General features: G+C 37.8%; 6 protein-coding genes across 9 annotated transcripts; all 6 read right to left on the bottom strand.

Annotated features, from left to right (window-relative positions):
• Positions 1-18,884: 18,884 nt before the first annotated feature.
• Positions 18,885-36,020, bottom strand: etnk1 (ethanolamine kinase 1). 2 transcript variants are annotated; one of them, XM_042511242.1, is made up of 8 exons: positions 35,728-36,020; positions 32,995-33,254; positions 31,803-31,943; positions 29,068-29,210; positions 23,142-23,225; positions 22,885-23,045; positions 20,838-20,911; positions 18,885-19,724 (listed from the first exon to the last, which is right to left on the bottom strand). In XM_042511242.1, exons 1-8 carry the CDS (start codon positions 35,872-35,874, stop codon positions 19,652-19,654), a joined length of 1,083 nt encoding a protein of 360 aa, XP_042367176.1. In that variant the 5' UTR covers positions 35,875-36,020; the 3' UTR covers positions 18,885-19,651. The 2 variants fall into 2 exon arrangements, with proteins under 2 accessions (XP_042367176.1, XP_042367177.1); XM_042511243.1 differs by lacking the exon at positions 20,838-20,911.
• A 3,352-nt stretch (positions 36,021-39,372) lies between these two features.
• pyroxd1 (pyridine nucleotide-disulphide oxidoreductase domain 1) lies at positions 39,373-49,360 on the bottom strand. 3 transcript variants are annotated; one of them, XM_042511240.1, is made up of 13 exons: positions 49,051-49,360; positions 48,859-48,939; positions 48,478-48,597; positions 47,258-47,386; positions 46,863-46,936; positions 46,232-46,428; positions 46,025-46,122; positions 45,797-45,899; positions 45,581-45,693; positions 43,362-43,484; positions 42,421-42,558; positions 42,143-42,232; positions 39,373-40,299 (listed from the first exon to the last, which is right to left on the bottom strand). In XM_042511240.1, exons 1-13 carry the CDS (start codon positions 49,126-49,128, stop codon positions 40,141-40,143), a joined length of 1,503 nt encoding a protein of 500 aa, XP_042367174.1. In that variant the 5' UTR covers positions 49,129-49,360; the 3' UTR covers positions 39,373-40,140. The 3 variants fall into 3 exon arrangements, with proteins under 3 accessions (XP_042367174.1, XP_042367173.1, XP_042367175.1); XM_042511239.1 differs by having other exon boundaries at positions 45,581-45,696; XM_042511241.1 differs by having other exon boundaries at positions 40,176-40,299; positions 42,153-42,232; positions 45,581-45,696.
• A 3,755-nt stretch (positions 49,361-53,115) lies between these two features.
• LOC121961148 (calcitonin gene-related peptide 1) lies at positions 53,116-56,183 on the bottom strand. Its single transcript, XM_042511024.1, has 4 exons — positions 56,144-56,183; positions 54,411-54,505; positions 53,854-53,994; positions 53,116-53,290 (listed from the first exon to the last, which is right to left on the bottom strand). Exons 2-4 carry the CDS (start codon positions 54,488-54,490, stop codon positions 53,116-53,118), a joined length of 396 nt encoding a protein of 131 aa, XP_042366958.1. The 5' UTR covers positions 54,491-54,505; positions 56,144-56,183.
• A 5,690-nt stretch (positions 56,184-61,873) lies between these two features.
• LOC121961584 (solute carrier organic anion transporter family member 1C1-like) lies at positions 61,874-74,233 on the bottom strand. Its single transcript, XM_042511638.1, is given in 17 exon segments — positions 61,874-62,771; positions 62,904-62,998; positions 63,000-63,022; positions 63,998-64,062; positions 64,540-64,724; positions 64,946-65,111; positions 65,260-65,455; positions 66,081-66,245; positions 66,390-66,626; positions 67,260-67,358; positions 67,806-67,952; positions 69,739-69,863; positions 70,992-71,124; positions 71,279-71,420; positions 72,863-73,009; positions 73,828-73,955; positions 74,163-74,233. Coding segments are annotated over 15 exon segments (2,400 nt in total). The 5' UTR covers positions 72,962-73,009; positions 73,828-73,955; positions 74,163-74,233; the 3' UTR covers positions 61,874-62,248.
• Positions 74,234-76,266: 2,033 nt separating this feature from the next.
• LOC121961436 (solute carrier organic anion transporter family member 1C1-like) lies at positions 76,267-90,515 on the bottom strand. The gene is made up of 15 exons (XM_042511424.1): positions 90,344-90,515; positions 89,808-89,918; positions 88,282-88,423; positions 87,653-87,785; positions 86,420-86,544; positions 86,158-86,304; positions 85,907-86,005; positions 84,287-84,541; positions 82,812-82,976; positions 81,246-81,441; positions 80,184-80,349; positions 79,533-79,717; positions 79,255-79,319; positions 79,045-79,162; positions 76,267-78,018 (listed from the first exon to the last, which is right to left on the bottom strand). Exons 2-15 carry the CDS (start codon positions 89,856-89,858, stop codon positions 77,805-77,807), a joined length of 2,061 nt encoding a protein of 686 aa, XP_042367358.1. The 5' UTR covers positions 89,859-89,918; positions 90,344-90,515; the 3' UTR covers positions 76,267-77,804.
• A 944-nt stretch (positions 90,516-91,459) lies between these two features.
• On the bottom strand, positions 91,460-114,848 carry LOC121961612 (mucin-19-like). The gene is made up of 44 exons (XM_042511668.1): positions 114,730-114,848; positions 113,330-113,374; positions 112,445-112,670; positions 111,665-111,794; positions 111,450-111,513; positions 110,866-110,948; positions 110,274-110,469; positions 109,268-109,393; positions 109,046-109,166; positions 108,781-108,916; positions 108,627-108,704; positions 108,433-108,511; positions 108,154-108,291; positions 107,605-107,754; positions 107,297-107,391; positions 107,066-107,198; positions 105,919-106,162; positions 105,689-105,729; positions 105,405-105,493; positions 105,067-105,221; positions 104,840-104,978; positions 103,004-103,108; positions 102,624-102,818; positions 102,423-102,495; positions 102,185-102,354; positions 101,839-101,995; positions 101,232-101,342; positions 100,880-101,021; positions 100,711-100,739; positions 100,018-100,575; positions 99,698-99,910; positions 97,808-98,049; positions 97,458-97,644; positions 96,564-96,786; positions 95,768-95,928; positions 95,529-95,598; positions 95,309-95,418; positions 94,160-94,191; positions 93,912-94,065; positions 93,768-93,805; positions 93,526-93,633; positions 92,456-92,495; positions 92,113-92,221; positions 91,460-91,872 (listed from the first exon to the last, which is right to left on the bottom strand). Exons 1-44 carry the CDS (start codon positions 114,776-114,778, stop codon positions 91,692-91,694), a joined length of 5,925 nt encoding a protein of 1,974 aa, XP_042367602.1. The 5' UTR covers positions 114,779-114,848; the 3' UTR covers positions 91,460-91,691.
• Positions 114,849-122,701: the final 7,853 nt, after the last annotated feature.

Here is a 122,701-nt window from a genome sequence, read left to right on the forward strand (position 1 = left end):
TCCCCCACCCTGGTATATAATTTGAAAATGGAAGTCTGATAGGTGAACACAATTTATACTATTGAGTTTTGTTGTGGTGATTTTGGCCCGCGTTATGATAAGGATTCATAATGAGGATATGGAGCGTAATGATTGTGCGAGAGCTGTCGCTGGCTTTATTTCCAGACTTTTACACAATCCATATGTGCAGGTGGTGAGGATGTGCTGGGTGAGGTGAGTTGAGAAGGGAGTGAATGTCGCAGCCAGCGCGGTGTCTCCAGTGACAGCACAATCATGTTCACTGCAGCGATTTTACACACAAAAACTATAAAAAGTGACATTGTACATATATGCAAAGCACTATTGAATATTGCTGAAAATTACTGATGCTCTGCTCTACAATTCTTTCATGTTAGTCGATGTTATCTTGGATATCTATAACCAGTGATGATAATTTCATCAGTTACAGTCCGTCCCTCTCCTCCTCGCTCTGGGGTCGGGAATATGATGTTAACACGGTGCTGATGAAATATTGAGCAGATTATGATTTAAGATTTGAGTTGGCTTATAGATTTTACAGTTGAAAGGTGCTAATGGGACAGCTATGGCTCACGACAAGCACAAGTACAAATAACACTCCTGGTTTGAATGTTTATGATGATGTGGATCTATAATTAACGTTTGATATTAAGTGGAATTAAATGTGTGAGAGGCATCATCATACAATCTGGCTTCAATTCACCACCTCACCATCTGCGATGCCAATTTCCCCTGGTCTCCAAAATGTTTGTATGCATGGGTCAGGGTTTCTGTACAGGTGCGCACATTCTGCCGTCGAATTTGTTTTTACAGACTGAAAAGCCTGGATAAACACAAAAACGCACCATCTTTGAAACCTTTTAGAAAAATAAAGTTTGATTTCAGTTTGATTTTAGAACAGCACATTCTGACCCAAACAGCTGATCTGCGGCATAATGCTGCACATGACAAGGTTGAGCTTAGGCATCGAAATATGGAATTCCAAGCCAGAAGAAAGGGCTGACATTAAGTTAAAGCTGTTAAAATATTTTAACATAGCATACACTCAAACTGATATAGATTTTAGCCTTTTTTCAAGTGGCTAAAAAGCATTTTGCTCCTGACTCTCATTCACAGCAGTGCATTGCTTAGCTTCCATGGCGATATTCCTGTCTGCTTCTCCAAACTGAAGGAATGCCAACCACTTCTGCAACGACACTACTCGATATCAGCGAAACGGCGGTGGAATACACACTAGCTTGCTAGCTACCTAGATTTATGAAAAATAGTGACCGAAAACTGAGACAAGTGCAGATGAGATTGACACAACTGTATCAGTTGTTTAAGGCAACAAAAGCACATGGTTAGATTTGGAAAAAAGCGTTATGGTTTTGGCTGACATTCATACAGGAAGCAAACACTGGTGAAGGTCCGGTGTTTGTTGGATCCTCCAACCCACCCACTCAATGGGGACTTTCCAGCTCCTCGAGTTATTTTGTTGTCCAGCAGTGTTTCATACCACCAAGACAGGATGGCTTTTTACGTCTGTGTCTGACACAAGCAGCTATATTTAAATTATTTCCATATTTCTAAGAAATGAGAACAGGTTGTAACAACAGCCATCATGAAAGGACAGCAGTTTAGTTTAGTCTAAATGTCTGAACTGTGTTGGTTTCTCTTTGGTTTCTCAACATTTGTTTCACAGACAAACGTATGTGTTAAAAATAGAAAGAGGATAGACGCCGGAGAAAAATTAAGTTAACTCTACATTACCTAAAAGCAAGTTGATGTCCTTTTGAACTTCATTCACGTTGCTGTAACAGTATACCCTTTGTTCCTTTAACTCCCCAGGCAGCTATTTTGTTATTGTGTAAGAACCTATTATTGCCCACTGGTCCTTGTTCATCACTCTTGTTGACAATTTTATTCTGATAGGACACAAAACTTGCAAAGCTACTTCAGACTGAAGGAAACTTGAACATTCACAGTTGCTCAGAGCTGAACTTCATGGAAATCTTCAATAGTTGCGAAGCACTAAAAACAGCTGGGAGAATACAGCAGGATGAGGCTGCTGAAGTCAAGGTAAACTATTTGCTGTGAACAGCACGCGGTAAAATAGAGAATTCCTCTGTTGTCAGCGCTCAGTGAGCAAACAAAACAAAGGGAACAATGAGTAAAGATGTAAAAAGCTTGCCGCACCAAAGAATGTGGAACTGAGAGAAAAGAGAGGGAGAAAAGAAAGACTGAGAAAGTGAAAGAGAGGGCGTTGAGAGAGCCAAGGAGAGGGTAAATATGGAGGCCAGATAACAAGAAAACAAAAGCAAAGAGAAGAAAATCAAAAAAGTGTGTGTGTGTGTGTGTGTGTGTGTGTGTGTGTGTGTGTGTGTGTGTGTGTGAAAAGGAGAGAGAAATGAAAGGAAGGAGAGACACAGTTAGCCGCCCGCAGAACAGAACAAACTCATTTACAGAGCAGTGCCAGACTTGAAAACAATTATCTGCCATCTCCGTTGCCTCTGTAGAAGAGTAGCCCGTTTTGTGGGGCTCTTTGTTTTTCTCAAGGACATATTCATTATTTCAGATGAGACCCATTTGAGTCTAAATAAAGACTTTCTCTCCTCTCTGTCAGATTCACTGGTGCTGTGATGTTGCATCTGAGGGGATGTGAAAACACGTTTGAAAAGGAGTCTGATGAAAGCACTTCCATGCCACTAATGCATGTTCATTAAGTTCAAATTCTCTTTTATTTCCACCTCCCTTTTAACATTTGAGTCCGGGTGCTAATATTTGTGTTTTTGTGTTTTTCTGTGTTTGCACTGTGCACAAGTTCTTGAAAAACTGAACGTTCGACCAATCGGTGACATCTTTTTCTTTCGCTCGCCGCCTACGACAATAGTCTTCTGTCCAAACGGGCCTTTGAAAGCAGGCCGCATCTTCTCCTGTGCATGCATGGAAGAGGGAAAAGCCTGGCACTAATCACATCCAGACAAAAGACACCTCTGACAAACAGTAAACAAGGAGCCAGAAGTCTTTTATGACTCACAGGGAACACACACACACATTTACAGAAAGTGTTATTCCTCTCCGGATGAGGCGATTTTGACATTGCAAAAATAATTTGTGTTTGTAGCCTCCTTATTCCCTCCTAAGGTCACAACGCCAAACACAGATGGAATCAAACTGACATTGAGGACGCCGTGGAAAAATAACCGCACGGGTCTCGGGTCCCATCTTACCTGCTCAGGGAGGTTGTCTCGTCTCTGCTGAAAGACCTCAGTGTGTGGAAAAATGAAAGGGGAGGGTACACAGACAAACAAACAGACACAACACACACACACGCATGCAAACACAACACACTTCAAATGGCCTTCGAGAGTGCTGCATTCCACATTTAATTGGAAGCGAAAAAATCCGGCATACAGCACCCTCCAAAGTAAACTTCTCACAGTGGCAAGCCAGCCAATCACGCGGGGAGGCCAGGTCTCAGGGGCCCCACCCTCCAGAAATAGGCACAGATAACCTATTGTTGGAGCTCAAACAGTGGTCACACACACAGATGACCTCACACACAAAAACACATATTCAGAGCAGTTCTGAAAAACCAGCTGCAAACATGTTTGGATCCGAGACGCAGCAGCAGGTACTGCGAGTGTTTTCACAGCTATTTAATCCCAAAAATTGTACACAAGATGAGAAACTAATGGAAACTAATGGATTGGAGTTAAAAGCAGAGCGGAGAACGACAGTGAGAAAGGGGGCATTCAGGTTGTAAGAGGGTAAATAAAGGTATCCTTGGAAACTATCATTTAACAAATGTAATATCAAATTCACAAGATGTATTTCCACCCCTTTACACACATTTTTGGGATCCAAGCGAGACAATATTGAGGGATAAATTTGGATTTAATTCACACGTATTAATGCGACGTGACGTTTGCACTGTATCATCAGAATGACAGCAGGTCTGTGAGCCCATGTGGGAAATTTGACGACTTTGATCTGAGCTTGTGTGCTTGCAACCCCTTTCAAAAAATTAAAAAGAGAGGAAAAGTATTTTATTTTTTTAGCTGAAATTGTATTTCATTTATGTGCATAATTATCTAAATATTAGTAATGAGTTGGACATTTCCTCAGCGCCTAAAAGACAAAATCAACATGATGTGGCTGTTGTAGTTATTCTCCAATATTTCCTGTAATTTAGGGCATTTGTTTTTGTTCCGACACTTTTTTTCTTTTTCTTTTTTTTTTTTAAATGCACGATTTAAACTCTCGCGCTCTAAAATAAATAAATGTGTCTGAATCCAATCTGGATTAAAACATTATAATTGTGAGCATTTATCCCTGAAAATCCACATCTGAATTTTTAAGAGGATGTGAGCACTAGTTTTTATTTAACGCAAACACACACAGGGGGGACATCTGTGCTGAACGCTGACCAAATCCGTGGCGACTTTACTCACAATACAATTTTGTTGGAAGTGTTAGAATTTGTTTCAAGTTGATGGCACAGCCTCCATTTTGAGTTGACTTTGATATCATTCTGCAAACAGTGAAATGTCTGGATAAGTGTTGCGTTTAGGCCAGCCATCTGTACCATCTCCAACTCCAGAGCAGTTACATGCAGAGCACCATCGAATTAGAGGGGGAGAGACGCGGCGGCGTTTTAAATGGTTCACTGCTGGCATCTACTGGAGAAACAGAAGAACCCGGGCGCTGAGGGAACTCGGCCGACCCTCACTGTTCACTCTCGTCTCCCTGCTCTTCCCTTCCAAGTGGATGATTAACTCCACGGATGAGGCATCACCTACGATTCAAGCATCATACGTACCATGAATAACAGACATTATGTGGTTTGGCAATTCGAAAAAAAAGCAAGACACGGTACTTAATCATCAACAGTTTTGCCAAAACTGACAGATTTCCTGATGAGGACTGGTTTCAGCTACAAAGTAAAAAAGTGTGAGATGAATTATTAAAGTGCGATGTACATAAAATATGGGACATTTTTCTGATATTGAGTTCAGCACAATCATCAGCATATCAAAGATGTATTTAGAGCTTTCTACCTATCTATTTAAATCTTTACCTGATAACGCAAGATTTAATAAAGGAAAGGAATGAAGAAAAATGGGTTTTGAGCTGTTGATCAAGTGTTGTTTTTAGATGTAAAATGTTAGTTTACTGCTCTTTTTACAGGTTAGAATTCAATATTTGGATGTAGGGTAATGACTGCTTGCTTTAAAGTGCAGAATATTTGTATCGGTCACTCGTATTAATTGTAGAGGCATTTTTTAAATCAGCTAAATGGCAATAAAATGCCAGGTGTAGATTTCAGGACGGACACGTCCACCTCTATACCTAGAACATGTGAATTTCTCTTTCTCAATAAAAAGATAAAAGTAGCAGAGAACTCTAAATTTGACAAAATTGAATACATTTTTACCATAAATTGGTGCAGAAAAGATCTAAATTGGTGCATAGAAAATCACATAATACAGGAAATGTTGTTTCGTGTTTGCTTCAAAATTTCTGGCAGAGGACTCATAACATCTCTGGTCCATATGTGCCCCACCACCCAACGCTGAAACGAAACCTACGCCGTTGCATAAAATAATTTTTTTTTTAACTTTTTTTCCCGGCATCTCACTTCCTCTATGTTCATTACAATTTGCCAGGTGGAGACATTATGGAGTGATGAGACGAGAATTAAATAGGTGCTCAACAAGAAGAGAAAAGTAATGGTTGTAAAATAAAATTAAACTTTAGATTATGAGATAAAAAGAAAAAAAATATCCAGTGAAGTAAATGAAATGTTTTAATTAGTCCAGTATAGTCTCTCAATTTGCAAAAGGCTTCATATAATAACTCCAAAAGATTCCTTTTGGGGAAATACTACAAATAACTGTAAATACCTGCACATACAGCCTGCATGTGTTTACTATGCTGTATATTTATGTGCATTCTGGGCACACATGGGACTTGACATGTTTATTTACCAGCATCAGTTGCTGCTATAAATGCTTCATTTATTCATGGCCACGACAGTGTGAGTTAAAAGTGCACTAAAAATGGTGTTAAAAACATAGAAACTGTAAACAGTGACATGCATATGACATTTTTTAACTGTCATAATTATTTTTGTTATGTAAGTGTCACCAAGTTGGGTGCAAATAGAAAATCAAAGATACTTTTGAGTATAATAAAAAATCTCCATTTCTTCATTTTTACGTCCATGTGTCACTCCTGACGGCGATCAGAAAGCTTGTAGCGAGAGCAGCTTTGGAAAAGATCTCCTGTGTGAAGGAATGTGATTACTATGATTTCTTTTTTTTTCTTTTGCCGCGCACAATTCTCATCTAATTCTTGTAATTGTTGCCTCATAATATGACACATTCATATCAGCGAATGCATTCAGCTCCAGCCTGTTTAGGACGCTGTGGATTGAGTTAGAGAGTTCATCCATTACAATAAGGAACAAAGCGCCCCCCTATCTGTTTCAGACATTTCTCTCTCTATGATGCCGAGTATGGCTCTGAGGTTGTCAGGGAATTCAGGCAAACAATGTATCGCTTTGAGATATATCAAGAGCTCCACAAAAAGATCCTGTGTTGTTGATAATTTTGAAAGGGAGGGAGAAAGAGAGGAGGGGTGTGTGGAGGGGGGGACTGAGACAGAGACAAACTCCAGACAAAAGGGATTGTCTTGATTATTTGTCCGTCAGCGATGTCAGTAGCGTATAATGAACGACGATGGCTCGGAGGATAACAGTGATTGAGATTAGGCCCCGCTGAGAAAGAGAAAGGAAAAAGAGAAAGAGGGGGCGAAAAGAGAGGAGAGAGAGGGAAGGAGAGTGAAGAGTGGAGAATAGGGATGTGACTAGACTAGAAGAGAGCTCTGTGATAACTGCCAGCCAACAGCCTGTTTGATCCAGAGGGATGGCAGAGGGATGTAAGGCGTTTGAAGCTGACAATCCCTTTGTGATGATAACACATGTTTTTCAGTGTGCGCGCTGATCCTCCCTCTCCTATTGTATTATGGGCAGCAGACGGCAGCTACCTTTAGGCCCAGCGTGGTTATGAGCAGCTGTCGGCATTGTGGGAAGTGCTGCTAATCTGCTTCAGTATCTTTAGCCCCTCGTTTAGCTCTTTGATCCTCTCCCATTATGCCTCCCTTCCCATCACAACCAGGGAGTGAGCTTGGCAAAGCTGTGCTGGAATGTTGGGTAGATAGAGAGAGAGGGAGTAAAATACACAATGCTCCCCATCAGAGGCGCGTCTATTAACAGATGTTTCTTGCCATTTTTCCAAGTGTTCCTCTCTCGGAGCTTCTACACCTGTCACGGCTAGTCAGACAGAGAGACAAGAGAAGATGGAAATCTGGCAAACCCTTCATTTGTTCTCCATCACTAAAGCTTTCAATAGGCAGGTGTCCATTACAGATTTGCGCAAAAATTCACTGAGTGATGTTATGCGTCTTTTCTCTCAATGTTATGCCACTTCTCCTCTGGCGATTAACATTCCAACAAGCATGGCGATAGACGTTCAAAACATTAGCAGGTTTTTTTTTCTATTGCAGCCACCGCACTAGCTATCATTATTTCTAATCAATGGTGATGTATGCGTGATGTGTGAGCGATAATGGAAAGGCAAGTCCCTTATACGTGGGAGCAGCTACAACTGCAGCTACAATTGGATTGAAAACTTCCACATGATCTACGTTTTGAAAAGTTACATGATGCAGTAGCACCTCTTGTAGCTTCTGCTGCATCATGCCAGTTTCAACTGACAAGCACAAAGCCATAGCATCATGTGACCTACAAAAGCCAAAAAAGTCTTTCCATTGCAGTTTTTTGCAAATTATTGCTTTTTAGAGTCGCCTGAAATACCAACTAATGTGAGCGTAAAAACTTTTTTTGTGATAAATGGGAGTTTTGTTTTTAAGTGACATGTTTCCATTTGGCATATTTACAGTTTCAATTCGCACAGTTATAGGGTTAATGGACAGTTGCAGTTAGGAACTTGTGGTTAACATCAACTAAACTCCATGCACTCTGGCTCTGTTCACCAATATAGCATTTCTGGCAACAAGTAACCACCACACTATCCCAGTTTATAGGCTACATTCCATTATCCACCTCTCTATCAGTGATCTTGATACACTTAACACATGTTCAAATCAAGTCATAACACCCCTACTCGTGGCCAGAACTATCACCAAGAAAACAATACTACTAAACTGGAAAATTAGGAAAAAGGTCAATATCTCACAATGGTTGGATCTCCTAACACAGCAGATATCAACTTGTGGTTTAAATCCCATCCACTACCTTATCTGCTTCTTCCAAGACATGATAGGAGGAGCTTATTTTGGGTGCATCAATAGTGCAATGCGAAGTCATAATAGTTTGGCAAACAACATGATTTTTAGTAATTTTGTAGTCAGAGGGGAAAGCATGCCTTCTGCACTGTTAAGACATGGGGGAGGACTTACAGTTGTGATTTATGTTGTGGGTGGGTGTAGCAGAGGCTGGTTCAAGCATAACTTATCACATCATCTGTTTCCTCTTCTCTTTACGCAGTCTGCTCTGTGTTAGAACAGGAGTCATCAGTCAAAAGTCAACTCCTGTCTTTGTAACAAGCACATAAACAACACCTTAAATTATAAAGATATATATATATAATTATATAATATATATATATATATATATATATATATATATATATATATATATAGATATATATAATATATATATAATTATATATTTTATCATGAGCTTTATCTGTGCTTCCACCAGAAAAAAACGGGGTTTAAATTGAGCTCTTTTCATCTATCAGTACTCAATACATTTAGGTTATCGACCAAATAACCAAGTACCAAGTGGGACAGAGACTTCTATTACATATGTATAAAATCATATATTTCTAAGCAACCCGACTATATGTATAATCCATACTGGTAACTTGGTTTTGTCATTATATTGTATGTATTGGAATTCTAACTTATTTGCAATTTTTAGGTGTTTTTATATATTGCAACGTACTGCTAAGTTACCTACTGCTGTTTTTATATTTGCTTATATTTTATCATATTGTTTACTATTTATTTGATTTTTCTGCTGTTATTTTAGTCCTTGTACATGGCACTCTTTGTATCTGCACTCCTCCAACTTTTTTAGATTTATTGCTATGATGACTGGGCCACTACCAAAGCAGCTATAAGTCGTACAGTCTGTGATGTAGAGCACGGTGTATTTAATGGAGTTAGCAGGTCAGCATGCAGAGATGACACTAAATGAGTGGTGGTGGCATTTTACAGAACTAAATGCTTCCATTCACATGATGGGTGTTGAATGAGGTAGAAAAAATAAGGCATTAAATTAAGTACTGTTTTGGTATCAGTATCACAATAACAGTATTGGTATTGGCACTGGTATGGTAATTTTGTTTATTTTCTGGGAGGGACTTGCACTGCAAAACATCACTGACTGGCCAAATGCTCTCTCCGCAGCATTTTAGACTACCATTTACAAAAAAACAAAGCAATGTTTTGCTCGTATCGCAGGTGTTTTTTGAAAACTGGGGTTTACCCTCCTTTGTTTTCAATAGAAATCCTGTCCACAAAAGCCCTGCTATAAAAGAAAATCTTCATCCAAAGAGCAAAACACATTTGAGGTGCTGTCAGGCACCGAGTTAACCATAACCCTAAAGCCATGCAAAGAAGAAAAAGAAGAAGAAGAAGAAGAAGAAGATAATGACGATGATGATATTGGCCAATTAGAATCCACAAAACCTGTTTACTGAAGGCCTGCAGCAGTGACCTCCGTGGCTCATATTAATGCCTCTGTTTCTCAATACAGTGGAAGAGTAATTGTACATTTATGAGTAAACAACTAAAAAGTCTTATTAGCAAGGAGCCAACACTGTTTTGGTCATTTCACAGAATGTCGCCTCATTTATGATGCCACAGACATAAATGTGGCGACATTCTTCCCTCAGACAGAGTTTTTCAAAAGGTCCCTTTTTCAGTGACCCGAAGCACAGTTAATGTGTGAACAAACGGCCAAATCATACAGAAAAATCTATATTTTCACACACCCATGTACAAATGGACAAAGCATAAGAATACAGCTGTCTTACAATTTTAGATTTCACAAAAATATCATCCTTGTCTGTCACTGTCCTCTTTTGTCAATTGTTCTGCATTGTTTTTAATGCTATATGATAATGAGAAGGACCATTTTCTACAAAGTGGACAATAGCCGTTGCACCTCATTCCGGAGTTCCTGGGACTTTTGTATAAAGAGGGCCTATTTTTCGAGTCAAAAAATACAGTATAAGCCCCTGTTTTCTCAAAAATAAAATCAAGCCAAAATGTGGGAAACTGGCAGGTAAATTCTCACAACTTAACTGTTTTGAAGACGTTTCCAACATCCTCAAAGACTCTTCTGTCCTGCCAGAACCATAAATATTCAGCCCAGTGCTGAAGATTTTCATCTTCATTCCTTCAGACAAAGATGGAAACCAGAGGTGACACACATTTATTTGCTTTTCCTGTTGTTACAAAACTGTAAGTTTTCTAATCTGCCCTCATTTATCTACATTTCTCTTGTAGTCTATGACGTGTTTGTGTATAATGTGGTGTTTATATTTTGAGGAGGCAAAAACAGTAAAAGAAAGTGACAATCTGAAGTAAGCAAAACCTAATGCTAAACACTAAAAATATTAAACAGAGAAGTGATGCCCCCAAAACACCTGACACCACTCCTGCACCGCTTCATTATCAAATATTCACAATCTGCTGTGGCTCTGCTTCCACTTAAGTGCAGTAAAGTTCACTGAGAGTCATCAAAGTATCCAAAACAAGGCACGAGAGGTAAGAAAAAAAAAAGGTCCACACCTCCTGCGGTGGTGAAATGATAGACAAGGGAGCCGAGCTAATAGGCTAATTATGACTGAGAAACAAATCAGGTATGAGACAAACGACGGTCTTTTAACAGCTTTGACTGTTTGAGCAAAACGGTAAGTAGTAGCCTGTAATGAGACGAGGTAGGTGTTGCGGAGGTGTGTCTGTGTGTGTTTCATTGTGTGTGTCAGCTGGGGGTGCAAGCAAGCTGCAGCGAGTGGAGCAGATACAAGCAGCACACAATTAACAGAAACATAAATATCTCGCCGTGCTTAAGCAAGCCATTAATCAGATATAAATAGAGCGAAGGAGCCCTTTGTGATTAACGAGGTGAGACTCGCTGCTAATTACTGCTTCCCTCTCCTCTGGTAATTAGGTTGGAGCGTTGAATGGGGATGAACAAGACTGCCCTGACCCCCCCCTCCTCCTCCTCCTCAACACACACACATACACCCTGCAATTGTTCTGTTTTGCTCTCTCTTTGATTGCAGTAGGATACATGCATGAGAGTGTGTGTGCTCCTGTCTCTTTTTCCCTTGAGTGGTGTGTTTTTGGCATTTTTAATGGGATGGGCAAAGTGAGACGCAGACCTTCTTTGTCTGATCTGCACGTGAGGGGAACTCGAGTTTTTAAATATAAAATTGTCCAACTTGAGGTCACAGGTGGCAAGGGCACCCTTAGCCACCCCACTGACGCGGCTCTGCTTATTCAACTTGAACTTTTAGTTGCAACATAATATGGTATTCTCCAGGAAACACAAACAAAACATTTACAACATGAAAAAAAATCATGGACACCTTGTTGCCCCTGCGTGTATCTGCATGGCTTTGGTTGTTTAGTAGTTTTCAGCTCAGCTGCTCAACAGTTAGGTTAAGCAGATAAATTCAATTTTAAAAAAATGGTAAATACTGAACTTGAAAAAAGTGTGTAATAATTATTAAATTACTGGAGCTGGAATTTTGTTGCAGCTGATGTTTAGTGGATGCCACTAGTTCATATTTTTTAGGCCAGTAGAATAATTGTTAATCGTAGAATGTAGCTGTAATCTGCAGTCTACTCATTGAAACACAAACAATTTATAAATTATCATTGCGAATTTGGCTTTAATTATTTAAAGGAGACACATGTGTCAGTTGGAGCAAATCTCTATAGCCCCTTTCCCTGTGGACAAAAAACCTACCATCTCCTAACATCTTGCTTTTGTCCTCAGTAAAGGTTATGATCAGCATTTATTGCTGGGACAAATGTCTCCACCGTATTTATTGCCGCTTATCAGCTCCCGCTTTGATCAGCAATGATGGAAACATGACACGTGGGTGAACTCGCTAAATTTTGCCCCTTTTCTAGTGCAACAATTAGAAACTTCTGCAGCAACAAATCCCTTCCAAGCAGTGCTTGAACGTCATTAAAAATAAGTGGAAAGCGAGTTTGAAAAAGAGACAGAATAGGCAAGGGATATTAAAAATAAGTACAATAAGTCTTGTACAACTGCGTTCTACTATTCAATAGCCCTGTTTTTTGGTTTGTTTTTGGCGTTAAAAGTGACACATCCAAGAAAAAAACCCCGACTTCTGGCAATGGGGAAGGAATCTATTGTCATGGGTTTTACTTTGTTTAAAAAGCAGTCTACCCACCCACACGTCCCACCACTGTGGGTCAGGGCAGCATTATCAGCGGTAACTGCCGTATGAGCACAAGGCATAGCTAGTTGGATACAAACACAGGGACTCATATGCATGAACACAAACACACAGCCAGACGTCTGCCAAAACAAAGGACAGAGAAGCTCAGATTACAAAACACAGAGGTAGCATGACCTCATTCTCTGCACAGGACTCCATTACACCACTATATCTTTACATAGCAAAGCGTGGTTTACTGCTATAATAATGCAGCAATTTCAGTTACCATTACATTTACCAGTTAAAGTTTTTAAATTTGCTTGTGTCTTTGTTGAGCATTACAACAAAATGATTACTTTGGTGGCTGGTAGAACTATGCAAGTAATTTAAAGTCATCTTTGCTGGCCAGTTTAACTCTAAACTGCTTACATGTGTTATTTGGGTGAATGAATCTGCATTAAAGCCTAATCCATACAGGATTTTTGTAGGCTGATACCAATATTGCCAGTGAAGAATTTGACATCCTATTACCAAATCATGTTATGGGTTGTGCAAATAAATTTACACATTTTTAATAAAGTTCTCCTAAAGTTGTTGTTTGTTGTTGCAGGCTTTTTTCAAAAGAAATTTCTACATCCAAGGAATAGAGCCTAGCAGCTGTTAACTGGGTTCATTGTTACATTTTTAAACCCAAACACAAGTTGGGCAAAGAAATCAGACTTTCTCCATTGAGGTTCAACTCAGCCAATGAGATTGTCCTGCCTGCAGAGAAATGAGACCAATGAGACTGCTCTGCCTGCCTGAAATGTTTGTTGCTAAAATTCCACTCCACAGGGACGTTGCCTTATGAGTTTGGTAAAATGACAAATGTAATGGATGTGCATCACAGCTGTGTCAGCATTTCTCCCAGGCCTCAGCCTCCGACTATCAACAGCCTTACTTTCCCACTCCATGTTACACACATGCACACACACACACACTCTGAGCTCTGGTGATATACAAGTGTAATCCATTACTACACACTTACACCAATTGTCTTCAGTTGAAAGTGGCTGCTATGACCTTTTTATGGGAAATGAAAATAAGTGGAGGCGCAGAAGAGCCGATATTGGATTCTGTTGTTAATTAATGTGTGTATTATCCGGGTGGATGAAGCCGGGGGGAGGAAGTTAATTGAATTACAGTCAGCGAGTTGGATAATGCACTGTTGTAATTGTTGGACTGTATAAGACAGTGCTCACATTAGGGAGACGAAAGGCAGGCCTGATTTGCTTCTAGAGAATGGTAAGAAATTACTTGTTTGGTTTTGGGGGCTGAGGCATGAATGAGTTTCTAATTTTACCCTCGAGATGGCAAACTGTAAACATGTGCACAACTAAAGCCTGTCTATGCACCCCTTATTTACTTACAGCGCTTTTGAAGCACAGAGACAAACTAACGCACTACACTATCTCATTTTATAGTACTATTCACCGACTAATAGGCCTAACAAATAATGTTTTGCCTGACATCAGGCTCGAGAGCCCTAGAGCTAACCTAGTCCCTTCTTGAATTCATTTCATATTACCATTATTTAGACCTATATCTTATATTCAGGCTGTATAACTAAATTTGGTCCTCCACAAAGGAAAACTGGCCCAGGGCTCAATGTTGCAAAGCAATCTAAGCCTATTTCAATGTGATATTTTCCTCAGTAAATTCAGTATTTTCCTATTTTCTATGATTAAAGAGGTTCAATACAAGGCATACTAAGGGGCTGTTTTTTTTTTTAAATATAGAAATCTGTTAATAAGCATTAATATTACAAATAAAAAATGGTGAAAAGGATTATTTGTACCCTATGGTGTGCTTTTTGCCAGGTTTGGGGACCTGTACACGCACTAATTTGTTTCTATGGGTAGTGCTGCCATCTTGTGGTCAGCTTTGATACAACTCTCAGTAAAATGCATGTATTACACACACATGCTTTCTCACCTCCAGGCCAGTCAGTTCTGATGAGAGGATTAGATGTCAGGATCTTAAAATACAAAGCAACTTTATAGTAATATTCTGATGCTAAAAAATATTTGGAGCTTTCATCTGACTTGCACTGAACCCAAATCTAAAACAGTTGCTTGGTGTCTTGCCATGTCATAGCACCTTTGGCGGGTAAATACATTTTTAGTAGAGGAGTGGTTCCAGATGAAGCCACTTTATATGGAGGATGGAAGCTGCCAAAATTAATAATGAATAAATATTTCAGATCGGCTCTAATCCTTCTGCCACCCTTAACAGGAAGCGGTTATAGCTAATGAATGAATAAATGTAACACAAATATCAGAAATAAATTAGGCATTAACAGATGAATGTGACATACATTCATATTTGTTTTAATGTGCCTCTTTATTTTTCACCTTTTTAATAATTCTACTATTTATTTAATTATGTGTCTGCTTACATTTATATTGTCTTAATATTTTTTGGCACATTTAATGGCACATTAATTTATTTATCAAGTCGTTCATTTATGTATCTAATTCGGTAGCTTTCGTCATTCACAACTTAAGACAGGTCAGTTGAAATAATAAGTAGGACAATATTTCATTTGACCTACAGCTAACAAATTTGGATTTGCAATATCATATTGTGCTGTCATACAACAAACCACATGGCGTTCATTGTTAGATTTGTTTTGGGCCACAGATTTACAGTGTATGTTCACATTTCAAAGAAACCGAGCATGTATCACAGATAATTTAAATTTAACCTTCAAAATATAGTAACCCACTAGAAGGATTATACTCTTATCAAAAAAAAAGATTGAACACTAATATCCTCAGAATTAAAAGTTCACCTCAAGTTAAAAAATGCGTATATGAAAACATAACTTACATAGTCTTCACTATGGGCTTGGCAGACCAAATCTAGCTTTGAAGGCCTGCAGTATTCAGGTTCAAGAGAAGATTACAGGACAGTTTAAAACAAAATAAGAATGCAAGATCTCTCACAAAAAAAATACCAAACCTGCTGCACGGTTCATGCACACACATTGGCTGAACAGCCAAAAAAAAGTCCCTCAGGGATAACAGCAACAATTCAACAGCTTCAGTACCCATACAAACACCATTTATGTCCTTCATAGCATCAACAAGTGTCAAGAGGGGCTAAAGTATCCACAACAACATTTGAAAACAAACATTTGAAAAGTGACAAGCGAGCAAAGAGACAAAAGACAGGCATAAGATGCGTTTGACTCACGGTTTTGGACATTCAGGCCCTTTCTTCTTTCTGTCTGGAAGTCTCCGTGTGTTAAATCTCCCACTGATGGCCGCTGTGTTGGTTGACAGAAGTCTCCTCTGTCCGCTGTAGTTATTTTCCGCAGCAGAGTCTTGACTCGTCATAGCAGGTAAAACACAGGTGCGTGACCCCGTGAAGTCGTTTGTAGTCATCAATAACGCCGGTGTTTTTTTTTTCCTACAACAGTATAACAAAGCCAAAATATCATAACACAGGCAAGCTTTTAACTAAATTGTGGTGTGAACTTCACGTCGTTTGTTGAGGCGCGCGTGGCACTTAGTCACAATTTGAGTGGAAAAGTCTTTTTCCCAGAGGGCGCTGTTTCACTCAACTGACGCTGAAAGAAGTGAAGAAGACAAAGCCTATACATCAAAATAAGAACATGATTGAGATGAAACAATTGACTGTCTATTTTGGTAACTGCTCTTTTAAAAATATGTTTTGGTCTAATATTATTAGTACTTATCACTAAAAAATTATGACGTCATTTAGCTGTATTGATATGATTTATTTTATGGATAACCTGGATGCAAATATTTTATGGTGCTAGAACAGTGACAGGGTGTTTTATAAAATTTCCACTGAAATCAAAAACACATGGGCTGAATATTATTTTAATTTCTTTTATTTTGATATCTTTTTGACTTGATGTGTTATTCAATGACAGTTTTCTGATTTTTTAAAATTCTTCGCGCCTCTCTCTGAATTTCTTTTAGATAATGATTCCCGATTCTCCTTCTCTTCAATATTAAATCATGACAGTTGAAACTGACAAGAATGAAAACACTATCAGAGTAAAAAAAAAAAAATGGAAGGATTGTCACTGAAACAGCCCGATCTGAATGCAAATAACTGTGTCAAAATAAAATAATGTATGATTGTTCTATTTCAAAGTGGAAATACTTCCTTTTGTAATGTCAAATTTTATTTTCAATTTCAATTTAACTGTTAAAGCTGTTATTTTTGTCAGATATTTTAAAACAAAGAAAATCATGAAATACTTTCCATAAAATTAAAGTAAAAGTAGATCAGTCAGTTATAATCATACAATCATATTGCCATTTCATTTATTTTGTTGTAATAAAATTGCCCCCCTGCCAAATAAAAATGACTTAAATGATTTTAACTATTTGAGCTGGTAAATGAGCAACAAAGACAGAAAACTCCCTGTTTAACACAAGACAAAAGGAGGACAAAAATAAGAGTAAATAGACTTTTTTTTTTCAAAGCATGTTTACAGTATTTAAAATGTCATTTTTTAAATTCACCTCTTACCCAAGGCAACTATTCACTTTAATTCAACTTTTAGAAAACAAAAAAAATACAAGAACTCCCTCTATTTACATTCATTCACATTTGAGAACAAGCAGAGATATTATTACATGTGTTTACTGTACATATAAACAAATGCTAAAGTGGCCAGAGAAATTAAAGCACAGACTTTCGTACAATGTTAAATGGTTGTGAAGGTTCATATTGTTAGTAGTGCTGAAATGACCTATGTATAATGTACAGTAAAAAAGGCATTTATTTGTTTCAGATAGACCTGGAAATAAAGCTCTATAGGAAATATTTTAGCAGTGTCATTTTTAACATATTGATTAATCAGATTAAGTAGCAATCACATTTGACCAGCTGCACTGATGTGTATGTACTAACAGGACACCCAACTAAAAACAATTTTTTTGTAACACCTTCACACGTTTCTCCAGCTCAAGTCAACCCCAACAGCTTACCATCAGATACACTTTTAATGGAAGATTTTCACATTTGTTAGGTCAACTTACACACATTTCGAATTCATATAACGCCGGACACACACTACTTCTTAATTCTTCCATCTTCATTCAGTTATAGGCCTAACCCTCAAACCTGTAAGTACAAAATAAGAGCTTTAACAGGCACAGCAGAGGACCAGTGTCCAGTCTTGTCAGTAATGATCTCTTCACAGAGCTATACCAAGCTGTCAGGGCAGAGAGCACCAGGCAAGTTTTTTTTTTAAAACTATTTTTAGTGTAAACAAGAAAACTTGTTTGACCACATTTTTTACAAGTGATGTTTCATGTTGACATTGCTCAGGTACAAGAAGCGAATAACCAGGTGCTCTTCTGCTACTTCAGAGTGCTGCTGCATCAGAAAACATCCACACACTCTCAAAGACCTTAACATTTGCATTTAAATAAGTATAAAAAGTCTATATTACTGTTACTCTCTTTGTGCTACATGGGAAATGATACAGTGTGCATTATGTACAAGCAAAAGACAGATGTCAGCACTTTGGTTGTAGGCTTGTTAAAGTAACCAAGAGATTTTTTTTTTCTTTTTAAAATGGCCTAAAGCTCACTTAAAAAAAAAAATACATAAAGGTTGAAGGTGAATATCAAGAAAAAGTTACTGACAGACGCTATTATTTTTTTCCTCCAGCAGATGGTGCTCTTGCTCTTCAGGTCCCACAAACAGCTGACTTTCATTACATTGTCTTTAACTCAACACAGATGTGTACGTAACCAACCAACTCCACTTTCTTTGTTGACAAAAATCCACTTTACAACGACTTTCATCACTTAAAAAAAGATGACGCCAACAGTGGCTCAGCAATCTGACATTAGTCAGCATCACATTATCTAAACACACGCATGTGAATGAAAACTGGTCTACACGTGTATAAAACGTCCCTCTTCAGGACTGAACAGCAGTGTTTTTTTTAAAGATGATTCCCAAACGTTCCCTGACATGGAGCAGACAACATAATGGTTTGGTCTCGCTCGGTACAGCATGTCTTACAGTCGATGTCACAGTGAGTAAAGTCCCCAACACTGCTAACTGACCATGTGAACTACAACCAGTTTTACTATCTACCAATATGAACACGGAATGTTCAAAATACAGTGAGATGCAACTTGTCCCCAGTTCAGACAAAAACCAAAACAAAACAAGAAACATACAGTGAAAACCTCCCTCGGGTCAAAACGCTGCATATACGCCGCGGCTATTCGACTCGAGGGAGAGGTTAGATGTAAACACAAGATGCTCTCCTACAACTCCATGTTTCTACCTTCATACCGTAATGTCAAAACACACAAGCCTCATCAAACTACACAACAATGACTACGCAGCTATTCTGGCGCACCACCCATGCACAGTATGCTGACGGAAAATAAGGGTGAAAACAAGAGTCACAAGGCAGGCCACAAGTTTGTTTGGAGTGATTGAGCTCATCTCACGTGGGATTAAGGGACAGCACTGGCCTTTCCATGTTGGCATTTCTTATTTTCTTTCATCTTGGTATCAAACAAAGTGGGCTTTGTATTGCTTTTATGTACCGTTATAAATGTGGTCGTTAGCTGGGCTGATCTCTCGAGAGTTCTCCCCATAAATGCGTATATGAGGAAGGTGACTCCAGGTGATGAGATTAGTGTTTGGGCCACCTGTCAGTCATGTCCGTGGTTACTATATGTCAAATAGAGTGACAATCCACCTCCTTATTTAAAGTGATTTGGGCTTCTAGAAAAGCTGCTTACATGTATGATATCATGTTAATTGAGATTAGAATAATTGCATTAAATTTAGCCATGTGAGCTTTACATTATCGCAGGTCTGTACTTCACACACGTCCACATTACAAATATTTTGGGCTACCGATTTACAAACGTGTGGCAGCAGAGGATGGAAAAGCTTGTGGTCCATTCAATCTTTAGAGATAAGGACATGTAGAGGGGACCGAGCAGGACAGACTCTCAGTCTGGCTCTTCCCTATGCAGACCCCCACAGGGCGCTCTGCAGTTGTCATGTGAGGCTCAGAGCAGGTCGGAAGGGAGAAAGAGCGGGAGGAAGAGAAGATGAGGGGGGCGGGGTTTTTATTCGGGTAAGGTCAGCTCAGCTACCTCCACTTTCATCTTGAAGTACTGGCTGAAACGCAGGACTGCGTATCTGGGACACAGAGAGAGGAGAGCAGCGTTAGCAATACGATTTGAAAAATGTACATGACATGTTAGTGACAAGTGCAAAAGTTTCTGTTAAAACACTGAGCACGAAGATGACACAAATTATATCAGTCTGGATGCTTTATATTTTGTTCTGCAAGACATGATTAAAATAAAACCACAGCTGTCGATTAAACGTTTGAGACCTTGTTTGACATCAGTTTTCTTGTGCTGTTTCAGATGCCTTTCACAAGCATTTCAACCTTTAAAATGTGAGAAAATTGATTTGCTTTCTTTCACTGGGTTCCTACAGCTTAAGGAAAGTTAGATTTAAGACTTTTTTGACACCACTCAAAATAGAATTCGGGACAATTTTTACAATAATGAACTGACATCAATAAATAGATGTAGTTGATGTATAGGAGTGTTGTTGGTTTCTTTATCCAGATTTGCGTGGTGTTGTTTTGTTTTTTTTAAAGATATTTCCAATTATTTTAAGATTTTATGATGCAATGTCAGAAAAATAATATTCTTAATATCCTACTTCCAATGTTGTAGCATTTTTAAGATTTTGAAAGATTGAATTAAGACATTTTTATGCGAATTAAGGCCTTATTTATAGATTTATTCATTTAATGCCTTTAAAGACTTTAGGAATCCGCAGGAATCCTGCTTTTAAAACATTCGAGAAAGGCAATATATCCCGCAAATTGCAAAAATGTAGTGAAAAAGAGACAAAAGAATGACCTGAAATTTAGCTTAAAAAAAGAGAGAGCGATAATCATTAGAAAATAATTAATGAACTAGGAAAAGCTGGAAAAAGAGCTATACTTATAATTACTACTTATTAATTAATACTAATTTTTTAATTTAATTTAATTTTAATTTTTAATATAATAATATAATATAATATTATTATATTATATTATATTATATTGTTATCTATTTATTTAGTTTTATTTTATTTTAGCACTTTTTTTCAGGTCCTGTTCTGCTTTCATTCTATTACTTGTCTTTGAGTGGTTTCTTTTTCTAATTTCAGGTAATTTTCTTGCAACTTTTAATACATTTCCTGCACATTTTTGGGTCATTTCTTGTCAATGGCAAGATGGCAACTTACTCCAAGAAGTCAAAGTCAATGGTGGAGACCTTGGCCTGAATCAGAGCCCAGAGACCCCAGAAGAAATGAGATGCCTGGAAACAGAGGCGAAAAAGAACAGCACAGAGACACAAAGGATTAACATGCACTCACTGTCTAAAAGTAAATGTCGTTTCTAATTACCCAACACAGCACACCCAAGCATGTACAAAGCCAGCAGAAGCCCTATGGCAACAACACCAAATAGCTGACACGGAAACACAATTGCTTCTCTTGCCCATCCTCCACGCTGCCCTCTTTTCCTCTTGACAGTAAACAAGGCAGAGTGTGGCTCAGGGGAAGAGCGCCGAGGCTCAGAGGGGTTACTTGTTGTCATTAAGAGCGCCTCTCACATGCTGGCCGCATCAGTGAGCACATCACAAACATCCGTCTCTTATATTCGGAGCAGGTGGCGCAGGTAACAGCCTGCATCACTCGGTATTCTTGTTTAACCCACATCATAATAAAACTCATGTTTGCTGACCCAACACCTGGCATCAGGCCTGGAAAATGTACTCCGAAAAAGCCCCCGGGACGTTTACAGTGCAAGTTAAGCTTTTTGATCATTTCCTTGACCGTACACAAGACTAACAATTAACTTCTTTATTAACAAACTACTGAGAAAATAAAGTATATATGTGTAGCTAATACTTTGACGGTATATTTTTTCAAGATTATGACTAGACCCAGGTAATTTTATTTTACCAGCTATTTTTTAATCAGTCGTCACTCCCCTAAAGGCATATCGCTCACAACTGTTTAAACAAACAGAATTCATATGGGTGAACACAAGCTATTAAACAAGGTAGGAGGGCACGTACACCCAAAGGACTTCTACAGGTGCAGGATTAAAAAATAAGAATCGAAGTCAAAATCTGCACACTGCACTCAAAGCTCCTAATAAATTTTGATTCCCATCGAAACATTGCCGAATTAAAATTTATTGGGAGCTTTGAGTGCAGTGTGCGGATCGTTCGTTTGATTCTGACCACAAACCATTACCAGATAACAATCTTGATGTTCTTCATTTTCGTCCTCAAATTAGTGACAACTGATAACTGATGACAAGGTTAACACAAATAATAATGACACTCTTGTTATCTATAATCACATCATATTAGGAAACAGGCTTAAATGCAATCAGACAACTACCTACTTGCCAATCAACGTTCACCATCTTGGTCATTAAAATTCTAGACTAACAATGATTTACTTGATGCACAATCTTTTATTGTTGGCAAAGAAATGGTAACTTATCTTGGCTCAAATTACTACTGACACACCTTAAAAACACAGATCACATGACCATTCACGTACACTGGGTATGTACGTGTCAGTGTAAAGAGGAAGCAGATAGTCTCCTCTGCTGTTGGCTGCTTTGCTATCAAATCTATTACTTAAGTGGAGCAAAGTAAGACCATACATGTCTTTGCTTGGACCGACATTGAGGTGGAACTGTTACTGACGTAACAGTTCCACCTCAATGTCGAAACAGAAAGGGCGATGGTGAAAAGCATATACAGCAACATATAGAGCGGCACCAGGCACACTGAACAGAGGTGCATTGCCAGAGGAAGCCATGACAATAGGAAACTAGAACCCAGACAATGAAATCACAAAAGAACCATTTACAGTTAATTGTGTTTGAGAATCTTTTGTGTGCTTCTTGTTTTGTATAATTTTTTGAAGCTTGATTAAAAAATTGAAACTAAACTAACTGTAATGTTTTTACTTGACACGTTGTGGTTGATAAGACCCATAACATGGGTGTCTGTATTTTTGTTTTCAAAAGTTTCTTGTCAAAGACTTGTCAGATGTAGATATGCTCTACTCTTATCTAACATGGTTCACAATATTTACATTTGTAATAGATATTTTTGACAACATGCATCAACAATGAATCTTTTGGGTTTCTTGTTTTGTGTAATTTGTTATTTTCATTTTTTTATTCTTGTGTCATTTCTCTTTATAAGTTCGAAATAAAACTGAACTAACTAACTAACAATGCATGTGCAATAAAAATACCTACCAGGGCAAAACGGTTGACTTGGACATAAAGAGCGTCCACCTCTCTGTCGCTCACTTCACTGCTCTGGCCTTTGTGCTCCTTATAGGCCTCCAGGTAGGAGCGTAACCACTGGAGCTGAAAGGCCCGCTGTGGGTAGTTACTATAATCCACCTCATTAATGCCTGCAACACGTAAACACACCCAAAGTTTAACAATCCTAACCATCGCTGAACAATTCAATTTTTTTATGCATATCAAGCAGTGCAAATAATACTTACCAGCAAACTCGTTGAAATGGTTCCCAATGTCGTAGGCTTGGTAATTGTACCCAGCATACTCGTAGTCAATGAACTTTACATTGCCTGAAAAGAGAAGCAGTGTTGTTTAGACACAGACATGGGAAGGAGACAAAAAGTGATAATGATGTGTTCTGCCTTTGATAACTCAGAATGTCAAGGCTTTTTTTATTTCATACTGTAACTTTCTTCCTGTCTGACTGGAGTGGCTGGCTAGTTGGCTGATTGTGGGGCAAAGAGTAAGAGCTTGTATTTTGAGGAACATAGACTGTAAAAGGGAGGCGTCAGCACAGAAAATGAAATAAAGGGAATTAACAGAGAGACATTTAGACTTAAGGGGTGGTCATCTGAAAATAACTGCTGACAAACACATCCTACACATGCACTACAATGTTGTTAAGAACAAAAACAATCATGCTGTGAAGATTTAGGGAAGTCACACTCAACATATATATTCAGAATAAAAGCTCTTGTCAGTAAATGTGGGAAATTTGACAGTTTTTATTAGTTATAGCTAAGAACTACAAGCGAAGCTATCAGAACATAAAGATAGCTTGCACATCTCCATGGTGGTTGAGCAGTAAAACTCCTATGATTTCTTAGTAAACACATTAGATGTACCAGTAACTAAGTTATCAGCCTTTGTTTTCCCCCCACGAGACCACAAAATAAGCAGCCGGGATTCATTAACAGAGATGAAAATGTGCAATCCTGATGTAACACATGGAACGTGTACAAAAATCCAGGCATAAAGTGGACTACATCTGGCTTTTCAGTGAATGTTTGTTTTGGATACATGCACAGAATACAGGGGCCAAGACAAAGTTATGTTTTGAGGAGATGGAGGAAAAAAAGTGCAAAGAAAGCAGAGGGACAAAGGGAGGAAGATGGTAAAGTACAAAGAAAGTGGTCTGTAGAAAAGTACAGTGAGCTGCCAAAGCAAATGTACAGCAACACACTGTTTGATACTCAGATCTTTGTTGACTAAAGGCGGGCTCAGACTACAGATGTTTTATAATCCTAGCTGATTTGGAAATCAAGTTGCATCACACACGCAAGGAGAAACTTCACAGATGTTCTTCTCTCTAACCTCAAATATGCACACACTGCAAAATTTGAAAACGGCAAAACAGATGCTAAAAAAATGGAGACTGACTTGGTTCGACAACTTGCTGTAACGTTACCAATGCTTTGCAGTGAGAAAAACACAAGCAGAACAGCAAACTATTTTTTTTTCTTTTAAATGCATGTGTCCCCTTGTAACATACTGCATCCCCTTGCTAAATTCTGAGGTTTTGGTGGGTTGGTGAATGCAGCGCAGATGGAGCTCTTTATGAGTACTCTTTTTTCTTAGCAACAGTTTGTGAGTTGTGGTTGGGATAATTGATCAGTCTATCTGTTCAGAGCTGATCAGATCAGTGGATGAGAGGAGCAGCTGCTTCAAAGGAAAGTGAATGCAAACTTTTATAACAAGCAGAATGAACGTTTAAGTTTCACTGTCAATGCACCTGAACTTCTGCTGCTCCATCTGTGCCCTGAGTACACTCTGCAGTGCGAAAGTGCAGCTCCAAAAATAGATAATCAATATGTGGCAGAGGATGTTTTAATCGTGGTGGGCCACCACAAATAAATGAATATGTGGGAAGACCTGAAGAAGGTTAAACGTGTCTGGATGAGAAAATGTTTGAGAAGATGCAGTCAGCAAAGGTAGTCTATTCTTCTGAGAAAACTGGAGGTGAGATTTTAACTGTCAATTTTAAGATCTGTCAACAGTAGTTTGCTAGCTCGCATTAGCTTCAAGGGCTAAAATGTTTACCATTGTTTTGTAACACCATGAGCTGCTTTGTACTGACGTAATCATAACTGTAATCCATATTTTAATTCCTAAATATAAAACATGTTTGACATTATCAGGGCAGCCAAAATGAGTCTGGAAGGCTTAAGGCTGGCTCTGAAAACCTCTCACATTACCAAATAATCTGGGACATCAGCACTGACCAAGATCCAAGACCTTATTTCAACTCTGATTGTCAGATGGGGTGAATCTGGGACAAATCAGCCCACAACTCCTGTAGTCTGAGCCCAGCATCACAGCAGGAAGTGAACTTGTCAGTAACTGAGAGCCAACTAGAGTTATAGCTCTTTACAGTAAACCTTTGAGGCAAGTTGAAACGTTATTTTTATAGCCTTGTGATGTTTATGCGAGTCCCATATGTTTTGAAGTCCGCCCACAAAGTTGTAAACCAACAGCTTGAATGCTTATGTTCATAAATACATTCTCCGCTTCCACATCTGTGTCTCTTTAAACTTTTGAATCTTGAATCTTTGAATTTTCATGCACGGAAAGGAAGAGTCAAAGAATGTGTTGCTGGTTACATTTGTAGGCCGCTGCAGATATGAAGTGTCGGCGAACAAAGATGGTGGCACTGATTTGAAAATAGCTGATCTCAAAATACAAACCCTTACTTCTAAAAGCCCGGTTGTTACAGCGATATTAACAATTAAATGTAATTTTACAAAAAAAAAAAAAAAAAAAATGATCAAATGTTTCCACTCTTAAATGTTTTTGTTTGTTTTGGCCTTGGCTAGATTCCTTGGCTTAACATGTGGAACATGAGTTTTTGAGGTGGTGCTGGACTACAGAGAAAGACACTTTGAGGTGGGTTACCAGCCGGCGTGTGGGTCCTAGCGGGACACAACTGAACACCTCCAGGCAGTGGCTATAGCCCCCCCTGTGCAGCAGATGAAAAGGTTGGGGCAAACACATCTTTCACACAAGCTCACTCTCACACTGACATATTTGTCTTTTATCCATTCTTGCTCCCACGCACAGTGTTGGAACATCAGGCCCCACTGCCAGACCTCCCATTCCATGTTTTCCCCACCCGCCTTCCTACACATGCAACCTCACTTCCCCTTCTCACAACACACCCCTCCAATGCTCCCTTCCCATTGGCCCGCTGCGAACCCAATAGCGTGACTCCCTCTGCTGCGTCTGCAAGTGACAGAATCTTTGAGAGGCTTCCTGTTGGCTGCTGAGCTACAGATTTTATGGCCTTAGGACTCAGAAAAAAAATGTGTGCAGATCTGTTTTTATTTGCAAACGTCTGAGTAAAGTAAAAGGGGCAGGGCAACTAAAGCAGCCTGTGTTGGCAGCTGAGAGACACATTAAAGAGAGACAAAAAGAGAGACAAAGTAAAAGTACAGCACTTGTTGGGAGTACGTGTAAAGCTTTTAAACAGTATCTTTGGAAAACTGAGAAAAAAAATTGAGCTTCCACCACTTCTGTTTATGGTTTAATCAATACAGGAAATGGTGGCCTCTCTGCTGTCGCATTTGGCAGATGAGTGGTTTCAACTCAGCAACTATAGCTGAGAGGAGATAGGAAGCAGTGGGTTGCTGTTCAGTCTCATGTCATGCCTACTCTATTTTTCAAATCAACAAAAGGCTGCAAGTGCAGAGTCAGATGAGGATTGAGTTTGCTAAGACGACGGGTTTGACAACTTGAGCTGGGTGTAGTCAGAAATGTAGTAATTATGGCTTGGAACTGAATCCCCTCGACTCTACTGTGGCGTCTCTTTCATTGTGAATGTAATCTTTAGGTGTGGTCTAGTTGTGTTTGCAGTGTTAATACATAATGAGATTAAACTAGAGATAATGGGAAATAAATCTTTTTTTATACAGCATTTAAGCCATTATACTTCCAAAAGAGGAGTACTGATAACCTCAGCCTTACTTACTGAAGCCTGAAACAAGATTCTGCAAGTCCAAATATGCATGGATGTTGCGCAGTCTTTTAAGTGTCTGTACAAGGGATTTGTATCATCAAAAGGAATTCTTCACTGAGTGTTGGTCTATTTCCTAGTGAAGCGGATACAGGTCAGCATTTGTTTTATCTGCAGAACCACAGATTCAAATTAGATTCTGCAGGTGTGCATGTCTACTTCTCTATGAGGTACCCAGAAACTTTTTCTGTGAACTTATTGCAAAGGTATTTCACTGCATTTTTTGCAGAAGCAATTTCAATTTCAAAGGACGGAGTTGATGTTATTCTTAATTACTGTTAATGCTAACAAATCCCATGGAAAGAAGAAAACCAACAGTCTCTCTTTACTATCCAGATTCCCCTGTCTGTCTGTGGTCCTCAGCCACAAGCCCATTTTCCCCTTATGAGGACAAGTCTCGAAAAATGGGGTCACAAATGTACACAGAAGGCTTCCTAAAACAGCCGCACAAATTAGTTTTGACCCAAACATGAGTAAACAGTGAATTTATTGACTATTTTCAGCTGTGTGTTCATACACATTTGGTGCATTGAGTATTTAAAACAGCAGGATGGTGACTCAAAATACCTGGACAACTATGAAGCTCTGTTGCACAGAGTAGTACATTGTAGGGCTGATCCCTGAAATTCGGAGATTTGAACTCATGTCTTTTCTTTTTTTTTTCTGAAAATGTGGGAAATTTGTGAGTATTTATACTGAACACCCTGATCGCCTGACATAATTCCAAGTCAGGAACAGCCCTAATATATAGATAGAGTTTGGGGTACTAAGGTTATACTTTTTACTGTTATCAATTTAAGGCGGTTTTGATTTTTTCATGGGGTATGTTGGCAGTAAAATATGCTTTCACTCATATAGTCTTCTCAGTGATCAATACAGAAGCAATGAAGTGGAAATTGCGGAGTAAAGAGCAGTGACGGAAAGTACACTTTACGCTGGTGCTCAGAGCGACTTAAAGCAAGTGCAAACCATAAAAAATGTGTGTAATAAGCAGCATCGTGAGTAGCCTCACTACTGTCAGGGGGACAACTGGTGGGCGAGTAGCACTGGAGGGTAATAAGTAGGTACTCCTACTGCCATGAACTCATCCCGATTAGCCTGAGCAGTAGGCAGACTACGCGAGGGGCCCTCAAAGCCGACTGTGCGCGAGGTTTGTCTCTCTCCATTGCCTTCCCCGGGGCCGGGCGGCGCAGGGCAGCCACAGCCTCGGCTGTCATTCCTAAGGGAGAAAGGCTAGACACAAGGAGCTGTGAGAAGGGCCCCGCCCCTCGCCGGTTCGCGACGAGGGGGCTGACAGCTCTTATCCCCACCCCACCCCACCCCAACTCCCACATACATAAAAAACTTACATACTCTGTTCTCCCCCCCTCCCCTCTTTGTTATTTGTTACCAACCCAAAATTCCTCTGCTACAAAGACAATGATTACAACAGTCTCATTGACCAGTATGATTTAAGTCACTCAGTGCCTGAGGACAGATCACTTGACCTCCATCCCATCCAAAAAAAAAAAAAAACATGGCTAAAGCACCACAAAAATGTGCTGTCAATAAAAGTGAGACTTGGTATGTGGTATGATGTAATGGTATTGTTTGTTTAGGCTGATAACAGTGGTTTAGGTTCTTCGTGTTCAGCACAGAATTAGAATGACAGATCAGACAAAATTTAGGAAAAAGAATGAAATCCTGATATGAAACCTTGCAGTTCATTATGAGGCCTTGGTATTGCCTCAGAGGATATAAAAGATATGGGAAATTTAAATCCAAAAGACCATATGAAATCTGGAACAGACGCGTTTCTTTAATACACATCTGCCAAATTATCTGGAGGCAGATACACGTAACTTTGCCCCACCCTTCAATGCTCATCAATCAATTACCATATTTCAAATTTGGATCTAGAGCCAAACAGAGCATCCGAATAACATGTTTGTCTTTTCTGACCATTCTAATTCTACGCCTGCAGCCCAACGAAAACACTGACAATGAGTGAAGCATGTGACTAGGGTCAAGGAAGTGCAGTTAATGCAGTCCTACCTGAGCGCAGACACCAGTGCAGTTCACACTACAACACAATTCAGTCACACGGTAATGTCTATGACTACACTCGTGCAGTTAATACTCACCTGCATCCTCATTGTAGATGATGTTTTTGCACAGCAGGTCGTTGTGACAGAGAACGACGGGGGAGCCCAGCACAGACAAGCTCTGCTGGAGCCACACCAGCTCTTCTCGGAGGCACCGCGGGCTGGGCACCTCTGCGTTCAGCCTGGAGGAGGCAGAGACAAAGACAGTGAATAGTGTATAATTTATAGAAGGACAGGTGGAGGGGAAATCATTACAGGGAACTTGAAAGTAGACTTGGAAACAGAGGTGGGAATAGAAATAGGAACAGAAAGTAAGAAGCATGTAAAGGGAATATAGGGAAATATCACTCTTAATTTTATAGACAGGCTGTGCAATACAATTCATGTGGCAAAAAATGAGGAAACAGAAAAAGAGATTTATTTATAATTGCACTCTCAGCATAAACCAATTGACAACAAAGAAACCACACAATCTGGGTGCAGATGTGCACATTTATGCAATATTTATTCAATTTAGCAACAAGTTGTGTCTCACAAAAAAATATTTCTAGCAAAATAGGATCATTTCTTAAAAGAATAAGCTCCATCAAAGGAATAAGTAAAGGTCAACTCAAATCTGCCAAATCTGACTACAACAGTTTATGTCACCTACGTTTTCACTGTAGCATATTCACCATTACATTTCTAGACTGTTAGATTCGTTTCTATTATTGCTATATATTTCCATATGAATCTTCAAGAAAATGTAATTATTTTATGGAAATAAGCAGATTGCCTTTCTCTGGCTGCTTAGGGAGTGAAAAGGGCGTGTTAAAAATCAGTAAGAAACCCAAGATTTTTGCTCACAGGGACTACTTCTACATACTTTTACCTCATTATTTGAAACTTTCAGTGTGAACAACCTTCAATTAAACACGATATATGAGGCACAAAAGACAGAAAAGTATAATCCCCTTTGAAGAAAGTAAGAGTCACTGCGCTAACTAAGGGTAATATTTATATCCCTTTCCACAGAAAGCAGTAGCCACAATCTGATTGCCTTTTTTCTTTGCTTTTTTTGCTTGAGAATTACATTTATCATTTTTTGGGTGCTGCTCTCTTATGTTTCACACTATTTTAAGGGAAACTGTCACTCTGTTGTGTTATCTCTTAGGAATGCCAGAGCTGTAAAGTGAAGTAACACCTGCTGAGATTACGAAAGGAATTCTGCATATGTCCTCAGACATGTGAGACACCTACAGCTGATTATGAAAACTCTTGTGTTGTGCCGGTGCACATGATATGATGTGGATCATTGATGACTCACTGATAAAAGAGGTAAGGAGCCAAAGTTCCACATAGAGATCACAAAGAACAGAAATACCCAACAGGCAAAGCCTTATGTTCCCAAAACAATCTGATGAAAGCCCGTCTTCTTTAAAAGCTAAAAAAATTACATACTTGCGCTTTGATTTCTGTAACTAAGCTGTTTGATTAGTGGCGAATTCAAGTTTTAGTACTATTATGCATTCTCCAGGGTTCCCGCATGTTTATCACTAAATTTTCTAAACTTTTCCATAAAAATGTACCCCATTCCCATGACCTTTTTAAAGTACTTTGAAAAGGGTGAGCCCATAAAGCGATACAACTTAACGTAATGAAACACACTTCTCAGGCTTTTGCAGATGAGAAAACTGCTAGCACTTATTATATTTTCTTCATGATACACTCCCACCAATTAACTGCATATGCCATTAGTCCAGACACAGATAGGTTCTTGGCAAAACGTCAAGGCCGCGTCCCATTTTTATGGGATAGCAAACTGAAGATCCTGTCGATTTCAATAGAATTCTATGGGGTTTTTTGGATTATAAGTTAGTATGCATTTTTTTCTTGTTATGATCACGTCTTTTGTGCAAATATTTGTTCTGTGATCTTGTCTGACCCCGAGCCTTTACTATACATTAATAAACAAAGGCTGTTACTTTAATAAATTAAATTTGATCACTGTCTTGTCCCCCTCAGTTTTTCTCTATCCAAGTGGATGAATGACCCAACACACTGGCCACATTTTTTTGCTTATATGGATTCTGATACCTTGTGATTCAGTCACATATGTAGATTTGATTGAATCACCAGGTAGTGTTAAGCTAAAAGTGTCTGTAAATAATAAACCTGTTAAAAGCAAAAAATGTTTGAGCTACAGGCTGAGATTCAGCTGAGTGAGTCTAATTCACAGCACTGAAAGGGATCATTCATGTATTTTATTTGCCTCTGATCTCAGTGTGAAAGCCTTGATTCTGATCTTTCCCCTAAAAAAAGGGTGCTGCCATGGCAATATTGTGATGCCAGTCAGATCTATGTGTAGCACATAAACTTATGCTGTTTCAAAATCATGCAGCACAGCACTACATTTTATGTATATAATACAAGAAGTGTATTTTGCATAACATTAAACCTGTTTTGGGATTTTTATGTGCATATTTTTAGACAAAAGCGAAAACCATTTCCAGCCCTGGACAGTGAACAGTTTTTCTAATTTCGTAACTACTACTCCCTACATCTTTATTGGCCAGTGTAAAACCTGCTATAACCTGTCAGGTGAGTCATAAAGTGTACACGCTGTCTAGAGCACACCTTGGCTCTCAGCCAGGACTGTGAGAACGAAACCGATTTAAGCTTTCAAACTTTCATTGATGTATAAAAAACATTTTAAGGGAAATGGGGAGAAGTCTATCAACAACATCCTAGGGTCTGGCAGATTTTAGTAACCATGCTCTCCTACGTGGCCTCACCTGGCGTTCTTCTCAGGGTCCTTGAAGTACTTGGGGATGAGAGAAAAGTACTTGCCCATCTTTAGCCACAGGTCAGACTGGGGCACCCAGCCATTGTGGGCGTGGATTGCATGGTACTTGGCCAGCTGCCTGGCGATGAGCCTAAAAGGTAGAAAATAAAGAAAATGGATTTAAATTATAGCAATTAGCAGCAATATGTGACTGGACTCCATCTAGCAATTAAGTTGTGAAGGGAGAAAAATATTTAAATTACTTCATCATTGCAAAGTATACTGTTTGAAAACTTCAACAAATTTCAGGTTACAGAAACAAATCTGTTTAAAAGAAATGTTGTTAGGATATTTGCTTACGTCGTTGTCTATTATACAATCAGGACAAATTTCTAAATTCTACCAAAAATGTAAAACAATTTAATTTAACACAGTTCATCTACCATACGCTTATGACACATACTGCCTATGAAATACATTTAAGCACTTAAAGTCTTTTAGCTTGTACAAGCTAAATTTTTCATTTTCAAACCACATACAAGAAATTACTAGATAAAATACTAGAAATTGTACTGGAGTATTTTCATATGCCCACCACAACAAACACAAAGTGTATAAGTGCATTAAGAGAGAGAGGCACCTCTCTCTCTCTCTCTCATCAAATATTAACCAAGATTCTTTTACAGTACTACCTTTCTTTCACCTAAAATCTGTTTAGAAACATATTTTTGTACACTCTTTAGTTGTAATATGTGAGTCTGTAAACAGAAAATTGGTGCCATATGCATGAAAAACTGAGCTCAAAAAGTTAAACTTAGCCTTGCTGATCAAGCATGAACCAAGATTCTGTTGCTGTGTTGTCTTAATCTCACCCAAAATGTTTTCAGAAACATGTTTTAGTGCACTATTTAACTGCAATTTGAGATTATTTGCCCGCTGGCTGCTATATTGTTTTTTGTGTCAAAACAGGCAAGCTTGCATTACGTCATTCAACATCTGAAGCGTTTATTGGTCTGATGCGGTGCTGTGCAATCTGGTAGTTCAAGGTTTTCTACCTCTTGAACACAAGCAAACGCCACATCCCTTTTTTTTTTTCGTAAATGTAGCCCCAGTTTCAAAAGTATTTACCTCTTCCTGCTGCATACAAACCCCAGTTTAATGAAGTAAGCTTTGTGAGTAAACCACAAAAATGTTGTATTTACCTGAAAACAGGTTGGCTGCGTATGTCCTCAGGCTCCAGGGCAGTTCCTTGCAGAAATTCATAACAGAGGCCATTGTTGAAGGTGCAATATAGGCGTGGTGCGCAGCGGTGTGCATGTAGTACTCTGAAACTCTTCACTTCATTTTCCCGGTCGACCAATAATTCTGTTTTGTTGCCATAAATACGAACCAGGACCACATCCTGCATGACTGGGCCCACATAGCAGCCCAGCAGCTTATTGGTTATCCCATCAGTGAAAAACTGCAGTGACAAAAAAGAGCAGAGAACAGGTGAATCAAGGGAAATATGTGTCAGAGAACCACAGTGGCCGAAAACATGAAAATGTGAATGGCCCTATCTAGAGCCAGTGTTTGGTTTGTCTGTTCTGAGCGAGTGTTAAAAACATGTCGTCGTTGGGGCGTCGGGTGGCTCAGTGGATAAAGCAGGCGCCCCATAAATGAAGGCAGTGTTCGATTGCGGCTTGCAGCACTTTGCTGCATGTCATCCCATCTCTCTCCCCCTTTTCACGCTATCAATCTTCTGTGCTGTCTAATAAAGGCAAAAATGCCAAAAATGAATTTAAAAAAAAAAAAACACACACACAAAAAAAAGTTGAACTCTGGAAGTGGACCCGCTTCTTATATCGATATAAACTGCTCATTCTATGGTAAGGAAAACACAACTATTCTTATTTTCAGGTGATTATAAATGAATAAAAACCCAGTTATTAATATTATATACCTTTTCTGCCAGTAGATGCCCCTAAATCCTGCACAATGGGAGTTAAGGTACAGTGCATGAAAACCTACATTGTTTTGAGTATTGCATAAGTTCTGAGGGGAGTCACAATCTGGCAAGCTACACAAAAGAGAGGAGTGAATGTAGACTTGGGAAATTAGGGCTTGTCTGGCTTGATTTAAGCTGAACTGTCTCTGCTGTGAAGCTGGGAAAATTTTTAGGGAGAGGTGGGAGGGGGGTGCCAACATACCAGCCCTAATTGTTCCCTCTATAAGGGATTGACTGAGAAAAACAGGACGGGACGGTCAGGAATTTTATTTTGCATGAGGACGCTATGGCAGGCATTTGCTGAGCTCCCACTTTGCACTCATTGATGAATATAGGCAAGGGTGGCGAAGCATGTGACCAGCTCCCATCCTCACTGTGTTTACCAAGTGGAGCCACACCCCCAGCCTGTTACTGGAAAGGAAAAATAAGTCACTTTCTGGGTATCTGCCTCAGGCTATATTATTGAGTGTATGTATCCCTTGGCTTCTCTAGGACAATATGTTCCCTTTTCTGTTTGCTTTATTCTATATGTTTGACTTAAGCAGATCAAATAGGACACTTTGAATTATATTAGGTAAATAAAAATACTTTGTCACGCTCTATTTGTAATCTGTGCTTCTTCCAGACGTTTAGAGACTAGTCTCAGGACTAATCTCCTAAATTCCAGTCAAAAGGGCACAGCATGATGATAATATTAGGCTAAACAGATAGATAAACCTCTCCTCTATCTGTATAACCACCTCCAGTAAATCTGCGATGTTGTGCCTTATGTAACACTCTACAGCATTATTTAATATGTGACTTTAGTGTATTAAGATGTAGTGGTGGAGTGTAATAAAGTACATTTACTAAAGTGTGGTACTTAAGTGTGAATTTGAAGCACTTGTACTTTAGTTGAGTATTTTCTTTTCATACCAGTTTATACTTTTACTCCACTTTATTTCAGTGGGAAATATTGTAATTTTGGCATCATTACATTCATCTGAAAGCTTTAATTTATTTGCAAATTGAGATGTTTGCATAAAAACAAAGAAATGGTTTATTAAATATTGTGTTGTGTTATATATTAAATATATATCAAAACAGTTTACACAAGTACAGCTGAATTAGTAACTGTTTAATCAGTCGATTCACAGAAAATTGATTGAAAACTACTCTGAAGTCTTTCTCTATTTTTTTTTTTATAATTTTGAGTTTTGCTATTTTTCATTATTTCTATGATTTTGAGTTGATTGGATGATTTTTTTCTTCTTTTTTAAAATAACTGACTTGGGGGGGTCAGATTTTTTAAAATATTTTTTGTTCGTGGGTGTTTGTTTTTTTTTAATAATTTGGAGATTTTTGGGTGTTTTTATAAAGACTTGTCTGAATCGGGCACTTTTAATACTATAAGTACATTTTCCTGATTATACTAACTTTTACTTCAGTGCAGGACTTTTACCTGTAATAGAGTATATTCACAGGGCTTTATTGGTGCTTTTTCTTTAATAAAGGACCTTAATACTTCTTCCACCGCTGGTAAAATTGCAGGTAAATCTTGGTTTGTAGGCCAACTCCAACCTTTCGATCATAACCTAAACTGACGCAGATGCAAAACGTTAACCCCTAACGGGGGAGTCGCCGCAGTGTCTTCGGGGGTGTAACAGCGAAGAAACCATCTCTGTGGGTGTCAGCAGCTCTTTTATAACGTTAGCGACACGAATATACAACTTTTATCTGCCTGTAGTGTCATTATAATAGCTATTTTCGTGTGTCACTCACTCCAGGAGTTATTTAACATTAGCTTACTTGAGTTTTTCATTTGAGAACACGTTGCTAGCTTACCCGTTTTCGCTATTTTAAGCGACGTTAGCTACAAAAATAAGGATGCAAATGCTATTGAGGAATGCGGAGACATGTCATACCATGCAGACTAATATTAAAATGCATGAAAAGATATAAACTGCACCTTTAGTTTGACCTCAGATGGCTTCCAGCTCGGTCTCAGCTCCTTGATCAGCTTCAATGCGCCGGATCTGTAGTCGCTTTCGTCAACTGTCACGTCTATTTTGGGCACAGCGGGAGCCTCCTCGGGAACGTGAATGTAGTTGGCCATAGTTAAGTCTTTATTTTTTGGAATATCTCAAACTGTGACTGCGAGGGTGCTGTACGCGGCGGCTAGAAGCGTAATGTATGGAAATGTGTTACTAACGCCGAGCATATATTCCGTGAGTGGTTCGTGTGCGGCAACGCCTCTCTAAAAATCCCACCCACCAGAAAAGAAAAAAAAATCTCCCGGTGCATGCTGGTAGATGAATGACTCACTGGAAGCGCGTGTTCAATGCGTCAGCGTGCACCGTAGGTGGAGCTTAGGCATTAAAAACATATAAATATGCAATTCATGTCAATGTCATCCTAAACACTTATGATAAATAACACAAATAAAGTCATAAAACAAGATCTAATCAAATACATGACCAAAGATGCTCTATATTTCAAAATTAACAATGGTAATTTAAATCGATAGTCCTTGGTGGATACAAACAAGCGGGCACACGTAGCGCACTACGCCTCTGACGTCACCCCAGTAATCTATTTGAATGAAATGAGCTTTGTGTAAAAGTCCGTCTGAGCATTTCAAATGTCAGAGCTGTCAAAGCCCCTGCACTGACACACAGAGAGTAAATCCATGTTTACTCAGGTTAATCCAGCTTTCTAGTGTCATACACACTGTTGATGCGTTTGCTACAAAGGAAAAATGGCAAAAGTTAATGTTTTAGTGTATACAGAAGACTGCATTGCCGGGTATTAGTGGTTACTGGTGGAGTTAAATATCTACTTATTTGTCATATCCATCATTCGTTGCATAAGTACCCAGTCTTATTAATGCAGTAGCATCATATAATGAAAGTCTTTACACATGGATAGATTACTGAAGGGGACTTTCCAGGCTCAGGCCTAGGGGCCCAAAGTGCACAGCCACCCTCGCAAAATGTCACTTAAGGCAGGAACTTTAAATTATCAAAACAAAAAGGAGAGACACAAAAAGACCACAAAGAGATGCAAAAGAACTGCAAACAGACACAATATAACTGCAAAAATGGGTAAAACAGCCACAGAAAGACACATAATGACAACAACGAGACACAATATGGCTTAAAGAGAAACAGTGACCACAAATAGATGCAAAGGAACTGCAAAGAGACACAAAAACACACAATGAGACATAAAATGACTACAGAAACACAAAAACACTGCAAATAGAAAGCCATTAAAATCAGCATAACAACCACAGGGTTATACAAAATGAACATAAAGAGACGGAAAACACACAAAACAACTGCAGGGAGACTCAAAAATTCTTAAGAAAGAGACCCAAAATGACCCCAAAGAGACACAAAAAGACCTCAAAGATAATGCAAAGGAGTGGCAATTACACACAAAATAACTATAAAAACTGGCATGACCACCACAAGGAGATACAAAATTACTTCAACAAAACACAAAACAACCACACAGAGAAACAAAATTACTACAAAGTGAAAGAAAAATATCATAAAATCAGCACAACTTCTACAATATCTGTGATTTCACATATTACATGTTACAACAATTCATGTTATGAACAATTCAGACCATAATGTTAAAAAAAATAAAAGAGGTCAATTGCAACCTGCAAACCCTATGTGCAGCCTATATTTAAAAAAAAAAAATCTACTTGAGGAAAGACTTCCTGAGAACCCCCATTGCAGAGGCTTAGCCCCTCTAAATATATAAATCTAAATATACTTTATATCAATGGTGACAACCCTGGTGTATTTCCATCTTGACCATAGGCCAGCTTGACCGTGTAATGTCCACGTTGGCATCCAGTTCATGACATCTGGATTGTTGCTTGGCAACACTCTGTGCAAAACATTACCAGGAATCTCATTGCACCGATTGTCCTACCCTCCATGTCCATCGGAGATTTGAATTTTATCTTGTAAACAGTGCTTTGCTCTCTGCCCACACAGGTGCACACTTACACTTGGGAGAGCTTCCCAGTGCAATCAGCTGGTCATTTGGGAAGCGCCAGTTGAGTTAAGTGGAGGGTGTCGTCTTGTTTTATTCATTTTTATGGCTCTTATGTCGTCAGTCTCTTTTGGAAACTTGTCCTCCACAGTTGTAAGTTAGGGAAAATAACTACAAGTCCCTCTTTCCCCCTCACTACTTGCAGGCTTATTACTCAATAGCTGTCATGCTACTCATATATATTTTTACTCATTCGGCACAATGTTCAGTTATTAAACACACAGAGTTGCCATATCAACCTTTATCAGCCAATGGTAGCAGCTAAATCAATGTTGGTGAACCACTGACCCAAAAAACACACACTCATAAAAGACAAACCTACAGGTAAACTAACACATAGAAATGGGTAATTGTTTGCAGTCTTTTAGTCATTTATTTTGTGCTTGTGGTGATTGCTATTTCCACTTAACTTCTAAGGTTTCTTGTTCTTTAAAATGTGGACTTTTAGGGGATTTTCAAATAGCAGCATCTCCAAGAGCAACATATCCAGGGAACAATGGACAGCATTGTGCAATCCTGATAATGTCTATTGTTATAACGCCTGCTGAGGCACAGGAGGAGCCGTAGTTGCTGTGTAGGATGAAATTTGATCAAGAGAATCAACATAGCAACAAAAGGATTGTGTTTCTTTTTCACCATGTATTGCTGAACATATCCCATTCTGAGGAGTAAAATGGTGTCAGTGTCTCATAGCTGCAAGTGTTTCTCATTTAAGTTTATAAAATGACGGGAAAAAAAGGGAAGCAAATGGCTTGGGCGTTATCACTTCTAAGTCATATACTGTATATGTATGAAATTTTTAAGAAGGTATTAAATATTACATACCATCCATGCCTAAGCCTTATCTAAACACATCAATCTAGTGCTAATTTAGTACACTTGGTTTTGAAAATAATTTATTTTAAAGCAAAAAACTGTTATTTACAGGTGTCTTAAGAGGCAACTTCAACCAGCTCTGTGTCATTGCAGTGTGTGCAGTGTTAACTGCATTCAATTTACCTATTGAAGTCAGAGGTCGGAGCTGGAAATGACCCAGTGGACTGCAATCCAGTACAAATTGGAAAACCAAGATGTTGTTAGCAATACCAGTTCTAGCCAGCGTAGCCACTATTAGGAATATTAACTGATAAAAGGTTACGGCAGCTTTTTTAACGCCACTCTGATTGAAGTTCAAGACCAATTTTCTAATGACCAAAACTGAAGGACAATATTATTTTGCCCAAATGTTTACTGTAATATAAAACATAACTGGTTTTGTCCAGTGAAAAAGTTAAATTATCTACTTCAAATGTTGCAAAAAACCCAACCCTTTTTAGAGTGGAACACACTAAAGACAATGAAAATATTATACAGTCATAAAAGTACCTATTTGGTACTTACCAACAAAAGGGAATTATCTGGTATTTCTGACTGGATTTAGTGTTTCTCAATCTGCATGTGAGATTCCACTGATTGGATTCCCATCATGACGTGTTTAAGAAAAGGAATTTATTAAATTATTTCACAAAAAAATAGATGTTACCAATTATTTTGAGGTTTTTCAATGCAAAGCCAGAAAAAAACAATTCAAAAAATCCCACTTCGCATGTCTGAAAGACTTTTGAAATTTTAATTTAAGCCAATTTCATTCAAAGTAAGGCCTTGTTTTTAGATTAATGAATTCAATACCCTAAGACTTTTTAAGGGTCACTGGGCACCTTGTGATAATAACGCATTAAATCATATTTTGGGCATTCAAGCACCATAGCAACATGTCCACATGTAAAAGTTGGGCAATAGCGTGTGTATGAATGTTTTAGTGAGACACAAATAAGAGAAAAGTGCTAATTAACATTTTACTGCTACAGCTTTCACTACTGTTGATGCGTGGAACAGCCATCCTGCATTTTGAGGTCGGGGTTGGTGAGGTTCATCCAACTCAACAACCCCAAGACTTCAGGGGACATTTCAGTTAAGATTATGTGACTGAGAATTCAAAACTTCTGCTTTCTAAGTGCAAATGAAATGCACCACGAGTGCAGAAAAACAGTATCTGGCTTTCACCCATGATGCAAGCACTAGCAGCAGGGGTGGAGGCCAAACAACGTTCATTTGTACACACTGCGATGACACAGAGCTAGTGAAAATTGGTACAGTTTCCCTTTAACATCAACCAAATAATTGCTACAACTTCATCAGACAGCTGTTTCTCATTGCCCCTAAAAATCCGACACACCCATTAACTTAGAGATGATAGAAACCACATTTCTTTCTCATGCCATCAGACATTCTTAAGGCTCCATGTATTCCTGTATCACACCCCGAACGCTCAATCAAAGTAGTCCTCTATGTCAATGTCAGGGTTAAGAAGGTCCTCGCCGTACCGGGTCAGATCCATCTGGTTGAGGATCAAGTTCTCAAAGGTCTCCTCCAGATCTGTTTCCCCGATCAGCACCGCTCCCGCCATCCTACCTCCACTGAGGACAACCTGGAGCAGAAATGAAGGGGTTAACTGTCTGAACGTGAGGCTAAACATGATGATTTCTTCACTGTTGAATTAAATCTTAATAATGACAAGGAGACACATCTGCAGATATATCTACTAAAATTCCCCCCCAGACAGATTTTAATGTATGTAAAATATTTTGTTTAATATTGTTTTCCCACATGAATAGTAAACTAAAGCCACAGCCTCACAGTTATATGCCTCCGCAAACCAGTCAAGTTGCAATTACAGTTTACATCCATGTCGGTGAAAACATGGATGCTTCACACACATCTTGAACCCGGCAGCACAGATCTGAATCTGACCTGAATTATGGCGCTGAATAATGGCCAGAGGGGTGTTTTTGCAGAACAATATAAAGTCACGGCTGACCTGTGACCTTTTAGATATAAATTGTCATCATTATCATCTTGTCCTATTAGACATTGATGGAAAATTTCGTCACAATTAGAGTATGAATTCTTGAGTAACGTGTTTTGTGAGGTCACAGTCACCTTGGGTCCAAGTGGACGTTGGTGCCATTAAGAAATTCTGGATTTGGCTTCTGGCCCGCCCACCACCGCTGCTTGCTCTAGGTTAAAAGAGCCAGTTGCGCCAAAATGGCCAGCGTTATAGATGACATCAGCTAGATTTATACTTGTTTGAGCAGATTTATCAGAATGTTGATTGCAGTTAGCAACTTTTATTTGTTTTTGTTGTTTGTTAGCTTGTAGGCTAACTGGCAGTGGCTGACGCAGCGTTAGTGGTTGTGATATGTACTATAATATCTGCTACGATGGTACAGTGTATATTAGGTGTAATTAGATCTGTGATGGACATTTCAGGTTTCTTTGCTGGAATTTGCATTACGGGCAGTAGCTGGTTTTTATATTAGTGATGTATCTAATCTAGTTTGACCAGCATATGTTTGTATCTCAGATTATAGGGAAAAGCATGCACATCGCTCCTTTCAGGAGAGGAATATGGAAACACCACTCTAGTGACAAACTTTGCACAGATAGAAGTCAGTATAGTTAAGGTCACTTAAGGAAACATAAACAGCGGAAAATACATTTTTGAGGCGAAGGGGTACTTAAGAAATAACCATCTGATCCTGTTTTGCTTCTGGCTCATTCGCAGCATTAGACCGCACCCACAGTAAACAGTGGTTTCTTTCACATGGCTACAAAAATTCTAATGACACATTTTCTTGATGCGATTGGCAGCACAAGAATGTCTAACAGCATCAAAGCAGCATGTGACTTTAATACTGTTTCATAAAAGGCAGTACATTTGTGTGTGTAATAAATCCTTTTTTTGATGAAAGTGAATCAGTATTTAAAAATGAGCCACACATATGTTACACTGGTGCTGTTTAACCCTTTAAAACCTGGAGCAACATCACTTTTCTTTTCCTACTTTGACAAGTATTTCAACCCTTGAACAAGAAGGAAATCGGTGCAAATTCTTTAATAAACATGGGAAAAGTGTCACTAAGCACTTCAGTAAGAAATGTGAGAAAAAAGGGAAAAGAGAAAAAAGCTAGGGAAAAATTATATTTATAGCTAATTGTAATATTAACATATTTAAATTCATGTTACAGCATTATGGGAAAAAAGACCTTTTATGGGTGATTTCCTTATTTTTCTATGTGTTTTCTTGTTTGTTTGTTTTTACTAATTTTCATGTAATTTTCTTTAACTTTTTAAAATTATTATTATTTTTTTTTACAAATTTCTTGCTAATTTTTGGGTCATATCTTCTTTTGTTGCTCATTGCTTTCTTCCAATTCCAATTTTTTCAACACAACCTAGCAGAAGCACTTTGTTATCCACTGCAGTATCACCTTGACGTACTCCTGGCCTTTGGTGACGCGCACCAGCAGCTCCTGGTCGGGCCCCAGCCCCTGCCCATTAAACTTCCCCAGCAGGACCACCTGTGGAAGGACCAGCAGACAGGAAGTTGTTTAAACGCACAGCTTGAATTAGACTGGAGGTAAGAGACAAGGGGGCACCAAGTCGCACTGTGAAATGACCGTAAAGGGTTTTGAAATATGCGCAGTAGATGATTAACATACTGGTTATTACTGGTTAAGCAACGCCCCTGCAGTAAAATGTCACGCACCTTGTAGTTGAAGAATTTGGTGATGTGTGAAAAGAGTTCGAAGCAGAAGTCCAGCTCTATTGGCTCAGACAGGACATGCGCCGCCATGCAGCGGCCGGTGTACCAGCCCATCTGACGGGCCTGCGTCCACAAACGCATCTGCATAAATAATACATACTATGTGAATTCAAATTATAGAGGAAATATGAAACTGTTTTTTAATTTCTATCAATACCTATTTCAGCTTCCCTGTTGAATGATATTAATTCAAATAGTTGGCTTATATTAATGCTGATAGCACACATCGGCTTTTTACAGGACAAAAAAGTTATAATATTGTATATTTTTACAGATGTGTGTTTTCATACTCATTTACAATGGCCTGCCCTAATAGCAAGTGCTGTGTGTAAATTCATTATCCAACGAATAAAAGGCTATCAGAGAAAGAAAGTTGGTTGTTGAGTGTCATTCCTAGGTCGTCAAATTACGATGCTTTGCAGATCAGTTCTACGATCAACCCAAAATGCAAAAATATTTGACAACCTGGGAAAAAAAAAAAATCAACTATCTTTCTCCAGATTTGCATACTGACCTTAAACTCAAGGATATCAAGTTTGTCTTTGAACTTCGGTGAAATATTTACAGTACACATGTTTAATGATTAATGACACATCAGTTTAATAATTTACATTTGTAAAGCGGTGAGCGTTTTAGAAGAACAATTCAACAAAATCAAATTGGTTTGAACTGGATTATGGGCAATGTGTTGGAATAAACAATGCACAGGATCTCTGCTTTGAAAGAACTGAAATTATCAAAATCATTTTCAGACGGCATCTTTACAACCCTAGTAGATATTCAGACACGGAGAATGACATAAGGAAAATAATCAGGCACTATCTGATGTACGTGAGTTTCTAAATAAACACAGGCTGATACAATCATTTGTCATGTTACTTTACCTGCTGCCACATCGGGCTGTGTTCCCAGCATGCAGTGCACACATCTCCTGCTGCATACACATCTGGCTCTGATGTCATCATGTGGTCGTCTACTTGCAGGCCGCCATCATCTGCGATAGCAAACTAAATACATGAAACCAAAAAAAGGGATCACCGTTAAAGCCACAGTTGGTTTTTGTCATATTGCTTAAACTGTCACTACATGCTGTACAAGTACATGAGACTAATAGTCTGTGAATGTATTTTAAATTCTTGAGTTATGGCCAAAAACATTTTTGTGAGGTCACAGCCACCTTTAAGCACCAAAATCTAATCAGTTCATGTTTAAGTGAACTTCCCTTTGAGGCATTCTTGAGATATCGCGTTCAGGAGAATGCCTGTTTCCTGCTGCTCTAGTCAGTGGGTCACAAACTTTCTCATTTTACAGCTAAACAGCACACTAAATTATTTTTCTGAAAACATTTGAGGCAAGAAATAGGCAATGCAGTAACAGAATCTTGATTCATATTTGGTCAGCACTGCTTAATTTTACAGTTTTATCAAAGTTTTTTCCATATTCACAACACAGGAGAAGTATAACACCCACTTCTTCTTGACAAACTCATGCAATACACAATTTACTCTGGTTTTTCCCAACTGCTGCAGTTGCAGCTGCTTGACGGTTTAAGCAAAAATGACAAAAATTTATTTTTATAAAAGTTACCAACTTCAGCTTTAATCTCTCGTCTTTGTGAAGTTACTGACTTTATAGATCTAAGTAACAGAGTGGAGTTTAGTTTGACCAACGAGTGAAAGTCATACAAACATTCTGATACAATAAGACACTGGTATTAAAATGATGTTTTGAGCGTTTTGGAGTGCCTTATGATATTAAAAACTGGATTTTGAGCAATAATTTGTGTCTGCACTAATCTTAAATAGGTGTTAGAGATTACCTTAGTGGGTCCTGATGTTAGCTGTTACCCTTGTGTGCTGCTAATCTTGACATCTTATAGTATAGTAAATTGTATATGTTGTATTGCACTTTGTATTGTGCAGTGTTTTTTCTTTTATTGTGTAAGGCATCTGTGCTTCATCAGTTGCATTAATTGGTATTTCATATTGTAATTTGTATTGTGCAATGTGCACCCACTGGTCTCTCTAGCGTAAGGAATCTGCACTGGTAAACTGATCAATTTTTAAATCTGTGTATTGTGTATTTCATACTGTTGTGCAATTTTCAGTTACTTTTTATACTGCAAGAAATCTGCATTGGTCATTTTAACTGTGCTGACTTTTGCATTGCACAGTGCATAAATAACTGCACATGTAACTTTGTCATAAGGATGTGGTTACTGTGTATACCGTGTTGTGTTTTGTGCTGTCTGGTGTGTGCCTAATATCCTCTGTTGTGTGGGACGTCTGTTTTTCTTCTGTTCCGTATTGTTACTGTATTTTTTGCGTCAGTCAATTCGTTTTTAGACTACAGATGGAAATTAGCATCTCACTAAATCTGGTGCAACTATGTTTTTATTGCTTATAAATGATCAGTGTCAACGCAGGCTGTCCTTTTTCTAAATTAAATAAACTAAACTAAATACTGGACTCTGCAGCACTGTCAACATGTAGTCTCATTAATATTCTTACCATGTGCAGTGTCTCTTGAGTTTTATGTGTTGCTATTGACAGTAATAAGAATAGACCGTAAAGGCATGTCATGAGGGTTTATTGGCAGGTATGGCTGCTAAGAGTCACACAGATCACATATTTTATTCATAGTTAAAATCAGACATAAAGATTTGGTCTTTGGTTTGTCTTTCAAAGCTGCAATCAAGTGCAAAAAATCTATATTATATTTGTGTTCACAAAAAGGAGAAAGAAAATAATATGCAAACTCTTTGCTTTAAAATGTCACTAATTTTGACACAATGTGCTAATGAAAGCTTATCTGTCCTTCAGTGACATCTAGAGGCCTTCAATTGCACTACTTAACATCAAACTTGATGCACATGAAGATGTAAAAGAAAAGAGAGCAAATTTTTCCTTTATATATGCCTTCCTTGAATAAATGTAGTCCTTATTCACCATTTGATAAGCTTTACGCTTAATGTGACCATTTGAAGTCTCTCTCTCTTTCTCTATCTATCTGTACTGGTACTTATTTCTTTTTTCTATAATTCGTTATGGTTGGCATCAGAGCACCCCCCCATCTATTTTTTTATATGGGTGAGTTTACTTACATTGTTACCATGGAGAAATGGCTCAGTGTTCGGCACGACACCAGTGGCACTAACAACAAAATCACAGCCAAATGTTTTGCCGTTGGTGAGCTGGATGTAAACTGGCCAGGATCCTTCTGAAAGGAAAGCACAGCTCGCTGAGTGAGGAGTAGTAAGGAAAAAAGGGAGCGAGGAAAAGGATGAGTCCAGATTCGAGCAGCGGGGCGTGGTTCTCACCATTCTCGGGTCTGAGCGTTTTCTGAGGGGAACTGAGCAGCTCCTCAGAGGTGAAGATCTTTTCCACTTCACACTGGTATTCCAGTGAAACTCTGCGGGACACCTGAGCAGAGCAGCAGAGAGAAGAGACCCGGGATAAGAGGAGGAAGGTGTAACATAACATGAAGGTCAAGACATATGAAGAAGGTAACATCTATAGAAACAGACTAGCTGCACACACTATCTCACCTGCTCTGCTCCTTGAAGAACTAGTCCTTCATGCCAGTCTGGGCCAAGGGCACTGCCAGCCTCTGTAGCACCAGAACCCTGCTTTCGAGCGTTTCTATCTGGAAATTCACACATAAAAACAACAATAGAATCACACTGCAACAGATTTTAGTGCTGCATAAGCAAAGAACAGAAAGGCATGTGTCACACTAAAGGTAAGCTGAAGACCTGCTGTGAAGGTCTGGGGTGCTCCGGGTGCTGGTTCCTCTGTGGTGTAGCGAGGTCTCTTACAGGAAGCAGCTCTTTGTGGTTTGTCCGCCTCCAATGACGGAATGAGGAACTGTGCCGCGCCGGCGTCAAAGAAGGTGTTTCCTATGGCCTTGTCCTTCACAGCCCAGATCACCTCGCAGCCCTCCACTTCATATCTAACCACAACATGTTCAGAGACCTTGAAGGACTGGACGGCGTAAAAAATCTCTGAATATGATGGTAATATCATATGAAGGGGTCTTATACAATCTCAGTGCTCTTCAGCTACATTACAATTACAATACAAACGACAAAGAACACTATCACACATTACGCCTCATTCACAAACACTGTGTAAGTACAAATCTGGGCTTAACTCCTGTATATGAACGTTAAAGTAGAAATCCGGGATTCATCACTATTTTCTTTTTTTTACTTTTTTCATTCTTTAATGAAGGCCTGGCAGTCTTAGAAAATGTAACACACACCTCTATTTAAATGCAGAGCATGTTAAAAGTACATACTAACTTACTTACTTACTAATACTTACAAATGCATGCACCTTTTAACTTAAGATTTTGTTTAGGCATTTTGGTTATAGTTTACTTACACTAATTCAAGGGCAATCCCTCCGTTGCCAACAACAACAATTCTCTTTGCTTTGGATAACCGCTTCTGAAACTCCTGAAACACAAAAACAAGGAAAACTGTTAAGCATCAATATCTGTGTGCTGATTAATCCCTGACTAAGGACAGGGTGTCACAGTAACTTCTTACATTGGTTCCACTGGTGTGCAGCACAGGTGAATTTTCACAGGAATAGAGGAAAGGATGAAAATACACACACAGAACAAAACACAAACAAAATGAAATTGGAGTATCTTATTGTCTGTAGAACAGGAAGCTTCTCGCCACTGTAAGAGGGTCTTACTTGTTAAATGTCTTAAGGAATCTCACACCTGCATGTCAATGACAATACACACATCCAGAGTGATGAGACTGTACCTGGGCGCTGTCTGTGTCCCGTATCCCCAGGACATAAGGGTTGTCCTGGGTTAGGAGTTTGGGTCTGCCCCCACTGCAGATACACAGCTTCTCATATCCAAAAACCCGTCCATCTGCTGTTTCCACAAACTGAGAAAACAAGGAAGAATGGAAAATAGTGATGAAATGTCACATAGAGCTTTTTGTTTCTCTTGTTCCTTTTCAAAGATCTGGGTTCAGTTTTGGGCATAAGACTTTTTTTTTGTCGCATCAGTCCTATAAAACAGCACTTTGAACAAATGTTGTAACCATATGTCCACCAGGTGGCGATAGTAGATAGATAATAAACAACAAGAAATTGAGTCTTACTACAAAAATGAGCCATATGTGTCATTAATAAAGGTGGTTACTATAATTACACTAATGAGCTATTTTCAAAATACCAAACCATAAAATGAAATGATTTGGTTCATTAAAAAATAATCCAAAAACTGTTCAGAGTGAAAACTAAGTCAATCCAAGAAAGTCCCCAATTTCTCAGTTTTGAGATCAATAAAGTATATCTATCTATCTATCTATCTAAGTGTGCAAAGAACTTTTTTAGTACCAGAGCAAATGTGATTTGAGAGTTTCTTGGTAATTTCTCTGAACCAAAAGCAAAAAAAGAGATTAAAAGGAGATGTGTCTCTGTTAAATTTCTCTCTTAAAATGTGAAACAATGCCAATGTAACATTAAAAATATGTGATTAATTGTTGGTTTTCCAAAGAATGGCTTACAACAATATTTTTTTAAGGTTACAAGTCTGAATGATTTATTTTTATTCTTAAAAGGGTAGATTAAATTGATAAGAATGCAGGAGAGGCAAATATGAGCTTTTGCTTCTGCCTGAGCCGTTCCAGTCACTATTTATCACATAGACTGGTGATTTTGCTCATACAGTTTGTATTGTTTGTACTCATTGTATTATGTGTAATGACTGAATTAAAAAAAATACTGTAAATACTGAATAGCAGTCACTAAAAAGCCTTTGTTGAGATAGAAGCAGGAAATATCAATCTAAATTGTGTTGAAACATACAAATGTTACCAGAAGTGTTACAGTTTCTTATCAAATCTAGCATACCAAACCAGAAACAATACACAACTTCAAACAGAGCATTACATATAACAAAAATTATTGCATTTATACACAGCATTTTGATTTATCAGTTGCCACTACAGTCTGTAGAAGAGCTACTTACATGTGACTGTGTGTTAAGTGATTTGACAGCAGAGTGGATGACAGTAAGGTTGGGAAACTTCTCCTCTAAAACACTGGATGATCGCTCCTCCACATCAAACTCTTCCAGCGTCCTGGACACCTTAACAAGAAGACCAAAGCAGAAGATTAGTGGGTGCAAACTGAGCAGAATGACATGTGATTGACTAAATAATACAAAAGTATATTCAGGAAAAACAAAATAAGTCAAACTATAAAAGTACAGGCGTCCATGCATTCATTGTCTGGGAGACCAAGAGGGAAACAAACCCTCTCAGCCATTAGTGTGTATGTATAACAATGTTGCCCCATACACCATCATCATCATCATCATCATCGTCATCATCATCATCATCATCCTGACCTGTTTATAGTTGGTCACCGCCTTGATATGGGGACCTGCTGTAATCAGAGCCACTTCAGCTGACGGAATCTGGGATGACAGCTGCCAATGAAGATTAATTTTTAGTAGTTAGCCACATAAGCTTAGTAACCTCGCCCAGGTTAATAGATATAATATGTAGATCTAACATGTTACTTAACAATTCATTTTCACCTGCTCAACACATGTCACACCGGCGATGCCACCTCCCACGATCACAAATCTGAATGTTTTCTCTTTTTTGTCTGCCATTCCTATGGGGAAATTGCTAAGCTAACGGTACTTAGCTAACACTGGCTCCCTTCGCATTTTCAGTCAAAGCTGTCGCTATATTCTTTTATTTCTCAACGTGGACAGGCTTGATAAGTATTTAAGCACCAGCTGGTAATTCGCAAAAGTGTTCAAATACTTTTCGATAAGTCCAGTGATAGCTAGCTGGCCATACTCTCTTCAGCACATGACAACAGAGCACTAAAAGCAGCGTAACTTCCGTGTTTACAATTAACTACGGCAAGCAGCAGGAGCGCTTTTCAGAGCGTATGGGCTGTGCGCTTAATAAACTGAGAAACACTGTAGGTCCATGAAAGCAAGTATATATCTCATGCTGACGATAATATAACAATAGTAATAATGTGAAGTTGTTATGTAAATTCACTCATCTGCTGAAGGCACCAGCAGGTATGATTAACAGATGGAAAATGGAAAAATCTAGACTTATAAAAACCTTTTTTTCACAGCGATGATATACACACTAAGCATGGCGCACTTAATAGTGTATAAATACTTTTTTATTGTTATGAGTAAAACGCATGTGTTCAAAGTTCAACTTAACGTAAAAGTACAAAAGTGGGAAAGAAGAAGAAGAAAAGAAGAAAAAATATAGCCCAATTAAAGTACCAAAAGTAAAAGTAACAGTACTCCTTATGCAGAATGGCCCATTTCAGACTGATATTAGGATATATAGGATATTAAAGGACTGTAATTATTGATGCATGGATGTGTTTTTTGTTGTGTTTGGGTTTTTTTTACATAGAGCTCATTTTAAGTACTTAAAATACAATTTCATGCTGTTTATATAGAGATAATTTTAAGTAGTTTGTATGCTGTTCCATCGGTGTGTGAGTGCGTGTGAATGTATAAAAACATAAAAGCAGGAGACACCTTGTACAATAGCCTCGGCCATCAGTGTATGAATGTGAGTGTGAATAGGTAAATGTGAATCATAGTGTGAAAGTAACTAAAGCTGTCAGATCGATGTTGTGGAGTAAATGGGGTCCCATTATGCCTAAAAAAAAAAGGGCATAAAACACAGTTTAATCACACATAACTGCAGTGCTCTCACAGTTAGTTATTTCCTTGTGTAACCACAATACAGATTCTTATTTTTATTACCACCCTATAATTAAATTTGTTATGTCTTGATTGTCAAAATAATAAAAATATCAGTTAATGTGCTTGTCAAAAATAATTTTAAGAGAGTTCCATTTGATTTATATTAGAACTGCAATCCCCTTTAATGAGCCAGTATGAACAATAAAAAACATTTCCAGTTTCTCACACCAGACCTTACAGGCAGAGAACTGTGCATAGATTCTGTTATTAATAAATACTGAATGCATAAGTTATGTAAGTTGCTCTATTATATGGAGATTGTTAATATGCATCTATTGATGGAAAGAGTAGACTAACTGCACTATATTTGGTCTGTTAGAGGAACATTTGTCAGTAAAAGGATGTTATGTTATTGCCAGCATCAGAAAAAAGTTGATTTATTCTTTGTCTAGTTCCAGTCGCTGCATTAATAGACCTGTATATTAATTGTGCAGTGGGAGCAGGTACGAGTCCTTTATGATGGATTTTGGTGGCAGGGCGACCCTCTTGTTTATATTTGGATCACAACTGCATCTCCAATGTCAGAGATTAATGTGGTCGCGGGTTCATGAATCAGATCTAAAATTCCATCAAAACATTCATCCCCCGTCATTACAGCAGCGATAAACAACTCCCCACCGGATGACAGTTGAAGTACAATGCCATTTGTAATTTTACATGAAGTAATCGACAGATCTTGACACAATCCGCGTTCTCTGTCAGGGTGTTTTGCAGATAATGGCTGCATTGTTTTTGGGTTCATCAGCAAAAGCTGGCACTTGTTCTATTTTTGAAGACCCTTTTATGCCGGTGTTAACCATGCATGGGAGTATTGATGTCAGCGTCTGAGATGACTGGGTCACTGGTAATCAAATACAGGTCAATGCTGTGCGTCATACCCCCCTCTCTTGATTTTCATTACGTTACCCTGAATAACCCCTACAGCAGCGGTGTCAAACTCATTTTAGCTCATGGGCCACATACAGCCCAGTTTGATCTCAAGTGGGCCGGACCAGTAAACCCTTTCCATAATCATCCATAAATAACAACACCTTAAACAATTTCTCTTTAAATGTACAATACGTTTCAGTTTTTCCACATTTAGTAAGTCTACAGTATATTCACTGTCATTAAATGTGCATTTTGCCACTCCTGGATTGTAATGCTGGCCTCTCCTCACCAAACTCAAGTGATTTTATGAAGAAAGCAGGTTCCGACAATATTTTATTAAGACAGACGTCTCGTATATGTCTCAAAATACAAATGGCCCTATCTAGAGTCAGTGTTTGGTTTGTCTGTCTGGCTCTGTAGAAACAACATGGCAAACTGTGGAGGAGGACCTGCTCTGTATGTAGATATAAACAGCTCATTCTAAGGTACCGAATACACAGTGATTCTAATTTTCATGTGTTTTTAAACTAATGAACACATAGTTATGAATATTGTATTCCATTTCTGCTAATAATATCCCTAAATTCTACACATTGGACCTTTAAAGTGGAAACAGACAACTTTTCAACTCTCCCCTTTTTGTTGTGTCCACACTGCAAGAACTATTTAGTTTTTGTTAGGCCAGAAATAGCTCAAGTTAAGACAATACAACGTTTTGTGAAAACACAATGTCTGAGAGTTTGCAAACAAATATTTTAAAGTAGTTTTACTGTTGTTAAACGTTTTTTTTGTTAATTATTTGTTTACCGGAGTCATGCGAAAAAAGTTTTTTCACAAATTCACGGTAGCACAGCATAAAGAACTGATAGCCTATATAAATGATCATTTTGTGCACAGCCAACAGCATCACTCGGATTTTCAGATCACCACAATGATACGTTTTTGGCAGAGGTTGAACCAATTAAAATACTCATAATGCGTTATTTTTTAATCCTTGATATTTTGTTATTTTCATTAAAATGTGCTATAATTCTATAGCCACACATTGTATACATGTATACATGTATACACTGTAGTCATTAAAAACTCATAGTGTGTGCACTTTTGCTGTGCGGCCCCTTTATCAAAGGCTTGCTCCTTAAAATGGCACTCAGTCACAGAACTTTGAGAATCCCTGATCTCAGATTTTTTTTAAATGCTTGAAAAAAATTCCTCATAGATTTCCCTTGAAGGTTGGGTCGCAGAAGGTGTAGGTTGAAAATGGTGCTCTCCGATGTCAAATATGTTCCTAATGTTCCCATGCTATCACTCAGGAAAGAAATGGTCTATGGGTCAAACTCTCGTAGCTAAGAGGGAGTAAGGCATTCCTCTTAGATCACCTGTGGGAGCTCCACAACAGCTTATAAATGTAACTAAACTTCATAAGATCTTTTGGATGTCTCTTGTTTGCAAGTTCATTCTGTAGCGTGTGTGGGAAATGGAGAAGTGAGGTGCGAGCTGGTTATCAAACTTAACTTCAACTCTTTTGTTTTAATGGACATTCGACATGGAACTATAGCATCTGATGACTAACAGCAGTTAATATTATGCAATAATGTGGCTTAAAACAGATTCAGATTTTTAAAAATTTATTTTTACAATTTTATTATAAAAATCAACAGATAACATTTATTTCTTATGGCTTTACATCATTTTTGTTTGTTTTTTAATTCTTTTATTGAATTTACTTTGATGTATCATTATATTCACATCATGCCATTGTGGAACAGCATTAACAGAAAAAGAGGACATGTAATGACTTTGATGGTTTAAATTAAAGGCACTGTTTCATAAAATTCTATCAAATAAACAAGAAAACTGTTCATTATCAGCATCATCACCATCAGTGCCACTGTTATTGTCACAATCATTGTTACATAAGATGTCTGGTTATATCATCAGAGCACAGGGAGTGCTGGTGGAGGTTCCTCAGTCGGTCTAGAGAGGCAGGAGGCTGGGAGGCAGCAGAAGGTCCCTCTTGCCGTAGGTGGCGGATCCCACGTTGGTCGGCGCATAGACGGTACCAATAGTGTTACTGGATCGGACCAGGAAGTCTGCTAGCCTCTGGGTGACGCAGGTGGCTGTGTTGCATTTCCTCTTCTCCACATGATGACTGAGAGGATTAAAGAGAGTACAGAAAAGTCACAATAACACTCATTTTCATGTAATAATGATTAAACTCCTTGAACCATGGGTAAATTGGCTTGATTTCTTTCAAAAACATAGGAAGTAGACAATCAGCAACTTGAGAAGAATTGACCCAAAAATTTGTAATACATTTGTTGGAAAAAAAACCCCTGAAAATTACCTGATATTGGTAAAAACCAAAAAAAAAACCCAAACAAACAAACAAAAAACAACTGGGGGAAAAACTGCTTTAAAAATATAGTAATTCTGTAAAATAATTGAAAATATATAATTATAAATTATAGTTCTCTGAACATTTCCCCTAGCTTTTCTATTTATTTTTATTTTTTAAGTTTTCTACATTTACTAATTTCTTGCAGTTTCTTGCCAAGTTGCCTTTTCCCCATGTTTTCAAAGAATACTAACAAATTTACTTAGGTTTCAAAGACTTAAATACTTGTGAAAGGTGTCTAAATGCACCGCTAAAAAGTGATGTCGATCCAGATTTCAAAGGGTTAAAGGGCTCCTGGTTTCTGTAAATGCCGTCACCTGTTCATAGCAGCGAGCCCTCTCTCTGGCCGTGTACCCATGAGGCCAAGAAACGGGTTGGAGATTAGCCCAGGAGCTAACCAGCTGTCTCCGTCTGGGAGAGCACTTTCCTGCTCGCCGGATGAGCTGCGACTGAAGTACCTGAATCACAGAGGAAAAAGAACCAAACCCTTTTCACACTGATAGCTGATTACACCCTCTTCAAAACATCCACTAGTCCCGAGAGCAAGAAAAAGTGGGCACTTAGCTCCCCACGAGCTGCACAATGAAACACTTTCCCACAGATGAGCACAATTGGCTTTCACCTCCAGAGTTATCAATGCCCCACCGCTCCTCATACAGAACATTACAGCCCATGCTTATCGCACAATCTCCATGACATTCTGCTGCTCGTCTGCTGACCTCAGATCTCATATGATCAACGTTTCAGCAAAGTGAAACCTGCACAGTTTAATTGATTGCCATCGTTTAAACTTTGCCCCAACAATCTCAGACCACTTTTTTTTTTACACTCATTGCACAGAGCACACTGCTCTGCCTGTAGTTTGTACACTTACCTGTAGCTTGGGGCAGCGGTGACGCAGCGCAGCAACACAAGCAGCATGAGGAGAAGCACAGGCACCCTCAGGTGATACATACTGTAAGGTGATACCTGGATGAACATACAAAACACTTTTTTGTTATGGGGGGCTAGGGTTAACCAGTGAATGCCGAATTTGCATGCAGTATTTGTTGTAATTAACCTTTATTTAACTATGATGACCTGGCTAAAAAACACAAAAACATGCCAATCGATGCACATCATCAGTACATAATGTCAGAATATAACATACATAAAAGAGTCTCTATTAATTTTCATCATGATAAGAAAAAAAAAGTATTGTTTTCTATAGTATACCTACAGTCTTAATTAAGGCTGTGCTCAGTGACTCACTAACAATAATACACCTGCTATAAGGCTGGGCAATATGGAGAAACCAAATATCACAATATTTTTGACCAAAGAACTCGATACCAATATTGCATCTATATTGTGGGGTTGACTCTTGATGCTTTAATTTAATATTGTCACAATGAGATTTTTTTTAAGTAATTACCAGTACTGTGGATATTATGTCTTATGGGTAAAGGCAAATAATAGAACAGCAAGAACAGTTACATCAGTTACAGTTACAGTTAGCAAAGTTACATCACTTTACTGTGATGCAGCCTTTAAAACTAGGAAAATACAACACTTCAGATAGTATGATATCCAAAATGCAAGACAATCTCATCTTATATCACAATATCAATATACAATATTGATACACTGCCCAGCCCTACAAGCATTAACAAGTTCAACATTGATGTTATAATACACTTATAATACTCTAATTTTCTCAATACATATAATGTTCTTACGTTTTACAAACAGAGTAACAACTAACAATTAATTTCATCATTGATTAATCTGCTGGTTATTTTTATAATATTTATACAATTTCTGTCAAATGGCAGAAAACAGGGTCTGGAGCCAGATAATACACACAGACACACACACATACACACACACACACACTTTTGATTAGGACTGGAAAAACACTGATACTTTATCGATGTTGTGATATCAATATCTTCTTAGATTTTGAATATCGTAATATTGTAAGTATCGTCCTGTTTTTAAATGCTGCATTATTTGAATGTTATTTACCTACTAGTCATCATATCCACATTACAGGTGATTATTAATCAAAAATCCTCTTTGTGTAAATATTTTGTGAAAGCCCCAACTGTCCACCCTACAATATTGTCACAATATCAATCCAGGTATTTGGTCAAAAATATTGTGATTTTTTTTTTTTTTTAATTTCCCCAAATCTGCAATAGAGTCATGGTATTGAACACAATATAATGTGCACATGCTGTGGAGCTTTATTAAAGCTTATGTGCATCACACTTCTGAGTAAAACTCTTTTTTTTTAATATGTTTTTGATACTTTCTTACATTAAAGACAATATCACAATCTACATCATTTTTAGGCACATTTCTCCGTGATGTAACAAGACACCTTTTGATTTCTTTGGAAACCATTTGAATCATGAAAGTCAAATATAGTAGTTATATTTATTTGAAGAAAAGAAATGGTACAAATTTAACAAAATATCTATTCAAACCTACAAGAAAACAGCAAGGAAAAAACTGTTAATTTACTGTAGCCCCCATTCAAATATATAAACAAAAGAATTAGAGACATGGGTCCTGTATACAAACTAAGGCAAAGTAAGCCCTTAAGTGGGGCAGAGCACTTACTTTGTGTTGTCAGCCAGCAGATCCCAGTCCGTCACTGGAGCAGTCCAGGGTTTGTCAGACTGTCACACAAACAGACTCCAACAGTTATAGGCTCATCGCTCAAACCACTTGTGACATCAGCTCTGTCCAAATATAGCCTTGCATTCTCATTTACACAGAATGGGGAGGACGAGGGGCGGAGGAGGGGTGAATGGGGGTGTCTGAAAGTCCAAGAGGGTCTTATATATATTAATATATATTTATATGCTGTACGCACACTCGGCTGTACCTTAATGTGCACACTGAAACCTGTGCACATGCAGAATAATGATCATTCTCACAGCACATCACACACACATAAAATGCACACACACATCTTTGTACGTCACCATCCTCATCATCATCCTCGTCATCATTGTCACGAGCCTCCGTGATGGGACTGACCCGCCATAAAACCACACCAGGGACAGAAAAGTTGTCTTCCTATTTACCTTGAGACACGTATTGAAGTTTTAGGTCGCCAACTCTGGCCCTCCCTCTGCCTCCCCGTGGGTTTCATCGACAATTAATAATAGATGTGAAGATGAATTATCGTTAATAATGAATGTTGTCTCATTATTTTGATGGGACATGTCACAAACAACTGAGAAGGTACTAATTAATGAAACGATGGTGAAGCTTGTGAGTAACACCCAACGCACGTGACCTGGGAATCTGACTAGTTAGCAGTCACATCTCTTTGTTATAGTTTTTTCAAACTTGGTTTAAAATACACAGTACTTCTCTGAAGTGGGTCAGGGTTCAGTGCAAACCTATGGGGGTCCCGGGGCACTTCCCCTATTTAATTCCATTTACGGCAGCTATACGCACCATTTCCAAGGCCATCTGTAGAATGTATAAAAATCTGTACACCAGCTGGGAAAAAAATTATTGCTGCCATGGATAAATAATCAACCTGTGATTCTCTTATTTGTTATCTAATTGTTACATTACTATTATTGAAACCTGATTTGTTAGCCTATACTATGTTGGAGTAGAGTTCAGAGAATGAATGTTTAGTTGAAAAATGTGCAACATTCAAATCCCTGCCATCCCTGCCATAATAACTTGGACCAATCAAGGATCAGCAACAATGTAAATGTGGTCATCAATACTCTGAAATGCATATCAGGCCAACAGATGAATATTTACTTGAAAAAATAGCATGTTAGGATAAACAACGTGGGCAGACAGATCATTGTCTGAAAAACACAAAGTCGAAGGTATTTTTAGAAAACCCAAAAGATTCTGGACTTTTCAATTTAAAAAAAATGGGGCTGGAGCCCCAGATGCCACCCGCTTGTTTCGCCCCTGCGTTTCTGTTACTTAAAGCCGCTATAATAATTTATTTTATATTAGCAATTGATCACATGACCATGTGCAATTTAAAATGGTATGCTTGTGGTGACAAATCCACCAATACTAATCACTTGACTATCCCCTTAGCGCTACATTGCATTTTAGGGTGTTTTAGCTCATTGTTTCGGTTTCACAGTCCATACCTTGTTTTGTTTTACTCTCACAGTTCTTAAGACTGACTATACAGCAGTTTAGCAACTATCTAGTGAACCTAGCTGAGCATTTAGCAGCTTATAATTCTGACATTTCCCCTTGGAAATAGTGATTTGTGGACTACCGTTTTAATGCCACAAGTTTGGCAATTTGGCCATCTTGGATTTTTGCATCCAGCAGCGGCCAGAAACTGACATATTTAGACGAGAGGGTGGAGCTGGGTGGGAGCTAAAATTTCAGCTTAGAAGGTTATGCCAGTGTTTGTGTTTACAGCTTTTTACTTTCCCCCCCCCCCCCCCAAACTCTGATTGGTGCATGGAAATAAATGACATCAACTTTTCCTGGCTAAGCCACACCCAATTTAAATCACAAATAAAAATGCAAATTAAAATAACACAGATACAAATACAAAACAAATTTCATGTCCCCTGTGCTTACAAATATGGTTTACGGAGCCTTTAACTCTCACTTCTGTTATCCTGCGCTGCACAGGAGCAGATGAATTTTCAGATGAAAACAAGCTTTGCTTGTATTAAACGTAAAATGAAATTGAGGAAGCCTATACTGTAGGAGCAGTCATAAAAATGCAATTATCAGAGAATACAAGAAAAGGGCATTAAATTAAACATTCCATCTAAAATGATGACGTTCATCACACAGTCTCAGTGGGGAGATGCCACCACAGGCTGCAGGATGCCGGTAAGTGCCGGAGGATTTTACCGCAGCTTTGAGCTCACAGTGAGATATAGTGGAGTCCTAATGCACATTTAACACCCCCATTCCCACAAAGGTCCGGTGAACACCTTGTGTTTCCTGTGAGCTTTCCAAGAAAACCTGCAGTAACTGCAGACTAAGATAAAGTTACAGGATATTTTTTCAGATTTCTTTACTTTCACATGGATTGTATAGTACAGGCCATTTCTGGAGTTATCACAAATAATGGAACTACTTCAAAATTATCATATGTGTACTTTACAAGAGTTTTTCTTAATGCAAATATCTCCTGAGTCATTGACAAACGCTGGTTGATAAAATAATAATAATAATTTGATTTAATATATAATTAACCTATTAAATATTTAACTACTCAAGCAGGGTGTTGAGAATAGTTAATGTGCACAATCTTGAATGAAAAGGCGGAAGGACAGACTCAAGATAAAGAATAAAGTGAGAGGTATGTGGAGGATTTTAATTCTATTTTGGTAAACTAATGTCCTGGGAAACATGTCTCTTGTATCATTCTGTTTTCTTGTCCCTTGGATTACTTTGGTTATAGTGCTCTTGTCACAGAAAGAAAGCTGCAACAAACCCTCAGTTTACTTAAAGGTGCTACATACCACATTCAGAACATTATTACAACAGCAGGTACCAGAACGTTCTTCTTAAAGTTAGGGTAACATTCTCTATAAACATCAAAAAATGTCTTTTTTATTTATCTTTTTTCACATATCACACTACATTACATTTTCAAAAAAAAAGTGTTCTGTAATCTCAGGCTTAATAACATATTCTGAATGTTGTTTTGAAAATGTTTTTTTCTTTGTTCTCATGTAACATTGTGGGAACATTTTTTAAAAACAAAACAAAAAAAAAAATCCTAGAACATTCTAGGATCTGTCACCCCTCAGCGTCACCAAAACATCCTCAGAATGTTGCAGTTAAAATTTTTGGTCTTAGTCAGCATTAAACCTTACAGGAACATTGAAAATGATGAACGTCCTTAAAACGTTCTTTGAACATTGTTTTCTTTAAAACTAACCAGTGATAGGCTTAAAGAGGATCAAATGTCACTGGGGAATGATTGGTGGATAAGTAGCCACAGTCAGAAAAGGTAATAGTGCTTTGGCCTCTGCTGTTCATGTCTATTATATTATCAACTGGGGACGTGTCCACTATTGCATATTGCACTGTTTAAATGAGAGACATTCAAGTGTATGCATACTTTCTTTGCACAATATTTGCACACATTATTCATTAGAGGAACCCAACACATACTCACAGTTACAGAGACCTCGGTGGAATAACAGCCCAACTGTTAAGTGAAGAGAGGAGCCCTCGCACGTACGTGTGTAGTCTCTTCCCTCTTCACGGTGCAGCCACACACAGACAGACGCTTAACGTCACCAGCACCTGTATTGGGAAAACAAATATCTACTACATGAGTATGAATGACTCCTTTATCAGGAGTGCCAGTGGTTTGTTGTTTTGTCTGTCTATCACTGCTCAGTAACATCTTCCAGCCAAATTATAACACTATCTGGGCTTGTTGAACAGTAGGCAGCTCATGTACTGTACATACATTTAGGCCTCTGGTCAGTTTTCTATTGATTATTGTTGAATTGTAGTTCTGTGATTCCGTGTAAATAACAGTAGTGGTTGAAATCTTAAATTTATCTTTATTTTGTACATATTTTACTACTATCTGTAATTAATTTAAGACATCACAATATCCACACAAACAAATCTTAACTTTTATCAAAACTTAAAGCTGCTATGGCCAATATTTTTGTATTAACAATGGATCAAACACACGTTTTTTTGTAATGTAATCATCTTTTAACTTATCAGTTTTATGGTCTGCAATTTCAAAATTATGGTTCACTCTCACAGCTCTCATCAGGGTCATATTCACACGCAGCGGGCAGTATGGGGGAAAAGAAGTTACAATACACTAACTGTACACAAAACACAACAGCAAACAAAGTTAGCCACCAGCTGTTGAACACTGTGGGCCATTTAGCAGCTAAAGAACCACATATTTTCCTCAGGAGTTGTTCGAGAGTAAATCAGAGTCATTACAGGCCTGACGAAACACAACTCCAAATGAAAGCTAATGTTGCTCTACATCTGCTCAAGGTGTAAATGAGCTGGTCTTTGCTCGCACATTTTCTCTTCAGCTCGTTGTTGCGCTGCCCCAAGTGGCCAAAAACTCAATTACTGCAGGTTTAATTAACAATGACGTTGAAAATCAATTTGCACTTGAGCACGTAAGCCACTTGTGAGCAAGGAACCTGACAGGAGTACACAGGGTTTTTTTCCTCGCTCAAAATGAAGTGAAAGTGGCGTCATGTGCGCACATGTACCTTTAACTGGGTCAAGCAAACATTTTATTACATGGATAATCAACTGCGTCTGTTAGTGAATCACTGGATGTTCATTTGTAATTTTCTGTGGTGGTCCCAGCAATAGCCTACTTTTTAAAAATGTACTGAAGTAATGTTTAAGACTGACAATACCACGAAATCTACTAAATATCTTGTATTTTAGTCTTTGCTTTTATCAGTAGTATATACTTTTAAAAAAAAAATGTTTTACTTTCTTATTTAAATTCTTTGCTTTCATGAAATTGTATCATTCTTTTTAAAATAATTTATTTTACTTTCTAAATTTTAATGCATTGCTTTTGTCAGTAGTATATCTAGTATATATATATAATAGCATATTTTATATGTAGTATAAAATAAGTTATTTGAATTTTTTTATTTAAATATATTCATATTCATATTCATTTTCTCAGTAGCAAATAAGTAGTAGAATGCATATAGTAGGATAGTGAACTATCATTTTCTACATATGTAAGTGTGGAATAGAAGTTAATTAAAGCTACTTTATTTCCTTATATCTTACCAGTGAATACTGTAGTCACAGTACAAGAGAGATATATAAAACTGCAGCCATATTCCATTTGGAGAATACTGCATGTGTCACTAGAACTATAGTGTATTTGTTCTTAACTGTATTTGCACTGTACTGTTTTTGTACTGTATTCAGTTAAATATAGGTCAAAGTGGATTTGTAAACCATTGCATGATGTTTCTTTTTACTTTTTACAGTGTCCCAACTTTTTGTAACTTTTTTTAACTAACATATAATAGCTAGTTAAATGCTAATTTAACATTTTATTAAGGGCTTTTGGGGCTTTTGCGTCTGGGCCAAGAAACAAAGGTGACTGATCATGAGCTAACTGTGAGCTGATGGTGAGTTAACATTTGACAAAGGCGGCCGCCTCATAAATCTCTATGCAGGAAAAAAATTCCAGCAAAATTTTTAAAAATGTGTTGTGTCTTCAGCATGATTTTGTGTCAGCACTGGTTCCATGCATGTTTTTGAGACTGTGCATATATCACATCAGCAAAATGTAGTTTGACAATAATATTACACATTCAAGGATTCATTTATTGACATGAAAAGAAAGACATTCAATTTGAACAATAAGATTATTCTATAATGTTTTGGGCCTTGCAGGGCTGTTGTGTAATCATGTGCATACATGAGTCTTTATTTTGAATTGTTGGTCGACGTGAAAATTCAGTGCATTTCCAGTTTTGTACTAAATGCTATACTACGTTTCTATACGGCTGTGAAAATGGGATCACTGTTATTCCATTTCCTCTTCAGGACTATGTGTAAGGTAACAGCTCTATACTGTAATAAAAGAGGGGGGATAGTGTTAGCCTGAGGAATACTATATCCCAGATGAAGACACAATCCCTCTTGACAGTAAATGACTTTTGGTCAAACACAGTAACATGTCTAGAATGGTCCCCACCTGTTTGAGACCACGCGAGCGAACACTCAGTTTTGTGGGCCGTCAGTTTCTTTGCTGTGTGTCGTTTCTTTCTCTAACTCTTTAACATCTGAGAGACGGTCCTCTTTTTCCACCTGAGCATTCGTCTCTTTGCAAACCTCGTCTTTTCCCTCTTTCACCTCCTCTGACTTCAGCTCATCCATCTCTATCTTTGCTTCTTCACGTATTAGAGGATTTAATTCAACAGTGGTTTCTGTCAGGGATTTGAGCTGTTGCTTCTCCTGGGTGTTATTCGTGGAGCTGCTGTCTTTGGGGAGCTGCTCCGTTCTTGGAATCTCTCCTCCCTCCTTCAGTTTGGATCTGGTCATTACCCGACCTCTGGGAACATAAGGAGGTCTGGAAGCTTTAGGAGCGCTAGGATTCGACGGGTTCTGTAGTCCAGCTTTTGTGATCTGCATGTCTGTTTCCCGCTGTGGTTTTCGAAACTGTCGTCTGAGGAGGACGATGACGGCAATGATGAAGAAATAGGAAGAACCACTGAGACAGGTAATTAGGCTCAGGAAGATGATCCTGAAAATGGAGACAAATGATGGTGAGACAGCAATAAATGGCAGAAATCTTTATTGCTTTAGTGTCTGAAGTAGAAATACTCAACATTTTAAGCAAATTAATACTTGCAGTCATTTGTAGTTCTTGGCATACCTGTACATATCAGAGTCATAAAAGCGGCATGCTCCCCGGCCCCCGCACTTTTTGATTGACCACTTCAGGCAAGTTGAATCGATCAGGGCTCCAAAAGTACACTGGTGCAGGCAGTCCACCTACAGACAAGGTTATCACCCTAATATGTACTGTTACAATGTTGCAATGGAGAGAAATATTGTGCGTCCCTCAATTATATTTCTCATATTATCTTTTTTTGACTGCCAAACTTTTACAAAAAATGTGCACTCAAACCAGACTAATACCTGGTGCACAAAAGACGTGGAGGCACTGCAAAGCATAAGGATTTTCTGTGGACTCTGCCCATACTAAATCCAATTAAAAACCAATGTGTTTCTGTAAGAGCCACTTAATCACACATTTTATACTTGGTAAAAATGTTAATGTTGGTATATGACATATATAGGTTTTGATATTCCAATTTTTACAACAGTTTCTGTGTATTTTGAATGGTGTAGTAGACTAAACTAAAGTTATGTCTATTGTTTTTTTTATTACTTCTTATATTATTGCTGTTACAGTGCTGGCTAGGTTATGTTATACAGCTATGGTGCCGTAAGGCAGTTTAGTACTGATATAAGTTTTTGATCATGCTTTATCGTATAGGAATGTGTTTTGGAGTTTTGAGATAGGAAATCAAGTGGGTAGTGGATGAGACGAGATGTGATTATGGAAGGACTTTGTTTGCTGTATTTTTCTGCATTTTTCTGCAGTCCAAAATAAACTTTGTTGAAGTTTTTTCCTGCCTCACATGAGTACTTGGATTCTACAGAATGGAGCGGAAACACGAGTCAAAATCGAGACACTTTTCAGACTAAGTGGCCTCGGAACTATGGTTTGTTCAAACAGCAACTAGAGTCTCATCTGTGCTGTGTAGTAAAACAAGTCTGCATTGGTTTGGAATCACAGAAAGCTATTAAAAAAAATGATTGCATCATGTAAACAGCAATTGATTGATGGTGTCTAAATCAGCTTCAGTAATTATGAGATTTTTTTTTGTAATACTGTGCAAACACTGGAAACCGAAACTTTTTGCAAATACATGAAAAAGAAATTAAACTAACAAAGCTTACCAAGGGTCCTAGTTGCCAAGGCCTGGATACCCAGCGCAAGAGATTTAAGCTCTGGTGAGATGCATCTGTAATTACAAAACAACACTGGGTCACTTATACAGATTACTTTGTAGAAAGTTATTACACCAGTCAGTGTCTTTAAAGGTACAATTTGGATAATACACTTTGCAAAAGTGACATGAGGAGATAGATACCACTCTCATGTCTGTACACTGAATATGAATCCAGAGGCGGCAACTGCATCAAAACCATGATATTTGCGATGCTACTCACAACTCAAATCATAAGATACAGTAGCACTAATATTTCACCTTATAATTTTCCCTTCTTGCACTGAAAAAAAGAGAATTGTTAGCCAACTTGATTCTTCAATTGGTGAAACATAAATGAATTAAGTTTTTTCAAATCAAGTTATCAAGTTAAATTAACACAACTGCTTAGAAATCAAGTTAAAAAAAAACTTAATTAATTTATATTGAAGTAATTATTAAAGCTGCTTAATAATTCTCTTTTTTCAGTTGGCCAGAAGTGAGTGCACAGACCGTATGATGACCATGTAGCCAGGCGTGGCTCCCAGAGCGTTGATGAAGGAGCTGAGAACAGATACAGCCATGTAGGAGGTGAAACTGCGGCTACAGTCCTTGGCATGAGGACACTGGCCCAGCCGCACGGACGTACTGCTGCCTGCTGGGAAGGAGGCGGACACACAGCTGCAGTTGTGAAACACCTGGTGACGAGAGAGAAACTGCACTGTAGTGGGAAAACTTACTGGGAATTAATGACGTTATCACTCATCAATCATTAATTTAGATGAGAAATGTGTTACTTACAATTCATTCTGACATGTGGGATCTTGATAAAACATAATGCGATAATGAAATATTAAATACTGCTGAAAAGGCTTAAAATGAGATACTGGTAGTAACAAATTTTTGTGTACAGCTTTACCGTGTTCTTGCCGTGTCCAGTGGAGCTGATGCAGCCAGCCATACACGGAGAGATGTAGGTGATGCCGCTGTCTGAGCACACGGGCTCCCACTCCTCTGCTGAACACGCACAATCTCTGTTACACTCTGCAAAGAGCGTATTCCTGTCGGATGATATACTCTGCGTCCTGTAGGGCAAAGTAGGCTTATAATTAAGATTAGCTGTAGGTTGAGCTTCTAGAAAAATTGTTTTTGGAGGCTGTAAAAATAGCTCCTATTATAGATTAGTTTTGGTGTGTTAAAGCTGTGGTCATCTTCATCTTCCTCCGCACTGACCCGTTGTACGAGATGGTGAGCCCAGCCATGGGAACGTTATCACACTTGGTGCCAAACTTCAGCAGCAGGAGGAGGTATGCCATGAAGGATGTGGCAAAGGAGAGCTGTGCTCCTGACACCAAACTCAGTTTATACCTCTTCATCAGCAGCCCTCCCAGAAAGATCCCCACCGCCACCGCTGGCAGGTTCAACACACCTGAAAGACAAAGCAGTAGTAGCAGTAGTAGTAGCAGTAGTAGTAGTAGTAGTGCACCTACAGTAGGAAGTCTTTCACCATCAGACACCCAAAAATAGTTGCTTTCTATTAGTCTCAACAGTGTCTCTCATTTTACGATAAGAAACCAGATACTGGCAAGTATCAGAGGCAAGAGCTTCATCTAATGGACACATACTGTCTAATCATAGAAAAAGGTACTTTGTAACTGTCTTACAGAGAGTGTGCACATTTATTTATTTATCTAAATGTAATCAAACATTTAGCCTTGAGTGAATTCATGAGTTTTTGGCTTTCAAGGCGGTGGTGTTCACTCTGTCCTTAAAGGTCTAGTGTGTAGGATGTGGCACCATCCTGTGGTGAGGCTCCAAAACTGAAACTTCTCTCCTGCACCAATAGACTGTTTATTAAAGATGGGCTAGGTTATAAACCCAGCCCCCTCCATGTTAGCACATGGGAAATGGAACAAACCAAAAACTCAAAGTACACATCAAATACATTTTTCCCAAAGGGTGGTTTCTGTCATCTAAAGGTAGTTCTTCTCACAGTGATGTGTGTTCAAGTTTTTGTTTTTTTTTAAACTATGTTAATGCAATTTATTTTTCACCTATGAGGAAGTTGGCTCTGGAGGCGGACTGTCCAAACTGTTGTTCCATGTATTTGGCTTTGAAGGTAATCAGGCCGATGAAAGAGTTGAACTTCAGGATGGTCCCACAAAGGAGCAGGAAGTAGGCAGGAGTTCCCAACAGACGCTTCAGCGAGGGGAGAAAGCCTGTAGGACGGACATTCAATAAAAACACAAAATTGACCACAAACCTGCACACAAATCAGTACTTAATGTCAGTTTGAACTGGAAACGAAATGAAGTTTCATCAGTGTTTTGTTATAAAAAAAAAAAAAAGAGGATTGTCTCAACCTTTAGCGATGTCACTCAGCTTAAGGTTTTGATTGTTGTTGAGGGCGTCCTCTATCCCATCGAGGGTCTGTGAGATGGCGGGGGTGGGCTTGCCCTCGTCTCCCTCCTGCTTTGGCAGCGTGCGGGGCAGGAACCAGAAAGGAATGCTGGAGATGAGCAGGAGGGCGGAGGACACCATGAAGCCCATCCACCAGGCGCCCACCCAGCGGGCGTCTGTAGGAGTGATGGTCACACCTTCTGGATGCCAAAAAAGAGCATTCGAATGAGTGCAGCAGGAAGCCTAGTGTGTGTTTAGGCTTTCACTTTTTGTAATTTCAATCTTTCTTTGTGTCAAGTGATCATGGTCACCAGAATGGGCAAATTGCATCAGAGCTGCGACACTTTTCTTTATTGACACTGAACACTTGAAGTGGACGGATTAAGTTTGTTTGAGAAATGAATTATTGATTTTACTTTATCTATCTGTGAGAGTTGAGATAAATCCTCACAGGATCACTCAGAAGAGTCCTTGCTAATACACTCTGACAGGTTTGAGCCTATTTTTATGGACGTGTGCACCCTGAGCTGCAAGCTGAGTCAAAATTAGTCTGAAACAAAGCTCTGACCAGAGTTCGCATTTCTCTTTTGTCAAACCATGAAATTTAGCCAAAAAGCATTTCCTGGTTTAACTTTATCAGCCTGTGTGAATTTTTTATTTTTAGCTCATTGTAAATTTAGATTTTTTTGAGTCTTTGATTTCAGATACAGGACGACAAAATGAAATGAGCAGTGTCAATTGCACATTTTAGCTAAGTAATAAAGCTAACGTTAGTTTTAGAGGGAAGACTAACTGATGATACACACTTCCTACATAGCAAAAATTACACTTACCAATATCAACAAATCCAATATCAACATATATTTTGGCACAATAGGAGCCCAAAAGGAAACCAAACATAGGGCCCAGGAGTGTGATGGTCTGGAGACAAGCTGCAAATCACAAAATAATCAAATCAATAGATTCACATTTTGTATGATGCCATCTAGAAGAAGGGAGCTGAAAAGACTAATTTTAACACAACTCTAATTGGAATACATTTGAGAAGAGTTAAGAAGGCAAAGGACACACATGGCAAGAAAATTAAAAAATTATATATGTTGGCTCTGCACTCCTGCCACTCACATGACGTGTTTATGTGACATCATGATATGTAGCAAACATACTTTTAATGGAAAACTAGATTTATTTTCTATTTCTACACAGTAGTGTTGTTGTCTAAACCTAACTCTGACAGTTTCAAAACATTAATCACATTATGTGTTTCAGCAGTGCATCACATAGAGAGGCTAAAAGGGCATGGCAAAACATCAGCATTTGATGACCTGGAAGTGGAAAACCAAAATAAAAAAAACCCAAAATAAACAATCAGATCTTACCTATATAGAAGGGTGAGTTTTCCGCTTTAGCGAAGTCGTCAATGTACGAGATGCCCAGAGGTGTGACAGGGGTTTCTCCAATCCCCCGCAGAGTGTTCCCCAGGAACACATAGATCCACATGTTGGAACCAGACTCTCTCACACAGGCTCCATGGAGACAAAACAAGAAAGCATGATATTGATTTTGTTGCGAAGATCTGATTGTTTAACATTATACATGTATTAAATGTTTAAAATCACCCAAATTTTGTTGTATAACATGCAATGGAAATAAAGGTCTATCTATCTATCTATATTGCCATGAAAAGCGGTTGTTTTTTAATGAGACATTGCTGCGTCTTCTGCCCGAAGTGCAACAAAAGAGTGGCTGATTATTTCCAAAATATCACTGCATTTCCAGAGGGGATTGTGCCAAAACCAAACCAAAACTAGTTATTTTAAGCCAAAACATTTTTACCATAAACAAGTCATTTTTGTACCTAAACCCAATCACACGTTAACCACAATGTTGTTGAAACATAAACATTCAATTTATCTGCGACATAATAAATGCAAATGTCACATATTCATTGTCTGAGGAAACATGCAATGCCAGAAAGTTTTCTGGTTATTGGCTTGAACAGATTCTTACAAAACGTGTGTTTCTAAAGGAAGACTTTGGTGCATGTGTATCAAAAGCCCCTTCCCATTCTCAAGTTATTGAAAAAGAGAAAAATAAAGTCTACAACCTCAATTATTCTACCTCAAACCAGATGTATGAATACAATGTCCTGTTGGTTCAGTATCAGTGTAAGAGGATTCTGCTTTAAGCTTGCATACTTCTGCATTGTGAATTCCATATTGTGTTTCTTTTCAAATACATCTCATCAGAGTAGCTGAACAGGATCAATGCATTGCATTCTGTGGGTCTATGATGTGATTTTGCAAGAAGAAGAATCCATTATGGATCAACAATAGTGAGACTGAAATAACATTTCAACTGAAGCCCATCTCAAGGAGGTGGAACTGATTGGAAGGATGCATAAACAGATCTGTGTTTGTTTATTACCATAAATATTAGAGATCACTGCCTTCTCAGTGACGCTATTAGGTAAGACCTGATGCTCCCACATATTATTCTTTCTCCTTTTTTCCTGTAGTCTACATACAGACTGATTGGTGCTGGATAACTTGAGCAACTATGTGCAAGTATGTCGACAGCACAGGAGGTGAGAGGCTCTGACGGTCAGACCAGGATCAGTGCATACCAGGGATAGTTGGAAGAGAGCCATGACTTGTTAATGCTTTTTAACCAGATTCACAACAAAAACTGGGTTTCTTAGAACATAAAATGTTTCTCTGGTCCAGAAACGCCTTTTGCTGAATTACTGATTTACTACTACTTTAGCATTATTTTACTGAAAAAAAAAAAACCTCCTCCTAACAAAGAGTTTTGCTCTTAATACTGATTCTGTCTTAAGTCCCATTATTACATTGGTCATGTGATCACAGCCGTCGCAGTTACATGGTTTGCATACAAATTTATGGCTCATGATTGCTTGGGTTGTATACGAGCTCTGGTGCATTAATTATCGTAGGTATATATATATAAATAGCACGTAAGAACAACCTGTTTGCTTTGACCTGCTGATGGTGCTAGAAGGAAGTCAAAGTTATCCTCTAGACAATATCAGTCTCCATACAATATTTCAATATATACATTTGTTGTTGAGCCATTTCAGTCAAGGGAGCAGTGGCCCGACCGACATTTCCACCCACAGAGCCATGCTGGCTGAGCCAAAAGTGAATACCTATATTCTGGATGTGTGCTAAAGGTGAACGATGAGTGTATTTTCTGCATAAAAATGTTGCTAACTGGATATCCAAAATACTGATACAACAGTTGAAATCATGTTAAAGGTTCCCATTTGAGCCCAGTGTGTAGCCCACTTACATTTGTTGTGTTCCACAGAGGGCTCAATCTCAATTTCAGGTACTTCTGTTCTCAGTGGATCCGCACAGGCGGCGATGTTCACACTGTGATTCTGGAAAACCTGAATGACTGTGTTGTACTTGTAGCTGTGAAAACCACAAAGAGACATTTTAGGAATATTTCAACACCAAAAGACACAAAGATTTGAACATCAGTTCCTCACCCAGTGTTAAGTTAAATTTGTAAAGAAACTCCAAGGTAAATGAGGAATTTGAAGATGGCGAACGCTCTTGATGAATGGAGTAAAAGGGAGCTGCATTTATTGCAACATCACCATGTAAAAACATCTGTTTGAAAATTCTCAAACAAATCCTGCAGTATAATCCAAGTCTCATTTATCCAGTCATATGCTCAGTACTTCCCAAACACATGGATTTATTCTCAAACCTTAAACAGCACATGTGCGCAAGTCGCCATGCATGAGACTGCAGGCTAGATTTAGCATATTGTCACCACTCTACCTTGCCATCAACAGCCTTTTCCAGCTGGTAACTGAAGCTGTTATCTCTTCAAAACCTTCAGACTCCACTGTCAAAATGGTAATTTTATCAGAGCTGCCTTGATCAGTACTTTGTGTTATTGTGTGACTTCAGTTAATCCAAATCAGTTCCTTGAAAACACCATTCATACTATAACACAAACAAACTGATCCATGCAGTGGTAGACTCCGGTGAACAGCAAGGTCAAATTACTGTTTTTGTTAATGAGATCTGGCTTTGAAGAGAGCATCCATAATTTTCACTTTCAGTAAGTTAAAACAGTGAAAATATTAAAAATATAGCATACACTTAAACTCATATTGACTGTTTTTTAGGTAGCTGAACTACATTTTGTACAGTCTGATGCACAGATCAGTAACTTCACTGTTTATGCAAAAGTGATTCAAATAGTAAGGGTTTTTTTTTGTGTAAATGCATGTGTTTGGGAAGTACTCAACATAAGACTGGATAAATGAGATGCATTGAAGAGCACAAATTGTGTGAAAGTTTGTAAAAGAATGTGATATAGTTTAGCTTCTATTAAACACGGCCTCCAGTTGCTTCTATTTATCAAGTCAGTTCATCAGTTATAATTCAATGTAAAAACTGATAAGTCGTTGATATACAAATGCTCATTGTGATGTATTCCTTTGAACAACATCATTTGGAGCATTATTTAAAAATCATTTTTGTTTGCATCTACAAATTTAAGCATTTTTTTTTTTTTGCGCTTACCGTCCCATGAAGAAGTGTGTCAGGCCGGTGAGAAAGGCCCCTAAAGCCATGAGGAAACAGCCCACAGCAATGAATCTGGGGCGATGTAGCTTGGCCCCAAAATAGCTAACAGCAGCGAGAAACAGCAAGTTGCCTGCCTCCAACACAGAGAAAACAAGAAACCGAAAATAACAAATTATAGATTTGGAAAATAATAAGCTACAGAGCCAAAGACAAAAAAAGTGGCAGAAACAAATGTAACAGATCAGATGTGCAAAATGTATGAGATCAATCAAAGTGTATGGTACCCATCTCAAAACTGCCATCTATGAGTCCTACATGAGTGCTGGAGAGGTCGAAACGTCTCTCAATCTGAGTGATGGAGCTCTTCATGTAGGTTCCAGTCAGTGCCTTGGAGAAGCAGGCGAAGGACATCGCCACAATAAACAACTAGAAAACATAAGAAGAAATGTAAGCCATCAAAATAGGCTAATTTATGTCTTTTAAATCTATACTGTAAATGAAAAGTTACTGTGATTTTCTGATAAATATCTACCATTTCATTTTCCCACTTTGATTTAATTAAAAAAATCTTAAATTAAATCTTAAAATTTTTAAACCCGCAATTTGCTGCATTCTTATTACAAAAATATTGATTACGGCCACTATAATACTCAAACTGAAAAACCTTAAACCAGCACCCAGTTTTTCCTTTTCTTTTTGGTTTAATTGACGACTATGAACAACAATATTTGAAACAGTTCCAAAATTGTTGTTCTCATTAGCTACTTAAACACATCAACATGGATAAATTGAGTTCTTGTTGAAAAATACAGAAGCTACCCTTTAACAGTTCCTGCCTCTTCCATAGCAGCCTCCACAGTCTCTGTGGGCACCCTGGACTCCCGTTACTACTAACTTAATTTCCATTGGGGATATTCTCCTGCAATTTCTGCTATCTACTGTGTTTTATCTATTATGTTGTACTGCAAAGGAAGTTTTCATTCTCAGCTTAAATTTGATTAGGTAGGACTCAGTCTGACAGGTATGGACCACTTTGGGCTGTGAATTCTCTTAAAAACCTTAATCAGTACTCATTAATCAGTGTGTATATTTTGTATTATTTTGTGTAAGTTTGTGTGTGTGTGTGTGTGTGTTTGGTGATTATTCTGATCATTTGCTTTTCAGCCCAGTATCTCCACACATATATAGTAAAGGAGTCTTGTATGCAATAGTTGTAGTCAATGTGTTTTGGGAGAAATGCTCCATTAATTCTGCAAATGCTGATGTAGTGCGGCAATCAGGCGAGGCTGAGCTCAGGACTGATATTGAAGTGTCTGACAAAAGCTGATATGCTGATCCAGATGAGAAATGTGGTTTGCCAAGATTTTCCAAAACATCATCATGATCAGCTCTTGGCTTGATTCTACCTACTTTGGGGGAAAGCATATCTCCGAAAACGCTCATTTGACCACAACTGATGTGCATCTCACATTTTAAGCATTTCTCCATCCATCTATCATCTATATGCACTTCTTGAAGTTTGTCCTCTTCAGTGGCAGTGGTGCCCCTGGGGGGGGGGGGGGGGGGCGGGCAGGGAGGCCATGGCCACCCTGATACAATCACTGTTGGACCCCCTGTGTGGTGGAAATAATTTGAGGCCAACATTACTGCATTTAAGATGCTGTGCGCACCTATTTGTTAAGCGAAGTGAAAGTAGTGGTATCTTGTAAAACTAGTCAAAACCTGAAAAAAAATCAGGCAATTAAAGCAGGACAATGAGGGTGTTGTGTTATTTTATGTTGATGATTTACTCTGATTGCATCATCAGGATGAACTTCAACCTTTAAAGAAAAACAGAATTAAAAGTAACAAGCAGAAGGCTTTCATACTTTGAGAGTGGAGATGGGGCGTTTCCTGCTCTGCTCATCAGGCTCACACAGAGCCTGCTGGCTGATCAGCTTGTCTCCGCCCTGTGCTGCTTTCTCCATCCTTCACTCAGTGTTTGTCTGCCAGTCTATCTACCTGTCCTCTGGCAACTACAACAAAAGCAGAAAAAGAAAAAAAAAATCAATAAAAGTAGGAATGTCAACTTAAAGACATGGAAAATGTGTTTTGACTACATTCAGAACACTTTAACAGTTTATATAAAATCCAGTTGTGAAGTGAAGACCTACTTAAAGGTATAGCTTTAACCGCCTGGCACTTATATTACAGTCTTATTTTACACTATAAGTGATTTCTCCTTTCCTCTAAAATACCCAGTGGGTACCTGAAATTTACATACAATTAAGTCAGTCCTTACTAATATTATTTGTTACTCCCTTGTTCTGCCATGCATTTAAGTACTGGTAGAACCAGCTAAGTATTTTATAGTTACTGTTCATACAATGTACTGTACACTGTAAATTAAGAGCACTTGCACTGTAAGTAGACTATCGGGTAATTACATTGTAAGTCATAATCTTCATTGTAAATTTTGTCAACTAGTCACATTTTGCTTAAAATGGAAATGCTACTTATTTATAATACACATCATATAAAATGGTATCTAATAAATGTTAATTTTCTTAAATGTAGCCGTCTGTTGAAAAATTGGCAGTTATATTCTTATAGTAATGATTACCTTTGCACAGACATTATAGTTTACCAAGTTTTTCATTCATCACTCAGTAATCACTGCATAATAAAGCTTACAAGCATGGACAGTTTAAAGAACTTCAGATAAACAGTCAGTTTAAAAAGATGCATGTTAACTTATCAACTTTTTTGTATTGAAGTGCAAAGCCAATCCTGTCACTTTGGTTTCACGTTTGAATTTGCAAAGTGATTGAAAGCAGAGAATCTGCATTGGTACCTGTTTAAACTCCACCAGCGTCTTGTCCTCACAGTGCTCTCAGCTTAGTTAGCATCAGGAGCTGCAGGCTGAATCCATATCAGAGAGGAAAATGGTTTCTGATGACATCTCATTTGTCCTCTGGAAAACTTGAGCAAGAAAGCAAAGTAACACATCAACCAGTGTGTTTCCATTTCATAAGTCCATGAATTCCCCTCAGCTTTAGCCCAGTAAATACTCAAAAGCACAGCCTGTCTTTAAAGTCTTTAAAGATCAATACTAGACCAGCAAGTCAATCAGAAGCATTCAGATTTAGAGGAACAGCAAAATCACTAGTGCAAAGTTTAACAATTTACCTAGTGCATCTCCAGGCCCAGGGGACAGGGGTCTCCCCTCTCTTCTTCTTCTGCTTCTCTTTAAGCAGCCATGTGTCTCTCGTCCTACTGAGAGGAGAAAACCTGCTCTTCCCAAGCTCCTATTCTCCAGTGTGAGGGCAGAGCAGTTACTTGGAACCAGCGGGACAAAAGGCCTCACGCATTTTTATTCCACACACATGCCAGCCAGTCCAGGAGGGGGACAGCAACAAGAGAACAGGGGGGAGGCGGAGGGGAGACAGATTAGTAACTCCAAACCAGGAATTATTTTCTTCTCATAAGGTAAAAATATCAGATGCTTGTTGCTTTTAACAAGTGTATAGGTGTACTTTGTTCACATTTGATCAATCAGACTCATTTTTTAGATTTGCTGGATTGTTTTGATAAAGAGGTCAAATATGGAACAGTGTTTCCCAGTATTAACAGTGAGTGTCGGTGTAAACACGTGTCTGGGAATGCTGTATTAGTCCAGTGAACAGTGGGGGGTTCAGGCAGCCAGGCAGCAGGTCGTTCAATCAGCTTTGGCCCCGCACAAATTCCAAAGATTAAGATTAAGAGCCTTCACATTCCTGCACAGCAACAGTGAAACAAGTGTTTGCCATATTACCTTGCTTGCATGTCTTTTATCTCTGTATCTAGTGTCAGGTGCATTCAGACAGGAATGCAATTTGCTACTTAGATCATTAACTGCTGCAAATTAGTTCATAGATACTTTTAGACATAATTTTCCATATTCTTCATCACAGATTTCCTCTTGCTGGCTTTGGTTAACAGAAGCAGTGAGACATCATCAATAGCATCACTTCACAGTGAATATTTTGTTGTGGAGAGTGCAGCCTGCTGGCGAAACCACACATTGCACACAGGTTCATGAGCACCAACACACTAAAGAAAAACAAAATGAAGAGAATTAATGAAATAAAGAACAGAGATTATACTCACCAGCCACTGTATAAGGTACACCTCTTCCACTGCTTGGTAATCAGCCAATCACATTGCAGAAACTCAGCATCAAAGACGATCTGCTGAAGTTCAAACCAAGCATCACAATAAAAGGTGATTTAAAGAGACAACTCACCGCAGCATCAAAAGTACATATTTTTCCTCTTACCTGTAGCGCTACTTATCAGTCTGGATTGTTTTGATGCCAAGTGTTGGAAATACCAGCCATAACAATGTCTGACTTCTTTCCAATATAATGGAACTAGATGGCACTCAGCTTGTGGTGCTCAAAACGGCAAAAACAAATAAATACATTTAAAAAAAAAGTTGTATTTATGCTGAGACAACAAACAAAAGGGGGTCCACTTTGGTACTAGCAGCTGTACCTGTGCAAAGTGTCTAGTGAGTGCTTAGCATTTCCATTTTAAGCTAAATTAGACAAGTAAACAACTTTTTAAATACTTAATAATAGTATAGCATTATAGCTATACTGGTGTAGTAACGAGGGTTAAACAATAAAAACACATGAGAAAGGTTCAAAAGTAAAGCACAGTTGCAAAATAAACTATTTGTCCAATAACATTAAAAGAAAACACATCAGAAGAGGAACAAAGCAAACACAGAGGAGTCAAAGTCTATGTGATGACAACCTTCAACTTCAAACACACCAGACTGGCATGTGAACACACATGTTCAAAAAGAAAGATGAGATAGTCTTGTAGTATACAGATTTACATAATACACAAGTAATGATTAACTTTAACTGTGATCAGCACTGGATGATATTCCTATGGGGGGCTACAAATGCTACAAGCTAGAGTGGTAACGAAATGCAATAAAATTAATTTTAAAACCAAATACTTCAGACACCCTAATTGTGTCAATATTTACTTTTTCAATGTTAAAGTCTCTGTTTTGAGGCTGGTATTGTAAATAAACTCAACCAGATTGCCAGTGGATGTAGAACTGGAGACTTTTTAAGATAATTGATGTTAGGTAAGTGACCAGTGTTGTCGATGCCATTAACTTATATTAAGCTATAACTGGTCTTGTATAAATTGAGGGGCAAAAATAAGTAAAAGCTTTTTGCAGCCTTAGCAGAGCATTTCTCTTTTAAATAATAGACTAATGATGTGATCATTAATTGTGAAAAATTGTCTTTAATGCTTATAGATATACTTCAAGGACAATCAATGAAACTGTAAAAAAGAAAAAAGGATAAGATGATGAAACAAAATGTAGCAACATACTAAAACTCAACATATAAATTCTCATAATTAACAGCAGTTATATATTAGCTGATGATACATTTTCGTTGATGATTATGAAAATAACAGAGTATCCTTATCCTTTTTTAACCACTAACCTACTTTTTTTTGCATTTTTCTCTTGCTTTCTAACTCTTGAGCTGTTGTAACGTGTGAATTTCTCCAGTGTGGGATTAATAATGTTTTGTATTGTTTGTCTTATCTTAAATAACAGAGTAAAACAAAGTACAATCAAGTTTAAGTTACACTCTGCTCATTCATAATCCACTGTCCGAACTATAGTGAACTTATCCAGACACCAAACACTGGTGGTTCAGGAAATGTGTTGTACCAAGCAGCAACCTCCAAGGCTGAAAAATAAAGCCGATGTGATAGTGCCAAAAACTGCAGTTCCTCTAGTGGCCACTTGAGGTTGGCTCCAAGAGCGAGTAAATGCCCATGGACCCCAATTTTAATATGACCAACTTTACAACAGAAACAGCCTGGTACAAAAAACTGTTTTGGTCTCTATATCTAATTTCAACATTCATGATAACTGTACTTTAAAAAAAATTATAATGTTATTAAGGCTTGCATAGATAAGGGCAGGGCTGCTTTGAATGACAGGCTGTTGCTACAGTCTATAAAGTGTGACCCTTCCATCCCAAAACGGTCACTTCTGGGTTCAAACATCCAACATGGCTTCAAAACCTCCACAAACCAATACGCAATGAAACAAGGCTATTGGCATTATTTTTGTACAGTCTATGGATAAGATTTAACATTTCTAACAAACTCTCAGTCTCACTGAAAAACATGAAAGAAAACATTGTCTATTACCAAAAAACATGACCAGTTGTTAATATTACAAAGTGTTGCTACCACATGTTTGGCTGTCAAACACTGCAGTTGTCTTGTGCTGGTATTTAAAACTATACTAAACTATACACTGTACATATATTGGACATATACTGTATACATGTTGGCAAAACAGTCACTGCACGCAAATGACTTTAAAGCTGTAGGATGAGACATCACTATCATTATCTGACCTAATACTATTCAAGTATAAATGCTAGACAGCCAACTGTTTTGAAGTAGAGCTAAAAATGACCTCTAAGTTGATGCATTTTTGGAAAGATGTGGAATGCACATCATTTAATGTCATTTGATTATTTATATTAACACTATGCTCAAGTCCAGATCTTTGACCTTTGAAGTGAACAAACTGTGGTAGATGTTTTCAGCACAATATCTGTGTAAAAAAAAAAAAAGAAAGAAAAAAAAGAAAAGTAGTGTGCTGCTCGAAGACCAAAGAGCGCTGACACTGTACCATGCCCACATTAGGTCGTATGTGTGATGGATGCATCACAGTACTTGTGGAAAATCTGTCGTCCACCTGCATTATTCAACGGCGTTGCCTTCCTCAAACACCTTAAACAGTGCTCTCATTGTCTGCATCTTCTTTGGTTTGAGCAATGTTGATGTTGGCATGTCCATTGCCTGCCGTGTCCCCCTCCAGTCCATTTTCTTTGGCCGGATTCTTCAGTGCTAACTTCTTCTGTCTTTTGACAATTGTGAAGTAGAGGAGTCCCCAAAGCATGTTGGAAAGGCAGTAGAGTCCAGTAATCAACCCTAAAAATGTCATTCTGAAAGTAGAGTACATTTTAACAAGTTAAATTCAGGTTTTTACTTCACTGAATTGCTCTCATGTCTGAGTTCTGAACAAAACAACTATTCTATCGAGTGAAACTTGTGTATTGAAAAATAGGCATAGAAATCCATTAGAGACTTTCAAAATGTTAATGAAGGTGGGACTAGTTCTTGGCCAGAAACAGCGACTTCCTGGAAATTTTCAAATATGTAATCATCTGTAAAAAAACAAACTTGCAGTCTTAACTATTTGGATTTTGAACAGATGAAACAAAAAGAGGATATAAGATGCTGAATTATGAGCTTTGGAAGTGATGGTGGCACCAGAGCCAAGCCGGCTGTTGTCAGTCTTTATGCTAAACTCAGCAAATTAGACGCTGGCTGTAGCTTCATATTTAAGCTAAATTCTTGAAAGTGAGCATACTTCTTAAAATATCAATCCTGGTACTGGAAATGCCTTCAAAATGTTGGATCAGGTATCAGTGAATATGCACCGATCGAATACCATGTAATTTATCGTTAAACTCTAAAGTAGTTTTAACACCCGCTTAAAACAGCATTTTTACCAGAAATCTACATTTTGCTGCTCTAAAACAGTAGCCTACACACCAAGTCGCGCTGTGCAGTCACCGGCAACTACTTCTTTTAGGGTAGCAAAGAAGAACTAGTATCACATAAAAAATGTTAGCGTTAGCCATCAGCAAACTAGATAATACAAGATAGTTCTGTAGCGTTCATTTTCTGTATTTGTTCATGTTTTATAAAGGGTTTAACATGAGCCATGCCATAAAACAATCAACAATAATTTCAAATCCACACAGAGTTAGTTGTATACAGCTGTTAAATTTTTCTTTAATGCAATGGTATTGGATCAGTACTTGTTATCAGCCAATAGACAAGTTCAGGGATCGGAATCAGTATTGGATCTAGATAACATTTTCAAATGAATAACACACATCTTCCTCAGGAATATTATGTGTAGGATATTCAAGCAATAAAATAAGATTCTGCTTTCACAGTACCTGAATGCATCAGCGTCATAGAGTCGACATGCTCCACGGCCTCCACAATGCTTGGTACCCCACTTCAGACAGGTTCTGTCAATCAGTGCTCCAAAATATATCGGAGGAGGTATCCCACCTGAAAACGCACAAGTAAATGTAACTAATGTTGCTCCCAGTAAAAGGATGGGCCTGTAACCTATACATTCAACAACTATTTCTGTTACTCACCCAGAGTTCTTACTATCAGTGTCTGCATACCCAAAGCCAGTGACTTCAAGTCTGGCTGTATGGACCTGGAAGATTATCACAAACATTATCATATCAGACTCTGACATCACCTTTCTTGCTTAAAGAAAACGCAATATTACATAAAATAGTGTTACTGAGGCAGCTCACACAAAGTCACAAAATCAGGACATATGCCAAAAAAACGATAAAACACTGCTGGACATCATTATACTCAGTCACAGAACGATGTGAGCTCTTCTAGCTTAAGCGTCTCTGACCTGAGCAGTACGATGTATCCCGGCGTGCCCCCACAGGCAGAAATGAAAGACCCCACGACAGACAAAGCCATGTAGATTTTGAATATGTGATCACAGTTGCTCCTCCTGGGGCACTGGCCCAACACTGCGGACATGTTCATGCCTGGAGTCATTATCTCACCAGTGCAGGTGCAGTTATGAAACACCTAAAGAACCAAAAGACAAAAATGTGAATACTTACTTAATCTACCAGTTTTATCTACCAAAAAACTTTCCAAAATATATGCCTAGTCCCAATAAGACGCCATCCCTTTTACTAGCCCAGTGTGGCGACACATTTTGACAAATAAAGGCCTTTCTCAATTAGAAGCCTGGTCTGGCTGTAATGCAGTTTGTTTTTATAGAAGTTGTTTGGATGTATAAAACTGGATTGTTGGCTACCCGCTGGAGATAACCTTGGGTAGCTGCTTAGATCATGCATACAAAATGTATATATGTTTATTTTTAACTTTGTCATCACTCAGTAAATTTAACTGACACCATGAGCACCAAATAGAAGTATTAGTGGAGTAGTGATAAAAAGAAAAGAAAAAAAAGAAGAGATTAGTAGATGCAGAAGACTATTAGAAATTAAATTATTAGAAGTACTAGAAATATAAGTTGCTGACTTACTATTTCCTTTCCAGTGCCAGTGGAGGTCTGGCAGCCTGCCAGGCAGGGCGAGGCATACGTCACTCCATTGTAGGCACAAACTGGGTCCCAATGCTTCATTGAGCAAGAACAGCCCATGTTGCACTCTGACAGCAAGGTCTGTTGGTTGAAGGACACTTGAGGAACCCTGGTGCACACAGACATGGACAGAGATGCATGAGAAGGGGATAAATGCCTTTCTACGTAGATCATTCTTAAATCATGATAGAGTCAAAATCATCTCAACCTTTGACAAATAAGCTTATTTAGCATGTTTTCATGTTGTTCACCCAAAAATTGTAAGAAAAATATACACAAATTTTACTGTAAAATTGTGGCAAAATACTGGCAGCACTAGTTACCAGCATCCTACCGTTATTTTACAGTATCAGTGCCATAAATTACTTCAACAGTATATTACTGTTAAATTAATGACATTATTCTACAGTAGACTGTGGGGTCAACAGTTTGATATTGGCTCAAAAATGCATAAACATTTAAAGTGTTTCACTGTAATTTGAAGAAAAAAAGCCTTTTTTATAGCAATTTGTTATTGTAAATTTCTGTGGAATTACATGTAGTTCCCAGTATCCTACTATTATTTTATCATGGCAATACTGTAAATTACTTCAATAGTGTATTACCAGTAAATGTATTACACTATTCTACAGCTGAATGTGAGGTTGACAGTGTAATAATGGCACTAAAAGGCATCAAGATTTACATCGGTTTTACTGTAATTTTGAAAAAAAAAAAAAAAAACGAACCAGAATTTTACTGTTAAAACTTAGCCATATTTTTACAGCAGTTATATTTGCTTGGAAAAGCCTAAAGATTTATGTTTTACTGTAATAAAAAAGATGCACATAACATGTTAGAATTTGGCCATATTTATAAAGCATCTTGTTACACTGTAAAATAAAAAAACAAATAACTACAAAAAAGAAAAACAATAGACTGAGTGTAAGGAAAATTTGTAATGCACCCATCCCTTTCCTAACTCCACTAATGTTCATGTAAATGGACGGTCTGCACGCCACTCACCCCTGATATGTGACTGTGAGACCTGCCACCTCTGCCTTGTCACAGCTGATGAAGACCTGCATGAAAAGCAGACATAAGGACCCGATGGAAGCCGTCATCGACACCCTGGCTGCTCCGATGACACCCAGCTTAAAACGCTTCAGTACGAAACCTCCGGTGATGATACCCAAAGCTACTGCTGGCAGGTTAAGTATACCTGGATGGATGAATGGAGAAATGCACGATCAATATACTGGAAATACTATAAAATTGGAAAAAAAAGTCCCTCTTATCAAAATTGGATGCCAAAATGTAACAAAAACACTGCATAACACTTTGAAGAATACAAATATAAAGTGATATGGGGCATTGGGAAATAATGACATGGATGTATTTGAATATCTATTATTTAGTGTAGGTACCTTTCCTAAAAGCCCTGTCAGATGAACTTTAGTACACCGTCATCAACACTGCTTGTCATCTTCAAAATGTAAACACTGGAAATAATTTAAACTATTTCATATCTATCACATTATCATTTTAAGAATTTATCAATTTATTTTAACAATTTCAACTGTGTAGTCATTACTGTTAGCAGATGATTTCAGCGAGGCCTACATAATTTCAGCTATTTAAACAATTTTTTAAGTCTATTTTAGCGCATCAATTTAAGCCATACGTATATCCATTACTTTTAGCAATCTCAAAAGTTTATTTAGTACTTTTAGCTAACTATTTCAAGATGTTATTCATTATTTTAGGTAAAATTTAACCATTTATGCATTTATGGCTAACTAGCTCAACAGCTGTTTTTTTTTTTACCTTACACAACTGTCTGAACTGTTTACGATACTTTTAGCTAATTATTTCAACTATTTCATTATTATTTTTAGGCAAATTTTAACCATTTCTGCATTACTCTTAGCTACATATTTTTGTTTCCATTTAGTTAACTGTTTGAACCATTGATCCATCACCTTAAGCAATATTTTAACCATTTATTCACTTTTAGCCACCTACTTCAACTTTTTAGGCTTTTCTTAACTGAGTACTTCAACTTTTTTCAATGAATTTGGCTAACTATTTTACACAATTATCTATTACTTTGGGAAATCAATTTTAAAAATGTGTCCATTAATTTGCTAACTCGTGAACACTCTGGACCCAATACTGATGTCACACTGTGCCAGGTTTTTTTCAGCACAACCATATTTCCACGTACACCACGTTGTGTGCATTTGCATTAAAATGGTTCTCCACAGCACCTGATTGCTGTTGTTCTCACGTCACGTTTCATAATAGCAGGTGATTGTCGAACAATGACTTTAAAACATCAATATGCCAACAAAAACAATGCTAGCTGTGCTGGTAAACAGTCATTAAAAGCTAATCATAGCTTAGGGTACTACTTTCCAGAGAAACACAAAAGGAGAGCTGACAGTGGGCTACTTAGTGCTTACTTTTCAAGCCAACTTTATCTCTCGCAATCACACTTCCCTTCAATAACATCATTGTTTCAGTAGCCTTGGGCTCCAGGCTGTAGTACAGGAAAGACAGAGTGAATGGGGATCAGTTTTGGCTCTGTACCTATGAGGAAAATGGCCTTGGAGGCGGACTGGCCGTAGATTTGCTCCAAGAATTTTGGCTTGAAGGTGATCATGCCAATGAAGCCGTTAACAGCCACAAGGTACATAAGGACCATCAGCGTGAAGATCCTGTTATTGAAGAGTCTTTTCAGAGATGGAATGAAACCTGTGAAAAACAAAACACAAAGAGAGATTATAACACTCAATGTATAAAATTAACACAAATAAGATTTTAAGCAAAAGTGTTAAAGGATGGCTTCCATAAGAGATGTGAGCATTTTTAACTTAGCATTAATTTTAGAAAGTCTTTTAGTTGAGTGTTGTAACTGTATATAGCATTGATATTTGTGTTTTTACTGTAACTATGTTTTAATTCTATGTTATCTTGATGTAAATATTTACCTTTTGTCCTCTTTTTATCATAACTGTTATTTTGTGCATGTTATTGTTTGTAACCTTGATATTTTCTATTTTTTTCTTCTTTTTCTTTACTAAAAGCCCAACTAGAGACAGGAGTTGGAAACTAGTAATAGCTATAATCTCTAAATGTGAAACATTAGTTACTACAGCCTGTTTGCGACAGGCCAAAGTTGCACTACGTTAATTTGCATTTTCCCTATCAAATAAACTACATGAAAAAGCATAAAATAAAAGTAGATATACTGAGAAGCACAATAGCTTTCTTATTATTGACAAAGTAAATATAGAAATGTATCGAGTCAAAAATAATTTAGTGTCCTAAGTCAAAATAGCAACCCTTTTGAGAATGAAATGCCTGTTTGTTTGAAATGTTGATGTTTAAAAACTTTCTATCTATATCTGGCTAATGTATGCTTGTGTTTATTTACATTTGGCAAAATTACCTAGATTGACATTTATTTTCTGATTTAACTCCCGCACTAGATTTTATCTAGCATATTTTAATCTTATACACGTATTTTTTTGTTACCTTTAATCTTCTCATCTATTTTGAACTCTTACTTACTTGCTACTTTTTGAAAATATTATCACTTTAATATGATCACTTACAAAGGTGAATTCTGTTTTGACATAACGTTGTGAAATGTTCAACTCTACAACATTACTGGCTCTTAGCTTATGCAACAGTTTTTTTCTGTCCTGTGGTGTCATTCAACTTTTGCCAAGATTGGGCAATTCACTGAGTTGGTTTGTCTGGGCTTTACCTGGTTAATGATTAAACACATCAATTGTAAATTTTCAAAGTGACAAATGTCTTGGTGTTTAAAATTGAGAAAATCACTGGAGGCATGCATTGTTTTGCTGCTCATAGAAAAAGCTGTGGAACTTGAAATAAAAACATAAAAAAAACTACTGCAAACAAAAAACCTACTGGAAAACCTTATTTCTAACAGAAATTTCTGTCAAGTCATAGATGATGAACCGCCCTTAAATGCAGAGTTTTGCATGTCATCACCTTCTCAGTGCTTTGTAGCATTTTGATACAAAAGCTTGTACCTTTAGCCAGCTCCTGGAATGTAAGCGGCTTCTCCTCATGTTCTTGGTTTTCGTCTGGCAGGAAATTCTCCTGCTCTGCCACTGTGGCGAGCTCTGTGGCCTTACTCTGGCTCTGCTCTTGCCCCTGCTTGGGCAAAGACTTGGGCAGGAACCAGAATGGGATACTGGACAGCAGGATAATGGTGCCAGTCACTATGAAGCCCAGCCACCAGGCCCCCACCCAGCGGGAGTCTTTGTGGTTGATGGTGACACTGTCTGGGAGAGGACGAGCAAAGACGACAGATTATGGACTTTTATTGGTGCGCTTTAACCATTTTTGGTGTGACAGTTTACATATAAGCCAGGGGATGTCAGGGGCTATCAACAGCTCTAATCCAGGCAAGTAGTAAATAGTAAACTAGTAATACTAGGTCAACATTTGAAACTTAAATGACAAACTTTTTTGCTCTTTAACGATGACCTTGCCATAGAGAGGAAAGGTTAATTGTTTTGCTTAAGGGCCCTTTGCTGCCAGATTTTAACTAAGGGTTTATGTGTAAATTGTCTGCACACAGCCAATTACTCAATATTGGTCTTATCAATATAGGCTATCACTGATAAAGGAATATTTCACCCATAAAATGACCAATTTTGTATCAGTTCCTCACTCTGTGTTACGCTGAAGTTTGTGAACACTACTTTGTTTATCTTGCACGCCTCCACGGTGAACAAAGAATCCCAAAACAGGGGGGCTGAGTAAGAGTAGCACACTTGTGCAAGCATCTGCATTTGAACTTGTTCATGCCATTGCATAATTGATGTAAATAATGAGGTTTTAGCAGAAATGCATGTGCATGTTTAAGCTGTAGCATTGGTGTACTCTATGTGATGACCGGGTATACGCCGCTTACACACTAAGAAAGCTCCAGGATTTCTGTATACACACTTAAAAATGCGTGAGAACAACTTTTGTGACAAAACCTTCTTTTCAGCAAATTCTTTGCACAAATATCAGATCAAGTGATGTGATAACAAACTGAACAAATGCTCAGTGCATAACGTGTTACAGCTGAACAAGTGTAACGAGTGATTTGGATGCGCTGAGAGCTGACAGTTATTGGCAATCAGAGAAGAAATTAGCGGTAAAAAGATCAAGTAGTGATAACTGTACAGTGCAGATTTGGGAGGGTGGAGGTTTAGAAGTTTTGATATAGTTTTGCTGTTATTAAATGCAGTCTCCTATTACACTTCAGTTCATCAAGATTTTTTTCTGTTTTTTTTCAAGTTATTTTTCACTGTGCAATAAATATTATTTTCCAAGAATATTGGTCACTCATTACATTGCAACTGCATTTATTTTGTGTACGAACAAAAAAAACTGGAGGATGACACATGATTTGTATTATGATGGAGTCTTGTAATCCCATGTGGGATGGGCAAGAAATGGCATGACACAAAAATAAAAACTAACTAACTAACTTACAAAAAAAAATATTCTTCAGGAATTCAACGTAACCCAAATGGTCATTTTGTGGTTGTGGTATTCCTTTATTGGATAAAACTACCCAAAACACAGTCTGCCCATTTTGCCACATTAACAGGTCTTGTTTTTTGTCCCTCTTATACTGAGAAGAGCCATACCTAAATCCACAGATCCAACATCCACGTAGATCTTGGCAAGGAAGGACCCGAGCATGAAGCCAAACATGGGTCCTAGGATTCCCACTGTGTGGATGCAGGCTGGGGAATGGCAAACCAGAGAAAGAAAGGTTACTGTCACATCGCTCAAGCATTATCCAAATTACGCAGGGGAGGCATACAGAGAAGCAACAAAACACAAATAGCAGGACATTTTGTAAAATAACATGTTTGGAGAGTAAAAAGTAACTAACCCAAATAGAAAGGCGTGTTCTCTTCTCTGGAGAAGTCGTCCAGGTAGGACACACCCAGAGGCATGACTGGAGTTTCTCCAATCCCACGCAGCATGTTTCCCAAAAATACATAGATCCACAGGGAAGAGCCGGCTGCCTTTTCACAAGCTGAGGGAGGAACACATGACTTAGAATGTGAAATGAAACTTGACAAAACATGGAAATCGCTTCCTTCTGCTTTTCTGTATTTATTGTTGTGGCATCTTATCTGTTTGCCATTTACCTGTTCTAGCGTCTAAATCGGGTGCCTCATCTGCTTCAACCAGGCTGTGATTGGCCAGACAGGGCAGGGTACTCTCAGTGCTGTTGATATTTGTAGTGTGAGACATGCTGGTCTCATATTTATACCTGGAAAATATTGATAATTATTACACTGGCTGTAATATTTTACATCTTGAATACATTATATAGACAAAGACATCCTAAGTGTTAACATCTGTTGCTTTTCTAAGAAGACATGCAAAGTTGGGTTTAACGCACTATACGACCAAACATACTGTGTGTGTCTTTAAAGGGAACCTGTTGTGTTCTTATTGTTTTCTGTCATATATATGTAGTGTTATAAAACTGGATGTTCATATTAAACGTTGCAAAAGTTTCCAATAACAATACATGTATATAAAATTAAATCCTGTGTGCAAAAAACTCAGGCTTTAAATTGTACCTTATACAGTTTTCTCAGTTATAGCACAGACTGTATGAGGGAAAAGGTATTTTTTGAACATATAAGTATGTAAATATGTTCTAGTAGAAAACCAAAAATACAACACTAAATCCGAACATAATCTGAGTTTAAGAAACCCCTTTTAAATCTTAACATCTCATACAAAATCTTCTCTAGTGAGATGCACATTGACTCCCAGGGGTCACAAAAGCCTTAAAAGTTACTGCGTGCCGTTGATCTTTGGAATTTAATTAACTGTGAGTTTTCCAAGGAAGTTTTAATCATCTAACCCTGTCTTTCAGCAGGCAGGGCCTTGAGTTAAGTTTTAACACTTAAAGCTAATAAACTAAACTCCACACGGTCTGTGTTCTGAAGATTTATTTTCATCATGTAATACTGAAAAGAGTGCTGTGTGCACTGAATTACGAGGCAACGTGATATATACACAGGTTGGGTCGTGGCCTCAATGTGGGGTCAACAACAAATTTCTGCCCTGATGCCCCAAACTGCTTAATCTGACCATATGCACCTGTATTAGCTTTAATTACATGATTTTACTCTTGCATTTTGCAAAGGGAGGTTTCAGTCTGATATAGTGTGTCCTGAATAACAGTGGCTCTCTTTCCATTGTAGTTGAATTAAATGCTAAAAGTGTCTTGGAGCAGCTCAACCTTCAAGCAATATATAATTTGATTCCAATTAATGATTTGTATGATTACTGCAGGACATAAACCACAATATGACATAACCAAAATGTAAATATTGAGAAGTTCAAAGAAATTAGGTACTCACAGTCCCTGGAAGAAGTGAGGCAAGGCGATGAGGTAAGATCCTGCAGCCATGATTACACAACCAATACCAATCAGCCTGGGACGATGGAGCTTCGCGCCAAAGTAGCTTACAAAGGCTATCACCAACAGGTTTCCTGGTAAGGAGAAGAATTACAACCCTATGTTAACTTGAATGAGGATTAATTATTTAGTCTTGCCTAATAGATGTTCCAAATGCCATCAGACAGAATGGATCAAATCCTATAGTCTTTTCATGGGGGCTGTGATGCTCAAAAAAAGCGTTTCCACTGATTTACAGATGTCACTTTCTTGATGTAAGTTTATGGGAAAAAGTAGTTTTGAGCCCAATGACATCATGGGACACAACCGCATGCTGTAATTCAACAGTTTGGCAACTCTGTCAAATTGGCTTTGAAGCCCAGTGCTGTGTCTTCAGGTTTGTATGAAAGTGGTATTGATCTTCTCATCTCTCTCAACAAGAAGGCAAGAAAGCGTATATTCCAAAATATCATTGTTTTTCTTTTAAAAGTGAGGATCGATGCTTTCATCTACTACACAAATCCAATACCGAGCTGATTTTCTTTTCTTTGTTTACCATCCAAAATCTAGAAGAGAGATTGCTGCACATACCCATTTCAAAGCTGCCATCTATAACTCCTATGAGGGAGCTGGGGATATCAAAGCGCCTCTCAATCTGGGTGATGGAGCTCTTCATATAGGCTCCACCAAAGGCTTTGGAAAAGTATACAAATGACATAGAGGCCAGGAAGAGCTGGAAACACAGAGAACAAGCATGTCTGATGAAACAGTTATTCTTTAGATATGCTGAAGGATGTTTGATTTGATTAGGTTTAATGAAAAGGGTTTCTCAAGTGGTGAAAGTGTGTGTGGAAGCCTTTCGTAACGTGATTATCTTTCTTCAAAGAGTGAGAGGATTTATCGACTTTTTTGCAGTTCCAGTAATGCAATGAAAGGTTTTTTGAATGAGGGTCATCTCGATACAAAGAATAAAGGACATTTGTTAAAGAAAGGGTGAATGACTGCATTTACAGATAGACTCCTCCCGTTATGGATTAGGCACACACACAAAACCTAACACACATTTAAAGACCTGCAGTACTTCACACCTGCTTCCAACATTGATTAGATTAACCTTCTTTTAGATTAGATTATTTTAAAAGTGAGCTTATGTTTAAAAAATCGTCTCTTCATTTCTACATCATGCTTGTGTAAAACAAAGACATACAAGATACAATCTGTCACACCATATTTTGTCAAATAAAATTGGTACAAAGTTTCAGTTCTGGATATCAAATGGAACAATGTTGAGTGAAATGTTAAAATCTTTGTGAAATAATTTCAGTCTTTTTTTTTTTAGTTTGTTTGCTTAAATGTGTGTAGCCACATCCTTGACATGCAGAAAGTTAAAGATTAAAAGGGATTCAGACTAGGCTGTAGGTCATAGACTTTTCTGTGACTATGTTTAGAGAACAGATAGATTTCAACAGGTAAACAAAAATTTTATATCCTCCAGAGTTCAACACTCAAGAAATTAATATTATGAACAAATATTAATTGCTACTGATCTGATAATGTCCCATATCAGCCTGCTTTCAAAAAGCATGTAATAAACTGTGTTGCCATAAAGGTAAACCAATTAAGAAAAACAAACAAACAAAAACCTAATGGTATGACTATAGGTCTCCACAACCACTGCATATAAACGTTCTAATAGCTTTATCTCTGTGCGCTTGTTTTTGGTCAGCATACATTTTTACACTCGTAAACAGCTTTGTTCCCATTCCAGGAGCAAGAAAAAAAACATACTTTTCATGGACTTTAGGTCTTACTTGGTGTCAAAGTCTCAGATTTTATCTGGTCAAGTGGAATATTGGGCTTTTTTTGTTAATGCTTTGCCTTTTACTGCGCCATCAGGTTGCACACAGATTATAGCGACACACAAATGAAATACCACGACATACATGGAGATAAGGCTGAAGAAAAGCAGTTTCACAATAAGGTTTTACGACTTGTTACTATCACAAGACTATTTGCATTCTCAAACATGGATTTAAATTACTCTGAGCACTTATGAAGCACTGAGCCATCTTCCCTGACACTTTGAAATACTTGGAATAGGGTCGCATTTCACCAACCTTCAGCTTGGAGCAGCAAGCCTCACGTGTTTTTTTGGACTCCACACTCATGATGCTGCTGACGTGCTCAACAGAAGAAAGGAAGCCGAAAAAAAAACCGCAGTGAAGGACCTGCAGAAAGACACCAAACTTATGAGCACATTAGAGTTTAGGGCAAATTATGTTATTTCATCAGATTTCATTAATTTTCTTTAAAATATCAAAATTTCAAAAATGACCTACTTTCTTCTCACCAGTTTTGCCAGATTTGGATTAAATAAGGGAACTGGTTAGTGATAAAGAGTCCATGGTCAGTGTTTCGAGCATAAAATTACATTGCCAACCTGTCATAAATACTGGTATTTATATTTTGAAGAGGCTTAACTTTGAGATTTGTTATCAAACTCACTTTACTAGTCTGTTTTCTGATCACAGTGCAGACAATACACCAAAAACCTACACTAAAAAAGGTCGAATGTCCTTTTTTCCCTCAATGCATCTTGCAGAGGACCTTAAGGCAGAATTATAAGTATTGAAAAAACAGAAAAAGTATTTACCTTAGAGGCGGCAGTGGTCTTGTGAAGGATGGGATGGATGTGGTGAAGTAGCTGCAGGCTCGTTGTACTTGGCAGGACTTTGCGCTTAAAGCAAGAGCCTTATCACTAACAAACTATAACATCATCAGTAATCAGTAACCCAGCCACTCGTGTGCACTTGTTGATCATGTCAATAAAAATCCCCTCCAACTCCTCCAGTCCTCACGCACGCACACACGCACGCACCACAAACCCAAACGTGACTTCTGTGGTTGGGTAAGGTCCAGTGGGATACATGTGTGACCAGCACCGGAAGGTTCAGAGGTTCACTGAATGCAAACACACGCACATTTATGGCCCGCGTACACTCGCACATCCTCCTCTGTGAACATCATAAGCCTCCTGAGAATCTATCCTTTTGAACGCACAACAAACAGCAGCAGCGTGAAGCTGGGCCAAAGCTTATTTTACAAGCCGGCTGTTTCTGTTGGTTTGCTGTTTTCAAAGAGTGAAATGCTTTCCTCTTCTGGAGATTCAGCTTTTGTAAGGCTGGGTGTTTCCTTAGCATGATCAAAGTCTTCCTGTCCTATTGATAGCTCCTAACAATGGCTTTCTCTCTGTTTCCTAATGGCTGAGTAACGCAAATCACATCCCTTGATCAGATTTGTTAGAGTGTTTAAGAAATTCAGTAGAAATACTCAGAACAATAGAGTCATCATCAGCTGTTTCATACCTGTGTATTTCATATTTTTCATAGTACCAGTGGCAGAGATTTTTGCTAACATACAGTTAAAAAACTTCACTTAAAGTACAAAATATGTATTTTCTTGCTTACTTCTATTGATATTACCCATACAATCAGTTAATGAATAAAATTTAGATAGCATTTTTTGTAACTAGTAATCTAATCTTTTGGATTACAAAAACAACTTGTAATCTAATCGGAATGCCTCTGGATGATTTAAAAATCAAACTATATATTGAAATTATATATATATTGCACTTTATAGTAAAAAAATGGATGCAGCCACAAAAATGTGAGATTTCCATCTTTAAACATCACATTTTTTTAAAAATGCAAATAAAATGCATTTTTCAAGTTCAGTCAAATCAAACTACCCTTACAAATTAGTCCTATCAGAAACTTCTACTGTTGCTGCTGTTTTTTAATCAAAGGTTACATGGAAGAGTCGGTGATCATGACAAAATTTCATTATTTTAAAGACATTATTAAAAATGTAATCAAGTAATCATTGACAATGTAACTACAATTAAACATTTTTTTAATTTTAAATTTAAACATTTTTTTCAACCTGGTCTGATTATAGTTACTTATTTTTCGTGGTTGATTACATAATCCCAGCTAAATTTAATCCATTACTAACCAATTCGGGCTGCAGGGTGTGCACTCACAGCTGGTGATATGCCTGTAGACGTAGTGTCTGGTGGTGTGGTCGGCGCACAGCAGGGTCACTGTTCTCTTCTGTGAGCTTTGCTCCAGACAGCATCTGCTCTTCTGCTCCACCTGCAGGTCACCACGCAACACCACGCTGTTGTGGTGAGCCGAGGAACATAAGGTCAAAGGGCAGAGTGGGAGAGGACGGAGGGAAGAAAGACAGGAGAGAGAAATTGGGACAGACAGAGGAAGATGTGTGATAATTCAACAAAATTTATTTGAAAAAAAAAAAAAAGAAAGTCCTCAACATGAAAACTAATAACCTAAAAATGTGCTGACTTGCCTTGTTACAATTATTGGTATTGATAATGAGTGATAGTGTGTTTCTTCTCACCTGTGCTGAGACTCACACTGGCCCTGACACACAGGCATTTGCATGTCGGTGGTACAGTTGTCTACAGTGATGCTAACTCTGCTCATTTTGGGAGCACAGCTCTGGTTACCTGAAGTCAGAAAAAGGCTGCATGATGAGTGGGAGCGAAATCTCTACAAAATGTGACAATATTTTTGCTTCTTTATCAAGTTTTGAATGCATGAAAGTCCCACATTTTTAACTTTTGATGGTTAAATTGTTGATACAAGACTTTCAAACTACACACTGAAACGAATGTGAAACAGTTTTTAAGTCAATGTGTCAAAGTAAAGCAATTGTTAATGGTGATTTTGACTCAACTGACATGAATAGCAGCAGTGATGGTCATCCCAAACTCTGTCTCCCTGGTGAAAGAAAAATCACAAAAACTCAAGGTTAAATGTTTGCTGTTTAATTTTGTTTTAAGCTGTTTAATATGTCCTGCTTCCAGTGTATCAGCTAGTGAATTGAAATAATCCCCTGTGACTTTGTTAGCTATTTTTTCTTTCAAAATGAAGCCTTGTAGGAATAAAAATGCTTCCTTTCCGCAACTTTTTCCCCAATAAAAGCTAGCCTCCTTAAACATCTTAAGAGGACGTAGATTCCATTTCAAAAAGGTGGATATTCCTTTAAACAGTAAATTTTGAGCGACAACCATTCATTTTGTTTCCTGCATTCTGGTGATTTTTTTATGCACCAATTTACAGTGCAAATCTCATTTTATGGAAAAGTGGAAAAGAAAGCACAAAACTCAGGTGACAGGTTGTATTTAAAATATTAAAATATAATGGAATATAATGCATCAAGTATCTCTGGCATTCAGTATTGCTTTCAAATAGGAGGAAGTGACCTTGCTGTAACTGCATGTGGCATCATTCACGTAAATGATACATTCATTATTCTTAATAAATCTCTAATGACTCACATGTTTTTCAGCAAGATTTCTGCTCATGTTTAAAACTTTTTTCTCTCTGCCTGGTACTTCCTGCTTGAAGTTCAAACGGTGGCAAGACTGAGAGCCTATAAACTTTTTTCTAATCTCACATTGCACAAAAAATATCTCATGTTCATGTTGAAAGCACCTTTTATTTAATTAACACTGTCATTCCACCTAGGCACCTATTAGCAAAGTACGTTACAAGGCTATGCATGTACATTCAGTATTTCTAGACATTTGGCAAAATAAGAGTCTTCTGCTCATGTTTTAATTGAAGGGGGCAAATGCACACATTTTAATCACTGAGGAAAACGTGTCCCCTGAAATCTATGCCTATGTATAATAATGATATATTTTTATTATAAAACATTTTTTTAGCTTGTAGGTAGTGCACTGAAATATTGTTACTGTAGAAGAAGACCAAAAGTTCAAAGAACAAAGCAGGGCATGTGTAGTACCTCCTGAGAGTCTTCTGTGGGACAGACTCTAGTCTCAGTCTGAATACCATCTTTGCTGCAGTTATATGACACGCAGGGATGGGCGGCATCCGTCCATTTGTCTCCCACCTACACACAGAGATAGATATCACCAAAAGACACTAAGCAGCACAATGATACATTTCAATCTGGAATGCATTTTATTTCTAAGAGAAAGCACTTTTCTTTTTCATACACAGAGAGTGAGATTAGACACTACATACCTTGTATGTTTCTCCTTGATAACTGCATGTCTTCTCAACTGAAAAATAACACAGTGTTTTATATGTTTTAGTATTCATGTGAAGAACGGAAGGTCTCTGGGATGAAACCATCACTTGAAAATCTTGAGACACACCAGCACTTACCACAAATCTGATCACCGCAGCAGGAGGTGTTTACCAGTACAGCATTGGGGCCACAGAGTGGCGCTGGCTCAGGAGGTTTAGGAGAACACACCTCTGTGCGAGTCTGGTTGTTGCATGTACACAGGTCACAGCCGGACAGCCACATCTCACCAGGCTGGAGGAAAGACATAAAAATATGTTGCATTTTAAGATCCAATCTAGAGTCAGAGATATTAGTATTTTCATACAGATGAAACAAAGGTACTCACCAGTTTGGGTTCACCATGCGGTCCTTTACAATCTGAAGGAAAACACACACCATTTAGAACCAAATTATGTCCCAAACACACAAAAAATATTGTAATTTTGGATTTCCACTCCAAACACACTAATAAATCACTGGCATTGTTTATTACATACATTACTACATTACTATACAAATACTTAATTATGTATTATTTCTTTCTGTTTCCAATCCCAACACAGAAAACACTTCATAGTAAAAATGACAACAGATAGTTTTAACAGACATTTTTAAAAAAGCAAAAAAACATGAGAATTAATTTTTAATGAATGGTTAAGTCATATCAATGAATAAAGTGATGCTTTAAAGCATATTGCATGTAATGTGCTCCAGTAATGAGTCTTAAATCCTGTAAATGAGTTGACATTTTAGAACCTCTCGTTCCCTTGTCTTTAAGCTGAGGGAACCAAGGCAACGCTCACTTCCACATCAGCCTACATAAAACGACATCCCTGGGACACTCTATAGAGTTTGTATTGCATTTTTTAAAAATATATTTCTGAAGAATCTCCAGAAAACACTATATCCTAAAGCTCCTGAGATGAATATTCTGTGAGGCATTACAGGCTGATTGCATCATTAGAAAGACAAAACAGAAAAGTTTAAAGAAATGAGAACAGTACTTCCCCTTTTCAATTTCAGTGACATTAAAATCCTCTGTCCATTCCAACGGACAGATTTATTTTTGTTTTTTAAACCTAGGTAAAAGCTAAAAATCTCTCATTTTAATTTTTTTAACAAGTTAAAGTAATATAACATCACATTTATTTTAAACACAATTTAACCACTTTAACAAAAACACTGAAAATTCTTTAACAATATGACTAATGGATTAAAACATGCCTTGCACCTCCTCCTTGCCTCAAAGTCAGCCAAGCTTGCTGAAAAAGGCAGTGTGGCTCAAATGCAGTCCACTTTATATGATGTGGAACACTGCAATTGGTGTAGAGACAGTCAATCACACTAGTGTTCACATTTGGGTGTCGTCAAATGACAGTAATCACAGATCAGACCTCCTAAAAAGGTCCAGTGGAACGGTTGGGGGATCTGAACGAGTTTGTTATGACTACATCTTGAAGGTGTGAGTGTCAGCCTCATAGGCCATGCTACTCACAGTCACATTCAGACACACAGATGTGCGAGTGATTTCCTGCCCTGAAGTGGCCACTGGGACAAAAACAGCCTTCCCCTCTGTTCTCAAGCAAGGCTCCTTGATGAAGTGCTCTGCACAGCCACACAGGAAACATTTTGGATTTCATAAAGTGAGAAACAAATGACACAACAAGGATGTTAAACTTAAGAAATAAAAATAATAACAGCTTTATTTTACAAACCCTCCATAGCAGAAGTCATCCAGCTTGTCATGACATTCTCTGTAAACCAACCCTTTTGGACATGGTATACCTAAAACATGAACCAGGACAACAATAAGTATCCGTTTTAGGAAGAATTTATCATTGACATTTTGAATAAAAACACCGTCACATTCAGGTCCATGTCTGCAAATATTTTAAGTCTGTAGTCTGACTGGTGTTGCTTTACATAGTGTAAAAAAAGGATGGAGGATACGCACTACAGATTCCATTAGTCAGTCCTCTCCAGTCGATGCAAACACCCGTCTTCTTGCACTCCTTAGCAGCTTGCTCTAGTGAAGAGCAAGGACCATTCCTGCATGAATCAAACTCACAGTTCCTCTTTGTAATGTTCAGATCCACACTGCAATTTGAAAAGACCCTGAGGAAACAATGGATATGATTTTTAGACAATAATTAAACACTAGTATACTTAAAATACAACTCAAAATATATGCAAAGAAACAGCCAAGCAATTAAAGCCATTAAAGTTAAATAAACTACTTAGAAAAGTAAGAAAACAAGTACATGTTTTTTTTGGGTGGTTCTTTGTGGTAACGTGCAGGAATTTGCTGGCCACATGACTGTGAGAAAATTACCCTCAATAAGTGTTGTATTTGTAATGCAATACCTATTTTGAACTTTTTGCATCTTGTCCTTCTCATTTACCAGCCATATTAATTAAAAAAGTAAAATCCCTTAAAATAACTAAAGTGAAATTGAAAACAATTATTAAAAATTAAAACAAAAAATAAAATAAAAAGTAATGAGAAAGACAAAACTTTAACAACTCTGCAAAAATTACTTGTAAGGTGTTATGAGTGATTGCAAGTAAATTAGTGGCTAAAGTATATGAGGTAACTGGGTGGTTGTTGCTATGCATCTTCATTAGTCACAGTTGTAGTGTTTTGGTTTGGTTTGTTTCTTATCAAGAAAAAGCACTGTCATGACAGTTCACAATTCACATTTCAACTTTCAAGTCCCGATTACGTGAGTGTGTCAGTGTGTGGAACCTACGGGTGGTGTAGCAGCTCACATAACGCGCTCACAGGGCAGGGGGTGGAAGGGGGTGTGCTTGGAGTTCCTGTAGTAAGTGAGTGACAAGGTACGTCCCTTGGTGCAGAAGCACAGTTTGGCTTCAGCGGGTCGGGGTACACCCAGTCATAGGCCGTCTTATCACAGCAGCTGTCATCCTCAATCTGCCCTCCTCTACGGATACATGATCCACCACCACATACACCTGGAGAGAAGATGAGAGGTGAGCTCAGCAAAGACAGGTAATTTGATTTATAATATACATATGTATAAATGTTACATAGGCTCTTAACTATGTGTGACTTTAAGCCTTAATAATATGTAAATTGATGAGTTATATAAAAATTGACCCCCCACATACAGTTGTCATAAACACAAATAGCTAAAGACAATGTAGACAACTAAATATTTTTTGTACCAGGCTGTAAACATGTTTATTTGTGCTTGACTTGCTTTTGGAAACAGCCTCAAGTGGTCTTTAGAGGAACTGCAATTTTTGGCACATTCATGCTGATTATTTCTGCTCCTGAGGTTGCAACTTCTCGCAAACAACCTCAAACAAGCAGCGTTTACGCTTTCTAAAAACAGAAAGAGGCTGGTGAGATGTGAACAGGCAAACTGGTTTATAAACAAGTTTCTTTGTTGTTTCTTTCTGCCCTCTAGTGATCAGAAATTGTTTAAGGCAGCTTCAGGCTAAACACACTGTCAGGCTTTGTTAGCCAACAAGTTTATTTAGCAACATATTGGCTACTGTTATAAGGTTGACAGACAAGATTAAGCCTTTGCATTACCTGAAATCCACTCTACAAACACTAACACAATGTTCAAATGGATATAAAGTATGCACTGGACCATCACTTTCAATCTATTACCCACCACATTGTCCCTGGGTGTTGTTGAGGAAGTGCTCCATGGCCAGACTGACCACCAGAGTGTAAGACGGACTGAGGGAGACATAGGAGCGGATCTCAGGTAGGTAGATTGATACTATGTACCCCGTAGTCTCAAACCTCCACCCATGCTCCTCATATGGTGGCTGTATGGTCATGTTGTTCAGAGTGGCCTACAGCAGATTAGATCAGTATTAAACCACTGTCTGATTCTTTCAACAAAGTATGGTAGCCTCAAATATGTGCATCTTTGAAATTATAGCCAAATGTCCAATATACAGTATAAGGATGCAATGTGATATGACATATATTAAACTAAGCTGTGTGATATCCTACCTGTACTGTAAACAAATCTGGAATGATAGTGAGAGTAGCTATACTGTTCTTATATTTCAGGATGATCCCTTTAGCACAAGAGCCTTCAAGGCCTGGCACACAGAAGAAGTTGTCCACAGCAATAAACAGATGATGACGTGGTGACCTCTCCTCCACCAGGATGTAGGTGCAATCATCAAGGAAATCAAAAGTGGCACCTTGGAAAGAGATGTAGTGAGGATCCCCATATAGATCACAGCGACCTAGGGATAAGATGGTAAGAGGTGATTTTTAGTAGATACGGACAGAAACAGACAAATGTACTTAAAAAAATTTTGTTAACAGCATGGCTGTAAGAATAGCATTGTCAGTTGGTTAATTCACCGATTTAGTCGAGACTAAAGTATCTCAACAACTACTTTATGGATTGCCATTTACTACAGACCACAGACTGTATAAAAGAAATGGATGTAGCCACCATGATGTAAGACAATGGTTTGTTGACAACCGTTTTGAGGCCTCAGTTTTGGTATTTTGGCTGTCATCACCTTAGTTGAGACCAGATTTGAGAGGGTGGAGTAATTGAGCAGTGAGGGGTGGATCCGATTGCGAACCAGAGAACACCACCGTGGAAATAACTTCAATCGCAAAAAGGCCCTGCCCTAAAGCAAACCTTGCTTTTTCATTTATTTTACTCTAAATTGGACCATAATTAGTTCACTAAATAAACGTAATGCTGCGTTGAAGAAGACTTGAAATTAGCAATTGAGACCATAAACTCATTAGGAAAATATTTACCACGGTAATAAATAAACACAGGCATCTTATATATATATATACATATACAAACAGGCATTTTTTTGCAACCTTTGGAGTTGCCACCTGCTGGCCATTAGAACAGAATGCAGGTTTAAGGGTCTCTAGGGGATGGCTTTACCTTTAAAATATGGAGATTTCCACTTGGTACAGACCATACACTGTATATAAAGGTGGACAGCATGAAAGCTACCCAAAAGTGAGGCCAAAAAATTTTGATCGCCCCCTGATGGCTTGCTCCAGCATAAGTCATAAAGCCCACCCCTTAGTGAATGGGACATAAGCCAAACAAAAAACTCAGTACGCTAAATAGTTCAACCTTATGTTTGTTCAGGTATTCGTTTTCTGATAACTTTGGTTTTAATGACTTATTTGATGCTATAAAAAGGGGGTTTAACATCATGTCTGAAGGCTGGTTTGTCAGTTGGTGTGCTCACAGTCAATGGTACTGCTCGTGATTGGTCAGACTGCGATATTTGGCTTCATTTTTGTACAGCTGGAGGAAGTGGAGATGCATCATCCATATGTACAGACATTCATGGCCCCCACAGGATTGATTTATTAACCTTGGTGGTACTTCAACTTTTCCGCTAGCACCATCATCAGGTCAAATTTAACATTTGTCAGATACATCACTTTGTGACCCTTAACACTGACAACATTCCCATCAGCCTCAGCTGTGCTTTGTATTAAGAGCTAATAAGCAAAAGTTAGCACACTAAACAAAGATGGGGACCATAGAAAAAAAGCGACTGCTGAATGTCGGTATGTTAACTTTGCCAGTGTGAGCATGGTAGCATGCTGCATTTATGCCAAAGCACCAGTGTCCCTAAATGCAGCCTCACAGAGCTGTTAGCGTGGCATTAGAAGGACAGATGTGCCAGTACAAACTGATTCAAGGCAAGATTACTTGATGCTGGTATTAAGAGCAGCACTTTGTACTCATAAATAAATAAAACACCCTGCCTAAACACACCAAATAGCAAACAGAGATAGATATGTAGAGGCAAATATTAAACAAAAAAGAAAAAAAAACAGGAGGTTTAAATGAGGGCTAATAAGAGCAGTGGCCACGATAGACAAAGAGGCACTTACAGTCACACTTCCATGTTTCACAGCATCCATCCAAGACTTTTTTGACCTGGTTTCTGGGGCATTTTGGAATTGCTGACTTTGGACAAACCACCGCAGTCAGCTCTATCTTCCCCTCTATACACCTCTTATGGAAGCAGTCCTCCATCCACGTCTCACCGCAGTTCCAGCTTTGTTTCCTCTTAGGGTCTGTACACTTGCACACTGGTGGTTGTACTAATACAAAATAACACAGTGATCATACAAAACCGTTAAGGTAATTTAACAGATTGCTAGGATAACTGAAAACAGAGTAACATGCAGAACAAGTAAATGGCACCTACCAGTAGTTGTGGAGTTTGTTACTTGCTCATCTGTTGACACACCATATGTTGTCTCTGGTGGGCCAGTGACTACTGTATAGTAGGTGTGGTGTGTTTCTGTTGTCATTGTTGTGCCTGATTCTTCATAGGTTGTTGGTTCAGTGGTAGATGTTAAATTAGTGATTCCCTCACTCGTGGAAATCTCGGTGGTCTTTGTTGCTGGTGGCATCGTCGTAGATTCATAATTCACTCCATAAGATGTCGCTGTTTCTGTAGTTGTTGGTGTAGAGGTACTGGAAAGTACAGTAGTAGTCGAGGCATTGGTAATGGTCGTCATCAATGTAGATACGGTGGGTTGCATTGTTGACAATGTTTCAGCGGTAGTTGAGGCAACTGTTGTCAATGGTGTAGAGGTGGTGGTGGGCGTTGTTGAAGTTTCAGCCGTCGACACAATAACTGTTTTTGGTGTAGTGGTGGTAGAAAAGATAGTTGTTTCAGTGTTAGTCCAGGCAGTTTTGGTAGGAGTGGCTGATGTAGGAGTGGTGGCAGACACAGCGGTTGGTGCAGGTGTTGGAGGCACTGTTGGAGCAGAGGTGAAATTGAGGTATGTGAAGGCACATATACTGCAATCTAAAACATTCAAAAAGCTAATTGCCACAAAACTCATATTTTTAAATATAAATGTAGTGTTACATGAAAATAATTCATACTTACGACAGTTCACTCTTCCATTTTCACAGAGGCTGATAAGGTCAGTATAAGACAGACAGAAGTAATCAGCTGTCAAAGTATTCTTCCCCAAAAATATTTTTCAAATTAAGGTTACCCCGAAAATGTACATATTTAGACACGCTGTATATATTTTAAGAAAAGCCCAGCTTACCACTCAGTGGACTGTATCTTCATCACTGCTCCAGGCTGAATGGTTGTGTCATTAAAATAACAGGTGCAGTTTCTCAATTCAGTGCATTCTCCAGTATTTTCATCATAGTATGGTGTCTCCTTTGAACATCTGGGGTAGCAGCCTTTTTCCAACAATAAACATATTGTTTATTTTATGTATAAAAATTTAAAGATTTGAAAGCATTTACTAGAAAATACATGTAAAAACACTTACTCATCAAAATTGTGAGAATTGTAATCAAATGCTATTCTACGGAGAGAATTATACAAGCTAAGTAACAACCAATAAAAGTAAAGTTTCAACCAATTATTAAGAAACAAGTTCAACTTACCCTCTAACTTGTGAGTTACAGTGTTGTCTTTGCCGCAGGTAAGCATCTCACCACAGGCTTCATAGTGCCAGCTACACTGGCCTTGCTCATTGTAGTAGTCACAGTACACCGCTAAGGTAAAAATTTCTCTATGTTACATTCTTACAAACCAAGTTGTGATTTATGTTTTTTAAACATCCAATAAAGAATGATGCACTTATCATAATGAATTGTTGGCTATATGGATTGATGATTTTGTGTCTTACAGTGTCAGTCCTTTGCACAATGACAAAGAAATCCTTAAATATTGATAAAACATTACATTGTCTAAAATATGTGAAATGCTGAAATGCCTGTAATGTATATGCCATATAATTCAGCTTTTTGGGAAGAAAGCAAACGTAAATAAGATATGATGCACATTCGGGGCAATAAGCATGGCCAAGTAAAAAAAGGTGATTTTTGTGAAAATATCTCCTGTTATGACAATCAAGAGGACTCAACTGACAAGTTATTACAAAATATTAAATCACAATTACCTCATGAATAACCATTTGAAAAAGATAAGTCTGAAGTTAGAGTTAAGATCGTACTAATCTTGGTGGGAAAAAAAGGGGTGTCAACTTACGACACAAATCAGGTGTTCTCCATTTAATACATGCATCCTGGTCGCTGCAGGCCTCTGCGTAGGCTGCCACAGCTGTGCAGAAGCCCAGGAACTTCCCTTCAAACTCACAGGAGCAGGACTCCTGCACACAGGCATGATAGTAGGGCTCTGGATCCACCTGCAGATTTTAGAACATCCAGAGCAGAGCTTTTCTTAACAAGTGCTTTCTTTGAAGGTCTGTTACTGTTACTGTAGTTTCATACTGCAATAGATTTGGATAAGAAATTCCCAAATGTACAGCAGTTAAAGATCCAAAGAGTCCAACCTCTGACCCTGGTGTGACATATTAAATGTTTAAACTACAGACCTTTAAGTGGCAGTCCCTGAATGTGTCCCCTGTGATGATCATGCAGCGGCGCTTGGCCCAGGCTGAGCAGTATGAGTTGCGTTCGCATGGAAATATCTCAGTGGTCACATCAGAGCAAGGGGGTGTGGCAGATTTCCAGCTGTTGCCAAATGCCAGGGGACTGGACACCACTATAAGCAGATTTTGATGTTATTTTGACCATGCCAAAAGTTAAAATTAAAAGACAAACTCAATTTACCTGCCGAGCCACTTATCTGAAGGTCATTCATCTCATTGGAGTCAAAATTCCCACAGAGGCCGCACACTCGGCTCTGCAGGAGAGATGGTTAAAAGTCCATTTAAAATGTATTCAAAATTACACTTACACTTACATTTAGCAGTAAGGATGTTATCATGTGAAAAGTGATACATAAATGATTATATCATCCTCGTCACTCACCCTCCAGTGTGAATGCAGCTCTATAGTGATTCGAGTGTGTTTGTCCCAGATGAGAGTTATCCCTCTGTTTGGCACTGAGATTATGATGTAGAGTCCCACAGTGTGTATGGAGTAAAGTGAGTCTTCCTTCAGAGTCCAGCCTTCATGGTAGCGTCGAGTCACCTTCATGTCGCTTAGTGTCAGGGTGACCTCACCCTTTTGGAGCAGCACAGATACACGTCATGACATAAGAATACATTTAATTGTTAAAGTTAACTGGTTCATAATGGAATAAAGGAACGGATATTACAGAATAATGACGACAAAGAGAGATAGTAAACGTGAACAATAGCTCAGCATCTCAGTGAAGAAAAATGAGAATCACAGAATAGGTCATCCACCTGCAGGTCAAGGATGATGGAGCGAGAGCAAGTGAGTGCCTCATCACAGCAGGGTACACTCTCCACTCTGACAGAGAAGGTGCCATTTCTTCTTCCACAGTCATCCTAAAAGTAATGAGATCAGAGTTAAAAACATGTTGTGAAAAATATAGCAAGCTATGGCCTATATTTTTAAAAAGACCCTTGAGTCTTTGGATGATGTACTGTGTCCTTTCAAAGCGATGCACTAGAGACCTAAATAGTAAAAGGAAATATGACCGTATAACACCTGCGCTGAGGTTGCTATACTGGCTTCTAGTAACTTTTAGAATTGATTTTTAACATGGTATCCTCATTTTCAAGACCCTACATGGTGCAGCATTTTAATATTTCTTTGACATGCTTCTGAGCTATGAACTAGTTAGACCCCTCAGTTTGTATGGAACAAGCAGACTGGTTATTCCCAGAGTCTTCTTGAAAATTAGTGAAACTGCCTTTAGCTTTTATGCTCCAAGTCGCTGGAGCATCCTACTTAATTATGTTGGATGTGCTCCTTTTTAGCTGTGTTTAGCTGTGAGTATCTCTCTGTCAAAAGCCAATCCCACAAACTAGTGGGCCAGTCATCCTCATATTTTGTTTGCAAATTTATGACCTGTCATGGTTGTGGTATTTCACGATTGTTGGAAAACCTATTTTAATGACTATTTTATGCCATCATTGACTGCAGACTCCTCACCTCTCTTAACAAGCTGAAGGGCCAAAGTTTCTAAGTGATTGTCTTGGCTAAAAACAAGCCTTATTGCCTGCTGACACACCAGTTTCAGAAGTGAAGCATTTTGCCTGTCCAATTTTGTAGACTTGCAGATTTTGTTAATTTGGTATTTTTTTTTCCTTGACATTTGCGCTTTTACCCTAAGTATGGAGGCTATGTCAAGGAAAAAAAAATATTATATATATATATATATATATATATATAATATATATATGTATGTATATATATATATATGTATGTATATATGTATGTATGTATATATATGTATATGTATGTATGTATATATATATGTGTGTGTATATATATACACACACACACACACACACATATATATACATATACATATATATACATATATATATATATTTATATATATATAATATATATATATATATATATATAATATATTATATATATGTATATATATATATATATATAAACATACATAACTGAGTTCATTTTTGTTATTTCTTACTTTGTTGTGTTGTCAACTACAGAATTAATACTATTAAAGTCCAGTTATCAATAACATTGATGTCTCTTGGACATGTGGGAGCTTTTAGTCATTAAAAACATATCCATTCTCATAATTACATTGTATCTTTATTTCACATTCAGTGCCTGTTGGCATGACAACGTGATCTGCTCTGAGCAAAACACTGCAGCTTCATCAAATATAGACAAGGCATGTTTTTAATTTATTGCTTGGACGCTTCTGAAACATACTTGTAAGTTAACTGTCCTATATTTTTATTAGCCAACTACTGGTTTTAACTAGAATTTCATTAAATTTTTACTTTTTTAATGGCTTTAATGTCTTACTACTTCTTACTGGTTGATTGTTGATCTTGATTGTTTTAATTTGTATTCTTACGTGTCTGTTTTAACTTTGTTTACTGATGCGTAACATTTTATCTTTACAATATTCACATATTGTTTGTGGCTGCAACTTCTGAGTTAGCTCACATTGTGCAGCACATCGTGCTTCCATCTTAAATTAAATGTGCAAGCATAGACAAAGTTTGGCTTGCATGGCTACAAAGCTTCTGCAAAGAAATATGTTACCGGTGGATACTTGGTCTTACCTGTACAAGTGTGTACTGACACTGTCCATCAAAGCGGTACCATTTGGTGTCAAAGGTCTGGTAGTGTCCGTTTCCATAAACTTGACATTTCCCAGGACATGGCTCGTCTTTGCAGTGCCACTGACCCTGACCACAGACACTGTCAGACAGAGTGACAGTTATTTTATTTGGAAAACTAAGACTTTTTGAATAAACAAGTAAAAACGCAGCACTAATGCAGGTGTTACCATGTTTTACAGTTGGTTTTGACGTGCTGTCCTGCACTGTATACTTTGCCACTGTACACACAGGTGCAGTTGTCCAGAGAAACACAGTTGCCACGGTGATCCTCATACTGGTCATGTGGGCAGTAACAGCCGCTCTCACAGGTCACACCGGCACTCTGGATATTACACCAAAAGAAAATCTTTGAGCTCAAGAAAACATTTGACCCATCACAATAAAAGTTATGTTCCCATTATGCAGTTCTAACAAACAAGGCAGCTATTGCTCTTGAAAGAAGAATGAATAATAATACATGAATAATTAAAAGCCATCTATAAAAACATTTAATCTGTTGACCTACCATTGGTTTGCTGAGACTGTCGCAGGTTTTCCAAGCCGTGTTAACAGGGTTCTCTAAGCAGAATACACAATCCTTCCCATCTGTGCACACTGATGCAAACAGTCAGGAAACACAGAAAACACAATAGACACTTTGTCAGCCTTTCTTTTCTGCAGAAACTAGAGTTAAAGGCATGTAAAATTGCATGTAAATTTCAACTATGAATAAATAAAGTTGAAACAGTGGAGCAGAGACAGCGAAGGATGAGTGTAATTTTGATATTATTATGAAGATTTTTTATTTACCACAATTCTGAGAACACTGCAGTTTTCCATAATTACAGAAGCTGCAATAGACACATAAGCATGTGTACATCATAGGTGTAGACTACACAATTGAGCACATGGTAACAGCATTGGGAAGTCTTAGTTAGGACAGACAGCCACTAATGAAGTACGCTACAGAAGTTAAATGCTAAGATAAATAGTATATTGTAAGTTTTAAATGGCTCTAAATACTGAGATGATCAACTCACCACTTTCGTCCGTCTATAAAAACTATACCCGTGGAAGTTGTACCACCATAGTAGTGGCAAGGGCACTCTGCCTTTGGAGTACAGGTGTGACCCTGGTTTAGGTGAGTTCCCTCCGGACAGCCACAGCCCTCCACAGGGTCATCGCCCAGCCCGCAACGAGGGTCAGGGCCAGACAGGGAGCGGCAGGTGTGGTTGCAGGCTTGCATGTTATAGGAGAATTCTTGGTTCTTCTGACATTTCAAAGCTGTGAAACAACATTGTGATTAACACTGAATATACCACAGACTTTTATTTCTACTGGTTCAAATACATTTATGAACAGAAGCCCTAAGAGGCCAGCAAGAAAAAAATGAGGTGATGCATGTCCTATGTTGGATCTAATTTCTTTTTCTGTGTTTATGACCATTTTTCAACCAAGTCTATGTGGTGTTTGTTTGGCTTCCACCTGTGCAGATCGCCCCTGAAGCTGTTGCTAAAATATGCTATATATGTGTAAATAGATTTTCCTCACCTTGCCTAGTTACCTTTTGCAATAATCATTTTTCTAGGTTTACAATTTTTTTTTACATCTGTGAAATTCATTTGTCGTTGTTATACTCAGGTTGGCCACAAGAGGCTGAAGTGCAAACTAAAAGCATTCTGTGTGTTCAGATAACACAGTGCTAGCCTCACAAAAACTGTGCCTGGTCCAAAACATTTACCACAGCATAATGTCAACATTACATTCTCTGCAACTACCACTGACAGCAAATTAGCACCTAAAATTTCTTAAAAAATAAAAAATTCCTGCCACCTGTTCTTTAGCCATACACATTTAAGCAAACTAATTAGATCAGACTTAGAAATAAATAATAATAAATAATAAATAAATAAATAAATATCCATTCTTGGCAGCTGTAACACAGTCTTTATATTTACTTTTATACAATCTGATATCTGAAACGTTTTAATTCCATGCTCTTATTATCACAAAAGTGAAAAAACTACAGCCTCAAACATTGCCACTAGTAGAATTGATCTGATTTAGGCTTTTTGGACCAGTTGTTAAGTTGAACGTTATTCTGATGGTTCTTTTTGGCTGACTTTGAAAAATAAAGTAGAAGGATGCAGACAGAGTAAGTTGTGTATTTATCAAAACTGAACTCACTGCAGTTGGTGGCTGTCCTCCAGTCACCAATTACAACACCCAGACTGGCGCAGGCTTTAGCATAGCTGCCCAGAGCAGCGCACAAGCACTGTTGCGGACTCCTGTGACAGTTACATGTTCTTTGAATGCAAGCCTGGAGATAAAAATCATTGTTAACAAGAGGAGTTCAATGATATGTTAATTAACTGCTAGATTTATTAAGAATTTAGTTTGGTGTAAAAGTCTTATTACCGTGTGGTAGTGATCAGTTGATATGTGACCATGGCACTGAGCAAATACCCCAGTTGGGTCGTTCAACACAGAACACTTTTCATCAGCAAATATTTCTGCAATAACATTGAGACAATGAAATTTTCTAGCTGAATTATTTCTATTATCGATGGGAAAGCGAGACAGTAAATTGCAATGTTCTAATATAAACATTTAATTCCTTTATATTTACTCTTAAAAGAGAAGAATTCAGGAGGTCAAATCTTGTGTGACAATTTATCCACATATTTCCAGTATTTTAGAAGCACATTTATATCATTGATTGGTACCATAGTCTGTGTTGATGCAGGTGGTGGGTATGTTCATTGCACAGGTACCCAAACTCCAGGACTGAGCGAAAGGTTGAGCTGAGTTCTCGATGATCCCGCTGCTGCTTGTAAAGTCGTCTGTGGTGTCATTGTTGTTGTTGCCACAAAGACCTGAAAAACACACTGGTTGTGATAACAAATCAAACTCACTTTACATTTTTTTGCTAGAACATTTTTTGAAGTACAGTTTTTTTCTAGTACAATTGTTTATCAAACATTTCTTTTATAGTAGGGTATTTACACTACAATTTACTACAGTACAATATTTTATAAAACAGGTTTTATGGTAACATTTTTTACAGTTAAATGTTTCAATTTTTTACAATACAGTACAATTTTTTATGAAACATCTTTTATAATGCAATGGAACATACACTAACACTCACTATTTTATTTATTTATTTGATTTTATTTTGGTCTTGGGGGCTCATAAAAAATCTTTTTTTTAAATAAAGGCTTTAGCAAAAGTGAACCCTGACTCTTGAATTGTTTGTAGACCGAAGTCCTAACCTGAGATCATGCCAGTGTAGTTTGTGGGTGGGTTGATATACAGCTGGATTTCAGGAGACATCTGGACTTGGAGCACCATACCAAAGGATGTGTGGACACGGACATACATGGAGGACTGCCAGAAAACAAGAGCATGATCTGAAAAGTGACACAAGTTGATAAGTGATTTAGTGAGTAGGTAACAAAGACAACAACAATAATATAACATAAATATTAAAATATAATACAAGACTCCTAAAATGATGCAATAGACAACAATTACGTCCATTTTTGTTTTACCAGACTGATGAATTTCAGTTATCTCCTCCCCTTCGAATTTAATCATGTTGTTTGAGAATACATATGTTTCCTTCAAATCCTAAAAAATAAGGCCGTTTACAGTCAGTGGCTGTGAACTCCTGTTGCTTGGCATTTGTTTGATGTATTATATTATATTATATATATTATATTCAATCCTCAAAGACTGTTTGCACCTGAGAAAGTTGAAGAATAACTGTATCCAGGGAGGGTGCCTCTTCAGAAAACTTGATTATTATCATCCAGCCGAGACCCTTAAAGAATGACAAAGTAATTAGTATGATAAAAAGACGGTGTGGATTCAAGGTTGGAGAAGTGGGAAATATTCACCTGTGAAGCCACATATGTACATTTACCAGGGATGGCAAATTGTTTGCCATCAAATGTTGTCACGAACTGTCCTTCGATGAGACATCTGGTGGGGCAGGAGTTTTCAGAGCACCGCCATGTCCCGCTATCACACATACTGCACAGAGAAATAAGGATAAAACTTAGACTAAAAAAACCTTTAACTAGTTCATTTTTTGATCCTGAATAGAAATTTGTAATTAATTGATATTGCATAAGAATCAAAACACCTTATCCATCTACTTACCATGACTGACACTTGGTGCTGCGTATGTCTCCGGTGGAGTAGGTCCTGCCAGCGAATACACAGGGACAGTTGGACACACTCACACATTGGAAGCCATCTGCACGATCATTCAGCACAGTACCTGCAACACAAATTAGTGTACCTTTAATTATCAGGCTCGGGTTGGCTAAACAAGCAATAAAACAAGTCAAGAGCTACATCATTAAGTCAGACAGCGCTCACCCTTTCGACAGACACAGGAGCTGGTGAGTTCTTGGCTGGAGAAAGTGGGGTTCGGACTGGAGCAGCTGGGAACAAAGGCCACACCCTGTTCTACATAATCAAGGTCTCCTGGACAACTCGGTTCCTCTGCATTCACCCACAGAAAAAGGCCATTAAAATCAAATGTCCATCAAATTGGTGTCCAAACTTTAATTAGGCCCAGCTGAATAATTAGCCATTGTTAGTACAAACACATACAACACAGCCAAACTTTAACAGCAGAACTTTACCATAAATTCTAGTGTTAACCTCAAAGTCTGAAATATCAAAATTTGTCAGGCTGAATTTTGGGAAATGTGTCTGAAAAATTTTGCCATTCTAGGTTTCTACAAACCATAGAAACATAAGATTTGCATTGTTATTATGTAGTGTAAACTTCTCAACTTTACATTTATAATGCTGTGGCTAATGTGTGGTTAGGTTTAGGCAGAAAAACATCCTGGTTATTGTGAGGAAAAGATCATATTTAAAATACACGCTTTTGGGGGGTCACAAATTCAGCTGGAAGAAAAACAGAAATGTCTGGATAAAGACATCTGCTTTTCATGCTATTATTCGGGCAGAAAATGTTACAATATCTTGGTGAAAAAACAAAAACAGGTCGCTTTAAAACTACCAGATAAGGTGCTTAAAAAGCTGCTGGAAACATAGCAATGTTGGTTTCATATGGTGGTCTGCAGTGGTCTGTATCTCAGCAGGTGTCTAACACGGGTGACCCATCATCCACCATACACTACACTACACTACACTACAATTAAGACATATAAATGTAATATATTCAAGGTATGCAGAAAAGTACAACGCCAACCTTTTTATTTTTGGTGACTGGGTGGTTTGCTTAACACAAGACTTGATGTTTCATTCAGTGTAACCATGATATACCTTCAATGGAGGTGACTTATCCTTACTAAAAGCTTCTAAATAAAAGGGGGGCAATTGATGTTAAGGGGTTTTAATGAGCACCTACCACATCTGGTTAGACCTCTCCATAGCCTCCAGATATAGCTGTTGTTTCCACACTGTTGGACAACTTCTTTGAAGAAAGCACAGCCAATGTACTTGCTGCTTTCATAACTATAAATGTTTTCTTCACAGAGTTGGATATAATGAAGAGTCTTGGCTGGCAGACAATCCAAGGTGTAGGAGAAGAACAATCTGCAATCCTATAAATATCATCAGAGAAACATTTGGAGTTAGGACATATTGCATGAGTGAGAGTGTTAAAACTGAGGTGGGTATGCCTTCATTTTATGGTTAACCACAGTCAAATGGGTTGACTGAAATACAAGCATTATTGAAAAAAATGTATAAGATTTACAATTCAACATTTAAAAACTTACATGATATCTCAAAAAGTCACAACTTTATAACTCCAGGGCCAGTATCATTATTAAATTTAAACCCTGTTGCTCTTTCAAATGAGATCACAGAAAGTAAAAAAAACATATTGTATACATAGATCAGCAGTAGCAATATCAGACTGAAATGCAGTTTCATCACAACATCCACTGGACTGTGTTTAAAATATTAACACTCAGTTATTTCAACAGATAACTTACTAGATTTGTAACGGAGACAGGATCTTTGGTTTGACATGTGTCCTCAGCAAGCACACTCTCCGTAATCAACTGCTGCTTGTTGCCTAATTTCATAGAGACACACTTTATTTTACAGTAAACTGTATGCAAAATATGGAAGACCATTACTGCATGTGATAAAATGAAAAGTATCCTTTACGTCATTATAATGAGAAACTTTGTATTGAACAATAATGAATTATTGTCTCAAAATAATGAAAAATGTTCCTAAAATTTGGATAGGCCTATGTGTTGTGCATAACTTCACGATGGTAGGCCACAGTCAAGATATTGATAAAAGTTTTCATCGTTTTTAAGATGTCATAATAAAATAATAATATGGTAAGGCAAAGTAATGCGTTAGCATTTCAAAATAGTGAACTGCTATCTAAAAGTAACGACCTAAATGTCAAAATGTCTTTACATAACCAATAACCACTTTTTTTTAGCAACCACCAACATTTAAACTGCTGCTACAAGGCCTACTAAAATATTGCTGCTAATGCTACTGATAAAACTGTAATGCAACAATTCTGCTATCACTTCCAGTCGTTTAAGAATCGTACCTGTGACGTTGTGTTTTCCACAGAGTCCGGTCATGTCGATGCTTAGCTCCTGCTCGATCTCCACCTAAAGTTTTTTAATAAAGACTTCAGTGGTGAGGTTAGTGCTATGTGGTTCCAAACTAAATGTAATCATTCAAATTAAAACAGGATGATGCATTATGTGTGGGTGCATTTGTGTGCTTGTGTGCTCTCATGTGTGTTTGTTGTGAACTCACCCACACAGTGTCTATTCCTCCAGGGATACTGTGCCATGTGACAGACAGAGGCAGCAGCGAGCTTCTCAGTTTAGTGTAGATGCCGAACTGAAAGATATGCTGGTAGGTGTGGTCGTATGGAAGGGAAACACTGTCAACAAAAAAACATAGATATCAAAACACATCAGAGAAAAGGGGTTATAAGTGTGGACTTTAAATACAAATAAAAACAAAATAATTTCAAAAACAAATCTTTGTCAGGCAAAATTAAGAGTAACGTGTTGTGAAACAGCTCTTTATTTTAATTCCTGACTGATCATTAGTTTTCTCACTTCGCCGACTTTGATTTGAAAACCCGGTTAAGTATAACAGTGTCCACTTCCCCAAACACAGTCTGTAAACAACCTTGAAGAATGTGACAACTTGCTTTAAAACTCTGTTTTTATTGAACTTGACCTAGAGAGACAAACTATTCATAATGCAGAGTCGAAGTTAATGATCAACTAACACTGATGACATTGAGAATACATAAAAACATCATCCACCTGGCTGAGTATGAATGCCATTTAAGTGAACGATTTGTGCCTTTTAGCAAAACTTGACAGCTGATTAATCACAACTCACTCTTCCTGTAATTCTCGGTAGCTGAAAAATGCGATCATTTATTTTTCTAAGTTTAGAAATTTGGATCAAAGTACACACAGACTCAGGGGATTGGATGAAACTCTGATTCAGTCATTATTTGATTATCTGTGCGGCTGCAGTTAATGAAACCGTATAGGGGTTGGCTTTTGCACAAACCTTTTCTTTTCCACCAGGATGCTTCCATTCTTCACAACAGTCCTAACTTTGTTGATGATGATCTCAACCTCAATCAGCAGCCCATTGTCACCTCGCCGTGCAGTGATATCACTTTCCACCCGGTTGTGGATGAATCGTGTGAGGCTGAATGGGCAGTTAGACCGAACATAGAAACTTGAGCCGTTGAAAGGCTGGATGACCCCACTGCCAAATGTCCTGCAAGTGTCTGATGACAATTCACTGATTAATAGACAATAAAGACATGACTGAACTCAATAATAAAGCAGTGAATTACATTATTTTGTTGTGTCGGATTTTGGTTTTGAAAAGTTAGTCAAAATGTATTCTGTTTTTCTTGCCTTTAGCAATACTATCTTTTAAATTATCAACTGAGAACTCAGTTATGAAATTTAACAACTTTGAACTACTTTGCAACAAGTAAATTCCCTTTTTGATTGCAGTATAGCATAGAGCATTTTTGGAATAGGCTTACCGTTTTAAAAACAATAAGCTACATGATCAACTTATATTTCAAGTCAAAAAAAAATCTAATCAAAATTCACAAATCACATATAATCATCACATACACAATCATACACAGTTCAAAGTGCAGGGAAATTTATTTGCTATTGGTTCAAGAAAGAAACTAATAAACTGCATTTAAGGGGATAAACTCAACCATATAAAATAAAATATTTCACAAAAGACACAATAAAACAATACATTTTGGAGAAATACAATTGTACAGAGAAACAATAAAACAGTACGAGCTTTGTACAAAATTAAGAAATATAACTGGCAAATATACTGTAACAGATGCAATCATCAATAAAAAGTAATCTGTATAATGAACTGAAGATCCAACATTGATTAACTTATACTCACATTTCTGAATATCTGTTGTTGTGACTGATTCCCCTGTGCCTAAAACTAGAGGAGAAATACAATGTTGAAGTGAAAGTAAACATGAATCATCATTAAACATCATAAATAATTTATAATACTACAAATACTTTGGATATAGCAGGAATGTTATTGATAAAACAGAAAGTGTTCAATTAGAAAACATATATACTGTATATAGATATGTAATGCACAGATGGTGCACCTCAGTGGTGAAAGTATTCAGAGTCTAGGAATTTTTTTAAGTAAAACTAGCAAAAGTGCAATATTAAATCCTCAGTTACAAGTTGAAGTCCTACATTGAAAATGTCAATTAATTAAACTATTACTAGCTAACTCTACTTCAGAGTATCAAAAGGTTAGGTCTAATTGAGAAAAATACCTCATGTGAGTGTTAAAACCAATTACATAATTATATAACTGGACTACTGAGTGGTTTAATTTACGACAGTCAGTATGTTTTTGTTGTTGTTTTTACTACACACTTCTACTTCAAAACACTTTAGAGAAAAATATTTTACATTTTATGGTTCTATAGTTATTTGATTATCTTAGTTACTTGTTACTTTGCAGATCTACATTATTAATACAAAATCTAAATCAACCAATTTATTATATGTTATTATAGATTAAGCTACACAGCAATATATAAAGCAATTAAAATAATCTCCCACTTTCAGCAACATTAAAGTAAGATTCACATTAATGCATCAGTAATTAAAATTGAATAATATCAACTGCTCTACATAAAGGCTACTTTTACTTTTCACATTTTAAGTATATTTCAATGCTAATAATTTTTCACTTTAACTTAAATAATATCAGTGCAGTAGTTTTACTTATAACTGATTATTTCTGAATTATGGAATTGTTTCTTTTACTCAAGCAAAAGATCTGAATACTCAATCCACCACTGATAACATTGCATCACTTGTAACTAAACCTGATAAAATTTAAGTAGTGGAATAAATGGAGCTTTATTTCTTTTCAAATTGTAGCGTACTAAAAGTATAAAGTAGCATTAAATAGAAATATTTAAGTACAAGTACCTTTAATTTATATGTGAGTACAGTAATGAAGTAAACAACATTTTGTTCCAACACTCAATATCACACTGATACACACCATTCTTTACACTTGTTGGCCACATGTGACTAATAAATAAATTAATAAAGAAAGAAAGAAAGCATCCCTGAAAACTAAAAAATAATTTAATAGACTACAGCAGATGTTTAAATCTTGCTTTGTAATCATTTCACTGTTCATGTAGTTTTTGTGGGGTCATATTGTTGTAAAATGACCTTGCAATATCCTCTTTTCACCTTTTCTGCTCAGAAGAGTAAAGTCCTATTCAGATGATTAAATGAAGTACTGCATGGTACCTGAGGCCAGTGAAAAGCAGAATGCAAGCATCCATCGCCGGGAGGTCATGCTGCCTGATGCTCTCTTGCAGGTGAAACTGCACAAACAACCGCCACATGGTTTATATAGTCCTAAAGACACAGTACAAACCACTCACCCTGTGCAAACATTCACACATACCAGGAAACAAGAAAATGGAAAAAATAAATCAGATTAAACATTAAACTAATTGTTAATTAAGCACAGAAATTAAATGATCACATCACCAATGCTGGAAAACCAGCTTAATTTAAAGAATATCCTGCTTATCAAGTTTCATTTACATTAAAAAAAAAAACTATTCCAGGGTAATGCAACCCTCTGAGAGAAACACCCGTGGGAAATTAAGAGTACCGTTATGAAAGTGAGATCTTGGTACAAAACAGGTCAGGATGGATGCACAAATACAGTGTAAAGGACTCAACATCTTTGAAAAGTTTGAAACTTAATCCTCGTCTTTCCTTCCTTTAAAATATCTTGTTTCCTGGAATCTTGACAGAAATGATAACAACATGTTAATATCCTGGTCACAACCTCACACATAATGGGTGAAACATTAAGTCCTGTATTATGAACAAGGAGGGATGGTTACTCTTGGCAAACACTTGTGGACCAGACAATGCCTTGCCGGTTAACAAAGGCCAAATGGGCCACTGACAAAATGAGAAATGAGTTTATGGGTAAATGGCCAGAGTGCATGAACCAGGATGTAGTTAGTTATTTTTCAGTTTGAGAGCTAAGGCATCCCACATAATGTTTAAAGACATGTCTGCTCAGATTTCTTTTAATGCAAAGATCATACAAGTTAGAAAGCGCCTTAACTTCAATCAGTGAGGTGGTAAAAGGATGAATCAACACATCAATCGGCCACATTAAAAGCTGAGTTTTACCATCCAAAGCCACCACCTGACAATTGAGACATTATGTTTGAACTGAAACTGTCAGTGTAGATACAGAGGAGAATCTGGGAATACTTTCACCGCAAACAACAACTGTCAGGATAATACTTGTATACTGGGCTGCTACTAGAACATGTTTACATGCAGTAATGTTCAAAAAATACCTTTCCCTATACTGTCTGGCTGAATAAACCTTTGTTCATCCTATGTCTAAAATGCTCAATTTTAGCACCTGTCTCTTTAAGCCCCCCCTTCTGAAAATTCAAATGTCATTGTAAACTTCCATGACTTTTCCAGGTTTTCCATGACTGTTTGGACTACATGTCCTAATTCACTGATTGTACCTGCCATTGAAAACTTTTTTTTTTTAATTCTAATTGGAGGGAAAAACAGCAGTTCATCCTCTTTCACAGAAAACACCAACATCACTTTTTATGGAAGAAAGTGCCATTTGGGAAAATGTAAAAAAAAAACAACAAAAAAAACCAAAAACAAACAAACAAAAAAAAACTCTTTAGTTTTAAAGATTACAAAATAATATACATTGACATGACTTTAGCTAATACTTAATATAGTCGTTAGGGATCAGAAGAGCTCCAAAATAAGCTAACTTGATATGTCATCACCTTTAACAGGCTTTGGCTAATCTGTTAGCAACTTACCTATTTCCAGTAGACGCAGAGACACATTATTATGCCTTTAAAGTCATGTTTCCAGTCACTGGCAACACAAGTCTGGCATTCACTGGCATTGGTTTGGGCTCAACAAATTCCTGAAAAAGATATATAGGTCTTTTTGCTTCTGTTAGCTGCTTGACTTTGCTCAACAGCTAACGTTAGCTAACGGTTAGTAGTTAGTAGCAGCAGCAGTAGCATTGGCGTTCTTGCTAAGTTAGCATACTTTGATATAACTTTAAGGCAAATTGTCCCAGTAATGGTAAAGAAAACCTTCACTTTTAACATTGCAAAATGTATTAAATGTTGTAAAGCTAAATTTAAATATTTTTGAAGGAGGCATTCAAACCCCAAAATAAACTTACAAAGCTATGGCTAATCAGTCCACAGGCAGTTACCCGGCAGTTACTTACACTCACCTGCTCAGGATTGGTGTGATGGGTGTTTAGGCGGGAACTCCCCCATCGCGGATATCGTTACTGCGCAGACGCAGGGCGCCACCTACACTGGTAAGATGGCAACGCTCTTATCCCGGATATTTTAACCTCACTTCAGCATCGCGGGGGTAAGTGCGGGCACTTCCTCTGTCTTTATTTACAGTCTATGCATTCAGCAGACACAGAACAATATCATCTTGTCTTGTTTCTGGGATGAGTAAAAGCAAGTCCAATATTCACTCCCCTTCTTCAACCTCCAGGGAAAGATGGCGGAGTCTTTTAGCCGCTGGCTGTTCGACTTCGTTCACCAGCTAGCTAGTTGTTAACTGTAAATCTTTGCTGTTTGATGACAGGCATAGACTGTATGTATATATATATTAAGTACCAAAATTGTTTGGCTTTTATTTTTTTTTTAAGTACCGAAATTGTTTGGCTTTTTTTTTTTTTTGCTTGTATCCAATATGCCGTTATTTAACAATTCATTGGGCTGATAACCAAGGTCAATATCAATATACCCACTTTTTTCCCCACCTAATTTTAGTGATCATCAGTTCTATTCAGTAGTGGAAAAATAATTCAACTTAGGGCTGATGTTTTGTAGTCTATATCGTTACTTTGTCAATTATAAAATACATTACAAAATAAATTTAAAAATTGGTTTGTCATATCAGCAGAGCTCAGCATGTTGGCCAATATCAGTATTTCATTTTAAAGCCAATATCAGCTGATACGATGACATAGGGGTATTATTATGCATCCAAGTATTGTGTGCAAATGTATTTCACTTCCTGTTCCCTCATCTTTAAGTCAATGGGTTTTTTAAATGTTTCTTTTTTAGATGCTTGAATATGGTCTGTGGTTAACACAAGCTTAAGAGGTTTTAATGTTTTATCCTGTGTTGTAAAATATGTCAGTAAATACATCACTTGTGAATTTTGAAGCATTTATTTGTCTTTAAAAAGGTGCTTGCTCATGTTACACTTTCAAGAATGACGTTACATCCGATCCTTGGTGTAGCACATTAAATTTTATTCCTGTAGGAACAATAACAAAAAAACACATCAATATCAGTCCTTGGCGTCTGTGTTGTTTCTGCATAACTCTATGGCCTGACGTCTTCCTCTGCTTGAGGGCTGGCTTATTTCAGAACACGCATTAAAATTAAACAAACAGAATCAAATTACAGTCAAATGTCCATGTAATGATTCATCATGTAAACATCTTTTTAACTAAGAGCACCTATCTCTAGTCTACTCCATTCGTCCTCAAAATGAACTGTTCTACCCTTTTAACTTCACTTATAGCTATTTATTAATCATTACTATTTATTCTTGTCTTTGTAACCTCCTTATTCACGAAAAACAACAATTATTTAAATACAGAAATCACGTTTCTCATATAAACTCTCATTTCTAACTGTCAAAACAAAACCCACGTTCAATGCGTCATTTACGCTCTTATTCTGAAACTCACTGGAAACCGCCTACTGCACGACGGTCAGAGCCGCTTCATTATGGCTAACACTGGCGCCATCGGCCGTTGCTCATTCACACACAAATAAAGCTTTTATGAACTGTTTTCACATCGTCCATTACCATGAATTAAGTTCACCGTTGCACCATTCGCACTTTAGAAGACAGTTTCACAGTTTGGTTTCACCATCCCTGGCATTGCTCGCCATATTGGACTACTGTTCATTCGTTCCACAAGCTAGCTCGTCTTCACTCAAAGTTATGCTCAAACTCACTACATGTCACCGTCACAGTCTAAGGCTTTTACACGTTATATTGTCATCATATTTCATTCTGGTTATGATTTCTGAACCTCTTACCTGTAGGAACAATAACAAAAAAACACATCAATATCAGTCCTTGGCGTCTGTGTTGTTTCTGCATAACTCTATGGCCTGACGTCTTACTCGGCTTGAGGGCTGGCGTCAGCCGTAGACACCTCATGCGCACAGCGCCCTCTGCTGACTCAATATTTCAACCATGTAAACATAACCAGAACTGCTATTAAATGAATGAACTCACACAGGAAATCCCATTACAATCCCTTTCTAACGTTTTAAAGTCCTTAGCTGTTTTAATGAGTTTAAATTTTAAATGGGGGCAAGATATTTGAATCAAAATATTTGAATCAAGTCTCTAAATCAAGTCTTTAGTGTGAATGTCTCTGAAACACACAGTGCCACACTCACTAGTGGTTAAACGAGACTACAGATCACAGCAAACACGGCCTTACAGCCTTGTTGTGGTGGCGACATTAAATCATGTGACCTGGTGTCGTTTTTTTGTAGCCTAACATTAGCTTTTTACTTTTCACAATTACACGAAGGCTTCAAAAATCCTAAAAATTGTGCTTATTAATGAAGATTATCTTGCTGAACAAACGTTTAAGTATTATAAATGTTTGTTTACCACAGAACTTATTTTTTGCAGTGATCTAAAATCCAAGAGAAAAATCCCATAAGCTTTTTGATGAGGTAACCAAGTCAGCGCTAACATCCGCGGCAGCCCACAGGAAAAGATCATTTCTGGGGCACTCTATTTTACCTAACTTCACCTTTGACCTCTTTCTTTACCTTAACTTATTTAGAAATGGGAATTAAACCTGGCCCTAGACCTCTTTTCTAACATTTTACTTGTAGCCTACTAGCAGAAAAAAACACAGCTGTAATTAATCACATTAATTAGGGCTTTGTTCCCCAGTGAGCCAGCACGCACTATACAGGCAGGAACTTGCTGGCCTGCTGTAAGGTCTTTGTTAGTAATGTTTTCAATTACACCTGTGCTGTTCCTGCTACAGTGTGATATTATATGTGAAAATGTCTGCTGTGAAAAAAGGTCTATAGGTTATAGTTGTCAATACCAAGCCCACTTGGCACAGTTGGTCTGAAACCAAGATACCGCTGTGTTTCCTCGATTTAAACTGTTATTACGATATTATCCTCTCCACAGGTGGGTTGAGGCTGGTTTTTACACAAAGACTGAGGATTGGGTTCTTTTAACCCTGTACTTTCTCCCTGTAATGCTGCACTTCAGCTGGCCTAACTCATTTTGGTGCTTGTAGTGCAGCAAATGTTGGTGGTGTTTTTTTGACTTGTTAAGCCTGATTATGGAGACTTGCTTAGTTAACCCTTTGCAACCTGGATGGACATCAGTTTTCTTGTGCTGTGTTGACGCCTTTAACAAACTATTTGACCCTTTGAAATGTGAACAAATAGGTTTGATCTCTTTCGATGACCGTCTTGGGAACAAATGTCGCACAAATTGCAAGGAAATTACCTTTAAAAAAGTTTTACAATCGAGGGGAGGGTAATTAAAAAAATAACCAAAAATAGGGAAAATGTCCCAAAAACTATATTTATAGCTTAATTATCATATTTTACATTACAAATCATGTTACAGAAAAAAAAGTAAAAAATATAAAATTTATTGTTTTTTATTTCAGGTTTTTTTTTTTTTCATATTTTCAGGTAATTTTCTTGTAACATTTTCTTACCTTTTTTCAAATTTAAACCAATTTGCCCAGGTTTCAAGGGGTTAAAGGAAGAAATGACTCAGTTATTGGCTTGGCAATCTGACAACACGTTAGGATTTGTCATCTCGGCTGAATATTTTTTTTTAGGTCTATCTGTCTTCCTGGTTACAAACCTTTGTAGATAACATCAGAGGGCAAACAGTCCAGATAAATAAATTAGTCATTCATAGAATTATTCACTTGTACCTCAACATATAATTCTTACTCATGACCCATGCCTCCAAATGTTACACAGGCAGCTGTTTTGGAGTAGAAGTTGGAGAGCTTCATCCCCTGAGGAGCATGAATATGTTAAAAAAAATGACTGATGAGTTTTAAACCACAGACATACAACTATATGAACTGATCTGATGCTCTGAGTGTTTCTGATGACCTTGTCTATATGTTTGTTTTACTGAGTGCTTGTCTGCTTTGTATTATGTTTTCTCCTGTGTCTGTTGGGTGGAAGACATTTTCCACCCTAATGGACAATAAAGATCTATTTTATTCTATCTTTATTATTATTATCTGTGTGTGTATGTGGAAACATTGGTCGGCTGTTGGGATTTGTTTTATTGGGCGTTTCTCTGTGATCCAATCTGGCCATTAACTATCAAGTGTTTGATGGATCGACGGAGTGACTGACGCACATTACCACCCTCGGGCCCTGCTACTCAGCTGAAATCACAAGGTTAATTTCCCTTGAAGAGACATTACAGCGTTTCACCATGAAACCATGTACACCACTATGTACACAGGAAACTTGTCCCATTACTGCCCCTCCTCTCTAATGGGCTCAATCATGAGCCATTATCAGGCTGTACTCATTCTCCTTTTTGTGTGACACCACTGTCCACATATTGATCCCCTCCACACATGGATGCATTTACAACCATGTCATTTCTGCAGGCTGCAGCCGTGCAGCATGTTCACTCTGATTACTTTTTCTGTGTTTTAAGCTTGATCAATAATAGAGAAGGTGGGCAATGATGGTGAGTGTAAGAAGAAGGGAGGTTTGGACATTAGAGTAAAGGGGTTTTGCCCATGGAGGCATTTTGTCCTGTTTGTAGCTTCAAAAGGAGAGTTTTGGTGTTTTAGATGATGTGATCATTTTGCACATTTTCCAAGCAAAAATGACAACCATTGCCTCATTTGAATGTCTTAATTCTGACAATTTGCTGGTTTTCTTTGTCTTATGTAATTATAACTGAACAGATTTAAGTTAGGAACCAATGGTTTGACAAAACAAACAATCTGAAGAAACTAGTTTAGGCTTTGGGAATTTTTAATTTTTTAAAATAATTTTGTGACGTATTATGATCACACAGCTAACCAATTAAAGTGAGATTAAGTGGCAGAATATTTAAAAGTTAAAATATTTGTTAGTTGCTGTCCTAATTTTTTAGCACATGGAATTGTGGGTGTAGCTTTCTTCAGTAAAAATGAATAGTTTGATAAGATCACTTTGATTCCAAATCATCATTATTGTGACTCAGTAAACTGTCTCACCTTTAGTTACACACCACTTGTGTATTTATTTTTGGCATTGTGACAGCAAATAAGTGGTTTCAGCTTCTCAAATGTGGATGTTTTCATTGTCTTCTATGTATTAAACTAAATGTCTTTGTGCTTTGGACATCTGGGCAGATGGAAGAAAATCGAAATGTCAACTTGATTATCAAGAAAATAATCCAAAAAAAAATGCTGAATTGTTTGATATCTGCAGACAAACTTGACTGCAAGACAGTGGTGGAAAGTAACTACATATATTTACTTTCATACTGCACTTAAGTACACTTTTTAAGGTGCTTCACATGAGTATTTCTATTTTATGTAACTTTATGCTTTTACTTCACCACAATTTGGAGGGCAATATTGTACTTTTTAATTCTCTACATTTAATTGATTCTAATAGTTACTGATTACTTTTTACATATAAAAACATATAATATGCTTTGGCTATATGATATGATGCATTCAGTACTTTTGTAACAACGTACCAAGTGGTCTACAGATGATCTTAAACTGGCTCCACGTTGAAAAAAGACAGCATGATAATGTTAATAAAGTTGTTTGCGATATAAACAGAATGATAAAATACTCTGTTATATAGAGTTAATATAACACTGTGAAAAGAGCCACTCTGCATAATTAGTCCTTTTATAATTTAAGTAGCTACATCTTACTTGTGTACATTTTGAATTCAGAACTTTTAGTTGTGATGCAGTATTTGAGGACTCTGGTATTTCTACTTTTACTTAAGTAAAGGATCTGACTTCTTCTGCCACTGCAGCAAGACTATAATGTCCTGGTGAAAAAGCAATGAAATATACCATGTCTACCATCAATTTGTATGTTTAAATGAGATGAATGTCTGTACAGAGATGCTACTGCCAGAAAAATGTAGACCTCCAGTATGAC

Source organism: Plectropomus leopardus, chromosome 22, assembly GCF_008729295.1.
Source record: "Plectropomus leopardus isolate mb chromosome 22, YSFRI_Pleo_2.0, whole genome shotgun sequence".
NCBI lineage: Eukaryota > Metazoa > Chordata > Actinopteri > Perciformes > Serranidae > Plectropomus > Plectropomus leopardus.

Excerpts from the sequence above, each read along its gene's own strand:
- etnk1 (XM_042511242.1), bottom strand. The coding sequence starts at position 35,874 with ATGGCCAACTACATTCACGTTCCCGAGGAGGCTCCCGCTGTGCCCAAA. Across the intron at positions 33,255-35,727 it reads CATCTGAGGTCAAACTAAAG|TTTTTCACTGATGGGATAAC; the intron begins GTGCAGTTTATA and ends TTGTCACTGCAG. Across the intron at positions 23,226-29,067 it reads CATCTACAATGAGGATGCAG|GCAATGTAAAGTTCATTGAC; the intron begins GTGAGTATTAAC and ends TTCTCTTTTCAG.
- pyroxd1 (XM_042511239.1), bottom strand. The coding sequence starts at position 49,128 with ATGGCAGACAAAAAAGAGAAAACATTCAGATTTGTGATCGTGGGAGGT. Across the intron at positions 48,598-48,858 it reads CGGTGACCAACTATAAACAG|GTGTCCAGGACGCTGGAAGA; the intron begins GTCAGGATGATG and ends CTTCTTGTTAAG. Across the intron at positions 45,900-46,024 it reads TTCTTCAAGGAGCAGAGCAG|GTGTCCCGCAGAGTTTCACT; the intron begins GTGAGATAGTGT and ends TGCTCTGCTCAG.
- LOC121961148 (XM_042511024.1), bottom strand. The coding sequence starts at position 54,490 with ATGTATCACCTGAGGGTGCCTGTGCTTCTCCTCATGCTGCTTGTGTTG. Across the intron at positions 53,995-54,410 it reads ACCGCTGCCCCAAGCTACAG|GTACTTCAGTCGCAGCTCAT; the intron begins GTAAGTGTACAA and ends TCTGTGATTCAG. Across the intron at positions 53,291-53,853 it reads GGGCTCGCTGCTATGAACAG|TCATCATGTGGAGAAGAGGA; the intron begins GTGACGGCATTT and ends TAATCCTCTCAG.
- LOC121961436 (XM_042511424.1), bottom strand. The coding sequence starts at position 89,858 with ATGAGTGTGGAGTCCAAAAAAACACGTGAGGCTTGCTGCTCCAAGCTG. Across the intron at positions 80,350-81,245 it reads CTCACAGTCACATATCAGGG|GGTTCCTCAAGTGTCCTTCA; the intron begins GTGAGTGGCGTG and ends TGTGTGCACCAG. Across the intron at positions 79,320-79,532 it reads GGATACATCGTACTGCTCAG|GTCCATACAGCCAGACTTGA; the intron begins GTCAGAGACGCT and ends ATAATCTTCCAG.
- LOC121961612 (XM_042511668.1), bottom strand. The coding sequence starts at position 114,778 with ATGACCTCCCGGCGATGGATGCTTGCATTCTGCTTTTCACTGGCCTCA. Across the intron at positions 95,929-96,563 it reads TGTGAGCTGCTACACCACCC|GGTCTTTTCAAATTGCAGTG; the intron begins GTAGGTTCCACA and ends TTGTTTCCTCAG. Across the intron at positions 95,599-95,767 it reads ACTGACTAATGGAATCTGTA|GTATACCATGTCCAAAAGGG; the intron begins GTGCGTATCCTC and ends TTCATGTTTTAG.